Raw genomic sequence first — 117,088 nt, forward strand, 5'->3', positions numbered from 1 at the left:
CCACTCTTCAGAGGCATCAACGGTACCCTTGCTCGAATTCCACCCAAGGCCAGTTTCTTTACCAACTAGCTCTTTCCACAACTTCCACTCATTTTTAAGTGCATCCCACTTATTTTTCAGTTGCTTTCTTTCATAATCATGCTCTGTCTCTGCCTTGAAGTTAGCTCTAATATTTTCATATCCTTCTTTGTCAAAGTGAGCGCCCGGACGATGTCCGGCCTCAACCTCCTTGATGCATACATCACAAAATATAGATATATTGTGGGCATTCCATGTAGCTGTAGGATTTGACGAAGATGCTCCCTTCTTTGCCATTGATACCAACTAGTGATTTGTATATATACATATATATATATATATATATATATTAAAACAAGAACAAATAATATTGTAATACAACCAAGCAAAAAACAGGTAACATAAGCAGAAGCAACTCGCAAGCAGAAAACAGGTAGTAAACCTAACAGACACCACAGTAATAGGAACATATGATTGGGCATACACCACAGTAAACCTAACAGATACTACAATTGCAACTCGCAAGCAGAAGTAAACCTGGTGGGTTATGTGGAAGTGCCATGTGAGTTAATGGAATTCCCTGGGATACATGAGGGTTGGGGTTGCATAATGCATGGTATGCCATCTAAATCTCCACAACAGTTCGCAAGTCTTAGTACAGTTAGAAATTTCATAATGGGTTCATTAGATCCTCCATCAAGGAACAACGACAGAGTAAATGTGAAACTCAAACAAACTTCCCATAACTAATACTCTTGTACTCCCTATTCCAAAAACACAACAATAAACCACCGGTTAGAGAGCAGACAGTGCTCCTCGCTAGCATTTGGTGGGTTTAGTGACTAAATTGGAATCCCCGAATGACAAACTCTGTGTGGTTTGTAGAATATATCGGTAAAAGATGGTATTAAATATTTTATTTGTAAAAATTTGGGAAAAAAAGTACGAGCCTATACAACTGTCCAGCTTAGCTAAAGTGCTTGTATTCCACAAGAAGAAAACCTAATCACTAGTTCTCAAATTTTCTATTTCCTCTCTCTTCTCTCCCCAACTATTTCTAGAAGCCAACTTAAGTGTGTGTGTACATATATATATATATATACACACACACACACACACACACATATATATATGAAACTAGAAAGCTAGAACAGGGTTAAAGAGAGAAGGCCAGTTAGCAGCATGTTTTCTATGGAACTGTAAATCCATGCATATCTATTTTATAGGATAACAAACAAGTCAATTAAAAGATTAAGTTTGGGTTCCCCAAAAATTAAAAAAATTGTGTGTCTTTTGGACCTTTAACTAACATGTAATATGATTGATTAGACTTGCAAAAGAAAATATGATCATTGCACTTTAAATTATTTCAAAAAGCTTTTGTGATCTAACCAAAAATGCAGTAGCCAAATTTCTGCATACCATGAGAAAACACAGGCTAGTATACAAGCTTAGTCAGACACTACAAATTACAAGCTTTGCAGAGGAAGCCACAACAACATTTGATTAATAAAATGATGTATTCCTGACTTAACAAATGCTATGAGAAACCATATCATCACATCCAAATTCCCACATCCTCATATGTAAGAATTTATGTAGCTACGCAATTGAAGTCTCTTCTTCTCATCTATAATTTTCTCTTAACGATTTTATCTCTGCACCATGTACATTTCAAAATGATGTGTGTGTTTGTGATTGTGTGTTTTTGTCATAGTCTAAAGAGGTTGGTTCTATTAACAGTTAACACCCATTTGGAATGTAGGGGTTGTTTGCCCTCTTTGTTATAACATGTGGTTTATAAGGCTCTTCTCCAAGATTTAACTTTGTCTGGTGTTTCCGTGAAGCAAAACTAGTCACATTAATCTAACGCAAAGTTACAACTAACAAGTCACAGAGCTTTATTTGGTCTTGTAAGGAAACTTGAAAAGAGAAAAGAAAAGAAATTATTTAGAAAACATAGTTAAGTTTCAAAATCAAAGATACATGGGCATTCTTTTCTAATTTAGATTATCCTAAGGTAATAGCATATAAGAATAAAACTCCAACAAACAAAGCAACACCACCGTTGCCAATCAAACCCTAAGAACTGAAATTGCTTCATGGATCTCATGATAATAACCTTAATTCAAACCCCAAAACTAAAAATTAGAACATAACCCAAAACTGAAACTTAGAACATAACCCCAAACTGAAAATTAGAACATTAATTCAAACACCAAAACTGAAATTCCCACAACAATGGAAGAGAGAGAGAGAGAGAGAGAGAGAGAGATGGAGAGTGAGAGAGAAAGAGTTATGTTTACCTAATCAATGAGATCGAGCTCGTTCGTTGGTTGCCACACAAAACCCTGTTTCAAAAAACCCCAAAAAATGGGTTCATCATCAGAGAGCAGCCAAACCCTAACCTAAAAATTAAATTAATTAATTATAGCAAAAATTGAAAGCAAGTCGAGTACCTGGTATCTAGAAGGCGACGGCGGTGTGGCGTTGAGACTGATGGAGAGAAAGGAAAAGGATGAGGAGGAAGAGGTGCAGCGGCAGGAAGGAAGAAGGGCGTATGAGTGTTTTGCGAGAGAGAAAGAGAGAGAGTGCATAATGTAGAGGATCGGCAGAAGGAGAAAGGAGAAAGGAGGGGGCAGTTTTGGCAAATTGAAAAAATTCATTAAATGGGGTACTGTAGCTCCGTGTTTTGGAAAAATAAGCAGCTTCTTGAAGCTGCAAAATGCAGCTTCCACTTTTTGGCTTTTTTTCATGTGAAACTTTGAAATAAAGCTGTTTTGGGATGTTTACCAAACACCAAAACCCTTACCAACTTTTTTTCATCCCATCTTTTTTTTTAATCACCTTAATCCCTAAGGTCATCTCTAACCGGAGGGCCATTGACTCTTTTTGGCCTCATAGTTTTTCAAAAAATTAATATTTTAATGAATAATATCAGATTTTTATTTTTACTATCTTCAACCGAGGGGCCAAAGGGTCATAAGCTAAACAAAGCCTTGTGACAAAAAATCATCTCCAACTGAGGAGGTCAAAAAATCATAGGGCTAAACATAATTTATTATTTTAATTGAATTAATATGGTTACTTAAATTAAACTACCTTAATAATTTTTCAAGATGGAATCTCAATAATGATACATTCATGTGCCACAAACAAGTACCTACAACAGGATCTTATTGCACATCTTTGGGCCAAAAGAAGCATGGAGTAGGCGTTTAAGTTATATATTGTTAAAAAAATTTTAATGTTGTTTAAGTTCCATGTTGTTAAATTTTTTTTTTTTGTTGTTTAATGTTACTTAATGTAATTTAAGGTTGTTTAACATTGTTTAATGTTGTTCAATGTTACTTAATGTTATTTAATGTTGTTTAATGGCTTAGGTAGTTATAGGGAAAAAAATAGAAATAAATTTTTTTTTTTTTAAATTTGTTAAAAAAAAAAAATTCAAATATAACGGTTAGCTGAGGTCAACAAGTAGTTGTTGGATTCAAACTGCTGAACCAACCCAAGGTTGGCGGGGCTGGGCCAGCAGGTTGGCCCTTTTCTCCTTTTTTGGCCCAATAGGGCCCACGAGCCCTTTGGCCTAGCCCTCGGTTGGAGACGGTTTTCGTGTCATTTTGGGCTATTTTCAACCCTATGGCCCTCAAGCCGGATCGGTTGGAGATGGCCTAAGGGTATCTCCAACCGTCTCGGTCAAAGGGCCATAGGTCAAAATATAGTTTGTTTTGACATGAAACTGTCTCCAACTGAGGGCTAGGTCAAAGGGCTTGTGGACCCCACCGAGCCATAATTCATCCACCAGGCCAACGGGCTAGCCAAAAAGAGTCAGCCAGCCAGCCGATTTGCATCAACCCAAACCCATGCTAGTTGACGTGACGTCAGGTTACTGTTGGATTTGATTTCTTTTTTTTTTTCTAGATGAAATTTTTAATACCTAAGTCATTTCTACACTATTTCTCACCTCCTTTTCACCATTTCATACTATCTTACCTTATTTTATTTCAATTTTTCACCAATTTTTCACATCCTTTTCATTATATAAATATAAAAAATCCGGAGGCTTATTCATTTAGTGACAAGTGGCACTCAAAATATGTCCGAAAACCTTATTTTAATATAGTAGTTTAATTCAATCAACCTTATTAATTCAATTAAAATAATAAATTATTGAGGGGGCTAAAAAATAGCCCCCTTCGGTTGGAGATGGGTTTTTTTGTCAAACGGGTTATGTTTTATCCTATGACCCTTTGGCCCCCTCAATTGGAGATGATATAAAATATGGCATGACATTATTCATCAAGGCTATAGGGCTAAACATGGCCCTAAGGCCATCTCCAACCGAAAAAGGGCCAAAGGGCCATGTTTAGCCTTATAGCCCTGCAAGAAATTATTTTTTAATGAACAGTGCCAGCCCATATTTTATACCATCTTCAACCGAGGAGGCCAAGGGGTCATAGGCCAAAACATAGCCCGTTTGACAAAAAAAAAACTCATTTCCAACTGAATGGGGCTATATGTTAGCCCCCCTCACTAATTTATTATTTTAATTGAATTAATATGGTTAATTGAATTAAATTATCATATTAAAATAAGGTTTCATACATATTTTGAGTGTTACTAGTCACTAAATGAATAAACTTCCAGATTTCTTATCTTTATATAATCTCAATAATTTTTCGAATAGGATTTCGAGTGACATGTGTCGCTAAAGTGAGTAACTCTCCAGATTTTTTATCTTTATGTAATCTTAATAATTTTTCGAATAGGATTTCAAGTGCCACGTGTCGAGATGTAATTGGTTATGCAAATTTTAGATAGGATTCTTTTCTACGTGGCACTTCATATCTTCAGCTTCCAATGTTAATAAATTGGCTAGATACTAGGGTAGAATTCACACACCTTCATCTTTGCCCTCTCCAATATCTCTTTCAATTCAAGTTTGCAATGAATTCCAACTTTGGATCCTCTTTGTATTCCAACTGGAGGTCCTTATCCAATTCCGAATTGAATGATAAATGGACGGAGATGAGACTAGAAGATGCGGATGTGACCATTTGAAAATTATTAAACAAATTAAAAGAAAGATTATTGGAAGAGGTAAGAGAATAGAATGTGAAGAATTGAAATAAAATGAGGTAAGATAGTATGGAATTGAAAAGGATGTGAGAAATGGTATAGAAATGACTTAGGTATTTATAGGAAAAAAATTCGATTTTTTTTTTTAATTTTGTCTATAATAAAAAATTAAATTCCAATGGTAACCTGACATTAACTAAACGTTGCTAGCTGGCACCGTTGGAATGGGTTTGGGCTGGTGCAAATGGGCTACTTGGCTGGCTCCTTTTGGCTAGTCTGCTGGCCTGGTGGATGATTTATGGCTCGGTGGGGTCCACAAGCCCTTTGGCCTAGCCCTTGTTTGGAGATAGTTTTCGTGTTAAAACAGGCTATATTTTGGCCTATACCCTTTTAGCTGGGTTGGTTGGAGATGGCCTAAAGGTCCAAAAGCCAATGGAGAAGGCTAAAGGTCTAAATGCCAAAAAATGGCCTAAATTGCCCATAAACTCATCTCCAACTGATGGATGGGTTATAATTTTATGGAGTCCACCAGACCATTATTTGGCCAAAGAGGCATCATGCTGACCAAATATAGCCCACCTCTTAGCCCTTTGTTGGGATCTAGCTCATCAGTTGCAATAATTTATTCAAATTCAACGGCTAGATTTGAAAACAATCAAAGGTAGTTTAATTGAATTAACCAATAAATTTAAAGTTTAAACTAAAAACTATAAAATTATTAAAAAGGCTATGTTTAAACCCTTCACTTGGAGATGGTATATGAATATAGCCTGACATTGTTCATTTAAAAATAATTTTTTTGAATGGCTGTAATCCTAGACGGGGCTATAGTTTGCCCTTTCGGTTGGAAATGGCCCTAGAGCACTTTCAGTGTAGGAAAGCCGCATAGGCAATACGCAACTCAATCTCTTTAAATGAACAGTAAATGTCTGCAATGAACAGTAATTGTCCAAGTGCACATTCATCCCTAAATTGAATAGCCCAAACAATTCATACTAAAATATTAGTATTTTTTATTTTATAAAATAATAGAAGATAACTTTATTTTTAATTTGGATAATAGTAAAATATTAGTTGAAAGTATTCAAAAATATTAAAATGTAGTGTAAAGTAGAAGAACATTGTTACGTATTTTAAAAAAAAAAAAATTTATTTTTAATTAGTTTTTTTTATAATTTTAATAATTTCTATAATTTTTTTAATTTAAATTGTAGCTAACGTCATGATGACGTCAGCCTTACGTCACATAGACAAGGGGTTGGCTAGGCGATTATTACCTGACTTTCCATCGGGCTCGCTTTGGGTCTAATTGCCCGAGTGGGCTGGAATGTTTTGGGAAGAAGGGAGATAGTGGATTGGGTTGCCTATCCCAAGGCAATAAACAACGTGGAGTTGCTCTTAATATTACATGGTATTCCCTTCACTTATAAGTGGGAGCTTAGGTTCAATTCTCACCAAAGACGAATTTAAACCACATTATTGCTATAGCTCATTGTGAGGCTTAGCGCACTCCTCTATCTCACAATGTAAATAACATCATTTGTTAAAAAAAATAAAAAAATAAAAGTCTTTTGTTACTTTAACCGTTGGATCGATTTCCATAGCACTATGAAAAAATTCTTGGGTTTACAATAGGATTTGAGAAATCCTTTTATATGCTCGTTCATATACGACAACTTAATGGGATCATAAAAGATGGGGAAATTACATAAAACTACCTTAACTATTGGGTTAGTCACAGTTTCATACCCCATCTTTAAAAAATTTCAATGTCATACCTCATCTACGAATTTGTTACAATCTCATACCTTATGTCAGTTTATCTGTTAATTCTCAGTTAAATAGTGACGTGACTTGAGACGGGGCCCACTCTCTATTAAAAATTAATTAAATGTTAAAAAATTAATTAAATATTAAAAACTAAAAAAATAAAATCTTTTTTTTTTTTTGCGTGGGGGACCCACCCCTTATCCCCCTCACTCTTTCTTCCCCGCCCTTGTCTTCCCCAAACCCAAAACCAACTAGATCCAACCCCAAACCCAGATGCCACATACCCCTTCGACCTCCCCCGCTGCTTCTCCGACTTTGCTAACCACCTTCAGTTGTCACTCACCCACCTCACCAACGCCACGCCATCGCTTGACTCCCTCCATCCCTCCCTCCGTCCACATTGCCATCACTCAACTCCCTCTCTTATTCCGACTACGTCTCCATGGCGATGACTCTGCCTTCACCAAATCAAGTCAACCAACCCTCTCTCTGCTTCAGCACCACTTCTGCCCTCTTCCCCTGCCCCTTTAATCCCTCAAATCCTCTCCCCCCGGCACCAAGATCCCGAATATACTATCCAGCCACCTCCTCATCGGCGAATCTGGCGCCATACCTTACTTGTCCGAAACCCTATTCGACTCATCCCCTTCCCTCCAAGATGACGTGGAGGACGCCACGGCGGTGATCGCGTGGTGGGTACGCTGCTCAATTTGTCCAGGTGCTGCGGAGAGAAGGCGTTGAGGGAAGTGAGGGAGGAAGGGCTAGGAATGGTGGATGGGATTGCTGATATGGTGGAGAATGGCGGATGGGAAGGTCAAAAGGGTGGGTAAGATCTGGTTGGTTTTGGGTTTAGGGAAGACGGGGGCGGGGAAGAAAGGGTAAGGTAGATAAGGGGTGGGTCCCCCATGCAAAAAAAAAAAATTTAATATATGATTTTAGTTTTTTAGTTTTTAAAATTTAATTAATTTTTTTATTTTTTAATAGAGAGTGGGCCATATCTCAAGCCACATCATTATTTAATGGAGAATTGGCAGACAAATTGACAAAAGGTATAAAATTGTAACAAATTCGTAGATGAGGTATGGCACTGAAATTTTTTAAAGATAGGGCATGAAACTGTGACTGACCCAATAGTTGAGGTAAATTTATGTAATTTACCCTAATAGATAATACAAGGGCTCCTTATTCTGTAAATGTTACACGCACGTTGAATTTTGTACAATAGAATTTCTCCTAAAAAACTCACATCCAATTGGCTGAATTGAACTAATTCAACCAATTTGGTTCGGATTTAACACTTAAATTTGTAATCTTACACTAAACTTTAACTAAATTATAAATGAACTTTTAATTTGAACCCATATAACATCTTTCTACAGCCAACTTAAACTTTAAACGTAAATTGTCATTTTATCTTATTGCATAATTACCATCGAGTACAAAACAACGATAAAACTACAATTTATTAATAAACTCACACGCAATAATCAAACCGTACCATCACACAATTTTTATCCTACGTTCAATCTGGTCAAAATCCTAAAATGCTCTCATAGAGAAAAACAAGTTCTTTTTAACTGATGGATGGTGATTTTGAAGTTTTAAATCCTCCAACTAAGGTATGAATCGATTTGTGTAAGTTTTTTTGTTTGATTTATCAATTTATACCAACACAAGGCTATTAATTGTTTTGTTTGTATTTTAGAAAAAGTTTTGTATTTTAATGAAATTGTTCAATCTTGACATAGAATTTCATATAGTTTCTAGTTTTGTTCTTTTAATTCATTGGGTAAATGAATCTTTGCCAACAATAATATATTATACACCTGGTAAGTTTAAAAGTTTAATGAATTTACGTGGTTTTTTATTTTTTGAATAGATACAAAGATAAATATACATATTGAATTAGATTTGTGAGGATAGTTTAGGTAGTAAATTTGGGTTTAAAGAAATATTGCTGGTTTAATTAAAAATAAATGAGTATAAAGAGTAAGCTAGATATAGAAAAACGTTATATGGGTTCAAATAAAAAATTTTAAATTGTAATTAGGCCACCTAAACCCGAATAAGCAGTTTTACCATGTATATTAATTTGGTGTTTAATGATGCTGGTTTTGATCTCTCTTGTTAATGCTCAGCTCTCTGAAGCCAAAACTTGATGGGTTGATATTTTATTAAGGGTACATTGGTCAGTTCATGGGAAATTTCTTTAGATACATGAAACCATTGTCTACGATAGTCCAATCTATCAATAGTCCAACTTTTGAAACAATCATCACCATTCAATTCTTAGAGTCAATCTTCAGCATCCACTTCTCAGATTATTGAAGAAAAAATTAGTTGAAAGTATCTGATAAGAACTGGATTCTTTAAATTGATGAAAAATGTAGCATCTATAGATACCCATACTTTTATTCTTAAACAGATGAGTAATGGATTCTTACAAATGTACTTTATGAGATCACATGTTAAATGTTCAAAATGCAAAACGAATACTCACGGAGACTTATTATGTTGGGGCTCAAAATTCGGCTTCAAGTAACGGGCAAGCAGGTTTGTGTACAAATCATAACGAGCAGTCATTTGGAATCCTCCCCACTTGTCTTTTATCTGCCTACAGAGATTGAGGTCCATGTCCGAGATCAACAAGCCATCTCTATGGCGTGACAGAGATGGAGTGCATGAGGCATCTGGGTTGAAACATGGCTGGATCCACAGAAATGCCCGAGATCTGCATGCTCTGGCTTCCCATCACTGGAAGTGAATGGATTTGGGAAAACCTTAGTCCCTACACGGTTGATTGATCCAACAAAGTAGCTATTTGCAATTGCAGCGTTGCAGGGCTTATAACATAGAACAGTCTAACCGTGTGTTAGTTGATGATTATGCGAAGCAATATGAGCATATCATCATCAAAAGATTGAATAATAAGCAAATTATACAATCATTATATATTTCATAAAGCAGCTGATATTTGAAAATATGATAAAGCATAAATATCAAGAATGAGCAAAATTCATTTTGAAAGCAGAATTTTGGAAACTCTAAGAAAGAAAGCTATTTGGAAATAGTGGATTGAATAAAATGAAGGATGAGTAAACACTCAACAGTAACTTCATTCAGGCCACACTATTTGTAGAGTTAAAAGAGAGAAATTATCACAAAGCAGTGACTTGTGAAAATGAAACATATGGATAGTAGTTAACCTCAATGGGCCACATCGGTTCACTGAGTTCACCCATAGTGGCGGAAGGGTTGAAAACAATCTCTGCACCATTCAAGCCAAATGCGCAATTCAAAGGATGATGCCTTCCATAGCATATATTAGCAGCAATTTTTCCATAAGCCGTCTCGAACACTGGATGCCTAGTATTCCCTTCCATGTAATAAGTACTCTCATTGAAGTCGCCAACTCTTGTTATATGGTTCTATCCGCTATCATTCTTCAGTACGCATTGAACAGAAATGATATAACGCATATAATAACAACAGATAAACTAATTTGCTTACCTTTCGGTGCTTTCCAATTATGTTTCCAGTATTACCAATTATGACAGCAGTGTTCCAGAGAGTCTCTCCATGATTGACATCTCTCTCAAGAATTGGACTTATAATGACCATGTTATACTTCCGGGCAAGATCCTGGAGAAATCACCTTGATTCCCCATCTACAGGTTCTGCAAATTCGCACCACCTCTTCTCCCGGGTGCAAAAGGCAAATGGCATCGTCCATAATTTCCGTGTAAAATTTAAATGGATTCGCTTGAAATTATCAGACACTAGTAGAAAGTAAATCAGAAAGAGTTTCACCTAACATGGCATGAGGCCATGACCAACCTGCAAGCATAACACGTTGACACCTGAAGCACCCGCAACATCAATTATTGGCTTTACTTTCTCAAAGATTGCCCTCCTCTAGTCCAAAAAGTGGGCATTAGTTGGAAGAGTTATAGAGTTTTGAATGAGACCAACTCTAACTATTCGGGGTTCTCTCAACAACTCTTTGTTAATAAGAAAGCAGTAGGCCTGAAAGAATAGATAAAAAATTTAGACTAGTCGAGCATCAATTGATTTTAGGATAAACCATATGAAAGTGCGCAAGTATAAAACCACCATTACATTTACAAAAAAGGAAAAATCTCAACAACCTAAATGGTGACAAAAGAGATGGTTTCCATAACAAGAATCAATATAGCTTAACAAATGGACACCACCACAGGTTTTACTTCTAGGGTCATAAATATGGTGGAAAGTGATAAAACTTCGTAGGCCCAGCATGGTCCACCACCAACATCACAGATATAGTCCTAACTTAACCACATGTTTAGTTTTATCACAAAATGCCTCGGTGATATTAGGGGTGGAAACTCCCATAACTTAACCGGCCTCGGTGATATTAGGGGTGGAAATTCCCATAACTTAACCACATGTTCGGTTTTATATCACAAAAGGCCTCAGTGATATTATGGGTGGAAACTCCCATAACTTAACCACGTGTTCGGTTTTGTCACAAAATGCCTTGGTGATATTAGGGGTGGAAACTAGAAACTCCCATATATTAACTGTATATTGTTTTTTCATGTGACAGATGTGGGATCCTGCTATCCAACATGAAACAGCATGGTATTAGGGGGAATTAATGATAGGAGCATATTTAGGCGACTTAGTTAGCTTGTTTTCTTACATTTATGTTGTTAGTTCATAGTTATTTTAGTATTTTAAGCTATTTTCGTGTGCTTTTAGGTTCATTTGGCTATGGTAGTAAGAAGGTGCATTTTGGAGCCTTTTAGAGCAAAATTGGACTTGAAATGGATAGCATATGCTTGAAGCAAAAGGAATGGACGAAATTGAAGACCTAAAGATGTTAGGATTCCTAATCAAAGAAGGATTCCTAATCCAAGAAGGATTCCTAATCAAAGAAGAATTCCTAGTCAAAGAAGGTTTCCTACTTGAAGTAGGAAAGTTAAGCCAAGGTTTCCTATTTTGGTTTGACCTTTCCTAATCCTAAAAGACCCTAAGTTCCAGCAACATTGAGGGCTCTTATGCATTTGAGGACACAAACTAAACCTTCCTTGCATCACTATGTCCCTTGCCGTGCCTTCCATAAACCTGCCTTTCCTTACCGTGCAAGGGGAATGCCTATTCCCTATTTTTTGTCACAAGATTACATTCCTCTTTCACCTTAGTTAATGCCGCACCTTGCCTTCCTATTTTATCCTAAATCCTTGCTTAATTTCAGCTTTAACTCACATTCCCTTTCCCATTCTTTTCTTGCCGCAAGTCACATTCATATTACCTTTAATTTTTTATTTTACTTACTTATTTTGAGGAGATTTTGACCTTTAAGGCTCTTGGACAAAATAGCTAAGTTTAATTAGCCTTCCATAAGCCTTTGCCGCACCCATATAGAAGATTTTCATTCATATTCACTGATTCATACAATCTGCCATCCTTCATTCTGACCATCATCCTTTGCCGCAGCTTTCCTCCATTCTTCCACTATTCTCATACTTCCATAACTTCACCCAAACACCCATACATCATCCCTCTACCTTGCCGCACTCCCTACCAACCTAAATCCATTCTTAACCCAGAAATCCATCCAAAATCACCCCTAAACTCTTGTGCCGCAACATAGCAAGGAAGAAGAGGAGAATAAGAGGCCTTAGATGTTTGTGCATTCAAGTTAGAGTGTTGGAACGTTTTTAGGTGTAATCTATCTTTTGTTTTCAATGTTTAATTCGAGTTTTCTTTGTTTTGTTGTGAACATGAGAGGCTAAACTCGTTTTAGCTAGGGGAGACTTTGAAACCATAATTATGTTTATGATATGAATTGATTAATTTCAGTTGTGATTTCATAAATTGTGAATGCAATTTACTTAACCGTTTGATGGATAACTTATTCTTGTATGTTGATTAGGGAGGCCTACTAAATTTGCATGCTTGAATTTGGTGCTAGAATATAAGGGAGTTTCACATAATCGTTACAAACTTATATTCACAAGTAGTTAAGGTTGTTTTCACAATCATGTTAAGTAAATTCCTAGCATGAGTATCATGATGTCATAGTTACAAGTGCTTTGTCAATACTTATGATTTTCATAAAACGTAATGATCTTTGATTGTATCTCTATTATGATGTCATGTAGGGTACTTTTGAAGAATGCTTTGGGTTGTTGTATGATGTCATCCAATCCACTAACCAAAGGAGAATCTGAGGGTTAATTAGTGATGTCACGGTTAATCTTGGGTGTTGAGGTTCATGGTTTATCTAGAAAGCAACTAGAAATCAATTTGTGTTTGAATGTATCATGTGTGGAAAAGAATCCTCTAGCTAGTTAATCATCCATAGTTTTTCTCAAATTCGTCCAAATTTTACTTAAATCTTTTAGTTACTTGTTTTTATCTTAAATTCGTCAAAAACCCAATTCCCTTTACTTTGTTGAGTCAAATCTGTCCTATTTTGTGTTTTTAAGTATTTTGAGTCAAAACCAATTCTATTTTCGTCCAAATTGAGTCCTAGAGTCTAGTTTGAGTCTATTTGATTGTTTTGTGTTGTTTTGAGTCTTTTGAGTTTGTTTTGAGTCATATAAGTTTAGTTAAGAGTCTTTGAGTTTGTTTAAGTGTTTTTAAGCATATTTTTGTATCTTTGAGTCAGTTTTCATTAGATTAGCAATCTCTCATAATCCCCGGCCTAGAACGATCCCTACTTATATCTTTACTACAATTGTCAAAAAGAAGGTTTAATTTGAGTGCTATTATTTATCACATCAATTAAAACCTCCTCTTGGTGGAATTTTGGAAATCCCATAGCTGTGGTGTGGGTCACTGACAGGCAGTTCAGAAACCAAATAGTATGGAATGGACAAATACAATTGGAGTGAAGCTTATATTGGAGACATATACATAGGTACGTTGATATGAGGCCGCATAGGGTTATTTTGGTTGATGAATTGGATCTGTTCGATTTTTGAATTGCAATTAAAAAAAATGGTGGAATGCATATCTTCTTAGAAACTACTTAAAACACATACGCATAAGCTACAACATCAAAGTGGTCATAGACATTATACGACTTCACTGTAAGTGGAACATGCCATGTCTTGGAAGAAGAAAAAGAGAAGTAGCTAAGCTAGTTGAACAAAAGGTTCTAATACGAACTGTAAACTTAGAGTAGCTGAATTTGTACTCGGTTGATTGTGAATTGCTCGTATGTGAATGGTAGGTGCATGGCATTGCAAAAAAATGACAGCATAACTTCCTACCTGGAGGTCAAAATCATGTCCAGAAGAGAGAGATTTATCAGATTTTAGGAGAGAAATTGTTTCAAGTGCCTTGCCACGATTCAGTCCATAAAGAATACGGCTGATTTCCCGGAAAAGTTAATTGCATCATAAAAAGAATATGGCATAAAATGTCCAAGTCCAATCAATGCAAAAAAAAAATTAAAAATAAAACCAACAATCAAGGAGGAGCTATTATGATCTGACTTGTACACGAATTTTAAATCAGTCTGGAATCAGCATGGACAAATTCAATTCCCAAACGAAAAATGAAACTGAGATGGCATTTTCGAGGGACCCTTTGAACTAAATTAGGTAAATCTGAAAAACATTTGGCAAATGCCTCTCACAGAAATGAGAAACAGAAGAATTTACACTTCTGTGAGAAACAGAAGAATTTACACATGCATTTTTTTCTCAGCTAGCAACCATGCCAAATAAGTAAATAAATATTTTTTTTTAATTTGGAATTTAATGTAAAGTTATTTCAAGGTTGAAAGATAAACTAAATCTAAATGAATGTGGCTCGAGTTTGAATTTCCGTTCTCGTAGTTTTAGAGCTTGTTTGGAGCTTGTTTGGATGTGCTTTTAAAGTGACTGAAAGCGCTTTTGGTGAAAACATTTTTTGAAACAATCATTAGTAAAAATGCTAATAAATTCTGGAAAAAAAAAACACTTAAAAGGGCTTCCTGCTTTCTCTGGAAGAAGCACATAACTTATGCTTCTTGTTGAAAGCACTTAAATGATTTTAGAACGTAAAAACATTTTCTCTAAAAGCGCAGTCATTTAAAAAGTACATCCAAACGAACCAATCACTTCACTCGCTTGTTAAAAGAAAGAAAGTGTATGAACAAGTGGATTAGTTGAGTTACTTTCCTATTTGGTAACGAACAAAACAATCCAACATAAAAAATACGAAAAACAGACCCTGATGATGATCCTCCTCCAAATTCCAGAGCCAGGCTAGGTCAGCAAGCCCAAAAAGAATCAACGAATGAATGAATGAAATTAACAAGGAAGAAATGGATTAGGAAAAAGGAAGGAAAAGAACCTGGAAGAGATGGGGTTTGAGATGGCGTTCAAGAGGCGGTGAAGTGAGTGATATCCACAAACGGAACCGCCACCGCCAGAACCCTCGCTGCCGCTGAGGGCGTCTGTTTTCTCCATTCTTCTTCTTCCTTCTCCTTTAGACTTTGGAGTTTGAACAGCAGACTGCTTACCAATAATAGTTGGTACGTTTCTTCAGGTGCTGCTGGTGCAGGGGATCAAATTATTGAAATAATTATTATATCAAACTTGAAACGGACAAAAAACTGATTCTATTTCTATGTGTTATAAATATGTAAAAGTTAGAGAGATAACCTTTACTAATGACAGGAGCGAGACAGATGTAAAATATCACACTGTAATGGTAACTCAAGTGAACGACAAATAAAAATGGGAGGAATGGATAAAGTTATTGATCTTTCTTTCTTTCTATTTCTGTCTCTTGTAAGCATACGGAGCGCTCTATTTATAGAGCAGCTCCGATCAAACATATTAATTATACATTTGAAATTTACAACACAACTTTTGAATCTACATCCCCAAAGTCAATTTCGATTTGCACGGGCATTGAAAACTTCTGCCAAAGTACTGTGGGCATTCACTACCCACCAGCATTTTCAACACTCCCCCTTGGATGCCCACATATCAACATCAGTTGCCTCATTAAAACCTTGCTTGGAAAAACCCAATGGGAAAAAACCATAGCGAAGGAAAAAGAGTACAACATTTCCTGGAATGTTAATTTAGTGTTAAATATGCTTATGTTGCCTCATTAAAACCTTGATAGGAAAAACTCAGTGGGAAAAATCCTAATCGAAGGAAAAAGAGTACAACTTGCATGTACCATGGATGATTCCCACAACTTGCATGTACCATGGATGCTCCCCTTGATATATATCTCCCCTTGATTCCGCATTCTCCAAATGTAGTTGTTTGGTAAGTCGACGTAATCCAATACTTTGCAGTAACTTCTGAAACGTGCATTTTGGTAGAGATTTGGTGAACGAATCTGCTAGATTTTCATTAGAACGTGTTGATGCACAAAATCGACGAGGACTTTGGTACAACAAAAAGTGTCAAGTTTGTGACCTTCGCTAGATTGCTCTGGTCATTAGTGTGGATAAGTATGTAGATGAATAGAGACAAGGAAGCAAACAACACAAGATGTACATGGTTCACCCAGATTGGCTACGTCCACAGAGTAGAGGAGTTCTCATTAGTTATGAAGGGTTTACATAAATACATAGGTTCAAGCTCGCCTTTAGTGAGTTCTAGTGAACAGTTTAGTACAAATGACATTAGGGATTATTGTGGGAAAATGACCTCGTTTTATAGAAGAGAGTTTCTAGCTTTGTTCTAACATTGACACATGTCGTGCTGTGATTGGCCTCTGATATCGACACGTGTTGTGCTATGATTGGCCTCTGATATCGACATGTGTCGCATTGTGATTGCCTCCTGGTTGGAGGGAAAGTCTTGTGGGTCCTTGACGGTGTATTGTTGACCGGTGCTCACTAGTTTCGGGATTGGTCAAGTATGGTATAAACAGTGCTCCCCTAAGTTCCCGAGTGAGGGAAGCTCCTCGGTTGAGGATTTGCAAGATCCAAGCCATTAAGTAATCGCGAAACTTCTAAGTACTGAAGCGTGATAACATTTTCACTTTCCTGTGCCCCATACGTAGATGTTGCCTCTTCTCAGGAAATACTTTTCCTCCATCCATGAATGGTATCTTTAGCTGATGTTGATGCACAAGGTAATGTATCATTTTCATTTAAAGTTTACTTGTAGTTTCGGGCTTGGTCAAGTGCAATACAAACCCTATAGTAGGAGTTCCCCAAGTTTCTGAGCGAGGAGATCTGCCGACAAAGGTGACAGACAAGGTAAGCAATCAAAGTTCCAAGCAAAGAAAATGACAGGAAGAAGAGATGATATGAGATACTCTTATTTTTGGAGAAGTAACGGATGAATCGGCACGTGCTTTGTTGTACTTGTTGACTTTCCATAGGTGTATTCTTGAACTGGGCTGGTGGGTTTTGTGGTTTCCTCCAAAGGAGCGAGCCGACTCCAGAATTTGAGGGTCAAAACAAGTCCGTCAAATCTGGAGTATGTTTGATCCTAATGATATGGGATACTTCTGCTTTTTGATAAAGTAGTAGATAAATTAGCACGTGTTCTGTTGCGCTTTTCTCCACATGCTTCTTTGTATCCTTTTCACTTGCCCTATCTGTTCCCCGAGCAGATGTGGTATCTTCTCTAGAAGCATAAGATGTTGAAGATGAATACTCGATAGCAATGCTAGGTAAGTAATCAGGCAAGGGGTTCCAGGTAGTTTGTTCCTGACTGGAAGCTTGATTCCAAGCGCTGGTTGATTGCTCTATTTCTCCTTGTCTTGCAGGTAAGAACAAGTGTAAGGGAAAAGATAGAGAAAAAGCATGATATGGGATACTCTTGCTTTCAATCTTAATGATATGAGATATTCTTGCTTTGATGTGGCTGGTTGGTAGAGGTATTATCGAGGGGGAAGAAAACGGAGTATTTCGAGAGGCTAGATTGAAAGTACCATTTCGAATGTAAGGAAGGGTTGAGCATTTTTTTGCAAGTCTGCCTGGCTGTGGAGGATGGAGGTCGACATATATAGGAATTGTCCCAACAACGAGTAGTAATGTAGTTCCTTTACCCTTCTCGGTTAGAGCAATGTAGTGGTCGCTGCAAGGTTCACGTGTTTTAACTTTGTCAGAGCACTTTGAAAAAGTAGTCTGTGGTATCCAGAAAACTGATGTTGCATGTGAAGATTGTAGATAAATTTTATCCAAGGAAATCTGGCTCTCGAAGTTTAGAGAACGGTGCCTTTTTGATTTTCGAAACAAACAATCTTGCTGGGGATCTAGTTCTCGAGATTCGGATAGCGGTGCCTCTTCGATTTCTAAGCAAGCAATCTTGTTGGGGATCTGGTTCTCGAGATTCAGAGAGCGATGCCTCTTCGATTTCTGAGCAAGCAATCTTGTTGGGAGTGCTTTCTCAGATGTGAAGAAAGGTTGGGCATTTTTGCAAGTCTGCTTTGCCACGGAGCACGGAGGTTGACACACATAAGGATTTTCCAATTATCAAGCAGTGGTGTTGTTCCTTTACCATTGTGGGTAATAGTAGGGTAGCTGGACTTTCAAATTTTACGCGTCTTAACTTTGTCAAAGTTCTTTGGCAAAGTTATCCTTGGTATCCGAGGAATTGATGTCGCGTGTGAGGATTGCTAATAAATCTTACTCAGGGAAATCTGCTTCTCGAAATTCGGAGAGTGGTGCCTCTTCGATTTTTGAACAAACAGCCTTGTTGCCCTTACTTTTATAAGGGCACCAATTGCGTTCAAGAAGTACGTTTAGAGAGTTACTGCTTGTAGGAATTTTTCCCTTATTTTCATACTTTTGAGACTTACCGTACCTCATTTTTTTCTTTATCTTTTCTGAGAATGTTTGGCCCGTCCGACCATCGTTTGGACTTGAATGCTGTGGAAAAGGTAGCCATGTCTTATCAGGATAACATATGGCGCCCATCCTTCTTATTTCCTACTGGTCCCCTTACTATTGGGGACTTTGTGATGAAGAATGATATGACCGCTGCGGTGGTGGCCAAGAATCTTCTCACTCCCAAAGACAACAAACTACTTTCCAAACGGTCCGATGAGTTAGGTGTTAAGGATTCTCTGGCTTTCAGTGTTCAGTGTGTAGGTTCTGTGTCTAATATGGCCCAACGCCTATTTGCTCGAACCCGCCAAGTTGAATCGTTGGTGGCTGAAGTGATAAGTCTCAAATAGGAGATTAGAGGGCTTAAGTACGAGAATAAATAGTTGTACATGCTCGCACATAGCTATACTACAACCATGAAGAGAAAGCTTGACCAGTTACAGGAATCCGAAGGTCAGATTTTAAATGATCATCAGAGGTTTGTGAGTTTGTTCGAAAGGCATTTACTGCCTTCGTCCTCTAGGGCTGTACCACATACTTGGAAGCTCTAAATGATCAACCTCTGGTGCCTCCTTTTTCTAGGGTTTTGCCCAGTACTGAGGCTCCAAATAATCACCCTTCGGTGCCTCCTATTTCTGGGGCTTTACTGGGTGTTAAGACTTCTCCTGAGCAACCTTTGTGAAGGCTCCATTTTGTTTGTTTGTTTTGATTCATATGTATACATGTATTTGTAATTTATCGAAAATATTAATAAATAAGCTTTACTTCATTCAACGTGTTGTGTTAAATACACTAAGGCATCCTTCACTGAGTTCTTTGAATTTTTTATTTTGTTGAAGTTTGCATGTTGAAACTTCGTGGGTGGACCCTATAGGTTGAAGTAGTGCTCCCTTAATTTCCCAAGTGAGGAAAACTTCTAGGTTGGGAACTTGAAAAATCCAAGTCACTACGTAGTCGCGAAACTTTCGAGTACCAAGGTGTAGTGGTATATGGTAGGAGTTCCCCAAGTCTCCGGGCGAGGATAGTTACTGAGGGAGGTGTCTTGGTAGTGGCCATGTTATCAAAGTAACGAAGCTTTGTTTTTGTGTCACACCTTCCTAAAAAAAAAATAAGACCTAAGGTCTCATCCCTTTGCCCGTGATTTCTTCCCCATGTCCCTTACTTTTTCTCATTATTTCACTGTTCACTTTTTTTTTGTATTTTCTGCTACTTTTTCCTGCTTTTAGCTTTTCTTTTGTCTTGCTTTTTCCTTCTTTGTTGGAATTGCTTTTCATTTCCACTAACAACCTGATTGCTGCAGAGTCATGTTGAAGGAAATGTGGATGAGGACCTGCTCTAACGCGATGTTGGAGCTGGGGAAGTCGAGGAGGGAGTCGACGTAGAGGGAGCGGTAGATTTTCAATATAACACCATCCTCGGCTCGAATCGCAAAGTTGTCTTCATGAAAGTTGTTCCTTAACTCGTGAACTACAACATATCCAAATTTGAGATCCATCGGAGCAGTACAACTCCAGAAATTCAGGTATGATAAATGACTGTTCATTTTTTTTTTCTGTCAAACCGTCAGACCCGTTGTGGGCTTCGAAACTCCATTTGCTCTTGTTCAGATCAACATGCTTTCTTCATCGAAGTTGTTTATCATCCTTTCTTCTATAACATATCAAAAATTCAAAACAAGCTAACGGTTAAATATTTCCAAATCTTCGAAACACTACGGCAACTTTGAAGTCTGGAAAAATCCGCCCGTCAGGTTTGGAGCTTCAATACTCTAACTTCCGTCACTTAAACAGAAACAGTTCCTTCTTGAAAGTTGTTCATCTACTCAAGGACTATAAGATGTCCAAAATTGAGCTCCATTGAAGGAGAGCAGAAGTAGCAGCACCTTCATTACTGGTGAATTCTTGTACTTTTATTCACCATTAAATGTGAAACTTTGACTTGTTATTTACTCTATTATAATATGTTTAGAAACATATATAAGTAAATAGGTAAGGTTTATTGGTTGTGGGTTTTTGTTTGGGTATATAGCTTGAATGGTTGAAGCTATTTTAGGACACCAAACTTGATTTAGCTTCACACTATCTTGATCAAGAGTGTGTGAAGCTTTTGACATTTGTAGTTGCTCTCCATTTGGTGAAGCTTTGTGGTTGAAGCTTGATGTTTTGTAGGTGAAACTTTGTGGTTGAAACTTTGTATTTGAAGCTTTGTCGTTGAGAGTTGAAGCTTTGTAGGTGAAGCTTTGTGGTTGAACCTTTGTAGGTGAAGCTTTGTGGCTAAGAGTTGAAGCTTTGTGGTTGAGAGTTAAAGCTTTGTAGGTGAAGCTTTGTGGTTGAACCTTTGTAGGTAAAGCTTTGTGTTGGTCACCATAACTTGGTTTTGCTTCACACTATCTTGATCAAGAATGTGTGAGGCTTTTGACATTTGTAGTTGCCCTTCATTTGTTGAAGCTTTTATTGCCACCATAAATTGGTTTTGCTTCACACTATCTTGATCAAGAGTGTGTGAAGCTTTTGAGATTTGTAGTTGTCTTCCATTGATGAAGTCTCTGCGTTCCCTTTCTTTTCTTTTCTTTTCTTTTTTTTTTTTTTGAAGTGGGGGAACTGAAAATGTGAAGTTTGAAATTCCCTAGCTTGTGTGGAAGTTTGAAGACTTTCCATGTAGGGCTTTCTCATAGTTTGAATTCAAATTTTGACTTTCTTTAGTCCTGTTGAACTTATATAAGAAGAATAAGTCTCCACTCTTTACCTTGCCTTCATTTGCTCATTTTGTTATAATTTTGGAAGGCAGAGTGTTCTCTAGTTGAAAGGGATTCTGGCATTGCTTTGCACCATCTTCAGGTTGGTAGTCTTCTCCACTAGATCGTATGCTTTCATTCTTGTTGAATTGTTTGAGTGTTCATGTATTTGGTTAAGAACATGATGAACTGGTTGAGCTTTTCTTCATGCCCTAGGAACTTCCTTATGTTTCGATCTTTCATGTAGTGATAGAGTTTGTTTCTATTTGTTGTAGATGTCAGAGTCTGGAAGTCCTAGTGATTAGGGCTCCTCTAGCTTTAACTCTAGGTTTGAGCTTGCAATGTTGGAGTCTTCAGGGCCTTTGTTGGAGTCTTGTACCAAAGAAACGTTTGATGATTTTCGCAATTGTCAAACCTTAGCCAATATTGGTTCTTCCTCCTTCATGTCAGTGGGTGAAGGGGTTGTTTTTGACGCCATACCCATATTTCGCTCTGAGTTCACAGCGGACCTTTTAGAGAAAAACTTGTTAGATAGCGAAAGGCAACTTGAGGCCCTAAGGCAGTCATGTAGTATCCCCTGCAGTGTAGGAATGAGTTTGGTACATCATGAAGAATTACCCTTTAAATCGCCCAAGGTTCATGTTATGTTCTATACCCAAATATTATTGACCTTAGGGGTGAAGTTGCCTTTGCACCCTTGGTTGCAGCAAATGCTATCTTTCATTGGATATGCGCCTAGGCAACTCAATCCTAGTTTTTGGGATACCTTGATCGGGTTTTATATTATTTGGATGGAATGTGGGTTAGGTGAGCCTTCCTTCCATCAATAGCGTTACTGCTATAAGATGCGGTTGGTGAAAGCATGCCCTGGGTATGTTGAGTGTGCATGTCGAAGTGAGAGAGAGTGTGTATTATTTTTGGTAAGAAAAAGACGTACTGCACTTGGAAAAATCGTGGGTGCTTTCTTTATAATGATTGGGAGCATGTTAAGGGTGCCACGCCTAAGCGACGTGTTCTTACTCACTTCCAGACTGTAGGTTGTAATGTATCCATTGTTTATATTGTTTGTTATTTGTTGTGATTTCTTCTTGCGTCTAACATTTTCCTTCATACAGTGATGCAAGGCAACACCATATTGTCCGGACAGGAGCTGACTAATGTAGAGAAGGTGTTAAGAGTGCCTAAGAAAGATAGACATTTGGGCAAGCTACGGCCTTTGTTTTGAAAGTAAGGTTACCAGCCCCTAGTGTCGGAGTGCCAGAGACGAGCAAGTAAGTTGTATCCTTCATTTTGCCCCCTCTTTCTTTTACAAAGTTGCATTCTTTACTTTGATTTTTCTTGTTCAGTGGAGAAAGTGAGTAAGAAAGGGGGAACTAGCACCAAGAAAGGGAAAGCACCCATGTTAGTTCCCGTAGATGACATTTTGTTTCACAAGGGAGCTCGTAAACACCGGGTGAGGCCAGCCCCTAGACTTAAGTCGCAAGAGGAGGTCCTCAAGATTACTGCCTCAAAGAGAGCTAAAGCTGAGGCTATCAGGTGTGCTGCTGCCATAGTTGCAAGGGAGGAGAGATGACTGTTGCCTCTTCTTCCTACCATCGGTCTCATCTTTCCTCCAACCATAGAGTCTACTAACCAAGAAGGTGGCCCTAGCTTCAGCCGTAAAAGGAAGTATAAGGAAGAGGTTGGCAGCATCCTTTGGAAAGATTTAAAGGTTGCCATGCAGCCAAGTAGTTTTAGGTATGTCAATAATTGCCTAGCAGGACATCGATCCACTGTTGACGAGCTTGGCAAGCCGCTAGATGAAAATGAATCAGATCATGACCAGATGATGAGGCTATCTTCTTATGTAAGTGTTATTTTGTCATTTCTTTGTTTTCTTCCCTCTTTTTCTTGGTAATGACGATCATCTTGTCATGTAGGTTATGACTGAGTATGACGACAGATTACGAGAGGTCAAGCGGTACAAGGCAAAGTTTAAAGAGAATTACCAGCTTGTGAATGACGCCAGAAAAACGAGCAAAGCTTTGGCTGAGGCCATCTGCCTCAAAGATCAACACTTTGAGAGTTTGAAAAGGAGAAATGGTGAGAACGTGAGGCTCAAGAAACAATTAGAGGGGACTGGGAAACAGTTGGAGACAACTATCCTCGAAGTTTCAAAGGTTAAAAGGGAGTTAGAAAGTGCCTTGGTTGAAGTTTCTGAGCTAAAGAGGAGTATCCCAACTGAGAGGGACGCTGCCGTGCAAGAGTTCTTAGGTTCCCAGGCCTTTCACGATGCTTTTAAACCTCATTGCATCCGGGCAGCTAATTTTGAGAAAAGGAAATGGATGGCTATCCTTGAGCGTTACGATAATGGAAGCATTATTCGAAAGTACCGTGATGAGATGGATAAGTAATGACAAAGAGGTGAAGCCTTCATCCTCGCAATTGATCCTAGTAGTGAAGATGACTCTAATAATGAGGCTAGTGTCGGTGAGCAGTCTCAGGAGAGTGGGGATGGTTTTGGAGATACCGAGGATGGTGGCAATGGCAATGCGGTTGAAACGCAGAGTGATATTGTCAGGGGTTCGGCCTCAGATGAGGATGACTCATAGTGCCCTCTTTTTCTGCATGTACTTTGAATGTCCTAGTTTGTTGTTTGTATGGCATGTGCCATGTACTCTGGATGTACTAGTTTGTTGTTTGTATGGCATATGCCATGTTATAAGGCTGAGGGTTTTTTGTTTGTGCATGTTTGCAACCTTGTACTGTGTGCTTTGATGTTAATTGCTAAGTATTTGTACTATCATTGATAAATGTTTGGCTATGTTTGAATAAATCCCTTGTTTGGATATAAGTCATATTGATATATACTTAAACTTTATTTCATGTTGTAAGCATTCGTGTTGAAGCTTCAAACTTGAGCGTCTTAGTGATAAGGATGTAAAGGAGTTAGGACCAAGTTGTCTAAATTCACCTCTTTATTGAAATGATGCCAAATGACCTTCATTACATAGGATGTCAAATGGCCGTAGCTCAACACTTGTACAGTGTGAGTTTACTTGTAATAGTACTTCAAGTGATCAGCGTTCCATGGATGGCCAAGGGTTTTGCCATCGGAGTTCCTGAGCTTATAAGAACCAAGGCGACTGATGCCAATAACTTCGAACGGTCCATCCCAATTTGGGATACGCATGCCTTCACTCGGGACTCTGTCGCATATTAGTCTTTTCTTCAATACCCAGTCCCCACTTTGAAAGAACGAGGTTTGACTTTTAAGTCATAGTAGTTGGAGATACGCTGCTTGTAGGCGACATTCCTCAAGTGAGCCAGGTTTTTGTGTTCCTCGACTAGATCCAAGTTGAGGGTGAGTTATTTGTCATTTTCACTTTGCATGTAGTTCTGGACTCGGAACATTGCTTGCTCAAGCTCAACTGGGACAACGGCTTCTGTACCAAAGACAAGTGAGAATAGAGTTTCTCCTGTTGAAGTCTGATATGAAGTGCGGTATAACCAAAGAACTTGGGGTACAAATTCTGGCCAACAGCCTTTAGCCTTGTCCAAGCTGGTTTTCAAAGTGCGCTTGATTATTTTGTTGATGGCCTCAACTTGTCCGTTAGACTAGGGATGAGCTGGGGTGGCAAAACATAAGTTGATGTTAAACTTAGAACAGAACATCCTGAATTTCTTGTTGTCGAACTGTTGCCCATTGTCCGTGATTATCGCATTAGGAATGCCAAATCTGCAAAGGATGTTCTTCTATACAAAGTCTTTTATTTTTGCCTCAGTAATGGTTGCCAAAGGTTCTACTTCGGCCCACTTTGTAAAATAGTCAACTGCAACGATTGCATAGTGGACTTGCCCTTCCTGACAGGCATTGGGCCGATCAAATCAAGTCCCTATTGGGCGAAAGGCCAAGGGCTGATCATAGGAGTAAGAGGCTCGGGAGGGGAGTGATGAATAGTTGCGTATGTTTGACACTTATCATATGAGCGAGATATTCTGATGGCATTGTGGTGGAGTGTTGGCCAGTAATATCCTTGACGAAAAGCCTTGTGTGCTAGGGATCGAGATCCAGCATAATCTCCGCAGACTCCTTCATGTATTTTTCGAAGGATAATTTCCGCTTCCGCAGATGTGAGGCATCGTAAGTATGGTAGGTTAAAACCTTGCTTGTAGAGTTGGTCATTAATGATTAGGTAGCGGGTAGACTTGTATCGAATCTGCGTAGCTTGGACTTTATCATTTGGGAGGGTGCCATGAGCAAGGAATTTATAAATCGGGGTGATCCAGCTATCACCTTGTTGCAAGTTGCACACTTCTACGACTATGGTGCTTGGTGCTGCCAACAATTCGACATGAATTTTTCTCCCAATCCTGTCTTCCACTGCTGAGGCGAGGCGAGCCAAAGCGTCTGCATAACTGTTTGCTGCTCGAGGGACTAGAGTGATCTGGTAGTGGAAGTGCTTGAGCAAAAGCTGCGTTTGCGCAAGATACGCTGCCATGGAGTTATCCTTGGCGTCAAAGTTGTTCGTGACCTGGTTAACCACCATTTGAGAGTCACTGAAGATATTAATTTGTTTAATTCCAAGGTGTTTGGCCAAACGTAAGCCTGCTAAAAAGGCCTCATACTTGGCCTCATTGTTTGACACCTTGAATTTGAAGCGAAAAGCATACTCCATTGCCACTTTGTCGGGGGTAGTCAGGACTAGTCCTGCTCCACAACCCTGTTGGTTGGATGAGCCATCAATATATAGAGTCCATACTGGGAGTGTTGGTTCTACCTTCCAGGCTTCTGAGGGTGATGAAGCCACTGCCTTAGGTGTAGGAGAAATGTCAACAGGATAAGTGAATTCGACGATGAAATCTACAACTGCTTGGCCCTTCTCAGCTGGCTTTGGGTGGTAGGAGATGTCAAACTCTTCCAGTGTTATTGCCCATTTGATCATTCGCCCTGAAGTGTCAAGACTCTGAAGTATTTGTCGAAAGGGATGACTAGTAAGCACGATGATGGAGTATGCTTGGAAGTAGGGGCGAAGTTTCCAAGCAAACATGACTAATGCTAAAGCTAATTTCTCAGTGTTGAAGTATCGTGTCTCTGCATCTTGTAGAGCCTTACTAGCGTAGTAGACAGGTCGTTCAATACTATCATCCTTACAATGAGGACAGAACTAACTGCTGAAGCCTAGACAGACAGATAGACAATTAGGGTGTCGCCAACTTCAGGTTTGGAAAGCATATAGGCTTTACTCATGTACTCCTTGAGGTTCTTAAATGTTTCGGTATATTCATCAGTCCACGTAATGTACCTCTTGCTTCCCATAAGTGCTTTGAAAAAAGGACTGCATTTATCTGTGGCCTTAGAAATGAACCTGGTCAAGGCTGCTACCTTGCCAATAAGGCTCTGGATATCTTTTGAGGTTGCTGGTTCTTTCATGTCCATGATTGCTTTGATCTTCTCGGGGTTAGCTTCAATGCCTCGTTGGCTAATCATGAAGCCCAAGAATTTTCCAGAGCCCGCGCCGAAAACACATTTGTTGAGGTTCAACCTCATTCGATACTTCTTCAAGATAGAGAAGGTTTCAGACAAGCTAGCGATGTGTTAGTCAGCATGTTTGCTTTTGACTAACATATCATCAACATAAACTTCCATATTTTTCCCAATCTGTTCAGCGAACATTGAATTGATTAATCTTTGATAAGTCGCCCCTGCACTCTTTAGCCGAATAGCATGACTTTATAGCAATATAGTCCTTTGTCAGTAGTGAAGGCCGTGTGTTCTTGGTCCAAAGGGTTCATGAGGATTTGGTTGTACCCTGAGTAAGCATCCACAAAGCTCAAAAGTTCACACCCTGCTATAGAGTCTATAAGTCTATCAATGAGAAGAAGGGGAAAACTATCTTTCAGGCATCCTTTGTTTAAGTCGGTGTAGTCGACAAACATTCTCCACAAGATCTTTTGAAGAAAAAGACTTTCCGTGGTCGGATTTTTCTTAATAAGGACCACATTTGCTACCCACATTGGATAATTGACTTCATGGATGAAGCCTATGCTTTTGAGTTTTTCAACTTCTGTCTTCATTGCCTCGTATCGTTCAGCATCATAAAATCTTCACTTCTGTCTCATCGGCTTGGTCTTGGGATTAATACTCAAGCGATGACAGATAATATCGGGAGAGATGCCTGGCATGTCTTTGTATGACCAGGCGAAGACTTTAGTGTTCTCTTGCAAAAAAGAGATCAATGCCAACCGAATGGGTGGTGACAAAGTGGTGACAATCTTCACTATGCGGTCCGAATAATCTTTTGAGATAGAGACATTTTCCAACTCTTCAGCAAGTTGTGCTTGCTGGGTGAAAGAGTCATCTCAAGGATCGTCGGGTTGACTGTTACCACCGTGAAGATCCAAGTTGGCTTTGTCCGAGCTGGTCTTTATAACTTGGTCATGTATAAAAAGTGTTTCTTTAGGTACATGCAAGTGTTGTTGCTTGACTGAAGTGTTGTAACATGATCGTGCACTAAGTTGATCTCCTCTGATGTAACCGTTGCCATGGGAGGTTGGAAATTTCATCAACAACATAAGTGTGGATACCATGGCCTTGAGATCTTTGATGCCTGTGCGCCCAAAAATGACATTGTATGCAGTTGGGCAATCAACCACCAGGAAGTTAGTGGTGATAATGGTTGTGTAAGGGCCTGTACCAATGATGAAGGGTAAGTGTATGCTCCCTAAAGGTTTCACAATATCACCGGAGAAGCTTATCAGAGGAGAAACCGAGTGATCGAGTAAGTATTCAGCTACATTAAGTGTTCTGAAAGCTTTTGCAAACATGATATTGACCGACGACCCCGTGTCTACCAGGATTTGTCGTACGTCAAAGTTGGCTATGTGAACCTCCACGATCAGTGGATCATTGTGAGGATAGATGATACCTCTTTCTTCCTCAGGGTAGAAACATATTGGATCCCAGTTAGGCTTTTGATACTTGCCTCCCCTTATCTCTTCCACGTGAAACACTTGATGGCCAAGCCTCAAAGTTCGTTCATTGTTTTTCATGGCCCTGTTGAAAGATTCAGATATGGGTGTGCCACCGCTTATGGAATATATCACATTCACTTGGCGTTGGTTGCGGTTATCCCTTGGAGGGTGAAGAATGAATTGATCAATTACTTCACGTGCCAAAGCTTCAATATGATCACGGAGAGTGATACATTTCTCGCCATCATGGCCATTATACTCGTGGTAACCACAAAACACGCATGTGTTCTTTGTGGACTTGTAATCTGGCTCATTCGGCCTTGGCTTCAGTATCAAGTGAGCTATACTGGGGTAAATGGTCGTGCATGTGGCGTTCAAAGGTGTGACATACACATACCTCGGGGTATGACCCTTCTTGACATGTGTTTGGCCCACTGCGTTGACTACCTAGGGGCGGGCATTATCGTGGCGATATCCTTGGTTATCGCGATAATGCCCCTTACTCTTTTTATTAAAATGAGATTGGTGATGATGGGAGTCTTTCCTCTTGCCATAAGAATGATACACTTATTGACTTGGCGAGGTATTAGGTAGAGTAGAGGGAAGCGTCACTGCCGTTTAGAAGGTTAAGGTCTTCTCATTCGGTTGGATCTGGCTTTCACTCCCCATTTGCTAATAAGGGATGGCTGTGGGGAGTTTCCCTTGATATGTCCTTGCCTCAATGAAGGCATGGTTGTAAGCCTGTGTCATCACCTCAGAGTAAGTCTTCCAAGTGTTAGCATTAATCATGTACTCGAAGAAATAGACACGTACACCTGCCGTGAAGGCTTTAAGGGCGGTCTTGGCATTTACCTCAGTGCAACGAGAATACTCATGGCTGAAACGACCGGTATACTTTCATAGTGACTCATCCGGCTTCTGGCGAATAGTGTACAAGTCATCTGCAGAATGCAAGTGATCTGTCTAGAAGATGTGTTGAAAGACAAACAATTTCCTCAGTTCCTCAAATGAGTCTACCATCTCAAGTGGAAGATGGTAATACCAATTCAGAGCTCCGCCAGAGAGGGTAGAGGGGAAGAGAAGACATCGCTCTTCATTAGTGTGCATCCGGTATGCCATGATGGACTCAAAAAGGTTAAGGTGTTCAATCAGATCCTCCCTTCTAGTGTAGAGTTGTAAGCCAAGCTTCTGCTTTGTCTTTGCTTGGAGGAGGGTGTCGAGGATCCTCCTTGTAAGAGGGCCAAGCCTAGGTTGGTTCCAGTCAGGTATTTCGGCCTGACGTTCGGCCTTCAACTTGTTTACTTCCTCAAGGAGTTGTAGGAAAAGAGGGTCCTGAGTATAGTCAGGTACTGCTAGATCCTTCTTTCGTAAGTTTCCATCTCCTCTTAGAAATAGGAAAGCTTGATCAAGAGCATGAGATTTTTCTTTGGACTCACCGTACTGACTTCCAGGGCAAGCTTGTCGAAATACCCCCGAGTCCCCCGTACATTCATATTCCTCTAGGACTTGTCGCTCCTTCCCTAAATTGGTAGCTGGCTTGGGACATGAGAGGGGATCGAATCTTTCAGAAACCCTTGGGTCATTGACCTTCGAGCTTATGTGGATGGGGTTCTCTCGACGTTGCCTCAAGAAGTCCCGACGGTCGCAATAAACAGCTTTCAATCCTTCCGCTGCTTCTGCAAAAAGGTGTCTTCCTCCACTTCTCCTACTTCGGGTCGAAGCAGTTAGGTCGAGAGAGGTCTCATGTTGATCAACACCTTGATGAGTAACTCACTTCCCATTAGGCATATCCATGTTGAAGGCAGGTGATCCCCCGTGTTGGGGGGAATCTAGGTGGTGGTTGACTTCCACGGGGGCGATGAGTTCATGTGTTTGAGTATGCCTAGCTTCATGGAACATCCCGAAGAGCTTCTCATATTGCTCGTAGAGGATCTCATTCTTTATCGCTATCTTGTTGTTCTGAGCCTCTAGCTCATCGACTTTAGCCTGAAAAACAAACTTTTTTCGTTCCTTATTTCGTTACTTCGCACTAAGTGCGAGGGGGGTGTCGTTCTGCGTGTTGTGGCTCCCTTTGCTCTCCATGTTGGAGAGGGGTGCCTGGTCAAAAAAAAGTGTAAGAATGGTGAAAAACAGCTTGACAAACCTGGAAAGAGTAGGAATAAGTGTGATTCCCACAGACGGCGCCAAATGTTGATGCACAAAATCGACGAGGACTTTGGTATAACAGAAAGTGTCAAGTTTGTGACCTTCGCTAGATTGCTCTGGTCATTAGTGTGGATAAGTATGTAGATAAATAGAAACAAGGAAGCAAACAACACAAGATGTACTTGGTTCACCCAGATTGGCTACGTCCATGGAGTAGAGAAGTTCTCATTTGTTGTGAAGGGTTTACACAAATATATAGGTTCAAGCTCTCTTTTAATGAGTTCTAGTGAATAGTTTAGTACAAATGACATTAGGGATTATTGTGGTAGAATGATCCTCTTTTATAGAAGAGAGTTTCTAGCTTTGTTCTAACATTGACACGTGTCGTGTTGTGATTGGCCTCTGATATCGACACGTGTTGTGCTGTGATTGGCCTCTGATATCGACATGTGTCGCATTGTGATTGGCCTCCTGATTTGAGGGAAAATCTTGTGGGCCCTTGACGGTTTACTGTTAATCGGTGCTCAGTAGTTTCAGGATAGGTCAAGTATGGTACAAACAGAATGGATTTGTCTGACTTCAATAACTTTAACCTTCTAAAGCTCATGTGCACTGAAAAACTTGGGAGATATGTGTTTAGTCTTATCGCCCTTGATGAATCCTTCCTTCATTTGGGCAACACAAGCTACATTATCTTCATGAATGACAGTTGGATTGTCTGTCTTCGAAGTTAGACCACATGAATTCCAGATGTGATGGATCATTGATCTTAACCAAGAATGTTCATGACTTGCTTCATGTAAAGCAAGTATTTCTGAATGATTTGAAGATGTAGCAACTAATATTTGCTTGGCTGAGCGCCATGAGATTGTTGTATCTCCATTCATAAACACATATCCAGTTTGTGAACAGACTTTATGCGGATCAGAGAAAAAACCAGCATCTACATATCCAACAAGGACCTGGTCATTTGTGGAGTTCTTTGAGTAAAAGAGACCCATGTCTGTTGTCCCACGAAGGTATCGCAATACATCTTTGACACCTTTCCAATGACGTATTGTTGGAGCAGAACTATACCTTGCTAACAAGTTGACTTAAAAAACTATATCTGGTCTAGTACATTGTGCTAAATATAACAAAGCACCTATTGCACTCAGATATCGTACTTCTGGACCAAAGACCAGCCCATCATCTTCTTTTGGATGGAATAGATATTTCTTAATGTCCAAAAAACGAACGACTATTGGTGTGCTGAGTGGATAAGTCTTGTTCATACCAAATCACTTCAGGATTTTTTCAATATAAGCTGATTGGTGGACCAAAATTCCACTAGCACAATGCTCGATCTGCAGGCCGAGATAATATTTTGTTTTCCCAAGGTCATTCATTTCAAATTCACTTTTCAGATATTCAGCAGTTTTATTGAGCTCTTCAAGAGTTCTAACTAGGCTTATATCATTAACATATACTGCCACTATAGCAAAACCAGAGTTGGATTTCTTAATAAACACACAAGGGCAAATGACATTGTTGATATACCCTTCTTTGATCAAATACTCACTGAGACGATTATACCACATTCGTCCAAATTGTTTCAGCCCATACAATGATCGCCTTAATTTGATCGAGAGTATACCTCGTGGTTTGTTACTTGTTTTAGGCAACTTAAGTCTTTCTGGGACTTTCATATATATGTCAGTATCTAATTCTCCATATAAATACGCAGTGATGACATCCATAAGTTGCATGCCAAGTCTTTCTAAAACCACTAAACTTATTAAGTAACGGAACGTAATTGCATTCATTACAAAAGAGTATGTATCCGCATAATCAATTCCAGGTCTTTGAGAAAAGCCTTGTGCAATGAGTCGTGCTTTATATCTTGCAATCTCGTTTTTCTCATTGCGTTTCCTTGGGAATACCCATTTGTAACCCACAGGGTTTACACCAAACAGGGTTTGGACTACTGGTCCAAAAACATTCCGCATTTCCAAGGAATTTAATTCTGCCTGGATTGCATCTTTCCACTTAGGCCAATCCTGTCTCTGTTTGCATTCATCAACAGAGCGAGGCTCAATATCATCACTTAATATGATTTCAATAGCTACTGCGAATGCGAACATATCATCGATGGTTATTTCATTCTGATCCCACATTTCATTTGTACATGCATAATTTATGGAGATTTCTTTACTTTCATGTACCTCTGTTTCTTCAGGTACATATGTCTCATCAAGGACATTTTCTTTTTCTGAAAGTACAGAATCATGAATTGTGGATGTGTCATTCATTTTTTCTTCTTGAATGATCTCATTTGGATTCAATTGTGCCCTCGTCTTTCTCTTTCGAGGGGCTGAATCTTTTGAATCTGGAGGTCTACCACCCTTCAGGCATACACCAGATGAATCATTCCCTGCCACTTTATTTTGTCCAACAGGGACATCAATTCTTGCAGGTGCATTTGCAGCTGGTATATGTGATTTTGTCACTTTTATAGCATCATTAAATGCATCTGGCATTTGTGATTAGCAATACTTTGAAGATGAATGATCCTTTTCACTTCATTTTCACATTGAATGCTTCGAGGATCAAAATGAGACAAGGTGGGAACAATCCATGTCAGCTCTTTCCGTTCTTCTGGAGCAGTCTTTTCTCTCCCTAACGACGGGAAGACTGACTCATCAAAGTTACAATCGGCAAAACAAGCTGTAAACATATCACCTGTCAAGGGTTCTAAATATCTAATGATAGATGGTGAATCAAAACTCACATAAATTCCCAGTCTACGCTGAGATCTCATTTTAGTGCATTGTGACGGTGCAATAGGTACATAAACAGCACAACAAAAAAACTCGTAAATGTGAAATGTTTTGCTGATGTTCAAACACGAGTTGTGCTGAGGAGTATTGGTAGTTGGCTATAGGTCTCAATCGAACCAATGATGCAACATGTAAGATGGCATGTCCCCATGCAGAGACTGGCAATTTGGATTTCATAAGCAGAATGCAAGCTATTAACTGAAGCCGCTTGATCAATGCTTTTGCTAAACCATTTTGAGTATGGACATGAGGAACGGGGTGTTCAACATCGATGCCCAATGTCATGCAGTAATCATCAAAGGTTTGAGACATAAATTCACCAGTGTTATCAAGTTAGTTTGACTTAATGGGGTAATCTGGGAACTGTGCTCGTAACTTAATTATCTAAGCAAGAAGTCTCGCAAAAGCTACATTCCGAGTAGATAAGAGATAAACATGTGACCATCAGGTAGATGCATCAACCAAAACTATAAAATATCGGAATGGTCCACATGATGGTTGAATAGGTCCACAAATATCTCTTTGAATTCTTTGCAGAAATGATGGGGATTCAGCATCAACCTTTAGTTGTGATGGTCTAATTACCAACTTCCCTTGAGAATAAGCCTTGCAAGGGTTATCATTTGAGATAGCAATGTGTCTGCTCACTAATGGATGTCCATTAGAGTTGGTAATGATCCTACGCATCATGGTAGATCCTGGATGACCCAGACGGTCATGCCAAAGCATGTAAACTTTTGAATCAATGAACTTCTGGTTCATGACAGTATGTGATTCAACTGTCTTTATGTATGTATAATACAATTCACTCGACAAACCATGCAACTTCTCCAATATACGGTTTTGGGTATCATTAAAGGTAATACACAGATACTCTATATTTTTTGCACTTTTCGTTTCAATGTGGTATCCATTTAAACGTATGTCTTTGAAACTCAACAAATTTCGAGCAAATCGAGTAACGTACAACGCATTCTGTATGGACAATATTGTTCCATTTGGTAACATAATCTGAGCTTTCCCTAAGCCTTCAATTACATCTGAAGGTCCTGATATTGTTATTACCCTTACTTTTGTAAGCATCAATCTTAAGAAATACTTTCGATCTCGAACTATTGTATGCGTTGTTGCCCAGTTTGCAAGACAAATATCTTCGTCATTTCTCATGTTTTGAGAATGACCATAGTTTTTATCCATGCTCTCTGAGTAAGAGAATTAGAGTTAAAAGCAAGTTATAACAAGAAATTTACATGCCACTTTTATTGAATCTGAAATGCTTTTAAACTACAAGTTCAGCATAATAAAAGTACATCAAACATCAATGATTCAATCGGACCGGTATACTTCATTTCCCTCTCCACAGTAAAGTCTGAAACATCTAGGTGGGTTGTGTTCAGTTGTCCTGATAAGTTGCACACTGGATCAGGTATATCCATTGGTCTAGCCTGGTCGAGGAAATTAGTCTCGACACCTTTCTCCTTGAATGAGGCTTGATACAGATCCTACCAGATGTTTTGGGGTACGACAAGTACACGCCCAATGCCTATTGCCACCACACCTATGGCAGGCTTTATTAGAGTTCCTAGGAGCATTGTTCATATGAGCTTTGCCTTTGTGGCGATTCACATTTTTGAAGGTCAGGCCTAAATTATACCTCGGAACCTAGTTGTGAAATTGAACTCCATGGTTCTTGCCTTTCCTATTCCACCGACCTCGTTTGTGGCCACATCCTCGTTTATGATTATCACAACCAGAGGATGTGGCGTTCACTTCGAGGGAGCAGCATTCACTTTTGGGAATGGTGCAGATCCAGTAAGTCGAGAATTATGGTTTTTCATCAGGAGCTCATTGTTTTGTTCGACTACCAAGAGCACAGATATCAGCTGGTTATATTCAGTGTAGCCTCGTGCTCTATACTGCTGCTGGAGGAGCACATTAGAGGCATGAAATATGCTGAAAATTTTTTCTAACATGTCTTCCTCAATAATGGTATCCCCACAAAGCTTCACCTGAGAGGTAATTCTGAACAACGTAGAATTATACTCAGCCACTGACTTGAAATCCTGGATCCTTAGGTGAGTCCACTCATAGCGAGCTCTTGGAAGAATCACCCTTTTCTGGTGATTGTATCTGTTTCTCAAAGCCTTCCAGAGAGCTAACGAATCTTCAATCGTTAAGTACTCGCTCTTTAGCCTCATCAAGATGGCGACGAATAAAGATCATAGCCTTCACCCGATCTTGAGAGGATGAGTTGTTCTCTTCCCTGATGGTATCTCTAAGATTCCCTGCTTCTAGATGGATCTTGGTATCCAGTACCCAAGTAAGGTAATTCTTCCAAGTAATGTCCAGGACAGCATAATCAAACTTCGCCAAGTTCGCCATTTTCTTTGCTGAAAGAAAATGAGATGTGTAAGAACTTGCAATAATATGTATTCCTGGAGGAATATAATGTTATAACTTCTAACTCTTACAAAATTTTCATTTTGATCTTCAGACCAAAATGATAAGCACTTGAAACTTCTGGCTCGAGATTTTCAAGGTGAATGAGGAGGGCGATTGTACCGCACCATTCTCATTGAAATAATGTAACATAGAATGGGCGATTATTCCGCACCACTCAAGTAGCAGGAAAATTTAAATACGCAGAGCAGGATGGGCGATTATACCGCACCACCTAAAATTGCAATGAAATTAAACAGCAGGCAAATTTAAATATGCAGGGTAGGGTGGGCGATTATACCGCTCCACCTAAAATTTGCAGTACAATTAGATCTGCAGTCCAAGATAGACGATGATACCGCACCATTTTGGATCGTAGTAAGAATAAATTTGCAGTTCAAGATGGGCGATTGTACCGCACCATCTTGAATTGCACTAAAATTAACATAAATAAATATTGGATAAGTAATCAATCTCTACACCAAATAAGAGATCAAAGATAAATGCAACTGTTAGGTTGAAAAGCAGGCATGGAGCAAACAGTTCGTCGCGAGGGTATACCGCGCAGTTAAGGCAGAGGAAGAAGATGAACAGTAAAAACCTTAGAGGAAACATTTTTTCTTTCTTTCGTTCGGCGAAGAGAAATGAGAGAATGATTATATTTTAGAGACTCGTGCTAATAACGTGTTATAAATATGTAAAAGTCAGAAATATAACCTTTACTAATGACAGGAGCGAGACAGATGTAAAATATTACACTATAATGATAACTCAAGTGAACGACAAATAAAAATGGGAGGAATGGATAATGTTATTGATCTTTTTTTCTTTATGTTTTCTGTCTCTTGAAAGCATATGGAGCGCTCTATTTATAGAGCAGCTCCGATCAAACATATTAATTATACATTTGAAATTTACAACACAACTTTTGAATCTGCATCCCCAAAGTCAATTTCGATTTGTATGGGCATTGAAAACTTCTGCCAAAGTATTGTGGCCATTCACTACCTACCAACATTTTCAACACTATGAATATTGTAACCTTTTACACGTAGATGCATTATTGGATTTTTTATTTATTTTTTTTCCTTATTTTCTATGAATAGAGTTGAGTAAACCAAATTAAAATAATAGGCATGATTTTAGAGGAAAAGAGAAGTGTGTGTCTATTATTTTCCTCTTCTATAACAAGGATGTTAAACTCAATTGATAATGTTTTTCATTTGTTTATCTTAACAAATAATTTTTTTTTTTTTAAATACATGAGGTATCCCACCACACATTGATGATATTAATCACCATCTCATGCAGCCTTAATACGGTGGGTGTAAAGTTTTATCCAAGCAAATTAAGAAGAAAATATACAAAAGAAATGACATTGTAAGACCAAGTGACTAATATCGGTGTGGTGTTAGACCAAGACTCCGAAAAGCTTGCCCTGCATGCCTGTGATCCTCAAGGGACAGATGTGTTGGGGTCATCAGACCATCTCTAAAGGAAATGTTAAATTATAAGAATCAAATTACAATTGATGGCTGATGTGACAACCTGAAGTTTTATGTCAAATTGTATACTTCCCAAACAAAATTGTCAAATGTTATTTTTATTTATTTAAATAGAGCTTTAAATTATTTTAATTATAATAAATGATGAAACAAAATTTGTATTGGTTGAAATGTTAATGAAATAAGGGATCCACCATTAAAATAAATTAAAAATAAATTGACATTAATATCAAATTTGACTTTTAATCACAAAGCCTTCAAGCCTAGTTAGTAAATAACACTTCTATTAAATAAACTTTTGCTATCAAATATGTACGGTGACATTTCACATGAGATTTTGACATCTCATTTGAAGATACTCTCAACCACTTATCTTGAGAGAGGGATGACAATTGCCTGTGACCCAAGTAGTCTATTAGAGAGCTTGGCAAGTGATTTCCGACTGGGGCTTAGGACATGATACTTATGGGCTTTCACGATTCTTTAACATGCTGGTTTAGTTGGCCCATTTAAGAAATGTGGTATGCTCACACCGTCAAGGGTATTTGTGCCATATTGAGCGATGATATGGTCTAGTCTAATTGGTCGTTGTTTATTTATGTCTTGACAAATGCCCTCACATTTCCTTTTGTTTGAGTAGGAGATGCTATACGGAGATAAAATAACTTCCTTTATATTGCATAACATCAAGTCACTTAATTTAGCTCCGCCTCTCTCGAATTAAGTAACCCTAGACGGAAACTTCGTCGAGAATCATTTACAAAGTCACTTGTTCATGATTTAATACAGAAGCCCAACTTTCCCTTCAGCATGAAAAAACCTTCCACCGTTAACGTACTTCACTACAACTTATAAGCAGAGGTGCCTTGCATAAGCAAACAGAACACAAGGAAAGGTGTAGTTGTATAAGAACAAATGAATCGATTAAATTATCACATTTATCTTTACAATGCCAACATTTCACTCTTCTCATCAGTTTAGCATGTAATGGATAATGTAAAGAGAGAGCATGTCAGATTTCCGGTCCAAAACAATAAAATCCGGCTAAAGTACCGGAATAAAGTCCCGAAAACAAGCAAGGAGAAGATGAAGCATGACTCGAAGGTGGTACATTGGTATAGAAACCCTGAAAACGTTCATCTGGTGCAATGACAAATGTTGATTTCATGAGAGAGCACCACATAACAGATGAACTACTCAATTAATCATTGCGGCAAATCCAAGTATATTAGAGAAAAGCAGGGTAGAAGTTTCACATTTTGAAACGGTGCAAGTATCCAAGTACAGGTAATGGCTCAGAAACACTAAAAGAATAAAACCGTGGATTCCTAACGATAAATCTTCTCTACGACATTGAATATTACAGAGAATAAAAAGAACCTCAGTAAACTTCTATAAAGCATAATCTGCGATTGTGAAGATCGGAAACTTGAATGCCTTTTCAAGTTAAGAGTCTTATTCTACTTCACACACCCATTGCACAATGTACATTTGGCATATACAATCGAAATGAACATTAAAAACAGGGTAACAGTAGTTAACATGAACTTATGAATGAATGGACAACATCTGCACTAACAACTAGAACACTCACATCATCAAACTTAAGTGTAAACGCATAGCGAAGTTCATGCAACCAAGTGACCAACATCGAAAATTTACCCATAACAATAGTATTACTTGTTAGTGAATGTACATTTATAATGTAACCAGTATAAAAACTTTAAAAACTGCATAATTGTTCCATAGATAAGCAGACAACATATTAAATTGTCCTCTGTACAAAGGCTTTCGATACATCTTACCTGCAATAATCATTGCATGCTATTTGTGTTTGGGAGCTCGTCGAATGATCTTAGCTTCTCAAGGATCAGCCTTTCTTGCTTGGCGTCTATTTGACGTGTCAAGAGATGAACATTATCTTTGGGTAAATGCATAATAGAACTCTTAAATGTGCAAATAACTAATAGAGAATTTGATTTTTCATTCTTCTGAATGCACTTATAGAGCACATAAATCCAACAATATGATGACCTTAGGAAAAATTTACTGTATAATGCATACATAAGAATCTTAGGAAAAAATTAGTCGCACAAACTCTAATCACGTCCATGTTGACTGCCAACTTTCCAGCTATTTTTAATTACTCTATACACCAAACCAGTAACAAATTCTATAATACAGCTTTCATACATTTGACTTTCATTGTACAGTTCAAAACCATTAAGAATCTATAAAATTGACTTCAAATGTTACTTTTACGAAATAGATCTCTGTTCAGATGAATCACCTGGAGGAAACGAACACTGACTAATGCCCAAACACACTAGTAGACAGATAATTAATGGTGAAGATAGTGAAAGTGATCTCCACAAAAAACAGAACTACATATATAATTTTTTGAGTCATACGCACCAGTCTACTCAGTTCGCTTTTTCAGGGCATACCAAGTAGACGTATTCATCAATTTACCCCCTGAACTTGTGACCATTGGCCAATTTCCCCCCTCAACTTTAATTTTGGCCAATTCCTCGCCCACACCCCCCCCCCCCCCGGGCCAAAAAACTCTCATAATTAGTCAATTTGCACCCTACTGTTAATTTGTTTAATTTTTCATCTATTCTTCCATTAAGTAGGAATCTGCATGACTGCCTTTGAAGGGCAAAAAAAGTCAATTTGCACCCTATTGTCATTTTTTCAATTTGCACCCTATTGTCATTTTCTGTTAAGTAGGTTTCCCTACACCTTACTAGAGGTAGACAAGGCCAATGGAGGAGGCGACGGGGTGTGGGCAACTGCAAACTGCAAAAGCAGCATATCAAATGGACTGGGCTGCAAACAGCGGAGGAGGGAGGCGTTGGCGGCAGTCACGGGCTCGTCTTGAAAAAAAGGAAGAAGAAGAGAAAGTTCGAAGAAAAGGAAGAAGAAAGAAGGTGTAGGGAAAATGACTTTTTTTCCCTTTGAAGGCAGTCATGCGGATACCTTAAGAATAGATGGAAAATTAAAAAAATTAACAGTAGGGTGCAAATTGACTAATTATGAGAGTTAAGGGGGGAAATTGGCCAAAATTCAAGTTGAGGGGGGAAATTGGCCAATCCTTACAAGTTCAGGGGGTAAATTGATGAATTATCTGCTTCACAACAGTTTAGCATGCATGTATAAGTAAATATGCAAGGGCATAACTTAAGAAAAGATAAATACATGCAGAAATGACTGGCAAGGATACATTCTAGATCGGGGTTTTCAGCGAAATTTGAATGCAGAGCATTTCCAACACTGTCTACTATGGCCGAGGTAGTCATGGATGATTCAATGCATAAAATGGCTGTTATGGCATCTAACCGTGTAACCTCATTTCTGAACATCAGTCTTGCGTGTGCTGCAATATAGGCCAAGTCAATATCTTGGGGAATGAAGCAGGAGATTCACTTAAGAGAATAGTTCCATAAAGAAAACAATGTACCTTGAGCTAGGCGTATCAAACTTTCAAGCATGCGCACAGTTGTCCTAGCTGAATCACAAAAGACAGTGCAATTAATTAGATAGAAGTATAGAACAACAAAAGACAGATTTAATAAAGGAAATTTACTTCAGGTGGAACCTGCATTGCCGGTTGCAGACCTTCTTTGCAGTTGATAATAGTTTGAGATGACCATCTCAGCCTCTTTTGTGAGGACTGGTCTGAAGTACCCTTTTACAAAGTGAATATACCTGCAAGATTTCCACCAAAACTTGAAACTCTCTCTCAAAAAAAATATGTATATAAAATTTGATCCAAGGATTGCACAAAAATTTACTTCAAACGAAAGCGTAACACAAGAGATTACATTTTCAGTTACTGTACAAAATAAGGTCAATTTCGTCTAGCAAGTTGTAACCCACTTGTTTTCAAATTTCAACCCAGCCTGTTGTGCATGATGTCGTGATTACTTATTTAGAATGCATACTTGAAATTAGTATTTTAAAGAGTGGTAGCCAACTGAGCGTAAGTAGTTGAATTGGTCACACTTCCGATTCTTCTTCAAGCTATTGCCATTCTTTTCCCTTTAATTAATTCTCATGAAAGTGTGGACTCCTTACAGCTCACCACTACGAGAAGTTTCTACATTTTTTTTCGTTGGTTTTTTTATACTAACTAGTAAAATCCCAAATCTGCTTTGCAGACTCAGATTTGAAACTTGTCCCCCCACCAAACCCAATAATCTTTGGAAGGTAGGTAGGGTACCTTGACGAATTGAGCCCCAGATGACATGGGAGTAAACTACAGGCCTGACAACTCAACTAACCCCTCAATGGTAGTTTCTACTAGTTACTTGTACAAATAACAACCATACTAAACCAGAAAAATGATTTTCTGAAACATTGGCCAAGCCTAATCCAACCTCATTCCCCACCCTTGGGCACCACTTGGGCTTACCCAGAAAAACGAATTTATACATAGACAACTATTTGGGTACAAGAAAAATCAGGATTTTAGGTGACTTTTCTTCAACTAAAGAAAACATTTTACCTACGCAGCATCGAAAATGGCCAGATGTTTGCTAAATCTTCCTCATGGTTTCCTTTGTCTGGTTCTCCCTACAGTTGGTAAATCAAGAAAGAGGGACAAGGTCATCATTAGATTCATCCAATTATCCACATGACAACAGGTGCAACTTACATGAGTTTACGAGCTGATTACCTCAGAAAGAATGTGAGATGACACAACCCCATCCCATTCAGGATTCTTTGTATCCAAGAGTACAAGGACTATATCAAATCTGCTCAATAAGGGACCAGACAGTGCCGTATTGATTGACAGCGCTGACAAACGAAAAATAAAATTAAGGATCAGCTAAGTGACTAGTATTTTCAACCAAAAAACGTTACAGGCTAAAATTTAAGAATATCGATAATGATTACTAGTCAAATATTCCCTAAGTGATTCAAAAAATAAAATGTTTCTAGCCTCCCCCCCCCCCCCCCCCAAAAAAAACTTGGGCAATCAAGAAATAGAATCTCGAAAAATATATCTCTAACTAACAATATTGCTTGCACCTGATGTCTCGAGATCAATTTCCCTCACCCACAATATTGATTGTATAAAAAAATAAAAATAAATAAAGTGAAAAAAAAACAATATCTTCTGAATGTAAGCAATACATTGATCAGGATCATACTGTCCCTTGGGATTTGTTGCACCAAAAACGATTGTTTTAGTACTGAGAGTTGTCACAAGACCAGCCTAGAGAGAGGTACATCAATAGTCAGTTTTGAGAGGACACACAATAAAAAGTTATATAAAATACAAATTATAAAAAAAATCAATAATAGTAAAGGGAATTTTGTAAAGGATTTGGAACATGTACTTTACAGGGAAGAGGGGTAAGAATATAGAAATAGAACACATGAAAACAGCTAAGGCAATCCAATAACTGAGATCATAATAGCATCTATACTAAAGGGCGACCCCAAAACGGGAGCGGGGGTGGATGTCTATTGTACGCAGCCTTACCCTTGCTTTGCAAAGAGGTTGTTTCCACGAAGGAACAACCTTTCCATTGCACCAAGGCTGGCCCTCAATAGCATCTTTACTAGCAAATTTAAATAAATTTTACCCTAACTGCTTATCCTCTTTTACCATGATATTTCTCAGAAATGCATTACACGCAGATAATTCATCAGACAAACAGATTTCCTCTTTTGAATTTTTGAAAAAAAACACAGAAGATTCAAGAGCAACAGTGAAAAGGACCAGGATAATGACAGAGAGGAACAGGCTCAGTGATGTCCTAAGAGTAAATGAAATTTGTACTTCATTGCCCTAGGTGGGAGCCAAATGTACAAGGCCAACCTCATGCTTAATCAAGTCTGCACCGAGAGTGGGACCATCAGAAGCTCTAGGTCTACTGAGGCCTCACCTATATAAGTTAAAGTGACCTTAAAGATGGCTTGAAAGTAAACTTATGCGTAACCCAAGTGTGTATGTCCATGTTGCTAATCTTAACAAAAAGTATGTTGAGAACACTCTTAAATCTTGCCTAATTTTGACTTAATTACAAACTAAATGCGTCTTACACAGTTTCGAATTCCCCATAAGGACGACATACATTCCAACTATTTATAGAACATAATCTAGGATGTTTACCTTTGCAACACTTATAGTCTGCTGCTCCATTGCTTCATGTATGGTTGCCCTATCATGTTCTCTCATGCTGCCAAAGCAGAATTAACTTGATATCATATGCCAAGAAGCAAGGAAATAACATCTTCAAGATCAACCATTAAAGTTAAAGTTTGTATTAAGCAAATGTCTAGACTTTGTCAGAAAAAAAAACTAAAAATACTTGAAAAGAGAGATCATAATCCCCATTCCTATTAATTTTTTTTTTTTTTTTTAAACCTGCATCCCGAGTACATAAAGAGTGTAGTACAAATGCATATGTCAATTCGCACTGAATTATCATTGAAGGGAATACAGGAGAAGGAACTAGGACATCTAAGATTAGAAATTTTCTATTTATCCATTGTGAAGTGACAGAGTTGCTTCCCTAACTAGGTTTTGTATTTAAATTAAAATATAAAAGAGAACTTCTCAGCAAAAGCATTATAAATATTTTTTATTTATAAGAAATGAAATTTTAATGCAAACGACAATAGAATTTCAAAAAGTGGACAAGATGTCCACTAGTAAAACAGAAAGCACAAGCCAAGTTCCATACCCAGGATTTAAATTATGACAATATGCATCTTGGTTTGAAGAAAACCAAATACCCTCACCTTGAATTAGCATTAATTTCAACTGTTTCGCTCAATGAATCCTTATCAGTTCTACACCTTCCATTATTGGCCTAGCCAGAATTTTTCTCCTTTTTTTTTACAAGATATTGACACCGCTTCCTCAACAACACCCAAGTGTATGATAATAAATCCAACAAAATGAATGGCTCAAATAGATAGAATTAACCTCTATCTAAGAATAAGTACATTTGAATATTGAAGTGAAGACACCTTATTCTATATGAATCATCATACATATTTGTCTGTCAAGCACACATAGCAATTATGATGGCCGGCGACTCAACATAGTGATATTATTATCAGCAATGAATTATTAATGACAAACAATCATGGCATGGTAACTTCATAACTGATAAGTTCATAATATATGAATCATGTATGCCAATTTGAATGCATGATCAAAACAACTAGAAAGAAATGTTCCACAAAGCCATGAAAGAACATGCCTGTCAAATTCATCTATACAACAAAGCCCTCCATCTGCCAAAACAAGGGCTCCAGCTTCCAGCATCCATTCCCCTAGATATTCCATAAACATTGTTAATCCTTTTACTCTAATCTTGGACCAAACAAAGAAAGCAAAGCAAAATAGTGCTTCTCAACATAATGATGTAAGTTAGAATATTCTTGTTTCTTCTCAAAAATAAAAGTAAAAGTAAATTCATGCTTAGAAGAGATCTAGAGGAGTCCAAAACAAATCTTTCTATTTTTATTTTATAAGAAAGATACTTTATCAAAAAAGAACTAAACAGTATAGGGGAAAAGTTGTCCAGTAGTATACCTAGTCATTTCAAATGAGGCAGCAAAACTAAGCAACAACGGAGATGGACAAACAAAAACTAGCCCCGAAATGACCTGACCCATTTAGAGGCACTTAGTAATTTTTTTTTCTTGTTCACTATACCTTTAACCTATGTGAGCCACATGAACTTTTCTCTTTAGAATAAACAGTTGTACGATTCAACTAGAGATATGCATACCTCCATCCTTGACTGCAGTGACCGTTAATCCAGCACTAGTGCTTCCTAATCCGGTTGTTATAACAGATCGGTTGCTCAACTTTGCAGCAAACTTCAAGAACTGAGATTTTCCTGTACCTGAGAGTTTTAACTACTAATGGTTACATATAGTCCATGATCTAATTCAAAGTCTAAAGGTTGGTCATGATCCAAAGGATTCTGTAAATAGAACAGGACTTCGGTAGGAAGTGTCTGCATGTTCAACATGCTTGCATGTGCTCTTGTGTGTGTATTATAGTCTATGTTGGCTAAGATTTTCTGAATTTTGGGATAGTATCATAACTATTTTCAAAAGTCTACTTAAAAACATCAATCAACTAAAAGTTTGCAACAGAGAGTCCCGTTCTCTTGGTCACCTGCCTTTGGATTTGATATCAGCCAGGAGAATAAATGGATGGGCTTTTATGTTTTAATCTTGATATCAAATCCTAAGGTAAGTGACAAGGCATTTTGTGGTCATCTAGGTACCAAGAGAACGTTTCTGTTGCAATACATAGCTCGACTTTAGAATACACTAATTGAAAAAGTACATGCTTGATATGTGTTGAACCAAAAATGTATTAAAAAAATGGCTAGATGTAGGTGACAGTGTAATATTCAGGTCTGAAACCCGCTAAAATAATAAAGAAATATTAGAAAAATAACCTGGATCACCAACCAAAAGCAAATGAGACTCTCCTCGAACCTCGTCCCAGAAACATCCACATGTTGCACACCTCCAATAAGTGTTAATGCCACTAGTTTGAACAAAGAAAATGTGAATAAAATTAGAAAACTAGAAAGAAATGGATCATAAACTTAAAGGTAGAATAAAGGAAAAGGACAACCAGCCAGATCAGTTTACTTTCTTTGACACACCTAAACCTCCAAATCAGTACTTCTGAATGCTATTAGTAATAGATTGAACAAGATGTGGATGTCCACATACCTGCAAGCTTTACAGTAAAGAGTCCAAATACTTGTGGGCAAATGCCTCGTAGAATGGCATTCCTCCCTGTTTAATTCTCAAAAAATAAAAAAATGAAAAGTTATACTGGAAAACTCACGTTCACATCATAATATTATATACAAAGAGAAGTTCATAAAATACACCCTCTCGTAAAATAGATATTTGTGAATCAATGACTTTTTACCTTTCAAAGGGGTATCCTTGAAGTCTGACCAGAACTGCTTAAATTTCACTATAGCATCATCAGGTATATCAATTTCCGACTTTAGCGCATTAGTTCTCCTAAATAAGTAACAAACAGATATAAGGAAGAAAAACCAATACTAAGTGTTTCTGTATCCACCAGATTATACTTTTAAACAGTGAAGCTGCCAAGGCAGTTAATTATCCGTAAATTTGAAAATCCACAATGTGAGCCATATGACTGTGTCATCTCTCTTTTGGAAGGGTAGGACTGTAATCGATAGAAGCAGTAGTGAGCATTTTTCAGTAACTGATATCCATTTCAATTACACAAACACACAATGGTTTCCAAATATTACATATAGTACTATCAGATCAATTGATGATATAAATTCAACAAATTATCAAATTTACCTAATATAATTAGCAATTAATATAGGATCAAGGTCACAGCGCACATCTTTTAAGTCTGGAGACCACTTTGCAGTTAATATCCCAGTAACAATAACACCATCTGTGTCAACAATTAATTAGTCATTTTCACCGCTGCACAAAATAATTAGGTAAAACAGACGTGTATTACACATATTCTACAGCAAGAAAAGAAAAATATGCATTTATGCATCGAAAGCAGGAGAACTAAGAATGATAATTGAGAAATAGGTGCTATATAACAATGCACAAAAGAAAATTATGCAGGCACAATTTAACATACAAACCACCATATATTCCAAGAGGTGGTCCAAATCGCCATAAAAGCAACTTTACTAATAGAAATGGTTATTAAGGTCAAGAATGAAGTTTGTGCCATCTTTGGTGAAGTTGACACAAAAACATACTGCTGCCCCAATTTTTATCTTCGAAGAAAAGGACTATAAATTATACAAAGTTTTGTTTGGTCTGACTGAATCAGTTTGGTAGGACTCAAGTGACAAGCAACCTAATGCAGAAATATTTTTGTTAATCGGTATTTAAGAAGTTCAAGGACCTCAGTCCAACCAGAGTCCAAAAGTCATACTGAAATAATCATAGTATTTTATAAAGTTCAATTTACCTTAACAGTCTGAAGATTCATAGGTTTTTTCTCATGGAGTTAGCAAAATAGGTTATTTATAAGCCATCTTTCAGTCCAAGATTTTTTTTCTTCACAAACAAATAAAACTAACATTTATGTGAGAAGAAATAACAGAGTAAGGAGAAATACGCATAAGAAGCGTGAAAATTATTCCATAGGAAATATGTAAAGGTTTCATGTTCTAGATACCAAACTTATTTTCTTCTGGTTTTTCGAGTACAAAGTTAAGAATCCCCTTCACCCAACACACATATTTGAACTTTGTTTCATTACTCTAAAGGCAGAGCAATAGCTTAAATGGATTACCCCGGAATTATTCAAACAGGCCAAGTGAAATGGTCCCACTCATTCCTTTATGAAAGCCTTGGTGCTTTTGGTAGAGATAAGGAGGCAAGAGTGTTGCAGGGTTGCTGCAGGATGGCTGCTTTTGGGGCATTATAGATAAGTGGGTGCGGGTAGAAGATCTTTGGAGAGGGTGATATTTTCGTCCTTCTATGGGCTTCAGTTCATCTGAGCCCAGAGATTTAATATTCTCTTCTATTTTTCAATACTGGAATGCTGGTTAACTTGGTCGTTGTAGTTTTTGGTTGTAACTCTTGTAGTTGTAATCAGTTTTCAGTTGTTCTTTGTATACGGATGGACTTCTTGTTCACTCTCTTAAATGTAATTTTGGTTACCTTATGAAATTTGCTATGTCAAAACAAAATGTCAGCCAAAAGATACATTAATCCTTGTAGTTTGCATTTAGGATGTAATGAAGCACTAAAAATGATCATTTTTTCATGTTTTTTTCTAAGGGATCACTGGAAGAATTTGACACTGTTGTACATTAAGGTGGTCACTGTTGCATTAAAAACAGAAAATCAAACAGTGAAAAGGTGAATATAGCTTTGGATTTGAATTGCCCTAAATGCAAAATACAAGGGTATAATAGAATATTTTTAAACTAGAGGTCAAAATAAAAAATCCTAGCAAACACAAAGACAAAAGTGATACTTCTTTTCAATAATAAAACAGGAACAATTTTTAAGCTGAAATGAAGTTTCCAGTTCAAAATAAATTTGGAAACAGTGACATCAGAAGATAAATTATTAAAAAACAGAAATGGAAAAATGAAAAACAAAAAAACAGATCGCAGGATATGGTACCTCCAGCTTTAACGATATCAACAAGATCGTCCTTTAAAATGACAGGGATTGAACGAGGAATTGCCCCAACACCCAATACATGTGTACTCTCCTGGATTTTGATTTCCTGATAATCATGGCATGTAATAGAACCTTCCAAATGCGTGAACTTGTTGCCTTCACAGGGCTTAGACCTCTGTCATCAGAAAAACAGATCAGATGTCAAACTCTAAAAGCATACTTATATCAAAGAGACTGACTCTTAAAATATTTCCAATCAATTAAGTGAGATAAAATACAAAGTCTCCTCCTTCAACAAATGCTAATCCAAACAGTGTCAAAGCCCACACTATACCACTTGAGCTAAAGCACAAGAATAAATACAGTAAGCTACAAGAATTCTATATCACCAAAATCAATTATCTAGATGACTGTTAATCTATTAAAGTAAAATCTAATATCTTTCATATGTATTCAGCATGACCTCATTTGATAGTTTCTAGTGCTAACTACTTCTTCAAAGTAGTCTCTGGACTTTCATGATAATAAATATCAAATGACATTGTTAAACAATCTGAATTGGATTACCTGAGAAGGACAATATGATGGTAGTTTTATGGAGTTTCTCGATTCCAGTTCGGGATAAACCAGGAATCTGCAGACAAACATAGTAATTCAACATAAAAAGGATTTTATACCAACATAAATAGGCATAATATGAACAGGTGTATGTGTTCTCATATATTTTCCCAGTAAATCAGGTAATAAAGAATTTCATCTCGACATAAAAGAACCAATATACCACATGAATTCACAAAACAAGATTATAGTTATTACTCTATTTTATTCTGATATCATTTGGAAACAAAAAATGGTGAACAGATGCAAAATTTATATTTGACAATCCGTAGTGTATTTTTAAAAAGTTATAGTACAATAGCAATGCCTTATTAAGGCCCGAATTCTTTGTGCTAGTCAAGAATTCTTAAGCACAAAATCTCAAATATCATCCACAAGCACAGATGGCGAGTAAAAGTTTGGGTGAAATAAAAAAAACTCACTCGTGCTTGCATTTCTGACACATATACTTCCTCTCTCCTTCATACATCTTGATTGCTCCAGACCGAATCACCGTCCCTTTAAGGGTGAGCAGAATCCCTCTATGCTTAACTCTCACACGGCCAATGCTCGGAAAGGTCTCTACTTTTACACACCCAAATATAGACATCAACCAACTATTTATGACAAAACTACGATAATCAGTTGAAAGAAATGGCTACAAATAAATATAGTGATCTTAAATAGAAACAAACCAGGGCATTCGAGCGGCGAACCACTGATATCAATCCGGACATGAATGAATTCCTTCTTTATCCCTTTATCAAAACCATCCAAATCCCTCAGTGTGACTTTCTACACACAATGCCACATAAGCCACATCAAATTCCACCATCCCATCAAGTTTTGTTCAATAAATTAAGCTTTTAAACACAAAATTTACACACATACATGAGCCCAAAGAGCGGCCTCATCGAAAAAGCGCAAGTACTCAATGGGTTGAGAGAAAACGAGATGCGAAAGCGGAGGATCGGCATCCATAAGCTCTGCAAAACTAAGAAAGAAAGCACAGAGAATATAGAAGTTCAAAAATAATGGAAGTAAAATGGGTTTAATGGGGGAATGGGGTACCTGACGTAGAGAGGGTAATGAAGCTTGGGGTCTTGGGAAAGAGCGATGGCGCGAAGCTGGTCTGAGTGGTGGCGTATGAGAAAGGCCGCCAAGTCTTTGACGTGAGCGGGCTGTTCATCCGTTGCCGCCGAGTCCATGAGTAACACAGCAACTAGACTAGTGTTTAAACTATCGGCCACGAAATTGTACTGCGAACCAGAAAATTACACGGAAGATATGAAAGAAATTGCCGGATTTCAGACTCCCTCCAACTGCAAGCAACTAGCGAAGAAGACGAAGAATAAAAGGAGGAGCTGTGCCTATTTTTTGCTTTTGAATCTCTTGCCTGAAACGGTGCCCGCCAAACACTGTCCCACCCACCCGACAGAACCCAATAGCACCCAACCGAAATTGGTCGGGTCAAGTTTTTTTAAGAAACCGTAAAATCTCTATTAATTAATAAACACTCATTGTCAACCAAATTCTATGAAATTATCAGTTTAATCATCTAATTAAAACAGAACATGAATAAGAAATATGGGGCAGAAATATAATTTCACACAACGAAATTTTGCGGTTTTTTTTCAAAGACTCACCTACATGTAATCCTAACATATTTCTAATTAAAAAAATAAAAAAATTTCTCACTTCCACATTCTCTATCACTCTCTTCCTCTCTCCTTCTATTTCAAAAACAAAAATAAAAAATTTCTCACACACTTTATGTATGCCCATATGCTAGTATTCATTGAAATATTTAGATAGTTGAGGCCAAGGTGCATAGATGAGGCTCGATAAAAACTTTGCCAAGAATTTTGACCCGGTCGAATATATGGATTAAAATTTGACCACCCATTCAATTTGTGAGTTGAAATTCGACCACCTGTTCAATTTGTAGATTTGTTATTACTCAGATTGAAACACTCGACTTGAATATCAATAATTCTTAGACATTCATGTATGTAAAATCCAATTATTATTAAATCGTTGTAAGTATTGTTAATTATGTGTTGTTTACATATATGTATTTGGGTCAATATGTAATATCTTAATAATATGAATAAATATTGTGGTTTCTTCTCTTAATCTCTCTCTTTATTCCCTCTTTTTAATATTTTGTTTCGAACACATTCTCGGACTATCTCTATAGTTATTTTGTTCTATTTTAAGAGAGAATCATATACCACGATAATATTCCTAACTTGGATTGGGTAGTATTCTATTTGTAAATTACCAAGTGCATGGTGCGGATTTTTTGCTCATGCTATTATTCGTGCTCTTTTATGCACGAAAACCTACACATTTTTCTTTCTACACAATATTAGGCTGCAATATGATACATTTATACATGAATTTAAAACATACATTGATGAATCATGATATGATAATGATACGTACGATTCCTAGCAAAAAACATTAAAAAGATTTTTATTTTTCATATATACTTTGACTAGCATATGCCCCACACTTTGTGTGTGCAAATAATTTTTATTTTTATTTAAAATTAGAAGGAGAAAGAGAGAAAAAGGAATGTGGATTAGAGAGAGAACTTTTCTTTTGGCCTTTTTTTTATATTTTATTTTTCAAAATTAGAGGACGTTAGGATCATCATTGGATGAGGCTTTGAAAAAAAAAAAAACTGTAAAATTTAGTTTGTGTGAATTTACTTTATTGCCCATGATTTTGTTTTGTTGTAGAAGACGTCTTTTTACCCTCTTTTGATTGACAAAGAGAATTTTATTAATGTAGTTTTAGATTTGGATTTACACCAAATCGTTTTTGCATTTCCTAGATACCAATTTAAGTAGGGCTGGATCCGTGGCACCACTTTTTCTTCACAACTTTTGGCACAATTTTTGTGGCGCCCACTCTATAATGTATTTCAATGATTCAAACCGTCTATCTTGTAGATCTTCCCTCAAAGATCATATTTACAAAAAGCACCCAAATCTGAAACCATGTGACCTTTAGATTATGGGTTTAGTTTCTTTGTAGAACCGTATTAAGCTATTTTCTTCTCTACAAATGAGTGTCTTAATGATTTTAGATTCATGTTTTCCCCCATCTTTCCCCCATCCTTCCCATCTTTTTCTAGTCCTCCTTCCCTCTTTTCCATCGATCTCCACTCTCTACATCTTCCCTCTTCCCTCTTATTTCCTTCTAGTCCTCCTTCCCTCTTTCCCATCGATCTCCACTCTCTACATCTTCCCTCTTCCCTCTTATTTCCTTCATCCTTCGATTCCTTCCCCCCCATCCTTCCACTCAATTTTTTTTAATATCTGAACTTTTTCTCTTTAGGTCTTTGTTTTGGCTTATCTTGAGCTTTGTTCTTGAACTTTGTCAATTCCTGTGAGTTGATCTTAGATCTGGACCTTCATGGCCCTCTCATGCTCCAATGCTACTTTACATCGCGCGTCCTCAACCATCAAGCTCTACTAGTCGACCCGTGTGCTTCTCCTCTGGTGTTGGGTGGCTATTAAAGTGCTTTTATCACTATTTGGTAGGATTATAGGGGCGCTCACTGCGCGGATGACTCGCTCATCCTCATTTGTCGTTGATCCAGTTGTTCTGTTGGTTTGTTTTCTTGGTGGTGGTAGTGGTGGCCTTGCATGGAGGCTCATCTGGTGGCTGCTGGTTTTCATTCCAATATTAGGGTTTTTTTTGTTGTTGCTCAAACTAGCCACGTTTGGGCCTATTTACCAAATTTTTTTATTTATTGTTAGGCTTGTATTTAGATTGTGAGTTACCTTTTCCTTGTACTTGTCTTTTTAACTAAGGAAAGTAAATCAGTTTGAGAAAAGAAATAAAATATCAAACTTGTACTGAAAAAAAAAACTTGTCGACCCTACCACCACGTTGCGGTTGGATGGAGTTCCTTCCTTGGCTGTTAGGTGAAAGAATAGAAAAGATCCCCGCACACAGAGAGAGGGAGAGAGAAAGGCATAGCCCATACCCAATTGCCATGGGACAAACCGAAACAGAAACAATGCATTCGCATACGCAAGTATGAGCTTCTACTAGTTCTCGGAGCTCAGAAAGCGCGATAAAATGTCCATAAACGATGGAGTCGACGGAGAAAGCAGCCTACGACGGAGAACATCTCCAGTTCCGAGTACAACCAGACTGAGAGTGAGACCCGACCCTTTCTTGATCTGCTGCAGATGCTTCAGCGTCCTCACAGCTCTCACCGCCATTCTCTGCATCGTCGTCAACGTCTTCTCAGCCATTCAATCTTTCACAGATGGATCTGATGTACTTTCATTCTGTTCTATCTCTCTCTCTCTCTCTTCTCTCTCTCTCTCTCTCTCTCTCTCTTTCTCTATATATGTACATATGAATTATGCATTAGTATGGAGTTAGTTATGAATTGGGTTGTGTGTGTGTGGTGGTGAATTGCAGGTTTTCGATGGGATATTTCGGTGTTACGCCGTCGTGATTGGCATGATTGTGGTGGTGGCCGAGACGGAATGGGGATTCGTTATGAAGTTCTGGAAGGTTCGTTTTCACTTTGAAGCCCTAACTCTTTTTATGAAAATTAAATTTGAATTATTCGAAAACTAAACTGTTTAAGGCTTTGTTTGGTTACTGTCAATTGTGGGGTTTAGAGGGAATTTTATTCGAAACCTAAACTCTTTTTATGAAAATTAAGTAATTTTATTGAAATGAGTATGCTTTTATTGTCTGAGTTTCTTTCCTGTAATTCTGGAAATCTTGGAATCTGGTATTTATCAGTTACATTGATGATGGCACTCTATCTGTCACCATAACTTGTTTCAAGGAAAAAGTAAGGAGTACATATTACTCGTTTTCGCCGATACACGCTTTGGCCTGAGTTTAGAGAACATTACAAGTTCCTAAAAATTTGTTTTCCAGTCCTCGCTCTTTCATTTTTGTTGTTCTACAAGATTCAAACATACTAAGAAGACATCTCGATTAGGGATGTGCCCCTTGAACCTCAAATGCTGGTTATGAAAGGACTGATTCTTCTATTAAAAATAAAACCCTCCGAGGGAAAATACATAATGAATTTAGTCTACATCGAATAAAACTGATCTCTCAAATGGATCGTCACATATTTGCCATGGTGGGGGGCCCCTTCTCTCCAACAACTGATGGAAGGGGGTGATGGAGGACCCAAGTAGCATATAAAAGAGCTACTTTGTAAGCTTTTACAATAAGATTAAGTAAGAGAAATTCTGAGTTTCCTGCTTGTGTGTGAGGCACAGCAACCTTGGAGTGATTCCAAGGCACCTACGGTGTGAGGCTGAAGGCCGGTGTGATGCCAGAAACTTTTCTAATTTCTCTATTGGAACCCTTTGGTGTGATGCCAAAGGCCGGAGTGAGTCTGGATCTATCCAGTACATCTATCTATTTTTACTGTCCTACATCAGGGTGTTCTAAGATGCTATTATGATCCCCACACCAAAAATATCAAAGCAATAAAAATGGAAACGTCTAACAGCATAAGTGCGTAACAAACTATCTTTTTGAAACTTTATGTTTTTCCAGCTATGCATATCAGCCGTCAACACAGGCACCTGATAATCTTTGCTGCTAACTGCAGTCATGATGAATTTTGTCTCCATTTCTCGTATTCCTACTCTGTTCAGGCTAATTCAGCAATTCACTATTGAATTGTAAATCAAAGTTTATGGAAATATTGGTGCTAGCATGCCTAATTTTGCTTCCATGATCTAATTTTACTATTTGTGTTATCTGTTTGCAGATATTGGACTATTGGGCTGGTAGGGGTATGCTGCAAATCTTGTAAGTTTGCAGATGTAATAAGAAATATCATGTTTACACTCTCATAAGAGTATTTTCTCTGCACCGTCAGATTTTGGAGCACGACTGAATTCGTCCCAATCTGAATATTGCCTAGCGTTGTAACAGTATAATATTTGTAGTTATGACGGCAGAGAATATGATGGATCAACATTCAAGTTAAGCTTGCTTTAGTTTCAGAATTTGGATAGCATGTGCCTGTATTCCTGTGAAGAAAATTTTTAATTTTTTTAATTATTATTATTTTTTTTAGGGTTGTTGCATACTAACATAAATTTTACATGGTTTCTGATGTTGTGATTCTTTGTACCAGCGTCGCGGTCATGACAAGAGCTTTTCCTAACGAATCTAGTACAAAAAAGGGGCTAGTTATTCTACAGAACATAGCAAGCTATATGCTCCTTGCTTGTGGTGGGATCTATTTTATTTCGGTAGGTTTAAGTAGCAGAATCCTGTATAATTTTGGAAATTTGTGTGTGACTATGCATGTGGTTTTGTCTTTTTTCTTCTTTTAATTGGAAGAATCCAATGTTTATTTGGTTTGATGAAGCTGATTTTAACCAAAACTATGATTCTTCTTTAACTAGGACTCAGCAATGGCTCCTATTGCTAGCTGAGGCTAACGTTTGCTCTTTTAGGAACACGATTAATTCCCTGCGTGATTGGGTAATTGTTGCTAAGCAACTAACCCATTCACGACATTACTTACTTCAGGGAATTTATTTTGAGTTGGGGATTGTAAAATTCGCGGAGGGGCTATGGCTCCATTTAGGCTAGCTATAGGGTCACCCTTGTTCTCTGATTCATGAATTATGATAAAACAGCAGTAGGAGCTGGATGGGTGTTCCCTAAACTTTTATATTTTCTTTTTGGTCTGAATATATTACATCCATATGTTGAGAGTAATTGATGCAAGGGTAGTATTACATAGGGAAAAAGCACGAAAAGTTTGAAGGACCAGAGCCATTTGGCCTGCCTTTGCCGTTTGAATTATAACTTACGAGTCTATTGTACCTTTTTCCTTCCTCATTTTCAATATTTGAATTTTAAGGGAATCCTATGCATTGGCTTTCTCAAACGGGCTCGGCAGGAGACAGTAATTTCAAGGGAGCAAGCAGTAAAGGATCTTGAGGTAAGTTCTCATCATTTGTTTATCATGCTTGCTCTTCTATCTGGTTCTTACGTTGTGCTTGTCAACGTTATGTATGTTTATCCTATCACGGAAGCTTCCTTACATTCATTCACCTGTTTGCAACATCACAGGACTTGGAGCGGCGAAGGGAAGAACTCGAACAATTGCTTATTGAGGAAAGAGATTAGAAATAGATTGTACTGTACGTAGTCAGAAAGTGACACGGGTGCATCTTACTCATGTTTACATCTCTGATTCTGTTTGTGAGTTGCATTTGAATTAGTATATTCTTTGTTTGTTTAGTTTGTGTGAAAGGCATGTTGGGTGCCTCTTGATTGTGTCCAGCAAGTATTTGCCAATGTAATGTACCGAAGAAAAGAAATGCTAGTCATTTGTGAAGACAAGGGACTCGGTCCATACGCAATCCATGATTTTTATTTTTTATTTTTTCGGTCATTGTCAAACGTCATATGCAAATGTTAATTATTTTGTTAATGAAGAAATAAAGTCCACAACAACAATAATAACAACAAAGCCTAATTCCACTAAGTAGAGTTAACTATATAAATCCTAGAGCGTCATTGCGTTTCAATTTTGTGCCATGTCTTCTATTAATCTAAGTAATCCAAGTCTTTTATTAGAATCTCTTTTCAAGTCTTCATAGGTTTCATGTACTCCTTTGGCCTAAGCCTTTATCTTGTAATTACATCTTCTAACCGAAGCGAGTGTAAGTCTTCGTTTCACAAATTCAAACCATCTTAACCGGAGCATCTGAAGAAATAAATTCCAATGAAAAAAAAAAAAAATTACTTTCCGAATATAATATGTAAAGATGTCAAAGAGGAAAGTAAAGGAAAATTCTGAACGCTGTGTGGGAAAAGAAATAAAAAGCGAAATTTCCCATTTTGGCCCTGAAATCAAATTTTTGAGACCATTCGAATCGAACAAAAGAGCATTGCTTCCCGCTCAACTCAAAGATTTAAATCCCACAGGCACTGTGCCACACATACAATTCCAGTCTCCAGATTCGAAACAGAAACCCAACCCCCTCATTCCTTCCAGGTATTTCTCCCTTTTCTTTTAATTTCTTGCTTATTTTTTTATAAATCCACTTCCAAGGTCATACTTTTGCTGTTCTAGGATTTCTTCTTGCCCAAATCTTTCCCAAACCAAATTTGAATCTACAAAATCTCGAGTTTTGACTATCGTCTAGTTCTAGATTCGTTACCTGGTTCTCCGATTCGGTGAAAATTCCTGCTACTCAGACAAGTGTATTGATAAGAAACCCTAATTTGGGTTTGCTCTGTTGCCCTATTTCTTGATTAGTGTTGGGAGAATCAGGTTCGTGTTTGTGTTCTTCATCTGGTTTGTCTATTTCCTGTAGATACTTGCAAGTTTTTTGATCAGTTAAATTCGGAAAATCTGATCGAATTTATGGCTGGATATGCCTGTTTCAAAACTGAATAAGGAGCCCCATTCCATTCACTGTTAGCAGCAGCAGATTCGACTTTCTATAAGTAGATAGCAATGGAGTCATAACCATACTATACCCAATTTTGGACATAAACTAGTGTATGTTTCGGTGTCAAGGATGTCAACTCGCGAGCAGAACTTGCAAGGAAACAATGCCCATGAATCATGTACTCATAAAACTAATCCCATATTCTGTGGATGTGGGATTGCGAAAAGGCACATAATACTCATGGAACTCGTAGATCTTAAATACTTCAAAACTCGTTTTTTCTTCTCATGGATCTGTCTATGTGGTTGGTTGTTTTCAGTTTTCAATATGAAAATGCTCACGTTAACATGTTTCTTTGTGCTTCAGATCTTTACTGCATTAGAGCCGCTCACAAGTTGAGGATCAAGGGAAATGGAGGACGTATATAAAGAACTAGATGAAGTTAAAACAGAGGTGGACAGGCTTAAGGCTGAAGTCCGGGTTAAGACAGAACTTTCTGATGTTCTGAAGAAAGCTAACAATGAGCAGTTGATCAAGCTTCAAGAAGCTAAGCGGGAGAATGAGAAACAAGCTCAAGAACTAAATGTCAGGCTTGAGGAAATTTCTCAATCAAGGCAGGCTTCTGAAACCCTCCAGTCTTGTTTGCTTGAAAAAGAATCGTCGCTTAGGCATTTGACTTCTTTGCATGAAAAACTCCGAGCTGATAGTGAGAAGAAACTGCAAAAAATGGAAGAGGAAAATAGAGAGTTAGTATCTGCCTTAGATGAAGCTACTGAGAGAAACAAAGAGTTGGAACAGAATTTTGGTGCCAGTACTAAAGAGATTGAGGGCCTTAAAAGACTCTTATCGACTACAGAGAGGAAGGGTTTCGAGGCAGAGCAGAAGGCTCGAGAAGCCAAAGAACTGAGGCAGAGAGATGACATCATAATGGGGTTAGAGGAGGAAAATAGAAATACTCAAGATCAGTTGAAATGGAAGAAAGAACAGTTTAGACATCTTGAAGAAGCACATAGACGGCTCCAAGCTGAGTTCCAGTTGAATAAAGAGGAGTGGGAGAGGGACAAATCAGCACTGCTTGAAGAGATCTCTTTGCTGCAGACAAGCTTGGATTCCCAAACAAGAATTCTTGAAGGTGTTCAAAAACTTTTGGAGATGTGCAACCAAGCTTTAGCTCATGAAGAAAGCAGAAGGAAGTTTTTGGAGGTTGAAGTGTCTGAATTCAAATCACGTTATGAGAATGTATTTGCCCGGTGTGAAGAAGAAAGGTCAAAGTTCGATAGCTTGGCTGTTCAAAGGGATGAAGAGATTGCTAAGCTAAGAAACTCACTGTCAACAAAAGAAGCACTCTCCAAAGAAACGGAATTTAGAATTGTTCACCTTGAGCAAGAGAATCGGGAATTGAGAGACTCTGTAAAAGAACTGCAGGAAGCTCAAATCAGAAATTGTGCCCCAGCTGCTCTAACAAAGCTGCGCAACAAGCTTAGGGGCTTGGAGCAGGTACATAGCAACTGTTTGACCAATCTGAAAGCAAAAGAATCTGAATTGAGCCTCCAAATAGAGAAGATGAAAGGAGATGTAAACAGGCACAACTCTGAATTGAAGGGTAGAGAGAAGCAAATAGAGGAGCTTCAGATGGAGCTAGAAAGCTGCCATTCATTGATTGACGTTTTAAATGAAGAGATTTCAGTAGTACTTGTGATCTTTAAATCAGAACTCTCAGAGGCTTACTCCAACAAATCTGATGCAAAAACTGAAACAGAGCTCTGTGACAGAATGGATGACGAGATCTCTCTACTTCAAACACAGTTGGAGATGAGGAACAGTGATTTACGAAATGCTCACCTTAAGCTAGGACAAGAACACGAGAAAGCAGAGATATTGATGAAGAGGGTAAGGTCCTTGGAACTAGCTGAGCAGCGTCAGGTTATCATGGAGGAAGAGATTCAACGACATAAAAGATGCTTGAGGAATCATCTGTGCATCAACTTTACATGAAAGAACAGTTTGTACAGATGGAAGGGGAGAAAGGAGAAGTTTCTTTGGCTTTAGAAAAGGCAAACCTTGAATTGGCTGAGAAAATTTGTGAAGCTAATCATTTAGAATTCGAATTACAGAATTGGAAGTCTAGTGCTGAAAGCTTGAAACTGTGCTGTAAAGAAAATCAAGAAAAATGTAGACAAATGGAGAATTCACTTCTTGCACAAGCTGAGAATGAAGAAACCCTTAAGCACGAGAAAGACATGCTTATCACCATTATCAAAGAGAAAATTAATAAAACTGAAGTTCTGCAGCAGAAGATTGTCCTTCTAGAAGCTACAGTTGCATCAAAGAACGAGGAAGTGGAATTTTTCACACAAAACACTGAGTACCTTATAAGCAATGCCAAGGAGAAGGATAGCTGTATAGAAAATCTCCAAAATGATATCACGCAGATGGAGCAGGAGGCCATGAGAAGAGAGGTAGAAGCAGCAATTCTTGCAAGCATAGATACAGAGAAATATGTTGGACTAGAGAAAGACAGGCTTTTCAAGGTTATGAATGAGAAAGGTGAGAACATAAAAGTTCTCCAAGTATTGGCTGTCGTCATTAGAGCAAGACTTGACAAGTGCATTTATATCGTCCTTCTCAGAAGTTGTAGAAAATCTGGTTACAGTTGAAAAGCTTACTGAAGATTTGAAGAAGGCCAAACATATGAAAGAGCTAGAGATTGAAGAGAAGAACAAGAGAATTGTTGATTTGGAGAAGGAAGTATCTGGTTTGCGGAAAAGTTTGACAAATCAGGAGGAAGCCTTGTTTACTGAAAAGCAACAAGCAGATGAACTTCAAGCATTATTGGAAGTCAACAAACTGGAAAATGGTAAACTGATGGGTGAACAGAGGAGGACTGGAAGGCATAGTCAAGCAGCTTGAGTTCGAAAAACGCGTTGTCTTTCAAGACACCACAAGTCTATCAAAAGATAGGGAGGAAGTTTTTGTTCACTTTGAAGAAATATGTGAACGTATGGGTGACTTCACTTGTGAGGATGTGGAGATGATGAATCTTTTGGATACAATGTTACAAAGGTGCAAGGAAGAGGTGAAACCAGCAACTAATTTGAAAGTGGATAATGAGCTCTATGATTCTACCTATGAGAATGCAAACAATTCTATTTCGGCGTCAGCAAGAAAACTTGAAGCGTATAGTACTGGAAGATCACCACTGAAAGATGTGAATCAGCGGCAGTTGTAACTAATACAAGAGATACAAGTTTTCACTGAAGAATATGACACAAGGTAATTCAAAACCCATGCCTTTTTTTCAGATGTCATCATCTACTTCTTAATTTTCAGTAGAGTTATCAAATAAGTTATTAGCTTATTATATACTGGAAAATTTAATGCATATGTGAATCGTTCTTTTACACAACCTCCCACTTACTGAGATATTAGCCATATGATGCATGTTCTGTAATCGGCTAATGGGTCAAGGGCAGGATGAAAAATTCTGCGCTTTAAAGGTTATGCTTTGGAGTTAAGAGGGCTGTTTCAGAACTTGTTTTGTTAAGTGCTCCAATGTTGTGAAACACTTAGCAAATTTGCTGAACACGAAACTTCTGTATGCAATAGCGAATTGCTAGATGTAGGATGCATATTGTATAAAGGTATTATCCTCATCCGCTGATCATGCTGAGCGCGTAACAAAGTCGAATGCAATCAATTGTTGAGTTCGTTGATAATTGTTATGGTCTATAGAAAAAGATTCTCGTGCATTCAATATTTGTGGGAAAAATTTGACTGTAATGTTTTCCGTTTGCGTAGAGTAGCCAGAATCGAAGGAATGTACTCCGAATGGGAATGGGCTTGAGACATCGTCGAGCTATCGAGCTTGAACCAGTTAGCAAATGGCAAGGCCAAACAAATATTTTGTAGTTTCTGCTGTGTGTTGTTGTATGAGTTACCACAAACCTCGTTTCTGGTCTTTCACTTTTCTTTTCTCTTTTCCAATTATTCTGTACTCTCCTTTTCTCTTCCACATTACGAAATATGACTTGAAGTTCAGTTCCCAAATGCAATCAGTCCCATTAAAATCCTTGTGTTGATGTTGAAAATTTTAAATTGCATTTCGTTAAAAAAAAAAAAAATTGTTGGAAGTAGTAGTATTAGCAGCCAAATGTGAAAAAGTTGAGCACTTGTCATTTGATAATGAGGAATTTGTAGAAATGTTCTCTTAATTTGAACTTAATTGGAGTAATGGTCCTCAACTAAAAATCCATGACCATTGGTCTCTTAATTTATCAAAACGTGCAGTTATGATCATTTTTATCAACCCTGTCAAAATTTTGTCAAAATGAGTCAATGTTGGAAGGATCATTACTTCAATTAGATTTAAATTGAGGGATTATTGCTCCAATTGGGTTAAAGTTGAGGGACCATTTCTTAAATTGAGTTAAAGTTGAGGAACCATTGCTACAATTTTTCTCGTTTAGTTTTTCATATTTATCCTTTGATTCAACCTCATGCGCATGACATATGACTCATTTTAAAGGATAGTTAATTGTGTCCAAGAATTATATTTCATCGGAATATACCCAAAATCCTTGAGCTGCTACTACAGAAACAACAGAACGATCAATTTGGGACACAAAATCACTTGAGTACTGAAAACTCATATTTGGGAAAGAAAATTACTATTTGGTTGACTAGTACTGCTTCCTGAACAAATATCTTGCAATAGATGGGAGGAATCTAGCCGTCTAGGGCGTTTCTTGGTAATTGATACAACAAATTATCACCGTAACCGGCACGAGGTTGTCACACAATAATCCCTGACAATGCAGGGAACCACATCACTAAGTTTCAAATTGTACATAATTCAACATCTATGAATTCTCCTCGTTCTTTTCAGATGAACTTGAACTTTTGGAGAACTTTGTGCGCCATTTCTGCTTGTTCTTCTCAGATGTATTCACATTTTCGGTGTACTTTGTAAGACCCTGCCTCAACGCTCCAATGTTTACCCCATTATCCACCAAAATGCTTGTTACGCCCATCTTTGAAACCTGCAAACACCATCACAAAGTTTTGATTAATGGGTGAGAGATTACGGTCACGTATAAATTAGAAATATACGAACAATACCGAGGATAGTATAAAAATAAAATCTCTTGGCACGGAGACTTGATTTGAAGCATCACTTCTGTCACACATTGTATAGATAAGCAGTGGTTTCTGATAAGGAGAGGGAAGCAAAATTGGAAGGGGAAAAAGGGTGGGGCTATTTCCGCACCCAAAAAAAGGTGAGTTGGTTCAAACCAGCTTTTATGCGTTGGAAAAGTTGCCTATTATTAGGTCTGTAAACTCTTCTTTTTCAGCTTTGCCCAAGTGTGCCAATACCAGGACTTCTTTTTCTACACATTTTGATACCACTATCCTCCGTCGGTATCAAAATTTAAAGCCCTCATAAGTTGTTGACAGTAGCAAATAATTCACACAAATTTTCTTCATTATTTTTCAATCATAATATTTTGGGCAAAGGTCATGGATTTGGAAACGATCAAGGGTCAATAGATGATTGATTCACATTTATTTCATAAAACTAAGGGACGATGGAGATGGTGAGAATTATAATAATTCAAAAGATGACTTCTCATTATGATTAAGAACAATTGCCGCAGAAGAAATGGAAGGGATAATCTTACCGCTTGGATGTTCCTATTTTCGTCATCAAAGAAAAGCATTGAGTTGAAGGGGACCCCGGTCCTTGTATGAATTCGCTGAAAATGGTCTGTCTTGTGCGTCCAACTCGAAAAAATCTCCTGTACAAACAGCAAACCAGATTTACAAATAAAACTCAATCGACAGAGTTACAGTCAGCACACCCTTGGCAGCTCTCTTAATCCTAATAGAAACTGAAAAGATAAAAGGGCATTGTGCTGTGATGCGTCACCTGGGCTGCGAACATTGACTTGACACTCAATTTTTCAATAAAAGTCTTTGCTATATCCGCAGTTGGTGACCTAGAAGCAATGGCAAGGCCAATTCCTTTTTCTTTCAGTGCATACAATATTCCTCTAGCATGGGGATACATCGATGGCATCTCACGTTTGGAGCGACATTCACTGTAAAAAGAACACAACTGTAAGTTGAGGCTGAAGCAAGAACATGTTAAACTGTGACGTTACGGTACAAGACTCAGTTCACAGATTCTTTTCCCTTTTCTTTGTGTCCGTCCATGGCTACCTTATAGGCTACAAATTTGAACCGAGTGTTCGTACGCCAACACGAAAGATAACACTAGATCGATACAAGACATGAAGCCGTGGAATGGAAGTCATTTTCCCATTTTAGCTTCACACACACCCTCGTTAATTTTTGTCTATTGATATTTTTCAATTCATTCAATCCGACATTCAGAAATTGAGAATTTTTGTCTATTGATATTTTTCAATTCATTCAATCCGACAGTTAGAAATTGAGATTGTGAAAATGAGTGCGTAGATAGCACTATCCTGACTAATATTTTTCTCCTCGATTTTGATTTGAAAACTGATGATCTATGTTGTTCAGCAAATATCCACTTTCAAGAAAAATTAAAATTATATAATACAAATATGCAGAATAATATCGACAACATCCCAAACCTCAAATCATCGTTTGTTTCCAGTTCACAGGGAAAGCTGGATTATATATATTCATTAGTCGTCTGGGTTATCACAATTAATAGAAACTTTTCGCTGCTTCCTAGGAAAAGGAGAGAAGAATAAGATTTTCTCGGCAACCGAACAAGTTGTGGTCGGAAAGAGAGAGAAATGGCGTACCAATAGAAAGGCCAGAGAGTGTAATCAAGATCGAAGACAACCAATCGCGGAAGCACTTGGAACATTCCCAATATCTCTAAAGCATCTGCCTTCACCTTATCGTCACCCATTCTCTCTCTGATACAAAGTTTCCAATTTGCCTGCGTTCTTGGATGAATTAGGCAATATAAATAAAGAGAAATTATATAGAAGGCCAGGTTTTTATTTATTATTAATGGTCAAAAGGTTTTTGCTTTTTTTTTTTTTGTTTTTCCCTATCCACACGTCATTTTTAATTCTCACATATTCTTTGTTAATTTCTATTTGTTGATATTCTTTAATTTATTTGATTCGATGGTTAAAAATTAAAAAGGTGTATGAGAAGTAAAAAAAGGTGTGTGAATATCACACCTATATTTTTATTTCATTTCACATAGAGACAAAATTTATACACATAGGTAGATGACATGATAGACGATATTTTCGTTGGACCCAAAGTTATGAAACCCCTTTTTTTTATTGGTCTGAAAAGTAAATTTCCTTAATTCAAAAGAAGGCTGTAGGCCAACACATAGGAAGGCAAAATAATTCAAATATATTGAGGGAAACAAATACATAAAAGCTCAACCCAATTAAATAAGTAAAAACTAAAACCCACATCCCTAATCCCTGACTGCAGAAAGCCGCATTCGCCGCCATCACTGCCACAAAAGTCTTGCCAGCAACTACTGAAGTAGCAACACTAGAGAAAACGACTGAGTAGTGAAATCGACCAAGACATCATAGCACAAAAGTACCATACCTGCAACCAAAAGCACACCGCATCCATATTTCTTCACCAAAGACACAGAACTAAGAGATAGTCATTAGATCCAAATCCCTACTAATCCCTGCAAATATATTCAAACACAGTAATACATGAATAAAAGATGAGGCTAAGGGGGTATGTAAAATACCCTTACTTTGGCCTAAGTTGCAAAACACTTGGCCTCGGGGGAAATCCGACATGCTAGTTGATTTCACTACTTAGTAAGGTAGGGAAAGTGAGGGAGGGAAATAAATATGGTAACCATATCCAGCCTAGAGTTCGAGGAGAGTAAAGGACATGGTGAGGATGGATTATGAGGAAGAGAGATGGGGAAAAGTGGGGGGAGATGGAGTTTTGTGTTTGGAAAGGAACGGCCATAGGAGAGGGAGGGGAGGAGAGAAGAGACATGAAGCCCAAAAGTGAGATAAACTCACGGGAAAATTTGAGACGAAGCTCAAGGAAACTAAGCTAAAACTCAGGGAAGTTGAAAAAGAGAGAAGGGGAACATGAGGAGGAGGGAAAAACAAGAACAAGGTGATTGGATAGGGTAGCCACCGATACCCAAACCAAAGGTTGGGGCCGGCGACAAGAGTGTTTGTAGAGTGGGAAACCAGAGAGAGAAGACATGTTCTTATTTTATTTTCTTTTTTATGAAATCCTTCTTATAAACAACAATTTCAACGATGGTTGACTAATAACACGATGGCATTAATGAAGTGAAATAGGAGTGGCATTTTTCCATATGTATTATTTGAAGAATACCAAATTTAAAAAGTCATTTGTTTTAGTAAGAAAGATCCACATTTGCAATGGCATAAGCTATTTGCAACCTTAAAAATTTAAGTCCACTAGACCAAAATGTGTTACAACCTGTCCCTAATTTTTCGGTAATTTTGTCCTCACCAATGTGAAATTACCAAAATTCCCTAGGACACACTTTGCCTTCTGTTGACTTTGTTTTCAAGGGCATTTTCATAATTTTATTCATTTCTGGAGAATTCTAATTGGTTTGTTTAGTATGTTGTGGAACCTAAGGGGGGATCTTTACCCTTCCTTTTTCATCCCCTGACTTCTCTAGAGAACTATCTCTCACTCCCTATTTCTTTTGGTTTTCTACCTTAAGGACACCAACACCACCACCTCAACTTCCTTCGACGAATCGACCTCCTAAAACCACTATCATCATCTCATAAACTTGTTTTCAACCTTAGTTTTTTGAAAATCGAACTTGAGATGACGTTTCTTCGAGCTCCAAAACGGACTCGACTTGCACGGCGAGATTCCTTGAAATCTAGCCAAGGTAAGGCCTAAAACCACTTTCTTTGTGTTCGTATCATTGAGTAGATAAAATTTCATATATGGATCACATGATTTGGCTGAGAAACGACAAAGATATTGTGAATTGAAAATTTTGCAAAAAACTAGCCAATTGTTCTAGTATTCGACAAGATTTTTGGCAACTTGGCTCGGCTCGGGTCAACCGTTAACTTTCATTCGATCAACGTTGATTGTTGATTATTTTTTCGGGTTTTGGTCCAGGATCCTTCCTAGGATATTTCAACGCGCTAATTTTGAATTGACATACCATTTTTTTCAAATCCAATTGTTTTAATAGAGTTGTGCTAATGCATTCATTTACAAACTAAAGTGTGAGTAGTTTCAGGGGCTCTAAAGGACAAACCTAGCTTGAAGAAGACTTCATATACGATTAGTAAGTGGACTTCTATTTCAGAATGTTTTATTTATCTAAATTCTAAGTATATGCCTAGATAAAATGAATTTCAGTTATATTTTACGAATTATACTGATTTCATGGTATATCATCAGAGTTATGATTTATAATTTGCAAGTTAAACAAGTTTCAAAATTTTACTACCAGATTTATGATTTATGGATTATGATTATGACGATGATGATCTTATGAATGTTGGATTCTTTATTACTTATCTTATGGCATGCACCCATAAAGATTTAGAGTATTGTAGTACGTCCACGGTTGTAGGACACAACTTGTTGGGGTACCACAATTGGACTCTTAGCTTGTCATTTGACACGCCCCCAACCCCGATATCCATACATACCAGGGTAAACATGTGCTGGTCGACACCCGAGGGTGATGAAGCCATTTAAAACATGCATACAAATAAAATATATGCAATTAGAACGGTTAAACCATAGCAGGAATGTGTTCATAATACACAACTACTAAGAATATTATGGAAGGATTACTAGGAAAAGATACGAATAAGGGATTGATACCGATATTGAAGAGACTCGAGGAAACCTATGATGTAGAATCCCGACTCTGGGATCATGTGCCTCGATCCTAACCCCTGAGGGGGTGCAAAAACAGAAAATGTGAGTGGACCAAAGTTTATAATAATGATACTAATAATGGGAAAATATTTTATTTCTGAACATAGTAACCCCTTGTTTTGAAAACATATATAATACTACGTATAGGTTTTATGAAAAATCCTAGCTCGCCATGAAAAACATTTATAAAATATATGTAAACCACATCCGCGTTGTACTCAACTAGGGGTATCATAGTCGCTCGAAGGCCAGTACCTGTCCATCACTCGAAGGTGAAGTTGAATAACCTATCCATCACCCGAAGGTGAAGCTATATAAAATAGTGTACATCCACACCGACACTAGCTGCAGCTAGTGAAGCTGTCCAACACCGCTTTCAGCGGTGAAGCTGGGGGTATAATATATATAAATCATAACTCACTCTTCCATCACCTGTGTCCTATAGCCATAAACATAATACTCGTGGTGTGCGGATGTGCCGTATGATAACCCACTAGATAAGTACTAAAAACATGTCTCAAAAACTCATATTAAATCTCGGAGTTCAAATGCTCAAAGCATCATAAAATCATATAACTTCCTAGTTCAAACTATCATCATAACCATAATAAATCCACATCTGTAAATCCACCACATTTGTAAATTTATAATATAAATTATATTAGAAAACCATAGAAATCAATATATGCAAATCTAATAATTCATACTCTTTAGTAAAACGCAATTTCGATAAATCATAACTATGGAAATCCGGAAAACATAATATAAAACATATTCAATGCATGAAATATGAAATGCATGCTAGGTTAATAATTTATAAAAATATATAGTTAAGAAGGGGTACACTCGCTAGTTTTTTCGTTGTCTGAAGCCGCTCGAACTATCGAGGATGTAATCCTTTCCCACTAATGTGCCTAAACACAAATAGGGACCTTTTAGTAAAACTCTACTAAAACGTTATAATTTGGAAAATGGATGGTGGATTCGGCACGTTGAGGAACCTCGAGTTTTTCCTCCACGCGCCTGCCGCACGTGGCGGTCAGCCGCCTCGACTTGCCGGAAAATCCACCAACTCCAAAAATTCCCAAATTTTACAAGAATGAAGATCTTGATGAGAGGAACAACTTCTATATCTAAGGCCAAGGCCAATTTGGCCGGGAAAAGCCCCAATTTCACTAAAATCCGATAGAACCCTAGATTTGGGTGTGCTTTGATTTGTCCTCCATACTCGCTCTGACGCCTCAACCAATGCATGGACTTTGTTCCTGGGGTAGAGGGTAGCCTATTGGTGGTGGTAATTGGTTGAGTTAGCTTCATAATCGTCAAATTTCCACCATGGCACCCCCGAAATCGATGGGTTTTGTAACGACCCGTCCCAAAAATTATAGTCTTTATAATTTTTAAATGTGAATTTACGAAATACCCTTCAAGGTAAAGACGTTGACTTTTGTTGACCGTCTTGTCATGTCACGTAAGGTTTGTTTTCTTAGTGTATCCTCGTAGTACTCGTCGCTATGAACACGTATGTGCTAATGGAACGCAATTTGGAGTTATAAAGAATAAGTTATTAATGAATAAAGTCGAGGAAAAAATTATAAATTTATTATTTACTGGAATGCTCCATATTTTTGGAGCAAAATCTGGAAAGCCACGTGTGTGGTCCAATTGAATGAAAGAAGAAACATGACGGTTGAGAGAAGAGATAAAGGAGAGAAAGGAGGGGTGGGACGCCTAATCAGAAAGAGGAGAGAGAAGAAAGTGACCAATGGGGGAGAGAAGAAGAAGGGTAAATGAGAGAGTAGAGGAGCACCTGAATCACCTTTGACCTGGTTTCTCTTCGTTGACCTAACCCGATTTTTACACACCCTGACGCCAAATTAGACGTTTTCTAGGTGAATTGACTGTCGCCACTACCTGTACACGACTCCACGATCTTTCTTCTTCAAGTTCCATCCCTAAACCCGATGGTTTTTGGTCTTGTCTTTGTGCGGATGGCACCGGCGGCATCATGGGGGAAGATCAGCTGAAAACCGCCATTTCTAAAGGTAGACCCTTCGACCACTACCACCATTAGCCTTACCTTGAGCTCAGGAACAATGCCTAATCAATGGTTGGAGCGTTAGAGTCGATTTGAGACGAATCAAGAAACACCCTTTATAGGGTTTCTGACAAGTTTGGGTGAAATTAGGCTTTTTTTTTCGGCCAAATTGGCCTTAGTCACATGTATGAAAGTTATTCCTCTTACTGAGATCTTCATTTCTATGAAGTTTGAGAAATTTTAGAAATAGTTGATTTTTCCGGCGAGTCATGGCGGCCAATCGTAGTGTACGGCAGCACGTGGGCCGAGGCATCCCCTGACATTTCTAGGCTAAATTTGATTCTCTACATTCCATGCAGTGAAGTCCGATTGATGAATTTCCGTTGTTTGAACTTGGTTCCATTAAGGTCTGCCACTTGATTATTATAGCAATCGACGATTTGACCGTTGGATCGTCACCAAGCTTTGATACGTTATAGTATATAATATTTGAGGATATTAGAAACTTACGAATTGGGAATCCAATGTACGGATCTTCCCAAATAGGATATGTAAGTTACGTGTTCTATTGATAAGAATTCTGAGACGTGATTTAATAATTGTTCTAGGCGTTGATCGTTCGTGACGCCTCGATATTCGTGCTAGGGAGTTATAGCGCGAACCTTAGGTGAGTGGGTCTTTTTCTTTTTATAGTGTGTATATATATATGTGTGTGTGTGTGTGTGTGTGTGTGTGTAAATAAACTTTACGGTTTCCACAAACTGTTTTTGATACATGGAATTATGCTTTGCTTGCCATGTCGTAGATAAGTTACATTTTAATATTGCATTGTTACACTTGTGAATTGTATTGTGTAATGCTGCGAAGACTTAGGTAAGCTTCAGGTGAGTATTATGTGATTGAATGGGTTGTATTGCATTGATATGCACACATTTATTTAGAGCTCATCATGGCTACACCCCGGTGTTAATGCTCCCGCCTGGGACTAGAGGTAGCCTTCACATGATTGTTCACCTCCCACACCATATGCTCACCTTGGATCCAAGTCTGGTGCCAGTCTGTCGTACAGACCACAATAGCTGGTTCTGACTCGTAGGTGACCCGCGAATTATCGCACAGCCTTCACGTGATCGTAGCACTTGAGCGTACATATTTATACCTAGCCTGTTATACAGGTCACACTAGGTGTACTTCGACTCGTGTGCTAGCCTAGATTGATGAGCTACAGGGTCCATTTGTACATGTTACAGTTAGGTGACTCCGATCGGTATACTATTTTATATTGGTTTCACACCTGGCTTACATTTATTATTGCTGAGATATTATGACATGTCATACTTTAGTTTTCGCTGCTCTTGGGCATGGGTTTTTATACCTACGTAGTAGTATTATTTTTTGAAATTATACGGGTTTTACGGCGAGGGGTTATAACGCTTTTAAAAAGGTTTTTATTTAAAACTTTATTTTTTTGGCCACTCACCCTTATTTTTCGCCCCTCCAGGTGTTAGTAGCACAGTTTTCGCACTGACGAGGATTATTGGCAAATCTTGGTGTAGGCGATTATCATCGATGATATAATTCTCACCCTATTTTACTATACTGTACTTATGCTATGTCATCACGTGTGAAATGGGTACATACCTGCTCACTGTGCGCTCTTGTACTTGGGCACTTTTAGGTTTAAATTTATTCACATCTTCCACATCAATACACTTTATGGATTCGTCATCTTCCAGGTGTCGGCTAACACAGCTCGATTCGGAGTCCTAGTGGACATCCCGGGTCGGGTTGTGTCAGGTTCCGTTCTTCACGAATTCAAAGCTAAACCTAGTGAAATTTGATTGGAATGAAAGATGGGAGGTCATGGAAGGTTTTCTAGGTGGTGGATGAATGCGATTTGATGAAAAAACCGACGGAAACCATTAGAGAAGACAGTGGAACTGGGTTGGGTCGGGAAAAGGAAAACAGGTTGGTGATTCCGTGCTTCACCTCTTCCTCTTTCCCATCCATTCCTGCTCTCCCTATTGGTCATGCTTTCTTTCTCTTCTTTCTGATTGGGTGTCCCGCCACTATTTTCTCTCCTTTATCTCTTCTCTCAACCGTCTGTTTCTTCTTTCACTCAATCTGGGCCACACACATGGCACGTGACTTTCCAGATTTTGCTCCAAAATCTGGAGCATTCCAGAAAATAATACATTTACAATTTTGCCCTTGACTTCTTCATTAATAACTTCTTCGTTATAACTCCAAATTACATTCTGTTTACGCTCACGCGCTCGTCTCGACGAGTACTACCTGAATACTCCAAGAAAACAAATTTTATGTGATACAACAAGGCGGTCAACATAAGTCAACGTATTTGCCTCGAAGCGCATTTTCGTAATTTCACGTATTAAAATTATAAAAATCATAATTTTTAGGGACGGGTTGTTACACGTCTCGATCCTGATGTCTGGGGGACATCAGAATGGCTACATGCTAGCCGACACTCGAGGGTGATGCAAGCCATTTAATGAATGCATATGCCGAGAACATGTGAAAAATGCATATAAATTTCACGCGTAACTACACAAAGTAATATTCAAATACAAACCTTACCAAAATACTATAATAATATTCAAACGTCAAATAAATGATAGTGATAATGCATTACATGTTCAGAGCATAAATCTAATTCAGAATACAAGCGGAAGGTGCTATTACAATGATGTTAAAGCAGAGAGGATGACACGATGTCACTAGTAGGGGAATGCCTCGTAGCTCGGATCGTATGTCTCGTTTCTATGTCCTGAGGGGGCGCAAAACAAACATGAGTAGACCAAGTTGATATGTATGTAATATGGAAACAGTTATTTTCAATAACATACTAACCCCTAAAGTTTATGAAAACTAATAGCATAATATGTGATAGGTTTTTCGAAAACCCTAGCATGCCATAAAACCTTTCATAAAACATATATCGTATATAATGTGCTAACTAGTGGTATCAAATCACCTAAAGGCTTTCCATCATGCGTCCGTAGGTAGGACATATGCCCGTAGGCAGGATCGTCATGCGCTCGTAGGTAGAACATACGCCCATAGGCAAAACCATCGCCCGTAGGCGGGACATATGCCCGTAGGCAGGATAATACACCAGTAGGCAGGATAGTGATCATAGATATTGCACAAAAACATTGAATATAGTCTTTCCAACATAAGTACATAAATCTCAAAACATCTTCATTGTATATAGTCATCCATCATATATACTACAAAGAGTGTAAAAACATGTTCATAAATAGTATATAGTCATCCATCATATATACTACCCAGAACATAAATTCAATAAAATATGGTATTCCAAAAATATTCTCAGTTAAGCACGATAATCATAAAGTGTAAATCTAATTTACTTATAAAACAAATGTAACCATTAAATCATGCTTTTCATGTATGCATTTCTACTAAACTAACATGCATTTTAGAAGGGGTCCACTCACAGATACTCCGTTCGAAGAGCCGTGCGAAATAGGAAGAACGAAATTGCTTATATCACACCTTATAACGAAGGGATGCCAAGTGGCCGATATGGTTATACATCGAAGTTTATGGTTTTGAAAGCGGAAAGAAATCGGCATGCTTTGTTATGACTTTAAACTTCTTAATGGAGATGATATGGGAGCATAGTTATATACATGGGATGAATCTAATGATAGATTTCAAGAATAATTGGTTAGTCAATCCCTAAAGACAAGGATCTGGAAGTTCTCATATGATAAACTTCAAGAGAAGGACAATATAGTGAGATGGGGTTGTTCTTCTCAAGGGAATGTCCCTTTGGTCCCAAGAAATAATGCTAAATAGAATCTTATGCTCGCAGAAAGGTGATTAGTATTGCATAGTATGAAAAATTGATCTAGTTGTACCTAGAACGGTAAGAGATATCAGTAGGCCAGGTCAGAACCATGGGCAACTTAAGTGAATCTAGGTATTAAAAAAATACTAAGATGGATTCTCAAGAAGAGGAAAATTAGGTAACACTAATGGAGCTAGAATGTATTATTTGAATCTAATATCGGAATTTTTCATTATGAATGAAGTGATAATGAGATAATCTCTTTATTATGACTAAAGGAGATATTTGGGTGGAACGTTAAAAGTAAATGACTTTACATGTGTTCCATCATGCAGCAAAATAATTTGCCATATAGACGACTTACAACATTGTTGTTTGGATGGGAAAGTTCATTCATGAACTCTCCATTCGGTTCCAACCAGAAAGTGTATGACACTAATGGGGCGATAACTCAAGCCAGGGAATCAAGGTCTCATCAAGGTCCGAACTCAAATGAGAGACTGAACCACATGATTGAGAATCATGTATAATGGTGACGTCATTATTCTCAAGGTTGCTTCTATGGATAACATATAGATATCCATTGTTTAGGCCTACTACTCAGCCATTTATGAAATGAATTACAGAAGAGGTATCATCACTGATGAACAAGCTGATTGGCTCTAGTGCAAGTGGGAGATTGTTGGAAATGTGCCCTAAAACCAATCATTTGATGATACTTTACGGACATTTCAAACTAATGTAGTTTAAATGTAAAGGGCAAAGATTATTGTTTGAGCCGTCTCATATAAATGTTATATGCTTAAACGATAAGTCCAAGGAATATGTGATTGGAAGAATGCGATCTAAAGAAGTTAGATTCATGAGACCATTCTGTCGTTGACACATCCTAAACGTTCCTGATCATAGGATTGTCAATTGGGCATTGACAGTCCGTTAAGATCAGTACGTGCTATGTCTTCTCTCAGGGAGAGTGACTAGTCTCGAGTCATTGGTGTGTGTGACATCAAGACAAGTACGTAGGTGCTCAATAGAGAATGAGTTCACTGAACACGATCAACGAAGAGTTCTCATATTCATGTCACATGAGAACTCATGGTTGGGATAATGCAAATTAGTCTTTTGACCTGAGGCATCACAGTTGTCTTGTGGTTAGGTCCTTAATCTTTGATTATGTCAAAGTCACTCCATCAGGAGGGTGTCCATGGCATCGTTGGGGTTAAGCCACTTAGCCATGGAGGCAAGTGAATGCGCAACAAGGGATCTCTAACCTTCAAACTGTTTGAGGGAGAATACTCTATGATATGATTAAGAATCTTTGGCCAAAGTATGAATGAGATTTAGGAATGTGTTCCAAATCACATTCAAGGTAATCATATAAGCACAAGACTCACATTGGATAGTAGACATGAATAAACTATCAAACCAAACAATGTGGTCAAGAGTATTGTATTAGAGAAAGACCGTATTGCATTTGTAATCCTAAAACTGAATAGGTTCTCCACCTCTTCTGATTAGCTTGGGTAACCATGACATGCTGCTAGGCGTCAACCATGGTTTGTGGAAGCCCTAAAAGTGTATTATCACTAACGGGAGAATTGAAAGTAAGTTTCAATTCACAATCGATTAGAAAGAGTTTTAATCGCCCACTGCCTCGCTAAAAGGAACCTAATGGATCGTTCACCGAGTAAGGTAGAGTTTGAAGAAACAACGGAGATGAGTAAGAATAATTAAATGGTTTAATTATTTATCTAAGGCTAGGATTAATTAATATGTTAATTAATCAAACGAATAAGTTTGTTAAAGACCTCAGGTTAGTTTTGGGCCGCAAGGCCCAATGGGATTTGAATGTCAAGCCCATTAACTCAAGTTGTATGACAACTTGAATAAACAAAGGGCTTGAAAGCCCAATAAACCCTATAGGCTTGCCATGTTAGAAGAATAGGGCTTTTGGTCCATTAGGTCACTTATTTGAAGGGACTATATAAAAGACTTTATAGCCTAAAATTTATATATGGTAATTTTTGGGGAAAGGATGAGAACACAAGCTCTCCTTTCTCTCTAAAATTTAGGCCACCTTGGAGGGATCATCTAGCAATCAAACTCCTCCAAGGTCACTCATTTCTTCTTCATTATGCCTTGGTGATGAATCATTAGAGGTTCTCAATTTTGGGAACTTGGAGAAACCTTTTCATCCATCCAAATCCATGGATCTAAGATGCAAGGAATGAAGGCCCTCTCTTTGGGTGATTAGCCTTTGCTTATTCAAAGAGGAATCTACAAAGGTATTGATTTCTCAACTCACTTTGTTTTGAGTTGAGTCTTGGTTCACCTATCTACTAGGCTTTGAATTTCATGGGTAAATGTTTTGTTTTAAGTGCATACAAGCATGATTCCGCCTTTAATTGTTAATTGCATGCTATTGATGTTGCTTAAATGAACATGTTTTTCACAAATCTTCCTTCAAACTTGCCACCGGTAAGTATCAAATCAATATATATGTACCTATCCGCTCTCAGTGTATACATGTATAACAATTTTTAGTTTTATGATATGCTTAGCTTTTCATAAATTATATGTAGTGTTATATGTGTTAGTATATTCAGAGGATGGAATTGTTTTAGAAACTTTTATTCAAAAAGTGTCTTCGACCCACATGCCGACGACCAAGTCTCCAAAGAATTTTTGTTTAAACTTCACTAGAGACGGACACGAGATCCAGTCTAGGAAAGAAATCCCTCCCTAGTACTACATTGCAAGTATTGAAATCCTTGATCTAAGAACTGGGGCAAGGTAAAAAATTGTCATTGATTTGTTTCTTGCAGGTTGTTTTAAATATAGTTCGAAATTCTTAAGTCCAATAAATATATTGTTAAGCATGGAGCCAAAGATTCTTCATGAGTTTAATATTTAATTCATGGTATCAAAGTAAGGTGGTACTTCGGATATTGCGGTGAGAATACTTTATGGATGCTAAGTTTGAGAGGTAATGTTTCTTCGAATCAACATTATCGTGGGGGCTTTTGAGCTCTGTCTCGGGCCCACAAATTTACTCGTATTCTGCTCCGTTGCTTATTATTGAAAGCTTATGAGATAAAGAGTTTTCTTATCTTCTTCTGTAGGCCATAGCCAAGAGAGATAGAAGCCAAGACGACTATGTCCCTTTACATGCGTATGGTGCTCGTAATGACAATTTTGGTGCTTAGAGAAGCGCTCGGGTTGCTCCATCATGAAAATAAAAGTTGTCTTTTTCACTCATTTTCTTCCACGTTTGCACAAAGAGGACAACATACCCCTCTTCATCTTTTCTAGTATTTTCTTTCTCGCAAATTCATTATTTTTGTTGTTTGCTTTCTGGATTAAACAAACATAAAACGAATAAACTTATCTTCTTTTCCTTTAATCAACACGAAGTGCCTAACTAGGTAGAAAACACGGCCAAATAATCCGAATTGTTAACACTCAAAATATGGAGGTTAACTTAAAGGATGTAATCATTATTAGTTGTATAATAGACACAAGGATATATAGTGGTTCACCCATAAATGAGGCTACATCTATTGTAGTGTATATCAAATGTTACATGAAATGGCTCCAAGAAGAGGTGATGTGACCTCTTTATATCCACCTAATGAATATCTAGACGGTCAACAGGTCTTCCAATGGTAGTCTAACTGCAGAGCACTCTGGAGATGCGGTCTGCTGGTCTCAGTAGATCACCCTGGTTTAGTGACCCTTGTTTGGTGGTCTCAGTAGAGCACCATGGTCTAGTGGTGTCAGTATAGAAACCTGGTTTAGTGGTCTCAATAAAGCACTATTGTCTGGTGGTCTTAGTAGAGCACTCTGGTCTAGTAGTCTCACTAGAGCACCCTTGTCTGGTGGTCTCAGTAGAGCACCTTTGTCCGGTAAAAAAATATGCCATTAGAGAACTAATCACTTGAAATAAGTGGTCAATCACATGCCAAAGGGTCTCTCCCATCCAACAGTGATCTAGTCTCCAGTCAAAGAGTTTTCCCTCACAAGGATATTATGGAAAGAGTGGGACCAGGTCATTCTAGAGAACCACATTAACAGGTGTCATGTTTAGATAGGTCAATTTCAAAAAGATGATGAGCTCATCCTCAAGAGAGAGAGAGAACACAAGTATTTTATGAAATCAACATCATTTCTACTTCAATTCTAGACATCCTTAATAAACAACTCTAATGAAAATCGGGATTCCAATTCTCCTTATTTCCTCATCATTTCAATTCTACCTGTTGTGATTACGGATTAGCAGAAGAGTAAGAGATCCATTGTCAACTTTCCAAGGGGCGTGCTGGTGTTCCATGACCCGACCCATATCACATCTACGAAGTCATCGTAGTCTAATTACACTGTGGACGAAGCGGTAGTCAAAAGTCACAAGTGTCGCAGTTCGTTGGTAAAATTAACCGAGTCCAAGTGCGCTCAAAACCCTCATCAACGTGTGACGTGTCACTCTCACTGCGTATTCAGATAAAACGCCACCCAGATTTATCCGATCAAACTTTTACCTCGATCCCAAAATACCCCTACTGCAGCTCCCATTCTCCCACCCCAACTACCAACCAGTCCCCGTCATTTGAGTCAAAACCCAAGTCCTATTTCGTCCACCCAAAAAACCCCCACCCTTCTTCATCTCTGTCCAAACTCCAACCCAGAACCACCAAAAGACAAAGAAGGGGAGTGAGACAGAGTGAGGAGACTGAGAAATGGATTTCAATTTCAACTCCAACAGAGCGGAGGCGGAGCGGTGGCTGAGCACCGCCGTGAAGCTACTGTCGGCACATGACTTGCAAGGGACCAAGACCTTCGCGATCCGAGCCCGAGAGACTGATCCCAGGCTTGAGGCTACCGACCAGATAATTGCCGTCGCTGACACCCTCCTCGCCGCCGAATCCCAGATCAACAGCCAAAACCAGCAGCCCGACTGGTACGCTATTCTCCAACTCGCCCAGTACACTCAGAACCTCGAAATCGTCGCGACTCAGTACCGCCGACTCGCTCTCCTGCTGAACCCGCATCGGAATCGCTTCCCTTACGCCGATCACGCCTTCCGGCTGGTCTCCGAGGCCTGGAACGTCCTCTCTAACCCCAACAAGAAGGCCATCTACGACCACGAGTTGAGCATGTTCAACCGGTTCGACTCGCCTCCATCCGGGTCGACTCAGCTGTTCGAGAGGCAATTCTTGCAAATGCATCATGTTCAGCAACAGCCGCCGCAGCCGCCGCCCCCGCTGCCACTTCTATTTCATCCCCAACCGTCGCAGCTACTACAATTCCAGCCTCAACCGCCACCACCGCCACAACCACAACCAGAAGTGCAGAGACCACAACCGCAATGGCATTTTCAACAAAAGCGACAGCCACCACCACCACCAGAACACCAACATCAGCAGCAGCAGCAGCAGCAGCAGAATCAGCAGTATCACCACGAACCTCCTCAGCAGCACCGGCAACAATATCAGGAACTTCCACACCTTCTGCTGCAGCAGCAGCAGCAGCAAGAAGTGAGAAAAAACCCTAAAAGTAAGGACGGAAGACCGTCGATGGAGGAGGAAAGGCCGATTCCGATTCCCATCAATGTGACCGAGCCAGCACCTCCGCCCTCTGAATCAACTCCTCCGCCTTCCAAGTCCACTCATGCGCCCTCCGAATCAACTGGCCCCGTTGAGTCAACTCCCCCTTCCGAGTCAGCTCCCCCTTCTGAGTTGACTCGGCCTCAAACAGTGCCCAAATCGGGGAGCTTCTGGACTTCATGTCCTTACTGTTATAACCTCTTCGAGTATCCAAGCCTTTACGAGGATTGCATGCTTCGGTGTCAGAATTGTAAGAGGGCATTCAATGCAATGGCGATAGCGTCACCGCCTCTGGTGGGGAAGGGCGGTGATGTGAACTTTTGCTGTTGGGGGTATTTCCCATTGGGGTTATTGGAGAATGGTAAAGATACAGGCGGCTCATCTGGAGAGTGGACACCATTTTCGACAATGTTTGCCTGCCCAATACAAGGGAAGAAGAATACCGGACGAGCCAAGATTGCTAATTCGGGGCCGAGGGTCTATTACGATGACGAAGAGGCGTTGCTTGATGTTTCGGATCCAAGTGAGGACTCTGATGATGATGAGTGGCAGAGGGTCAGGAGGAAGAAGAAGGCTGTAAAGGCAAGAGCTAAAGCTTCCGTTGCTAAGACTCCGGTGAGAGCTTCGGATAGAATAAGGAAGGGAAGTCAAAATGCCGGTGGGCAGGGTAAGGTTGTCACTGGTGGGGGTGGGGGTGTGGGTGGTGGTTCTGTGTCGAAGGCAGAGTCAAGTAAGAAGTCAACTTCTGGTGCAAGAAAAAGAAGTGCTGCTGCATTGGGGAAGTTGGATTTGAATGTGGAGTTTAGTAATAATGAGGTGGAAGAGCCTGCAGCTCAGACAATGAGTGAAGGGAATGGGACAGCAAATGGGGAGGAGGATAATATTGAAGGAATCGGGTTTTTTGAAGGTCTTGACGAGTTTTTGAGTAGTCTGCCCATACTTAATGTTGTGGGAGATGACAAGGTTAAGGCTAATTAGGGAAGTAAGGGTAAGACTTTTGCTTTTTGTCATTGCTGCTTTAGCTGTTGTAATTGCTTTATGGATGCACGTTGTATTGAATGATGTAGAGCTTCTATGCCTTTTGTTTCATGGCTCTCACTGTTTGAATCTGTTATATAATCTGCAGCAATGTGAACTTAATTCAGGTTTTAGTTTTAGAAAATGTTAGTGTGATTTATGTAGATATTCTTATGGTGGAAAGATTAATCTTCAAAGGTATGGTGATAATCTGATTTTTCCGCTGTGCTGAAATTATGAAATCTTGGTATTCTATAACATAGACCTTTTTTCACACACCACCACCCCCCCCGGGCCGTTGATCAGGGTTGAAGCTTGTTTCTCTGTTATCTTATTGCTGATCCTATGACTAGGATTTTGTTAGGAAACCATTAACATTTTTTATGTTGGTGTGCTATAAGCAATTTCCCCTTCTTTTGGGATTAGAAAGGGAATGGAACATGTGATCGTCCCTTGCGTCATTCACAGGGAACCAAAACCTGTTTTTCCCAAATTGTTTGGGAATGACTATAAATAGTATAAAACGTAGCAGTTGTGAATGTAAGAAAGCAACACAAGTGGCAAGAACTGATGAAAAGGGGATGCTATTTTGAGTTGGGCAATGAACTGATGAAAAAGAAGATAATTTTTGTATATGGTGGAGAATTGTCAGGTTGATGGGTTTAATATCTCAGACCATGATGGAGGTTGCCGTGTTTTTGGGGTCATTCAAGAGGTCATGTTTATTGAGGTATCTGGCTAAACTGTTGGAGAAGAATAGTTGCAAAACATACAACATGGTAAAGCTAATTTGGCTCAAGAAGTTGATGCCTTTGTTGCTCTTCCTGGAGCATATGGAACATCTGTTGGAAATCATAGCACTGGCCCAACTTGGGCTCATAAAAAGCCAGTTGGTGCCAAGTTTAGATGGGTACTAAAATTGCATTCTTTCACTAATGACAATGGTATTATTGTCATTGAAGAAGGATTTATGAAGCCAGGTGCTCTGCATAGTAGTAGTCTCTGCTCCAACTGGCCAAAAAGCTTCTGGTGAAGATGGAGCAATACACTTCTCATGAAAGATGGCAAATGGAGCAACATGGTAATCACCAGGCCTTGAAAACATAAGTTGAAACTGTATTGATGGTAGGTCTTTCATTTCTAAATTGATTCCTGATTGATTCATCACTGTTTGAGTTATGTGGAAGAATCTATTTATACAAGGCATTATATCATTTGCTTCCATGTACCCTCTTGTTCTTTAAGTTTGGTGCAATATGCTGATCTGTACTTGCTAGAGGACTCAAAAGATTGCATAAGGGTACTGTTGGGTTTGGTAGAGGAAAGGAGGCTAGGGTTTTGTGGGCCTTATAGGCTGTCTTGTGGATTATTTGGATGTAGAGGAAGTTGGAGGATTTTTGACATTTATAAGGAGGTAGTGGGTGGAGGTGCTTTGGAAGAGCAAGAGATTCCTATCTTCGGTTTCAACAGAATCTAGGGCTCTTTACGACCCACCATTATCTTAGATTGGAAGGCAACCTTAGGTTAATTTCTTAGTGTCCTTGGTGATGCTTTTTGTAGTCTCTTATATAGCAGATGGTTTTTTCCTTTTGCACTGTGGACCCTTGTTTACAGCTATTGTACTTTTTTAATGATCATTAGTTTTGCTAATTAACAGTGAATTCATAGATGATGAAACAAAAGTGTAGGGGATCAGGGAGGATTCATCCTTTTATTTTTTCGTTTATGATCATCTCTTTGTTATTCATTTTTTTTTTCCTTAATTATTGTTTAGTTTTGTTTATGAGTTTCTGATTATACAGATTGGGTGGTTTAACTTGTCATTTGCAATGCAATAAGGGTAATGCACATATTACATAGCATAAGTTAAAGTTGGTTGTGAATGCTGGATTGGTTTAATATGAAGCAAATGCCTAGCGAACAAATCCAGATTCAAAGTACCATATGTATTGCGGTCTTGATGTGCTGTGGTGGTTCTCGTGAATCGCTTATTAGAGAGTATAGGATTTACTGTATTTTTCCAAGACTAGAATTGATAACGATTCAAAATTTGTTCGTGCCCCTCTGCTCTGAGGGAGGATATGTAATTACCTGTTTTAAGTGGTTTTTTGTTTCGTTATTTATGACTCAGACAACAAAGCTGGGTACCTGCCTTTTGATGTTTGAAAGAAATATTCTTGGGTGTTTAGCAGCACCTTGAATCTGGATTCTTTTCGTGTCTTTTATTATTGTAACCGTGGAAAATTGATTTACTCTTTGGCAGCATGGTCCTCTCTTTGTTTGATAAGTGATAGCAATTATTTCCTATTGTGCAACAATCTGTGGAACATGTTAGCTTGAGAATTGTTTCTTCTTTTTCGTCACTGTGACGTTCGAAGTTGTGGTTTAATTTTCTTTTTTGCTTTTCTTCTCTGCATTGGTTCTTGTTCTGTACAAAAGGAGTATGTCATGAAGTATGGTAAGCTCGGAAACAATCCTGTTAATGGTGTTATCTTCTCCGGCAATGTTTGACATGTTTTGGAATTGGTTTTTGTCTTTTCATGTCCAGTGGTTGGCATCTGATTAAATGATCTTTTTCGTTGTCCAGTTGATCATTCAGTCGTTTAATGGATGTGGAGGGAGTATTAAGAGAAGCGCTAGGATCCTCAATGCACGGGTTCTAGTGCGCTAAATGTGTTCTAGTGCAAATTTTTGTCACTCCTGCAGGTGCAGGTGGGCAAAGATATGTCGAAATGTGATATTCTCGTGTAACTATAATTCTACATGTTACATGCCGCAAAGTCGGTGGACTCGCGGTGACGGACTCAGTTCACCGGTGCCGGACTCAGAGCAGTATCGTCTACGTTTTTTAGTACACCGCGGCTTGAAAGCCTAGGGAGTAGGAAATAGGAACGGTGGTTCTTGTTATGCCTTGGGGATTGCAGGAGTTTAAACCAACTTAGCCAAGTGGAGAATGATGAAGGGCCCTATTTGTAGAGTTTCTTGGAGATGTTCTTACACAAGGCATCTTGCCAAATCCTGGAACATCGAAGGGAAGATAACCATGGAAAAGGGAGCCGTTATTGATACTTCAAACTAGTAATCATGAATTTGCGAAGAGAGGGAAAAAAAAAAAATTAACGAACGGTAAGTGCATGATGACATTTCAGGAGGCATAACTGTGGAGTTAAAAAGATTCTAACCCAATACAAAGTGCCAAAAAATGCACTAGATAATAGAGTACCAAAGTACCAATTGAGGTGTTAATTCGCCCGGGGTAAGGGATATAGGTGGTGACAACCGACAAGGGTAACGGTGGAGGGAATGGTGATAAAAAGTAGGGATTCATTGAATAATACATTGTTTCTTTGTTAATTAAAATGCCAACTGACACAATTTGATTGGACAACAATTTAAAAAAAAAAAAAAAAGGGAAGTTGGTTACGTGGGAAAATGGAGAGAGTCTTTCTTCTTCTTTGGAATCAAGGTCCAGGACACAACAGAGCTATGGTGGTATACTTCGTGTTCCATTTCATCTAAAATTAGATATTTTTTCTTGGTTCAAAAATTCTGTTGCACAACATCCACAATCATGATAGTCTTCTCTCTTTCATCACTTGCTCAGAAAGTTGGGTAACCCTCAGAGGTTATCACAAACGCTTTCTCGAATTTTTAGGCGGTCCGGGATCACTGGGCCCATGAATTGATCTACCCTTGCATATTTCTACACACTTTGTGTGGGTGTGAACCTTTTTTATTTTTCTTTTTAAAATAGGAATGAAAGAGGAAGAGAGAGAACATGGAAGTGGACAAAGAATTTCTTACTTTTTGAAATTTACTTTACTATTTATAATTAAATTATTTTTCATCATCTTTTGATTGGCGAAAATATTTTATAATAGACACTTGCATATGCCCCACATTCTGTGTGTAAATAAATTTGTTTTAAAATGAGAAGGAGATGCCATTTTGTATTACGATCAATTGATATTTCTCTTCACTTATAAGTGAGAGGGTTCGATTGTCGTCAAAGGTGAATTTGAACTATATTATTGTTAGCTTATTGTGAGGCTTAATCCACTCTCCTACCCCTTTAGTAGAGAAAAAAGAGGAACATGAATTGGATTGAGCAGTTTTTTTTTTTTAATTTTTTTGGTGAAGAGATAGAGCAGGTTTCATTTTTAAATCAGAGGATGGTTAGGATTTTTTAATTTTTTTAAATTTTTGTCAAACGATAGATTAGATATTAGATTAGGAAGCTGATTGAGTTCAAACTCACGCCGTGGTGCAAGGATAACACTTGTCTCCACAATTGTGGTAGACCACTTGCATGTTAGGATTATCTTTGGGTGTGACTTAAAAGAACTGTAAAATTTAGTTTGTGTGAATACTTTACTGCCCATAATTTTATTATAAAAGATTAAATTATCTTTTGACCTATTTTAATTGATAAAAAGAATTTTATTTTATTTTTTTGAAGGAAAATAAAAAAAAATGAATTTTATTAATAGTCAGTTTAAATTCGAGATAAAATATTTGCAGACACCTGTCTTATATTAAAAAAGGGAAAAAATAAAAGAAAATTAAACTGTCCAGCATCTCAATTCCGAAAGACAGTTAAGAGTTGAGGGTGTGTGCAGAGCATAAGCATATAGCTGTACTTTAAACTTGGGTTTCTCCGTCTTCTTTGGAGGTGGACAAATGTTACTTGATCCGACCAACCAACTCACCCACACCTTTCCCTTCCCCACAATCTTTTAAACGCTCTCTTCTCTCAAAACCGAAACCCCATTTCCCATTTCAGCTCTCTCTCTCTCTCTCTCTCTCTCTCTCTCTTCCATGGCTGATCTTGCGCCAATCTCTGTTTTAAATGACTCAATTTCCAATTCCTCCTCCTCGGACACACGACAAGTAAACTTCTCTCTCTCTATCTCTCTCTCTCTCTCTCTCTCTCTCTACCATTTCCTTAAGTTCTCTTGTTTCTTGATTGTGTTTTTTTTTGTCAATTTTCTGCAGATCTTTGGTTCTAATCCGAAATCAGGAAAAGTTCAGCCGACCCAATTGAGATTGTTGACTACTTCCGAGTAAGTTTCTGAAGGTGTCACCTTTCTGCTCATATTATTATTCTGTTTGCTGCATATATGTCTCACGTTTCTTAGTTTTCTTTTGTATTTTATTTTTTTTAATGTTCTGCTTTGTATTCTCTTTCTAATTATGCCCATTTGAGCACCAAAATTTTCTTAATTTGATTGATTTCTGAAAGGAAATGTTAATCACGAAATAGGATTTAGTTTGAGTATTCTATATTTGTGTCAATATTACCTTTAAGGCACAAACGACGTTGAAATTCTTACGGTTCCCATGAAATTGTTGACTTTTGAAATTTATGTGAGAAAAAGAAATCCAGAATCCGGGCTAATTATATTGGTTCTAATGAGGGAGATTTGAATTTTGGTTGGACGTTATTAACCATTGTTTTGGTTTAATCAGTTGTTCATACCCCGGCTGCAAATTCATGGACTGCTCCTTTGTTAGTGAGATCAATTTGATGGGTTTACTTAGATCTTTGCGTGCCATCACAATGATTCTAATTTTCTTTGTTTGATGGTTTGTATATAGGAGATGTTTACAATATAAGATTACGACTACATGCAACCATCGGATTGGTCCTAAGAGATAAGAATGTCTCTATTGTTTTTTAAATCGCCATCCGAGTAACCTGTTGAACTCAAAATCCCAAAGATAATTGGTTGGTGCTGAAATGCTTTCCTTTTGGCATATTTGCAGCAATTGTCCAGGTTTGACTGTAAAGGCTTCAAGAGAGTCCTTAGGGATCACTGAACAACATAAAAACAAAAACAATAAACTGGAGAGAGTAGCTGAAACTGATGATCGGAGCGAATTGTTTGAGGATATGAAACAACGGTTTCTCGACTTCAAAAAGCATAAATACATGTAAGTGGCCAAGGGCTCAGGCGTGAAGGTTGTTTAGTTTAAATTAATTCTATTTCCTAATTTGGCTTTCATTATGAATAGGGGAAACTTGGAACATTATCAAAATCTTGCAAAGGGTCAAGCGCCAAAGGTTGTATAGTATACGTGTAGTTTCCCTTTCATTTCCCTTTTCAAATTTAGTTATCAACACTCGATGTTCATAAGTATTCTTAATACTCGGACATGTCATTCATTTGCTGTTTGCCTCAATATGGTGTTGAGTGTCATGGAGAAGAATATGCATGTGTACTGATGTTTCTGGAACAGTTCATGGTCATCTCTTGTGCAGATTCTAGGGTATGCCCCTCGACCATTCTGGGATTTCAACCGGGAGAAGCATTTATAGTGCGCAACATTGCGAATTTGGTGCCCCCCCTTGAGGTATACATTACAAATCACAGTTGAATTATTTTTCTGCATTTCTGATTGTGGAAGGTTACAAAAAAGTGAACACTCTCGAATCAAATCAAATATTGTTATTCACTACCTTTGTTTTGTTATTTTTTTTTTCTGTTTTTGCAGAGTGGACCCTCAGAAACAAATGCTGCATTGGAATTTTCTGTGAATTTTCTGAAAGTAAGTATTCTGGGAATGAAGTCTAAAAGAAAATCCCATTTGTTTCCTTGCTAGTCTAATTTGTTACAATCAAATCCCTATTTAAGTAATGACTTTAAAGCTATTGGTTACGCATCCTTGCATATAGAGTGACAATTGGGAGGTACCAACAGTTGGTATTGTGAAAAGTTGAATCTCCCAGATTGAGTGCGATTTTTAATAGAAAATGGAAGCAAGAAAAGCTTGACGAAAGTAAATCCTTAACCATAGTTATATTGTAGATTGAAAACATATTGGTCGTTGGTCACAGCTGCTGTGGAGGCATTCGTGCTCTTATGGGCATGGATGATGAAGTTGATAAAAGGTTCAGTAAATTTCTTCTTCTGTACTTATCACGTTGTTGCAAGTGGTCTTTGTGTGCGGTTGCCTTTTATTTGTTTGTCCAAGAACAGTCAAGCTATAGTTTTTACTTTTCCAAAATTCTTTTATGCAGTAGCTTTATCCAAAATTGGGTTGTTGTTGGGAAGGATGCAAGGTCGTGGACAAAAGCTGCTGCCTCCAAACTCAGTTTTGACCAGCAGTGCCAACATTGTGAGAAGGTAACATTTTTCTTTACTTATTATTTCCTTTTTTTTTTTTTTTTAAGTAACGTAATTCTATCCCAAGGAAGTTCTTGGTCTATGCAATTATTCCCGTTTGTATTTTTCTTCATTTCATTGGACCAGGCTAAATGAAAGTCGATTTCGTATATGTTGAAACTTGTATCAGCATTCTGTTTTATTGGTATATTGAATCTCCTGATCCATTTATTTTGGTCATTGTTGACCTCGTATCTATCCGGGAATTTAACCAAATTCTTTTGAGGTCCATGATTGGATTCTCCTATTGTGGCATACATTTGGGTTGCAACTAATGTAGGCTGTGTTATATTATAAAAGGATGCTCCAGATTCATAAAAAATGTTTCCCATATTGAATGATATCCTTGTGCAGGAATCAATCAACCGTTCATTGTTGAACCTGCTCACGTACCCATGGATAGAAGAAAAAGTGAAGAAAGGTGTTCTTGCTGTTCATGGTGGTTATTATGACTTTGTTGAATGTACATTTGAGAAATGGACGCTCGATTATAAGGAAGACAACTTGAAGGAGAAACATGGCAGAATTTCAGTTAAAAATCATTTGTTTTGGTGTTGATTTCATCTGTGGCCTTGTATGATCTAATTCATCGAATAAATTATTTAAAAAATATGTTGTTTGTATGGTGATTAAATTAAGACAATTCGAAAAATAATGTAAAATGATTTGGTTTGTATTAAAATATAATAAATAAAATAATGTTTATAATTTGTTGTGTTTTCGTCTGACAGAGTTGATGCTTTTGTTTTCAAGTTGATGCTCTCTTTTCTTTTCTTTTGGGACAAGAAACTGTCAAACTCTTTTGATCAGTAGTTTTATTAGAAGTTACCCCGAGAAACTCTGAATGAGGGGTGTTAGCCTTTTATCATCCTGGTGTCGAGCTATTTTATAATTAACAGGAAGTTAAGAACACCAAGAAGAATCATTTCAAGTTGATCTAGGTCGCCAAGTCAATTTAACACTTGCTGTTCTTCAGTGCAGACTCCAGCTTTTCTCGGATTCTGAAGCTCAGGTAACTCTTGCACTTAAAAATTCTTCACCGTTTCTATTTTTCTTCATTCCATTTCTACAAGCTATGTTCAAAGTAATTACTGTTTCCGTTTCTTGATGCAAGGGGAGAGAGATAGAGAGAGAGAGAGAGATTAAATTGAATCAAGGTTTTGGTTTGTAGATTGAGGAAAGCAAGAGAGAAAGAGAAAAACTTGTGCAAGCTCTAATGTCTAAGGCTTTCATATGATATGAGAATAATGAAATTATGAGTAGAGAGTCATTAGAGTTGGTTTAATAGTTGAGGATATGGTTTCCAATTATGACCGTTGCAAAACTTGGAAGCCAAGTAGCTCTCCATTGCCATACTATTTCACGTAATCTCTGTTCATAAACTTCATATATGAAGCCCACTTGGCATCTTCAAGTCATTTTACCCGCGCACACACAACGGAAAAAAAAAAATAGAAAAAGTTAGGGACAGGCTCTTGTGGTTATAGTTGAGAAAAAGGGCACAAGAAAGGGACCTTTGTTTTCGATTCAGCAGACCTTTCGAGAATATTTACTTTCTAGTAAGTTTGTGCCCACATATTCGTTTTCTGTTTGCTTCTGATGTGTTGTCTTAAGTAATCTGTTTTGGAATTTAATTTCGATGGCACATAATTCATGGTATGGTATGCTTTCAGTTTGCTTTAGGTACTGTTTGACCTGCATTTTCATTCATAGCATCAGCATGCTAAAACGTGTAATAAGAGTGCCTTGAACTTGGTTTTGGTGACTCTTAGAGATCGAGATAGCAGAGGTGACACCTTTGATTAAACGGTACGGTAATCCTGTACATTCCATTTAAAAATTTAAATGAAATATTGAGTTGAGTTCTTCCATATCAATTTACAAAATGAGGGAGAAAAAGAATATCGCAGGTTACCGTTAGACAAAAAGTTACACTCATACACAGAAATACGAATAAATTAAGAATAAAAATCCTAACAGAACTCACAAGCAGTAACAATAAACTCTATTTTGTATACTAGTAATACTCAGATGTAGCAGTATGTGATCGAGAGAAACAAAGAACAAGACATGACGATTGCAACGATACATATGTATGCATAAAACCTGTGATACATACAAAGTGAAACAAATTAGTTAAGAACTTAAAACCAATTTTTGGATTCAAGGAAGGGTGGTTTTGTGAGTCGGGGTTTGTGAAGGGAGTGTGTCCTTGGGGAGGGTTGGGATGGAGGAAAATGTGGGCTCAGGTAGCTCGGCTGGGAGATGGAGAAGAGATGGCATTTTGGGAAACTTTGGCAATTCCGGCTTTGGCAGAGTTGGGAAATTGGGTACTGCTGGCAGCTCAGGCTTTGGTAAATTAGGGAAACTGGGAAGTGGTGGCAATTTGGGCTTTTGAAGTGGAGGTTCCTTGGGCAAGGCTGGGATATGGGGTATTTTAGCCAACTTGAGCCCTTCTGGCTTTGGAAAAGTGGGGACACGGGGTATTGGTGGCAGCTCAAGCTTTGGCAAGTGGGGTAGCTCAGGCTTTGGGAAATGTGGCAGATCAGGCTTTGGCAACTGCGGCTGCTCAGGCTTGCAAATGTGGCAGCTCAGGCTTAGGAAGTGGTGGCAGTTCAGGCTTCGGCAATGTTGGAAAACTCCAAATTGGCGGCAACTCAGGCTTTGGAAGTTCAGGCACTTGAGGCAAGGAAGTCTCCAGCAGAAAACGAGTGCCTGCAACTATCGTTTCTAAAAGGTTTGGTGACTTTGGTCAAGAAGGTATTGGCATTGTTAGTTTATCAACTTGTTCTGAACTGCATATAACATATGTATATAGACACACATACAAGCTTTACTTATTTGGTAGCCAGACAGGGAAGAGGGAACTATATAACAATCTACTTGGTGGTTCTTGTGTCCAAAGGATCTTGTTTGCAGGCGAAAATTATATCAACTAGTTGAAATCACACCAAGAAGGTGGAAGGAAACTATTATCTATTTGTTTTTTCCTTATATAGCTGACAGCACGCTTGTCCGTTGGAAATGTCTAATGTTTCAATGCAGTCTTTTGTGCTTTCAATTCGAACAATGTCAATATTCTTGCATTTCCTGAATTACGTTGACACCGTGCTTCCTCAAGTCAACGTGACGGTAATTTACTAGTATTTGAACTCAGTCAGAAGTTGAACTGCATTCTTCATATCGTTACATAACTTCCACAGGTATATCTGAACAAGTTGACAACTATATCTCTATAGATGGTAATAAGCTTAAGGTTCGTTTATGTAATCTCCGGGTTTAGTGAAGAGACAAAAAATGGGTTCACTTTGGTTGGTTGTTGGCTGCAACAACATGATTAACTCCTAAATACCAAGGGCTAGTGCTAGTAGAAATATCTAACCTCCCTAATCATGTTGTCCTGTTTTCCTTGCTTGCTTAGCATCGCTAATGTAATGCCCTAGATGCTGAAGCTAGGAAATTTATCTAGGGCACTGAGACTACTACTCGACCGGATTGTTGCTTGGAAGCATTAATGGCACCAGACCTTTCTATTTCATTGTCTCTTTGATCAGGATGCTCGGAGAATGGTCCAGTTTAAAATCTCAAAGGAACCTCTCCCATTCAACTACTCATTTTGCTTTATGCAAGCTTATTCTTTTGTGTTGGCAAATTTAGGAAGGGTAATTGTCATTTGAACCCCCTAACACTCTAGTTAGAATCTTAAAAAAGGCTTATTCTTTCCAATGCCTCATGAAACTCGAACTTAATCTCACTTTCTCCTCCTATAACAAAAATATCGCCATTTTTCACCATGGAACTTAATATTCACTCTACTTTAGTCAAAATCCGTCTATTCCATCAAATTTTCAGATGGGTATTTTGGTCAAATTTTAATGGACATGTGAAACGAATACATACATATGTTTTGGTTGAAAAATGTGACTATGAGATAGAGACTTGGGGCAAAAGAAGAAGAGGAAGATATAAGAAGATTTAAACATAAACTTTAAGAAAATACATGAAGTGCTTGGAGCTAATGAAGGATTTAGTACAAACCTAATACATTGATGTTCTAGGATTTATACAGCCGACCCCACTTGGTGAAATAAAACTTTTTTGTTATTGTTGTTGGTCAATTACGTATTAAATCGTAAAGGTCTTTTTCTGCGTTGTGCATTAATATTGGGTAGTACTTGTAGTAGTAGTACATGGTGACACAATGGCAGCAACTGGATGCAGAGTCATCATTACTCCTCTACCAGCAAATACAAGTGTAAATTCTCGAGTCAATTATTTATACTATATATGAACGTCGTCAAAATTGTTGTGTAAGTGCTCAGTTGGTTCTAGCCATGTGTGAGTGATGTATTGGTCGAAGCTATGTGTCAATGATGTGTTGAGTCGTAGCTATGCGTAAGTGATGTGCAGGGCTTAACTATGTCTTAGCCTTGTGTTGGCCGCAGCTAGGTTAGTGTTGTATTAGGTGCAATTAGGTGTCTATGTTTGGGTGTTGTGTTGCACATCTACGTGTGATACGTATAAGTATTGTCTTTATTGGTGTACTTAATATAATTGTGTTTGGGTCTGAAATCTTAGATTTGGATCGAGATGGAGTTAGCCTAGGAAGAAGCCCACAAGTTTCGGTACGATGGTGAAATATTCGGCCCAATAGTAAGGTGTTGATGACTCGATCGTGTCCCAGAGTTCCCAATTCAGAGATTAGGAATGGATTATGATTTGGCCAAGTCCTGGTTAAAGTGGGTTTCTGTGAAGATCAGGGCGGGTTTTGATAAGATTTGGATTGAATTGTTTAGGTATAAAAATTAAAGAAAACTAATGAAAGGGACTTCAATACTTTGAATTTTAGCCAAAAATCATGTAATAACTTTATTTAATGGCTAGTACAAAATCCAATATCAAGCCAGCCCAATAAGACTAGCCCAAAAAATATAATATATCGAGCTTCCGATTTTACCCTTGACGTTAAGTCTTGTCCGTTGGTCCGTTTCGCTTTAGATGGAGAGAGAGAAGGTTTATAGATTCAGATCTTTTCGTTAATTTCATCACAATTCCAACACACGTATCGACAACCCCAACAACTTTGGAAAATGCAATCGAAATCCCGATGCATGTGAACAGTAGATGCAGATCTCGCTTCGGAAATAAGCGAAGGATGGGGAGGTTGGGGGCTTTTCGTCCGTCTTCTCAAATCTCCAGAAAATCGCCGAAGAGATCTCTCGCAATGTAAGTGTTTCCAGCGTTTGATAAATGTATTTGAATATGCAACTTGATTTGGTGTATTTTGGAAATTAGAGTTCATAATTTTGGGAAATGTTGATTAGTGGATATAATTTTTGGTGGTGTTTGATAATTGCAGAGTTAATTAACTGTTTTAGATTGCGAATCTCAAAGTAGGTTTAGAGTTTGGTGCCGTAATCTGATTACATGTATATGTTTATGTTTGCTTGTGGCAGTTTAATTATAAACTATGCAGAGATTTATGTTTTCAGTCCAAATGGAAGAGTGTAGGTTTGCTGCATTTTGTGGTTTAGTTTGTGAAGTGACGGTTTTTGGGCGTAGGCAGCTGTGGTTGCTTAAACGGTAGTGAAAAGCCTTGTTGACATGCAGGCTGTTGAGGATTCAGAAGAATCTTCTAAGGACGAGGAACGGGATATTGAAAAGGAAAAGCCAAGACGGCACCAAGAGCCAAAATGAGCATGAAAAGCCAAGAAATGCTGCTCTTGATAAATTAGAGAAAGCTAGAATTCATATTGCAGGTATGTATATTTTCATTTCTCAGCATTTGTGATTAATGATTATTCACTTGATTTATTTGCACATATGAAGATTTTTATCTTTCAATATACTTTTGGTTTTCCTGAACTTGCAGGTTGTTGCTGAGTGAAGGTAAAAAATTTTGAGTTATCAGTCATACTATTTTGTTGTAAGAAAAGTTGTTTGGTGCGGATTTGTAGCTCTTCTAAAATTGAATCATAATTATTTATATGTCACTTTGCACTCTGCAATCATTTCCTATAGTAGGATGGTGAGGGAGAAGGGATGGGGACCCAACCGATTACAAAATATGCTCACTTTGCACTATGTTCAGTTTAAGAAGTAGTCAGTGTGTAATTTAAAAAATAGTGATAGTACCCGTGTTTAGTTCTAGAAACAGTCAGTGTTTAGTTTACGAAATAATGATAGTACAAGTATTCAGTTTAAGAAATAATCAGTGCTCACTTTAAAAAATAGTGATATTGTCACGTTTAGGCCTAAAAATAGTTAGTGGTCAGTTTACGAAATAATGATAGTACCAGTGTTCAATTTAAGAAATAGTCAATGTTCCATTCTAGAAATAGTCTGTGTTCAATTTAAGAAATAGTGATAGTACCAGTGTTCAATTTATGAAACAGTGATAGTACCAGTGTTCAGTTTAAGAAATAATCAATGCTCACTTAAAGAAATAGTAATAGTATCGTGTTTAGTTCAAGAAATAGTTAGTGGTCAGTTTACGAAATAGTAATATTACCACTGTTCAGTTTAAAAAATAATCAGTGCTCACTTTAAGAAATAATGATAGTATCGTGTTTAGTTCTAGAAATAGTTAGTGGTCAGTTTACGAAATAGTGATAGTACTAGTATTCAGTTTAAGAAATAGTCAATGTTCAATTTTAAAAATAGTCTGTGTTCAGTTTAAGAAATAATGATAGTTCCAGTGTTCAGTTTACAAAATAGTGATAGTATTAGTGTCCAGTTTAAGAAATAGTCAGTACCCACTTTAAGAAATAGTGACAGTTAGTGTTCATTTTCATTAAAATTTAGGCTGTTTATTTTTTTCTTTTATAGAAAATAAAAAACTATATTAAAAAGAAAAATCCCTAGGGCAATCCGTACGAGTACAATCAAATGGAAAGACCGGGCGAGCAGCAAGCGGAATAGAAATTAGAGGACTAAATGATGGAGCTACTTCATGTGCTGATGACATCTGCAAACAAGTTCTACCGTTAACATTTAATCCATCTCTTTTTCCACACATATTTTGGATCGATGCATTCTGACTGGAATTGAACAAGCCATTTCTCATCCCTTCCCCATTTTCGTTCCATATACATATATTTTTCAAAGTTGCTAGAGGCTTTGGTTGTATCCAAAACGAAATGCAGCCTTTTTCTCACACGCACTTTGATTAAAAAATTAGCACAATGAAAACGCAAATCACCATCGTATCTAAAAATCAAGAAGTCCCCGCATTCCACATAATGGTCTCTCACAAATGCGTATTGGTCTCTCGCAAATGTCGACCACCCATGATGCAAGAACAAACCAACATTCTATTGAATCAATTCAACACTCCACGCACTGCCTTCCATGTGTCTCATGAATCCTTCTGGGATTTTCAGTCTTTCGAAGCTCAAATCAACAGAATAATCCCATATGCAGTTCATAAAGAAATCCATATCTAATCGCAAATATAAATATAAACCACAACCCAGTCCATCAATTCATCCGAAAATGAACAAACAAAAAAAACCATAAAATTTTCAAAAACTTTTAGGGAACTACCATCTAAAAAATAGAATGACACGGGATTTAATTAAATAAATAATAAAGTCTGTAGCAAAGAGACAAAGATCTGATCGAACCTGGAACAAGCAGGCGAGATCCACTGTGAGATTCAGGGGATTGTTTCTCTATCCAAATCAGGGCAAATCGAGCGAGGTGGGAGACCGTGACCGCGAGTGAGGTGTTTAGAGCTGGGTGGGATTTAATCAAGTAACTGAAATATTTGGTCCTTCTTGTTCGCTTGAAATATTGTACAACTTTTTTAACGGGATCGGCTGACGGAATGAGGTTTATGTTAGGGGCAAGGGCTGGAAAGAAAAATATTCCGTTTTGGGCTTTTAATTCAGCCCATGTAGTTTTAATGTTTGTAGGACCTTATATAAATTAGTTATGTCCTTTATGATTAAATATAAAGTACTTTTGGTTAAATAATAATACAGGACGGTTTTTGGTTAAATTAAACTTCACTCAAGCCTTTTTCATTAAAGCTCCCTAAAAAGTATGACTGGATAAAATTGAATTAACTACAGAAAGGGATTAGGTTTAGAGACCTAGTTCAGGTTAAAGAGGGCAAGACTAGATGATGATAGAGTTTCAACAGAAAAAGGACTTGTCAGGATAATTTCAAGTGCATTCAGATATTGCTGAGGAATTTAGAATTCTACAACTTGGTAGACTTGCACATCAAGTAAATTATCCCTATAAATACAAGAGGGTTTGCAACGTAGAGAAGACCTTCAACTCCACACACCGATCGACGCTCTACATGAATCCTCTCTCTTTTTGAGAAAAATTATACTGATTGTTCTACTAACTTTTAGTACCAACACAGTTTGGTTAGATAGATTTGGGTTGACAGTCGACAATTGCTTGATTAGATGAAGTTTTCTAGAGGCAACTAGCAAAGGCGGCATGGTCGTTAGGCATCGACAGGGTCGTTGAATAAGTTCGGTTCAAGAATATTGACTGCTTGGTTAAGCGGCAAATATATCAAGTTCAACTGGTTAGCTAACTTGAGTCTCTGCAGGTGAAGAGTCTTTGGTTCTCTCACTAAAAGAGGCCACTTTGTTAGCCTTCTTGGCAAAGTGGCGTGTTTTATGATTGGATACTCTCAAGTCACATTCAAAGTTCAGCATACTGATGGCCGAACACTCTCAAGGCACTCGTTTTCTTTGAGTATCTTTCTCCCTATAGTTGATACGAGTTCCGCGAACTTATATTCTTACCAATATAGTTGAGGCTGCCAAACCTAATGCACAAGATCCAGAAGTTCGTAGTGAGTTGCATAATCTTGTCTTTAGGTTATAGAACCCAAGGCCTAGAGTGTTCCATCCTCGGCCAAAGTCGTTGGGTTCAGGAGTCAAAAGTGCATTTCACCGCATTCATCATATTCAAGACACTTGCCCAATTGAATTCAGTAGTGAGTTGGCACGCCCGCATTAGCAATCAACTACCGAAGAATGTAGTTAGCTCCTTAGTTGCTCAACATGCGCACTACGTAGGTTGTGTAATTGAGCCAACAAATTGTGAAAATGATGCTTCTATTATTGGTAAAATTGAGATCAAATTGCCTATCACATATGCTTCATTGTTATAGTCACTCTTGTGAGTTTTGTAACTCATCAAGTTTTTTTCACCAATCTAGTATGCAGGGGCGGATCTATTCATGGATTTTGTTGGTTTCGAGACCACCCGCAAGTCCGAAGAAGCACTTGTGAACACCTCTGAGGATCATCAATTGGTTCGGGTAGTTGGTGGAAGTAAGAAGACCACCATGGCTATGTAGATGTTATGCAACATAAATTTTGAACTAAAAAGAAAGATCTAATTTCAGACAAAGTGGAACATAGAGAAGATTGCTCATTTCCCACATGACCGACTCCTCATTATTTATTTATTTATTTATTTAATTGTTGTCCAATTAGGTTGTGCTACTGCCACCTAACATTTTAATTAATAAAGAGACGGTCTATTACTCAATCAACAATCACATTTTATATCATAGCCGCTAGGCCCCAATTGGCCGCTCGACTAGCGCCTAGTGTACCTTAATTAGGATCACAATACTAGAATGGTGAATCTGTCACTGCTGGTACAAACACATTTCCACAATGTAAATGTCAATGCAGTTGTCAGAGTATAGAGTTTACCTTTATTTAACTATTGTGAGACATAGTTCACCTATGAACTTTGTAAATTATGTTACCAGTGTCCTTTGTCACGGTCGATTAGGAGTATCTTGAAATTGGAGTGTGACATTAACGGTGAGGAATTGAAGCTAAGCACACAATATCGGTCATAATAAATTAGTATCAAATGGGTCAACCATAATAAGTAGATATCAAACTCGTCATAAATAAGAGTCGAATCTAAGACATTCACTTATAAGTTAAGAGTAATAATGTACTAAGTGGCAAAAGAATCAACAAGTTTAGAATTCAATATGCAAAGTGGCAAAAGAATCAACAAGTAATAATATACTAAGTATTACAGTCTAGTGATATTCCTGTTTACTTTTTAGTGAGATGTCTTAAGTTTGATTCTTGCCAAAGACAAATTAGAATTACATTATTGCTAGCCCATTGTCAGGCTAAGTCCACTTCTTTTCTCTTAGTGTAGATAATATCGATTGTGAGGCTAAGTCTATTCCCTTTCTTTTAGTGTAGATAATATCGTTTGTTAAAAAAAAAAAAAATAATGTATAAAAGAATTCAATATATAAACAAAAGCCTTGACTCCTCGATCGTCAAATAGATGATAACCTAATAGCTAGGTATATTTTTAATATATATAACCAACCGCAACCGAAGCCAACAACTTAAGAGACCGACTCTATTTCACTGACGAGTGGACAAGAAGGTGAACTAATTAACAACTCACATATGGGTTATCATCATGTCAAATTTTTCCTAACCATTTTTTAGCAAATCAACAACACCGCAACCGTATATGCGTGTATATTTATACACACACACACACACACACACACACACACACACATGCACAAACTCATCATCAATATTAACTCAATCGATCATATATACTCAATTACTCATTTGAATTACTTCCGAACCTTTTCGATCGATAAGTTTGAATCAATGGACACTTACAATCACTGCTTCTTATCTGCTGTCTTGTTCATTGTCCTGTTTTCTTCAAGCATCCATATCTCCGTAGCGGCTCGCAATCTTCTCCAGACGACGACTGCACCGTCTTTGCCTAAACCTGCTTCAACACTACCACCTTTCCCTCCCCTGCCAACATTCCCACAACCCACATTGCCAAACATACCAAAAAACCTACCATCTCTACCTATGCCCACCGGCGGTGGCTCCACACAGACACAGCTGCCTCCACTTCCCAATTTCCCTACTACGTCATTCCCAACTATCCCTAAGGTTACACTGCCTCCGCTGCCAAACTTTCCCTCAGTACTCCCAACCAATATCCCTACTACAATTCCCTCTTTCCCATTTTTCTCTCCACCACCTGCAACTGGCAAACCGTAAATCATGCATATATGTTGGCACATGCAGACGCCGCAACTACGCTAGCTGACTAGCTACTGTTGGATTGGATCTTCATTTTCTCTTTCTATTAATATGCTTTTGTTTATGTACTGTATTGGATACGTATTTCTTTGATTATAATATGTACTGTATGCTTTGAGGCGCGTTACATATGTGCATTGCAGTTTTATTTGGTGTGTTGTTATACGTGCTAATGCTATAGAACTGTTGTTACATGTACATGTTTCAGTTAACTTCAGTTATGCTTTTATATTTATAATGTGAAATCGAACCTATAACTTAATTTGTTTTCTTCATATACTTCGCCATGTGCTAAAATTGAAAGTGGAAGTAACCTATATCGTATTCCTATGGACCCTATCTAAGCGGAAGTAACACTACCCAAAAAAAAAAAAAAAAAAAAAAAGGAAAAGAAGGACTTAGGAGACTAATAGATAGTTGGCCTAAAATAATACAACTCACACTAACACTTCTTCTCACGTTGGTGCATAGGTATTTGTAAAGTGAGCTGTAGAACGCTTTACTCGAAATTGCCTTCATTAGGATATCAACCAAGGTCTTCTGATTTCACAAATGGGAATCGAACTATCTGATCTTTCCGCTTCTCTTAAATGAAATATATGTCCCCCTCAACATACTTAGTACGATCATGCTGATCTAGATTATGAGTAATGTTATCTGCAACTTTATTATCGCAATTAGGAGTGGACACGAACCGGTCCAGGTACAAATCTAGACGAACCAGACTGGATCCGTTTGGAAATGAAATGGGGTAGGGTGGGGTGGGGTGTTATATTTTAAAAAACTGAACCGAACCTGACCTGGTAGTTTAAAATGGGATTGTTCCTACGGGTCCAATTGTCTTTATTTATTTATTTATTATTATTATTATTATTATTATTATTATTATTATTTCGCAGTTTTTTTTTTTTTTTTTTTTTTCATTTTTGTCTTTCATGAATTTCTTGTCAATTCATTTTTTTTTCATTTAAAAAAAATTATATATATATATATATATGATCTGTATAGACTGATATAAAAGTTCAACGACAGCAATGCAGAAGGCTACAGAAAGATGCCTAAATGCATGAACAAGACTTCAAAGGATCAACCAAGGCAACAAGAAACTATCATATTTAAGCGATAAAAATCATCGGATCCAAATGTTTTGTGATCAACCTCTAACCATTTTTGCCCTTTGCAATTTAATTACAACTTTATTCACCAATCCAAGGTGTGTTCTGAGAAGGATGAATTTTAAAAGAAATGCTCTATTAAGACTTAATAAATTAAAACCCTGAAAACCCAATTAAATGATTAAAACCAAGAAAACTTTCAACCCAATAAAGCAAATTAGCAGGCTTACTGTCACATCTCGGCCCGGGGTGGATCACTTCCCGGGCCCACTCCACCACCGTAGCACGATATTGTCCGCTTTGGGCTTACCATTCCCTCACGGTTTTGTTTTTGGGAACTCACGAGCAACTTCCCAGTGGGTCACCCATCATGGGATTGCTCTAGCCCTTTGCTCGCTTAACTTCGGAGTTCCTACGGAACCCGAAGCCAATGAGCTCCCAAAAGGCCTCGTGCTAGGTAGGATGGGAATATACATTTAAGGATCAGTCCCCTGGGCGATGTGGGATGTCACACTTACGCCCTCTAGAGATTGTAGAGACTAAATTTAGTAAATTACCTTAATTTGGGGAGGAGAGGAGACGATGATGGCCGATTTCAATTTGCAGAACGAATTGATGAGGACTTTATTCCAAAAATCCTGGAGATGACACGGGAACTTTATCTCAAAAAAACGACTTTCTTTATTGAATGGGCAGAGCTCTCAAATACTCCCAGTGCAGCTCAGCATCCCTGAAGGTCCAAGCAGTTGACTACGACTACTTAAGGCTCACCTCCTTGTGGTATGGAAAAGTCAAATGCATTAAAGATATGATTAATCATCAAATCCCATCTTTAATACATTCCTAATTGAAGAACAATTCAAACAACTAAGAAATCCTCATCACCATCAATCAAGGATACTTACCTCATCATCCCAATATATTATCTACTAATTAATATCTTGGGAATATTCTTTCCTCATCTATCCTACGGATGACACTCTTGGCCAATGAGAACCGCCATGTTTAAGGAAAAACCTAACCCTATGGCTAGCCACCTCCCTATAAATACATCTATCTCCATCAAATTTTGATAAGCTTTTACTATGCATACAAGCCCCAAACACTCATTATTTTCAGAAAAACTAACTTAGGCATCGAAGATCCATTGGCCAAACCCCTTTCCCTTTCGTGGGCACATGAGGCTTTGGTCTTTGATCAAAGGTGTTGATTGTTTTGTAGGTACAAATTCGTCAAGACTGAAGACGGCATATTTTTGCTACCACTGACACGAACTAAGGGAAAGAGAGACACGAACAAAGGGAGAGAGAGACACGAACAAAAATAGTATTAAGCAGCAACAACTCAAGTTGACAGAGATAGAGAAGGACGGAAGGAGAGGAGAGAGAGAGAGAGAGACATACAGAGTCGCGTAGCAACAGCTCGATTTGGGACTTCGGTTAGGAGAGACGAGAGAAGAGAGTCAAGACTCATGAGTTTAAGAGACGGAGAGAGAGTGATACTGAGAGAAAAAGGCTCAAATGATGGAGATTTAATCTCACAAGATCCAACGGTTGAAATAGTTCGGTCCTGGGACCAGTTTAACTTGATTTTTGGACCCGCCCTCTCTCTTTTTGTCTTCATAAATTTTGGATCATCCCCCGAACTGCATGGACCCATTGAGAGCCTCGACCTGCGGATCTAAGATCTGTTTGCTCACCCCTATCGCAATATAGATTTATCATAAAATTCGGAACCTAAAGTCTATGACAAACCTCCCTAACCCTAGCTAACAACAAAAATTTACGAAGTCCCTTATTAGATTCCTTTATACTTAGCTTCTGCAATTTCTGCACTAGATAGAACAACAACCACTTTAACCACTAAAATTAAACAGAATAACATGGAAAAATAAATGAAAACAAAGACGAAATTTTTATACTTGAATAAACCAAGAGGGACAATGATAAACAGATAACTGCCAGCTGCAATGTTTTCAATGGAGAAGTGTGCAAATTATTGGTACTTTGTTGCTACAATTCTTAAATTTGATTAATACCTGCATCTAACATATGTGTAGTACTCTTTTACACCCACAACAGTATTTTGGAGTAGGATTCTCTCCCCTTTTATTCCCACCCCCTTCCCTCCCCTTCTTTCACATATTGCTTTTTGTCTTATTGTCTCTATAAAAAAATCAATATAAAATGTTGATGTGGCTTAATCGTATTTTATAGCATAAAAACCAAATATAATTAGATTGTTCCCTATGAAACTAACAACCTCCACTCATTTTTTTGGGGGGGGGGGGGGTCCAAATTTACACCACTAGTTGTCAACCATTCGTGTATAAATTGACTAGAGTCTGGTCTTGCCTTCCTCAAATTAGGCTCGTTTAGTTTCCTTGTGAATTAGCTAGCTGGAGCTCACTCCCTTTGGTTTTGGTTCCACATCACAAGTCTAAGATGCCATCTAATTAGTGCAAGTGGTTGTTTATCATAGCTATGTTTTTCACGTTATCGATTTCTTCGGCTTTGGGTAGTGGCCCTGCCCCTCGAAAACTCTTAGCACCAATCGTTCCTTATGTGCCCAATGTTAACTTTCCTCCTCTGCCACCCACACCACTTTTTTCTCCACCTATAACTTCACTTCCCACTTTCCCTATCTTCCCTCCACCTTCATTTACCACTACCACCTCAACCACCCCTTAATTAAAATCATCAGTTGTGATAGATGAGGATTCTGGGAAGTTAAACCTTAATTGTTGGTTTGGATTGTGAAAGTCTATCTATTTTGGTTTCTAGTTTATCTAGTTGTTTTCCTATGGTGTGTAGACTTTGGTTTGTGAAATTGTTTTGTTCAATGACTGGCTTAACTCCTGCATCTTCTTTGGGAAGTTTAAAAGGGGTGGCTAGTACCTGTGTGTTTGCAGTTGTAATTAAAATTATTTCTTGTAGAGGGTGACTAGAAGAGACTATGGTTTTGTCTTCTTTAACCCAATTTTCTTTGGTGATTACTTCTAATTTCTTTTCAGACTGGTAATATTTTTCAACGAAATCAAAGAAAAATACTTCAAATCGGTGTTTTTTTTCATGAAATTGGTCCAAATTTTGTTCTTTTGTATATTTTTCCCTAAAGGTGTTTCTTTTGGGAATGTTTTCCATTGCTTTGATGTCAGCGTTGAGTTTCTTCCATCGAATTTTGAATGGTTTGTTTAGGACCAGGAGTTGATGGTTGACTTGATTTGCTTCGAAATTAGATTCCCTTGGAGTGGTTTGTTTTCCTTGATTATGGGTGTTAGGTTGGTATTGTGGATGAGTAACCTGAGAGGTTGTTTCTACTGATTATAATTTCATGTTGATTGAATCATTAATCAATTCTTGCTGGGTGACTACTGAGCTAGTTTCTATTGATTTTAATTTTTTATTGACCTGAAAATTGATTAGATCTTGATCTCTACCCACCATATCGGCTAATGTGGATCCAGAAGAAGAGTTTCTGTTTGGCTCTAAAGATTTGTGTGACTAGGCTAACTCGTGTAGGTGGACACTAGATTTTCTGGCTAGAGCATTGAAGTTGATTTTAACGGTTCTGTCAAAGTATTGTTTTATGTTGTCGAGGTTGACTAAGCTATTTTGTATGCTTACTGGTTTGCTATCATTGATCAAGCACCAATATAAAGGTAGACTGATATTTGACCATTTGATAGTTCTGGGTATTTTGATGTTGGCATTTTCTTGATTGGTTTTTATCAGGAGTGTGTGGTCTCTAGGACCTTTAACTAAGGTTTGGAAATTCATGTTTGTTCCTGTAACTTTGTAGTAAACTCTAAAGATTAAGGCAAATAGTTGGACTCCTTCAAGAACTTGGTACCTTGAAGTTTTGATGTTTAATGTGAGTGCTTTCAGCATGTGGGGATTTGAAAGACTTATCGTGAGATCTAGGAAACAATAAAAATGAATTGGTCCGTTGTAAAGACTTGACTCAATCATCCCAAGAATGCTCTCACGGAAGTTAGTGAATCTTGCATCTCAGAGGCATAACAAAATAGAGGTATTGAGGCTTCTTCTTGTTAAGGCCTTGACTGCTATTTGGACTAGACCTATGTGAATGTAATTGTAACCATCTTTTCTATGAGTTTTAATTTGTTTTGGTGTGAATAATTGACAAGTTTCATGTTCCTTACTAAGAGCATAAGCTTTTTCAAATTTTTTGACGTGATGTTCACTTCTAAAAGAGGCTACTAACCATTTCTTTTTGTAAATGTTTGTACTAGAAACCTTGAGGATATTCCAATATCCAAAGTCTACACTGTCATGTATTTGAAATTCTAATTTTTGTTCTTCATTACTATGTCTGGAATTCTGCTTAAACTGGATCTGGAGCTAGTGCTGGTCATTGAATTAGATCTAAATAATCTACTCATAATGTTCAAAATGTAGGTTTTCAATATACAGAAATCTTACTGGCTTTACCTTCCTCGCGTATTTGCTAAACTCTCTCTTTGCTCATGCGATCTGCTCATACCAATCCTATGGACCCATTGTTTGGAACACCTCTTACTGTTTGGGTTGAGAATAAACAATCCTACTTAGAAGGTTAACAAATAAGATAAAATGTAAATGAAAACTAAAAGACGAACAAAATGTAGTGATTATAAAGATGATAACTCAATTACCACTCATTTGGCACTGATACCAAATGGGGCGATACTAGTGATAATGATGAGGGTAATAATGATGCAAATCTTGTGAATTGGAGATTTGATGTGGTGGATAGCCAGCATTGAATAAACTTTGAAACCAACTATTATAAATGAATAAGAAAAATTGGATGAAGGAGTCATCTGTGTTTACCTTGAATTTGAGATATTCAATGAATTGACTGTAAGTAAGAATTTTATGCCATTCAAAATTAGGAGTTATGAAAATAATGAATTCAAAATAATGATGCAACTATAATTTGAAAATAAGTTTTATTGCTAGACTTACACTGGGACTTACATTTAATTTACTGACGATTGAATTAGCAAATAAAAAATTGACTGATGAAAAGGATATTGGTGCACGCAAGCATCCTTGACATTTTAGAATTTAAATTGTTTACAATTTGGTATTCTTTGAATATAGTGTGAACCCAAAGAAATTTTGACTGAGAAAAGATGTAGATGAAAACTTGATGTCTCCTTCCTCTGATTCTTCTTCTTATAGACTTGTAAAAGAGACTTGGATGATTGATTGCTTTTACTATTGATGAATAGTGAACTTTTTGGAATAATTGCTGCTTTTATAGTGGAATGTGCAGATGACTGAATGATTGCATGCTTTGTCGAAATTATTGATATGAATATTGTTTGAACGCTTCACATAGTGACTTGGAAAGATGACTAAATTTTCGCATGGCAATTGTCATAGTGTTCATGTGATGACTTGACATGTTGACTGAATTTTCACATGGCCTTATGCAAAAGGGTCTTGCAAATCCTGGTAGTCGACCCACTTGGCTGACTGTGTTTTTTGACTTATCAATTTGGCTGGTTGCTGTGAGGACACATATGAAGATTTGGAGTTTGCAGCTTCTTCTTCCTTAGTGTCGAGCATCGTTGCTTCTGCAAGTAATTATTGTGTTAAATCTTGGAGCTGAATGGCTTTATTCTTCTTTGAGCCTGATGATTTGGAAGACTTGACTGTTCCTTAAAGGGATAAGGATGGACTAATGTCCGATAATGATTGAGCTGAAATAGTTGGCATTACTGGCTGTGCTGGCAAGACTGAAGGATGAGTAATGGGAAATTCAGAGAGAACCATATTGATGACCCTCTGATGGTTGAATTTATCCTACCACTTGACTGATCTGACTCTGTTGACTTCACCGGTTTCAAATTCATAATTCCACTTCAAGATCCACGGGACTTTGTATTTGGCCATGAATATTGGGAGAAGTGTTATTCTGTAGTTGAATCTGCTTCTATCAAACTTTTGTTGAAAATTGGTGGAAAGTACCTGCATAAGTTATTCTGCTAGAAGACTAGCTATTGGGCCATGGTTGACCACCATTTGGGGAACCATGCAGGAAAGTTCAACCTAAAACTCTTGTCAAAATTATTGAACCATGAATGACTGGAATCTTCTGACTGATGGAGAAAGATGGTAGTCTAAGCATCGATGTAATCAAAATAATTATAATGGTTATTGGGTATTTGGACATATTGACTGTGAAGGGGTTTGCTTTTGTAAATGGGGATTTCCCAATCTGCTTTGGTTAAGAACTGGCCAATGTAAAGAGAATGGTAAATAATTTTGTTGTCATGGGTTTTACTGTAAAGTGGTTTGATAGAGATGGACTTTGTTTCGTTGAGAATGACTTGATAATATTTCAGTGTTTTGTGTGGTGATGTAGGGTGATAATGGAAATTAAGTGGAAATATGGTTTTGGCTAATTTTTCTGGTGCTTGTTCCTGATTGAGATTGAAAGGGATGTTAAAAAGATATTCACTGGGATTTTTCTTGACATACGGTGACGTTTTAATATAACTGATTGGTTGAGATGATGATGAATGGTATGTAGGGATTGAATAAGGATCATATTAATTGACTAATGCCGTTTGGTAATTGGGACGTGGTTACTGGTAATTTGGCCTAAAGTTTCCTATTGTGGAAACTAAGGGAGTGAAATGGTTGGTAATGGCTAAGGTCGATGAAGAATCTGGGCTTGATTCTTATTTTACTAGTGGTAGCGGTAGAGTGGCTAGAAGTCTTTTTTGATAAGGTTTTCTTGTTGTCATTCTTCCCCTACAGAAATTATCTGGTTAGGAAATTAGGAATGCAATTTTGACTACCTTTGATGTATTCGATTTCAAAATAAAAAAATACTTAATATAGCTTGCCATCATGCAAAAATCTGTTTTGATGCAATATTTTGAACATCTCTTTGTAAAACATGTTTTGCAAATTTGCAATCGACTTTGACTAAAAAATTTTGATTTAATAAATCATCTTAAAATTTACTAATACATAATACTGTAGATAATATTTCTTTCTTAATAGTACTATAGTTACTTTGTGCTGGATTCCATACTGCTGAATGGAAACGAAAAATTTGTTTAGGAGATCCAAAAGAAATTGACTATTTGAGAATACTTCCCCGTAACCAATTTTAGAGGCATGAATTTCAACGATATTAAATGAATTAGGAGTTGGAATGCTAAGATTGGGCAACATCTAAACATGTGACTTGATCTTTTTGACAAAGGAAGTATGAGTATTAGACCATGATGATCGATTTTCTTTTAGACGATCAAACAAAGGTTTGCATTGTTGCTTAGGATGTGGATAAAATTCTGCAATATAATTTAAAGATCCTAGAAATCTCTGTAATTGTGTTTTGTCCGTAGTTTCATATGGGAATTTATCTGCAATTGAATTACTCTATCTATTGGCTAAATGGTTGACTAGTGGATATTGTATCCTAAAAACGTAATTATGGTATGGAATAACTTAAGTTTGGTTGCTGAGACAACTAATCCATTTGACTTAATTATCCTAGCAAACATATTTACGTGTTTCCAATGCTCATCTATCAGTTTGGAATAAATGAGAACATGGTCAATATAAACAATTGAAAAATGACTGTATTGATTAAATATTTCATTCATGATATTTTGAAATTCGCTGGGTTCGTTTTTAAGATTGAATGGCATTACATTCCATTCATAGTGGCCCAAAGGAGTGATAAATGTGGTTTTGTATTTGTTATCTTCATGTATTTGAATCTGCCAAAATCTAGACTTCATGTCGAATTTTGAGAAGATTATAGCTTGACTAAGTCTTTTAATTAAATCTCTTTTGTTAGGAATTGGATACCGTATCCATTCCAAGACTTCATTAAGAGGTTTATAATTAATGACTAACCTAGGAGTTCGTCTTTCTAATTAAGCGTTTTTTTCTGGACATAAAAAGCAGGACAAGACCAGAGTGATTTACTTTTCATGATTATTCCTTTATTGAGAAGTTCTTGAATTTCTGTTTTGCAGAATTTCATGACTTCTTGGTTCATTTGAATTGGCCTGACTTTTGTTGGTATTTTCTTTTCATCAAATTCCTTATTGTAAGGAAGTTTAACAATGTGTTGCTTTCTGTGCTAGAAAGTATTGTGAATGTCAGAACAAATTTCATCAAGTTTCTTTTGAAAGTTGTCAATGTTCTGTAACAAAGATTTGTTTGTGAATTGTTCTTCAATGCTTTTGTAATTAATTTCTTCTTTTAAGAAATTAATTTGTTGTGATTTTTTTAATTCCTTCATTATATTTGGTTATATATATATATATATATATATATATATAACCCTTCTCATATCATAGTAAGGATTCCCTATTTCGAAACCATATAGAAAAATGCTAGTATTTTCTATCTCATATCAATTCTAACATAAGACTGAATCCTCCATCAACTGGAATCAGTCTACCAATTTTTATAAAGTTTTCTTATGCCAATTGGACTCAATCAACCAATCTGAAATATCCAGTCTCATGTTCATAATCTTACATTCTCCCACTTGAGCAAGAGACCAATTTCAAACATGGTTTTACCAATCATAAGAAGTGATCACATAACTTTTTTTAAGAATTCATTATCATGACTAATGTTTCATTGCATTTCAAAAATAGAAACTAAGAACCATAAACCACATAACAAGATTGCAGTTTTAATTCAAAGCTCACATGTACCTAATCTGCTAATATAACTCATGACCAAACTGATATACACAATTATTTAACAAAATTGCTCCCACTATTCAAAAGATCCATACATCACTATAAAGAGCAAAATTTCTATCATTTATTAAAAGAACAATTCATAACGATCTGCTTTAAACAGACAGACTGTTTTTCAAAGCAACAAATGAATCCATTCTTAAAAATCAATCTGTCACTTGAAACCATAAAAAGTTCACAAATGAAATTTTAAGTACAAATGCAAAGAAACTTATTAAAATATAAAACTAACTATCAAATTAGCTGGCTGAAAACAAAAAAAAAGAATTCAACCTTAGGAACATTAGACTTGCACCAGCTGTTCCAAAACCTTTGATTATCACAGTAGCACTCTTGACTACTCCAACTAATCAAAACCTTCAAGCACTCCCATCCGAGCAACATGCAACTTAAATTCCCCAACAAGTAAAGCTTTAGTCAATGGATCAGCAAGCATCAAACTTGTACTTATCTATTGCACTTTAGTCACTCCCTTTTTAACTTGTTCTTTGACTTTAAGAAATTTTACATCCATCAGCCTAGAAGCTGAAGTTCTTCTGTTATTTTTTTGGCAAAGAACACAACTGAGTTATTATCACAATACACTCTCATAGGTCTCTAAATTGAGTTTATGATCTTTAATTCTATCATAAAAATTTTCAACTAAGCTGCTTGCTTCATTCCTTCGGAATAAGCTACAAATTTAGCCTTCATAATTGAAGTAGCAATAATAGTCTATTTTTCACTTTTCCAAGAGACTGCCCCACCATTTAGCATAAATATGTAACCACCTATTGACTCTTTATCGTCCACATCAGTAGCTAAATCCGAGTCCGTATACCCCTCAAGTTCCAAAGATTCATATTATCAAGTTCGAATCAATAAGCTTACTTATGTTATTCTAATCAAACTTATGAAATAGAGAGATTCAAACAAAATTAAATTTGGATTTCATGCTTCTTATTTGGGGTTCAGAATACATACTGTGAATTATGAATATCCATATCGTGCAACGAAAGCAAAATTGATATAAATTTATTACTTAATTCTTAGATCATCCAAACACGAAATTGAAGAAAAGAGAGAACAATTGTAAGTGTTCTCAATCCTAAAGCACCAAAAAAAAAAAAAAACAGATTTTGTCTAATTCTAATAGTCGAAAATTTTAAATAACCTTATTTAAATGCACAGTTTTGCGTAATCTTAGTTTTATTCCCAGAACGAGGACCTGTTTCGAAGCCTAACAACCAAAAAAACTTCTTGTTTTTATTTCTTTATTTTTATTAGAGTCTTTTGATCTTGTTGATTGAATTTAAGAATTTAAATTTATGGCTCTGATACCACATCTAAATCTACAAGAATATTGCAACATACTAACTTGAAGAACTCGCAGCAGAGGAAGCCATGGATATAGAAAAACAAGGCATGCAAACTGTGATTCTTTTCCTCTCTGTCAAATTGCTATTTGCTCAAAACTAAGAAATAAGACTTAGTACCAATATAAGCGTTAATCTGTGAGAGTAAAATTCACCATATACATATATATGTAACCCTTCTCATATCATAATAAGGATTCCATATGAGAATCCCTATAGAAAACTGCTTGTATTTTCAATCTCATATCAATTCTAACATAAGATTGAATCCTCCATCAACTGCAATCAGTCTACCAATTCTTATAAGGTTTTCTTATGCCAATTGGACTCAATCCACTAGTCTGAAATATCCAATCTCATGTTCATAATCTTACAAGATTTGGGTTGACGGGCGACGGGCGACAATTGCATGGTTAGATGAAGTTTTCTAGAGGCAACTAGCAAAATGACATGTTGGTTAGACAACGTCGAAGTTGTAGAATCAGTTTGACTGAGGAGTCTTGACTGCTAGGTTAAACAATGAGTTTCTCAAGTTCGACAGGTTAACCATCTGAAACCTCCATCAGTGACGAGTCTTTCATTCTTTTGCCGAAATAGGTCACTTTATTAGCCTTCTCGGCGAAGTGAAGTGTTTTTATGATTGGATACTCCCAAGTCACATTCAGGGTTGGACATAACGACGGCCAAATCACTTTTACAATAAAGACACCCATTTCTTTTGGGTATCTTTATCCTTATAGTTTGTTATCAGTTTGGGGATAAGTCATATATTTCATGCATTTATACCATCCATTTCTAGTCTCCTTATGATGTTTTTGAGTTAAATTGGTTGCATTTTACCTTATTTTGTGTTAATGTGCAGTTACTTGTACTTTAGGATCAATTTGAAGGCAAAACAAATGAAAACATGCGATTTTTGGAGCTGATCCTTATTCAAACGTAGAGAGAAGTTTAGTGGCTTGTTTTGGAGCCCAAATAAGTTGTTACTTGTTTTGAAGTCCAAATAAAGAATCCAAGATAAATCTAGCTTGTTAGAAGAACAAGAGCAAAATGGGAAAGGAATTGGAATATCCAGCCTGATTTGGAGGAGCCAAATAAGGAAAAATGTTCAAAACTTTGGCTTAATGGTTGGGATCACCTTACAATCAATTGTAGCCTCATTTAGCATATAAATAGTAGGGTTTCATATCACTTTTACATAAGGCCCCTTTGGGGACGTCCATAGCTCTCTCTCTTCTCATTCTTTGGCCTTTCTTCCAGAAACAAAACCTTATTTCCATTCACTTTCTGCTGCCACCGAAGAAACCATGCAACCGCGCTGTTCTTAAAGAAGTTCGACATCAGAATTGCTTCAAGAGGGTTTTTTTCTATGAACTTTAGTTTCACTCATGTTGTTCTTGATATTTATATATTTGTAATCATGTTGTGTAATTAAGTTCATAGCTGGGGATTTCGATGTAGCCTTGCAAAACTATTCTATGTTATTAAGTTAAAGTATTCGATTCACCAAGTTGTGTTCTTGTTTCATTCACTGATTTTATAGTTTAATTTGTTTGTTAATCTTAATGTTTGATCACCATTAGGGCTGTTTATGAATTATTTGATCAAGGTTATAGTACACATAATTCTTATTTGGTAATCTAAGTTGAATATCACAACTAGGTTGCAGATTAGGAGTACTTGATCACAACCACACATCAAATGGCTGATCATAAATGAGTAAAACGAACCCTAGTTACATGTTGGAGAGTTGAATGCGTTTTGACTTAATTTTCATGGAATTGGCTTGTAATGGTGAAATTGGTATCCTTAGTTCCATTCCCATCATTTTTGAATCATTCTATTATTCATATGTACATTCTCTTGCGTTTTAAGTCAATTTACTTTTCCAATCAGAATCGAAACTCAATTTATTAGTTTCATTGTTTAGTTAGGGTTCACATAAAGCTAGTAATTTGTAGAGGTCTAATCAGTCCCTGTGGTTCGACACCCTTACTTGTACCATTATACTAACCATATTTTTGCACTAGGAAGGAACACAACATTTGGCGGACTTATTTTCTTACCACATAGTCGAGGTTGCTGAACCTAGTGCACAAGATCCAGAACTTTGTAGTGAGTTGCATAACTTTATCTTCAGGTTATATAATCAAAGGCTGACAGTGTTCCGTCTTTGGCCGAAATCGCTTGGCTCAGGAGTCAGAAGTTCATTTCACATCCATCATATTCAAGACACTCGCCTGGCTGAGCTAGGTAGCAAGTTGGCATGCCTGCATCAGCAATCAATCACCGAGTGACGTAGTTAGCGCTTTAGTCTCAGCATATGTGCTACGTAGCCTGTGTAATTTTTAAGGCCAACAAATTGTGAAAGTGATGCATGTAGTGATGCTGTTATTAATCTTAAAACAGAGATCAAATTGACTTTCACACATGCTTTGATGTTAGAGTCATTCTCATGAGTTTCGTAACTCATCGGGTTTTCGCGACCAATTTGATACCTACAACACTCCCCGATGTAGAGGTTACAAACACTTGAGAGTAGGGTTTCTATTAGACCTTAGCAATTTCTTACATGACCTGTTAACACGACATGTAAACGATGTGAAAATAACGATTTCGGGTCAACATGATAAGTAATTGGGTCGTTATCGAGTCACACGATAAGAACTCATTAATAACAGGCCCTTAATGGATTTACACGAGGGTGACACGCGAGTAAACCGTTTCGACACGTTAAGAAAATGTTATTTTGATGATTTTAATTTTTTAAACTACTAAAAAAAACTTACTATAAAATACAATAGCCATAGTGTATGTGCATATATTATATATCAAATATGTATTATTGCATTATTATTCTATATAAATTTAAAAAATATTATGTATTATTTATATATTTATTTATTTTTGTAGTATACTATAGGTAAAGAGTGAGAATAAAAAAAAAAATTATAAAACACATTATAAATAAAAATATCAAGTAATTTAAAAATACCAAACATATTAAAAAATTATAATAATTAATTTACAAGTGCGAAAAAATGTGAAAAGATAGACAAATGCTCATGATTGCATCTTCTATGCTTCGAAGATGGTAACATCGCCGTTTGAATTTTTAGAACTATACAAACCCTCATGAATAATATTTTAAAGGGAGTGCAAAATAAATAAAATTCATAATCATTAATATACAAGCCTGAAAAATGTGAAAGTATAAATAAACATTTGTGATTGCATCCTCAACCTTGAAGTGCAACTCCCTTCATTTTGCATATCCTTGAACATTTGGTATTTTTTTAGTAATGCACTAATGTTTTTCATTAGGCTCCTATTTTGGAGTATGTAAGACTTGAAATACATATGTATTTTTTTTTCTTCATGTTTTCAAGTAATATTTATGTGACAATGTAGTATATATGTATATACTAATTTAGTACTATGTTTTCCATTTTTTTGGGTTCAAATTGTGTTTTTCATTTTCATTATTTATTGATTTAAAAAATATTTTATTTAATAGGAAACGGATTGGGTCATATTACCTGATAATATTAACGGGTCAATTTTGAGTAGGGTCATATTACCTGTTTACTTTAACGGGTCTTACAGGACATGACCCATTAAAGTATCAAATATGTCACAAAAATGACACGGACACGAAAAACACGACATGAATTCTAGGTCCAGTTTCTATAACCCTTAACCTTTATTTAATTATTGTGAGGTTAGTTCACCTATGAACTTTGTAAAATATGTTTCTAGTGAATATTTGATATATTTATCTATGAGCTAACTCTATATATTTGCTTTACCACTACATTTTTCTGTCACGGCTGTTTATAGACGTATTTCAGGATCAGGGCGTGACATTAAGGGTAAAAAATAGAGCAAACCACACAATGTCGGTCATGATAAATTAGTATCAAATGGGTCAACCATAATAAGTATAGAACTCATCATCCATGAGAATCAAACTTAAGATATTTATGTACAAGTGAAGAGTAATATTGTACTAAGTGACAAAAGAATCAACTAAGTTTTGAATTCAATATGCCATATAAAAGAATTCAATATGTAACCTCAAGCCTTGAGTCCTTGATTGTCAAATAGATGCCCCGTTGCGAGCTAAATTCGATAACCTAATAGCTATATTTTTAATGGCGGAAGAAATAATCTTGCGTTGCATGCAGTGTTTAAAGTAGCAACCCGCAACCGAAGCCAACAACTGAAGAGACCGACTCTATTTCATTGACGAGTGGACAAGAAGGTGAACCAATTAACAACTGAAATGTGCGTCGTCATGTCAACTTTTTCCTAACCATATTTGAGCAAATCAACAATAACACAACCATATATAAGTAAATACGTACACACAAACACACACACATATATATTTCCTTGTGTGTGTGTGTCTATATATATATATATATATATCTATATATATACACACACACACATGCACAAACTCATCATCAATATTAACTCAATCGATCATATATACTCAATTACTCATTTGAATTACTTCCGAACCTTTTGCGATCCATAAGTTTGAATCAATGGACACTTACAATCACTGCTTCTTATCTGCTGTCTTGTTCATTGTCCTGTTTTCTTCAAGCATCCATGTCTCCGTAGCGGCTCGCAATCTTCTCCAGACGACGACTGCACCGTCTTTGCCTCAACCTGCTTCAACACTACCACCTTTCCCTCCCCTGCCAATATTCCCACAACCCACATTGCCAAACATACCAAACAACATACCATCTCTACCTATGCCCACCGGCGGCGGCTCCACACAGACACAGCTGCCTCCACTTCCCAATTTCCCTACTACGTCATTCCCAAATATCCCTAAGGTTACACTGCCTCCACTGCCAAATTTTCCCTCGGTACTCCCAACCAATATCCCTACTACAATTCCCTCTTTCCCATTTTTCTCTCCACCACCTGCAACCGCTAAACCGTAAATCATGCATATATGTTGGCACATGCAGACGCAGCAACTGTAGCTGACTAGCAACCGTTGGATTGGATCTTCATTTTCTCTTTTTAATTTTTATTAATTTATGATTTAGTTTATGTATGGTATTGGATACGTATTTCTTCGATTACAATATGTGTTGTATGTATGCTTTGATGCGCTTTATATATGTCCAATGAAGTTTTATTTGGTGTGTTGTTATACATGCTAATGCTATAGCACTTTAATGTTTCAATTAACTTCATTTGTGCTTTATATTTATAATGTGAAATCGAACCTATGACTTAATTTGTTTTCTTCATATACTTCGCCATTTGCTAAAATTGAGGTTTATGTAAATTTCTGATATCGTATTTCCATCCAAAGTATATATAAGAGAATTTACGGGTAATTATAAATATAATAGGATACCTAATTTCCACGAAATTATAAAAGGTAACAAATGATTGGCCTAAAATGATACATCTCACACTAACACTTCCTCTCAATTTGGTACTAGATATTGTTCATGCTTCACTTGTAAAGTGAGCTGCAGAGCACTTTACTCGAAACTACTTTCATTAGGACTATAGACATGCATATTTGGAGTTTTCTGCTTACAAGGATATTAGCCACTTGGTCTTTTGATTTCACAAACGAGAATTGAACACTCTAATATTCCAGCTTCTCTTAATTGAAATATATGTCCACCTCAACATGCTTAGTAAGATTATGCTGATCTAGATTATGAGGGAGGTTATTTGCAGCTTTATTGTCGCAATATATAGATTCATCACAAAATCAAAAACCCAAATTACATGACAAACCTCTCTAACCAAAAAAGTTTACAAAGTCTCTTAATCATTCTTCTATACTCAGCTTCCGCACTAGGTATAACCACCACCCTTAACCGCTAAAATTAAGTAGAATGAAAACCAACACGATCAACTTTTTATACTTTGATAAACCAAAGAGGTACAATGGTAAAATTACTGCCAACTGCTATATTTTCAATGGAAAAGTCTGCAAATTATTGGCACTTAGCTGCTACTATTCTTATATTTTACTTATTCCTGCATCTGACATGGGTGTAAAATATGTGTTAATTACTAATTTACACCCACATCAGTATATTACAGCATCAAAAACCAAATGTAAATTAGATTGTACGCTACCAAAATAACAACCTCCACTTTTTTTTTTGGGGTGTCCAAATTTTACAATAAGAGGAGGCGAAGTTCGGCTCCTCTACACAATGGGCAGCCTAATTTGGTGTCTAAATTAATCCCACTAGGTTTCAACCATTCGTGTATAAATCGACCAGAGTCGTCTGGTCTTGCCTACCTCAAATAAGCTTGTTTAGTTTCCTCGTGAATTAGTTATCTAGTTCGAGCTCACCCCCTTTGGTTTGGTTCCACACCACAAGTCTAAAATGGCATGTAATTACTGCAAGTGGTTGTTTGTTGTAGCTATGTTTTTCACATTATCAATTTCTTCAGCCTTGGCCGGCGGCGCCGCCCCTCGAAAACTCTTAGCACCAACCTTTCCTACTAATCTACCCAATTTTTGGATTTCCTCCTTTGCCACTCACGCCACTTTTGCCTCCACCTACTACTTCACTTCCAAATTTCCTTCCACTTCGTAATTTCCCTATCTACCCTCCACCTTCGTTTACCACTCCCACCCCCTAATTAAAACCATTAATATATCTATATATATATATATATATATATATATATATATATATGTGCGTTCGCACGCGTCTTTTGCTGGAACAAACGAAATTATCTACACTCGTGTAGGTGGACACTAGATTTTCTGGTTGGAGGGTTGAAGTTGATTTTAACTGTTCTGTCAAAGTATTGTTTTATGTTGTCGAGGTTGACTAAGCTATTTTGTATGCTTACTGGTTTGCTTTCATTGATCAAGCACCAATATGAAGGTAGACTAATATCTGACCATTTGATAGTTCTGGGTATTTTTGATGTTGGCATTTTCTTGATTGGTTTTTATCAAGAGTGTGTGGTCTCTAGGACTTTTAACTAAGGTTTGGAAATTTATGTTTGTTCCTGTAACTTTGTAGTAAACTCTAAAGATTAAGGCTAATGGTTGGACTTCTTCAAGAACTTGGTACCCTGAAGTTTGATGTTTAATGTGAGTGCTTTTAGCATGTGGGGATTTGAAAGACTTACCGTGAGATCTGGGAAACAATCAAAATGAATTGGTCTGTTGTAAGGACTTGACTCAATCATCCTAAGAATGCTCCCACAGAAGTCAGTGAATCTTGCACCTCGAAGGCATAACAAAATAGGTATTGAGGCCTCTTCTTGTTAAGGCCTTGACTGCTATTTGGACTAGACCTATGTGAATGTAATTGTAACCATCTTTTCTATGAGTTTTAATTTGTTTTGGTGTGAATAATTGACAAGTTTCATGTTCTTTACTAAGAGCATAAGCTTTTTCAAATTTTTTGACATGATGTTCACTTCTAAAAGAGGCTACTGACCATTTTTTTTGTAAATGTTTTTACTAGAAACCTTGAGGATATTCCAATATCCAAAGTCGACACTGCCATGTATTTGAAATTCTAATTTTGGTTCTTCATTACTATGTCTGGAATTCTACTTAAACTGGATCTGGAGCTAGTGCTGACCATTGAATTAGATCTAAATAATCTACTCATAATGTTCAAAATGCAGGTTTTCAATATATAGAAATCTTACTGGCTTTACCTTCCTCGCGTATTTATTAAACTCTTTCTTTGCTCATCCGATATGCTCATACCAATTCTATGGACTCATTGTTTGGAACACCCCTTATTGT

General features: G+C 37.6%; 10 protein-coding genes, 2 long non-coding RNA genes and 1 pseudogene across 14 annotated transcripts in view; 5 read left to right on the forward strand and 8 right to left on the reverse strand.

Annotated features, from left to right (window-relative positions):
• LOC125470147 overlaps positions 1-315 on the reverse strand; it is a 660-nt gene extending 345 nt beyond the window's left edge. Inside the window, exon 1 of the mRNA XM_048568691.1 lies at positions 27-315. Coding sequence (XP_048424648.1) covers positions 27-315 — 289 coding nt within the window. The remainder of the gene's footprint in view (positions 1-26) is intronic.
• Positions 316-9,363: 9,048 nt separating this feature from the next.
• LOC103956136 (beta-ureidopropionase) lies at positions 9,364-15,317 on the reverse strand. Its single transcript, XM_048568692.1, is given in 7 exon segments — positions 9,364-9,563; positions 9,566-9,710; positions 10,074-10,295; positions 10,378-10,604; positions 10,704-10,893; positions 14,133-14,251; positions 15,212-15,317. Coding segments are annotated over 7 exon segments (1,209 nt in total).
• A 9,947-nt stretch (positions 15,318-25,264) lies between these two features.
• Positions 25,265-26,919, reverse strand: LOC125470149. Its single transcript, XM_048568693.1, has 2 exons — positions 26,561-26,919; positions 25,265-26,510 (listed from the first exon to the last, which is right to left on the reverse strand). Exons 1-2 carry the CDS (start codon positions 26,917-26,919, stop codon positions 25,265-25,267), a joined length of 1,605 nt encoding a protein of 534 aa, XP_048424650.1.
• Positions 26,920-35,073: 8,154 nt separating this feature from the next.
• LOC125470150 lies at positions 35,074-35,689 on the reverse strand. Its single transcript, XM_048568694.1, has 2 exons — positions 35,489-35,689; positions 35,074-35,316 (listed from the first exon to the last, which is right to left on the reverse strand). The coding sequence occupies exons 1-2, from the start codon at positions 35,687-35,689 to the stop codon at positions 35,074-35,076; spliced, it is 444 nt and encodes a 147-aa protein (XP_048424651.1).
• A 3,119-nt stretch (positions 35,690-38,808) lies between these two features.
• On the reverse strand, positions 38,809-50,406 carry LOC103956104 (probable DNA helicase MCM9). The gene is given in 21 exon segments (XM_009368042.3): positions 38,809-39,142; positions 40,478-40,630; positions 40,715-40,762; positions 40,853-40,962; positions 41,762-41,829; positions 41,933-42,054; positions 42,394-42,475; positions 43,379-43,445; positions 44,478-44,550; positions 45,012-45,128; positions 45,696-45,737; positions 45,740-45,787; positions 45,979-46,044; positions 46,184-46,281; positions 46,597-46,696; positions 48,406-48,580; positions 48,973-49,039; positions 49,446-49,584; positions 49,698-49,797; positions 49,894-49,996; positions 50,074-50,406. Coding segments are annotated over 21 exon segments (1,992 nt in total). The 5' UTR covers positions 50,211-50,406; the 3' UTR covers positions 38,809-39,065.
• Positions 50,407-53,064: 2,658 nt separating this feature from the next.
• Positions 53,065-56,413, forward strand: LOC103956103. Its single transcript, XM_009368041.3, has 6 exons — positions 53,065-53,304; positions 53,452-53,547; positions 54,779-54,819; positions 55,151-55,268; positions 55,889-55,969; positions 56,101-56,413. The coding sequence occupies exons 1-6, from the start codon at positions 53,101-53,103 to the stop codon at positions 56,155-56,157; spliced, it is 597 nt and encodes a 198-aa protein (XP_009366316.2). The 5' UTR covers positions 53,065-53,100; the 3' UTR covers positions 56,158-56,413.
• Positions 56,414-56,784: 371 nt separating this feature from the next.
• Positions 56,785-60,698, forward strand: LOC103956102 (annotated as a pseudogene).
• A 1,363-nt stretch (positions 60,699-62,061) lies between these two features.
• Positions 62,062-64,395, reverse strand: LOC103956101 (magnesium-dependent phosphatase 1). The gene is made up of 4 exons (XM_009368037.2): positions 64,229-64,395; positions 63,358-63,529; positions 63,110-63,226; positions 62,062-62,470 (listed from the first exon to the last, which is right to left on the reverse strand). Exons 1-4 carry the CDS (start codon positions 64,336-64,338, stop codon positions 62,291-62,293), a joined length of 579 nt encoding a protein of 192 aa, XP_009366312.2. The 5' UTR covers positions 64,339-64,395; the 3' UTR covers positions 62,062-62,290.
• Positions 64,396-77,617: 13,222 nt separating this feature from the next.
• Positions 77,618-79,947, forward strand: LOC103956100. Its single transcript, XM_048568638.1, has one exon. It carries the CDS (start codon positions 77,941-77,943, stop codon positions 79,783-79,785), a length of 1,845 nt encoding a protein of 614 aa, XP_048424595.1. The 5' UTR covers positions 77,618-77,940; the 3' UTR covers positions 79,786-79,947.
• A 4,465-nt stretch (positions 79,948-84,412) lies between these two features.
• Positions 84,413-87,698, forward strand: LOC103956098 (beta carbonic anhydrase 5, chloroplastic). 3 transcript variants are annotated; one of them, XM_048568640.1, is made up of 10 exons: positions 84,413-84,714; positions 84,820-84,887; positions 85,423-85,477; positions 85,589-85,758; positions 85,840-85,888; positions 86,065-86,178; positions 86,320-86,373; positions 86,634-86,716; positions 86,846-86,951; positions 87,345-87,698. In XM_048568640.1, exons 1-10 carry the CDS (start codon positions 84,643-84,645, stop codon positions 87,546-87,548), a joined length of 975 nt encoding a protein of 324 aa, XP_048424597.1. In that variant the 5' UTR covers positions 84,413-84,642; the 3' UTR covers positions 87,549-87,698. The 3 variants fall into 3 exon arrangements, with proteins under 3 accessions (XP_048424597.1, XP_009366307.2, XP_048424596.1); XM_009368032.3 differs by lacking the exon at positions 85,423-85,477 and having other exon boundaries at positions 84,416-84,714; positions 85,591-85,758; XM_048568639.1 differs by lacking the exon at positions 84,413-84,714 and adding an exon at positions 85,294-85,333 and having other exon boundaries at positions 84,871-84,887; positions 85,423-85,758.
• Positions 87,699-91,339: 3,641 nt separating this feature from the next.
• Positions 91,340-93,838, forward strand: LOC125470141. Its single transcript, XR_007252384.1, has 3 exons — positions 91,340-92,216; positions 92,553-92,749; positions 92,863-93,838. It is a non-coding gene; the product is annotated as an uncharacterized LOC125470141 (long non-coding RNA).
• Positions 93,839-94,031: 193 nt separating this feature from the next.
• LOC125470140 lies at positions 94,032-96,170 on the reverse strand. Its single transcript, XR_007252383.1, has 2 exons — positions 94,616-96,170; positions 94,032-94,431 (listed from the first exon to the last, which is right to left on the reverse strand). It is a non-coding gene; the product is annotated as an uncharacterized LOC125470140 (long non-coding RNA).
• A 1,477-nt stretch (positions 96,171-97,647) lies between these two features.
• LOC108867865 lies at positions 97,648-98,049 on the reverse strand. The gene has a single exon (XM_018649624.2). It carries the CDS (start codon positions 98,047-98,049, stop codon positions 97,648-97,650), a length of 402 nt encoding a protein of 133 aa, XP_018505140.1.
• Between the last annotated feature and the right edge of the window lie 19,039 nt (positions 98,050-117,088).

This window comes from the organism of the source record quoted next, unplaced genomic scaffold (genome assembly GCF_019419815.1).
Source record: "Pyrus x bretschneideri cultivar Hongxiangsu unplaced genomic scaffold, Pyrus_bretschneideri_v1 Contig49, whole genome shotgun sequence".
NCBI classification, from domain to species: Eukaryota; Viridiplantae; Streptophyta; class Magnoliopsida; order Rosales; family Rosaceae; genus Pyrus; species Pyrus x bretschneideri.

Coding starts and splice junctions, on each gene's coding strand:
- LOC125470149 (XM_048568693.1), bottom strand. CDS start 26,919: ATGAGGTTGAACCTCAACAAATGTGTTTTCGGCGCGGGCTCTGGAAAA. Junction 26,511..26,560: donor GACACCCTAATTGTCTATCT/GTCTGTCTAGGC, acceptor TAAGGATGATAG/TATTGAACGACCTGTCTACT.
- LOC125470150 (XM_048568694.1), bottom strand. CDS start 35,689: ATGGCGAACTTGGCGAAGTTTGATTATGCTGTCCTGGACATTACTTGG. Junction 35,317..35,488: donor TTGATGAGGCTAAAGAGCGA/GTACTTAACGAT, acceptor ATTACCTCTCAG/GTGAAGCTTTGTGGGGATAC.
- LOC103956103 (XM_009368041.3), top strand. CDS start 53,101: ATGTCCATAAACGATGGAGTCGACGGAGAAAGCAGCCTACGACGGAGA. Junction 53,305..53,451: donor CTTTCACAGATGGATCTGAT/GTACTTTCATTC, acceptor GGTGAATTGCAG/GTTTTCGATGGGATATTTCG. Junction 55,269..55,888: donor GTGGGATCTATTTTATTTCG/GTAGGTTTAAGT, acceptor TTGAATTTTAAG/GGAATCCTATGCATTGGCTT.
- LOC103956101 (XM_009368037.2), bottom strand. CDS start 64,338: ATGGGTGACGATAAGGTGAAGGCAGATGCTTTAGAGATATTGGGAATG. Junction 63,227..63,357: donor AGTCAATGTTCGCAGCCCAG/GTGACGCATCAC, acceptor CTGTTTGTACAG/GAGATTTTTTCGAGTTGGAC. Junction 62,471..63,109: donor AAAATAGGAACATCCAAGCG/GTAAGATTATCC, acceptor TGGTGTTTGCAG/GTTTCAAAGATGGGCGTAAC.
- LOC103956100 (XM_048568638.1), top strand. CDS start 77,941: ATGGATTTCAATTTCAACTCCAACAGAGCGGAGGCGGAGCGGTGGCTG.
- LOC103956098 (XM_048568640.1), top strand. CDS start 84,643: ATGGCTGATCTTGCGCCAATCTCTGTTTTAAATGACTCAATTTCCAAT. Junction 84,715..84,819: donor CCTCCTCGGACACACGACAA/GTAAACTTCTCT, acceptor AATTTTCTGCAG/ATCTTTGGTTCTAATCCGAA. Junction 86,179..86,319: donor ATTTGGTGCCCCCCCTTGAG/GTATACATTACA, acceptor CTGTTTTTGCAG/AGTGGACCCTCAGAAACAAA.
- LOC108867865 (XM_018649624.2), bottom strand. CDS start 98,049: ATGATTTACGGTTTGCCAGTTGCAGGTGGTGGAGAGAAAAATGGGAAA.